Here is a 144,179-nt window from a genome sequence, read left to right on the forward strand (position 1 = left end):
TAACCGCATAAGTGATACGATCACAGGTTAAGCTATGCTTGACGCGGTTGGTCTGTAGATGGGTGACCATCTTTGTCATAACGAGTTCCTCCGTGTTTCGGAAGGCACGTTAAATTGTGGGTCCCGGCTGTTATTCCTACATCTTTGACAGTCGTTACAGGTAGTCAGAAGCTTGAAAAAGTCTGACAGCCAGTCTAACCAAGGGGTATCGTGTTGCCCAGGTAACTGGGTTGAGGAGGTCAGATAGGCCGTCGATCCTTGTAAAACACTGGTACTTAGCTGAAACCGGTTGGACTGGTAGCCGACCCCAACATAGTTGGGAAAAGGCTAGGCCAATCTAGATACTTGGTTTTCCATAGTGATGGAGTCGCTTTTTGTTTATAAGCAAACGAAAAAAAAGCACTTGTGGTCATCTCTGCTCATTTGACTTGACAATAGATTAAGACCTACTATAAACTGGGGGCTAAGCATTTGTAGCAAAACTTTAACGAGTGACCTTAATTTAGCTAATTGTTCAGGAATAACTGATCTAATCTCAGGCTGGCCGTCAGTAATTACGTGTCATTCACCACAGTTGATGAACTTGACACGCCTATTGTCTCGTTAAACAAATTCTAGTTGGTTCCGAGAGTTTGGCGTATCTGTTCACATATTATAAAGACGTAATGTATTTTGGGAATATTTTTTTTCGGCTGTATAAAGGAATTTAATCCTTGTGCCAAATGCACAACCCTATTTATTGCTATTTATGGCTGCTGATCAGATTAGTTTAAGACAATAGGTACCTACCAGTTGAAATAGGTTTAGGTCTACATAAAAACTTCTTGATAAAATGAAGAAACGTTATCAAAAATAGGTTTTATTTCTTTGATGTTGATGATGTTTTTAACTTTCAAAGGCTTTCGATTGATAGATGACGGACAGATATTAAAAATAAGGTATTTCCTTAATCGACTTTAAAATTAAGGCTGAAACAAAATTGTTTCTTGTCACCTGTCATGGCTGTCTTCTACCAGTTTTAATGATTAGAAATAAAATAATATTATGTAAACACTCAATGATGAATTCTCGATGGAGCCTAATACTATTTTTTTTTATATAAATAACACTAAAAGCACTTGGCTTGTGTTTTTTGGACTGACAAATCAATAGCAGTGGGGTCATATCAACATACGCACCTATATCTTCTGGAAATCATTTGCGTATTATGCTTAATATACATTAATTAAAAAACGGTGTTCAAGCCAAGTATTAGTTTTTTGTAAGGCGTGATAATCCTCATGATAACCACCGCCTCAATCGAGGGCTTCCTCCCATTACATTTTTTTTGTTTACTAAACAGAAATGCATCGATTTTTTCATCAGATATAGTCTGGTACCAGAAGGACGGAGAGCAAAGCCTTAGTAAAAATGACCTGTTTTTGCCCATCGTGTCCAGATCCCAAAAATATTGATTACAAGACGAACCTTTTCAGGTCAATATTATGACGGGAAAATAATTTACACTTTCAAAATATCGCATTATATGGGAAAACACGTAATTTTATTATTTAACAAGTAAAAAATCTATTATCAAAATATCTATTACCCAAAGGGGCGATCGAATTTCAAAGATTCTTAATTATATTGTACAATACAAACATGTATTTTTTAAAGAGAATACATTATTAATCCTATATACAGAAACGACATTTCGTAATCTCTATTTTTGAACGTGCCTCAGGGAAAATTCTATTTAATTTCAGCCATTTTTTCATAATCTGCCATATATATGTGTACCTAAGTACTGTGTGAAAGTAACTTACCTACAACAAAACAGATGAAGGTTTCAATTGACGGGTACATAATTATTTTTTGTGTCAATATATTTGATAACAAAAATGCTTGATTCGAAAAGGCCTATGGCGTCACAAACGTCTAGGAAATGTGACGTTAAAGTGACGTTTCTGGACTTCAGTTCACTTTATCTAAGTAGTTTTTTTGTTGTTTCGAGGGAATATGTGTTTAATATTTTTTTGAGGCTTTTATTTAATCTCACATTTCTCATCGTCTGTATGTAATAAAAAGGAATTTAATTCTTGTGTCGCGGGAGATTTTACAAACATTCAAGTCACATGCACAAAGACAACCAGACTCAGGACAAGCAATCAGGAGCAGCTATCCGTGCAATCTATAAAAATAGTTTTTAAAAAGTCTTCTTTTTCATTTAAGCTTGTATACTGTATCTTTCAGACCTTACCTAATCCCTATTGTAACTATAACAATTACTCACACAAAGCCTTAGAAAAAATAGTTTGGATGCAGGTATAATAAACTCATAAAATATGCCTTTTCCTAAACATTTCAATCTAGTATTATTAACGGTCGGTTTCTGAGCATAAGCGTTATTAGACTTGCTTACACAGCTTCATATTGTCAGAAAAATATGGTTGTACATAACACAACTCCTTAGAGAAAGCAGTACTCAGTAATCATAAAAATAAATTGCTGTGTTAAAAAGAGATGCCGCGCTACGGAACGTGATGTGCTATCTCGCTCTCACTACATCAACCAATCTGCTTTAAAAGATGGCGGTAACCCCTGTTTGTAAACGCATTATTTAAAAGTGAATGGTTTTGGCAAACGTTTATTGTTTTCGAATAAAGTTCATAGGTACATAAAAATGTCGATTCAATGGAAAAAAATGTGTTGCGTGGGTTTCAAAGCCTCAAGTGAACTACGTAATATTTAAAAAGGTAAACCGTAGTTTATATGTTCGAAAATTTTAAAAAAAGTTGTAAATTGGAGTAATTATGATACTTACTAGACTCACTATAGTACCTACCTATTTAAAACTGAAGATATAATTGTTTGTATCATCTCTTTTAAAGATGTTATTTGATAGCTCTATTTTGGGGGTCCGTACCTAATAAACGAATACTTTATTATTAAGGCTCCGCTGTTTGACGGTCGGTTCAAACGTCTCTCACTAGGCTGTATCTCACACACGTCTATAGCTAGTCACTTTACATTTTCACAGACAGTTATAATTGTTACGACCACAACAAATTGTGGTTCAATATATACATACATACATACCTTTGATTTTATCAAGCCTATTTCAGCGGAACCCACTATGCCGATAAGCGTCGAGAACTCGCACTCGCAAGAACCTTTGAAACCATTATTTTTAATCTTACTAAAAATCAGAGCAAAACCACAGGGCAGAGTTATAGTTTCCCATAAATACAACCAAATCTATAAATATCCCATTGACGAAGGACATCATACTATAATTAGATTCGTCTGAAAGTTTTCTAAAACTTTGATGGATGTCTCTATAATCGTATTAATGTTTAGTACTCTATAATAACTTCAAAACATGTAGATAGGTACTCGTGCAGGATATAAATAGTTGTTAAAGTGCCACACACGTGTCGTGGTGGCGTTAAGGTTCTACGTATGGACTTGCTAGCACGTGGTCCGGGTTCGATCCCAACGCAGACAAATGCCAATGTAATTTAATTAAAGTAATCGTGTCTGTACTTTTTTGATTATTCTAAGAAGTTCTCCTAACCAATGGTGAAGGAAAACATAATGTTTATTCCCTTCCATATATTACGTTTATGTAGATACATAAATATTTGACAAATCAAAAAATACTCAACAACTTGCAAAACGACTGTAACCCAAAAAGATTCTAAAACAAATTATGAAGACAGCAAAAAAAAATGATGATGACGCTATTTCTTTGCCAAACGATTTTGAACTCTAAAGCTTTGACAGTTAAGCCTAAAGGTATACTAAATGAAAGCATAAAATCCGTTTTAAATTACTCGTGTATCCATCTTATACGAATATGTAATTTTCTTAATCTGTTACGTCCACATGTGAGGGACGTCTTACTTTTCTGCTGACTCTACCTTTTTAGAATGCTTAGTACAGAGACTGTTGATGAGAATGAGAAATGAGTATGTAAGGAGAAGTTTGAAAGTGACACCAGTTACAGAAAAACTACGTGGCAACCGGCTATCATAGTATGGGCAATGCCCACGCATGTTATGGCGGAGGAATGAGAGTCATGTGGTGAGGAAGGTGTTGAGTATGGATGTGGATGGATATAGGGGAAGAGGGATGACCAAGGATGGATGGATTGTGTAAAAGACTTTATGGCTGCAAAGAGTGTTTCTTGTCAGATGCTGTCAGATTGAAAATTATGAAAGATGAAGACATTGTTGCGCCGATCCCAAATAATAATTGGGATACGGGCAGGGGAATGATGATTAGAGAGCAGAACAGAGCCTGTTGAAAGTTTTCAATTGTTGGTGGTTTGGATTCCATTTTTTAAACATTCCATTTTCATTCTCTAGCCAAGTGACAGTTTTTTTGTTAAGTATTAAATATTTGTACGGAACTTTCAGTGTTGCAAATTCGACTCCCTCTTGACCGTTTTTTCAACTACAAGATGTTGTTATAGACTCTAAGTCAATACTAGTGATCCATTTTAGTAGAATCATTTTGGTTTATTTTAGCGCAAAACGTTTCAGTAGAAATTATTTTTATACGCCTATTGTGTAGGTTTCCAATTTACATAATATCATTACAGCAACTAAAAAGAAACGTGTATATTGGAAAAACAAAACAACAATTTTATGAACTAAACGGTATGTTGAGATAAAACAATTTTTCATTTTTTAAATTCTGAAAAATCATTGATATTATTTCAAAACGTCCTTTTTATTAAGATAGTTTCAATATCAATTAAGTACATAGTCTAATAAGATGATTTTCAGCTGATTTAAGTTTCGACTGACAATCAACTAAGTTTTATGTAGAGTAGAACATTATACCAACAGTTACATCGCATTAATCTGGAAAACGAATAGAAAAATTCGGACAAATGGCATTGTCATTTTTGACAAGTGATTTTGAGAGCTCAAAACTTTTGAGCGATTCCAACAGCACTCGCGCTCCTGAAAAATAACTTGGCTACAGCCCCTGGTTTCGAGAAAGCAGGTTTTAACATCGGAATGTATGATTCACAGTCTTAGGTATTCAAAAATAGGTCATACAACAATAAAACCTTTATGGTGACTTCTGCATAAATATTTATGTTTGAGCATATATTTTATTAAGCTATGAAATATTATCAACTTGTTGTTTATGTCTTCGTAAGGATGTGCCATAAAGTTCGATGTTTCACTTGAATTGTTGGGTAAACAAAATTGATATGTTGCTGTGATATATATGTTTAACAGAAAGGTCATGGATAAGAGTTTTTGTGACATGTGGGTTTTTGTGAATTGAGAAGATGAATGTTTTGTTCATTATTTTTTTGGCACTTTTAATATTGCATTGTGCAAAATCACTTTTTGGATTATTTAATGAGAATATCTTTGATACTCAGTTCTTCTATAATTAATTATTCCGTCGATGGGTGACCATCTTTGTCATAACGGGTTCCTCCGTGTTTTGGAAGGCACGTTAAATTGTGGGTCCCGGCTGTTATTCCTACATCTTTGACAGTCGTTACAAGATAGACAGAAGCTTGAAAAGTCTGACGACCAGTCTGACCAAGGAGTATCGTGTTGCCCAGGTAACTGGGTTGAGGAGGTCAGATAGGCACTCGCTCCTTGTAAAACACTGGTACTTAGCTGAAACCGGTGGGACTGGTAGCCGACCCCAACATAGTTGGGAAAAGGCTAGGCCGATGATGATTTTACTGTCACGCAATATGCATAAGCACGCAACATTTCCGCTAAATTCTAACCTGCAAATTAGGTCACATTAAACTATTAAGATTGAAGTGAGAGTTAAAAAGACGTATAAACTACACTATGAATTTCAGACTGAACAAAAACCATCAAAACAACGTCACAAATATTCATAACATTAATAGGCGCGGAGCCCCGTGCTCCTATCCTATATTCACCCATTATAGTCAAAGAGTCTACAATCTCGGCAGTTCCGTCACCGCGTCAGCCTGCAAGCGAAGACGTTGCATTTATATTGTATATTACGCGGTCGCAGTCTCCGGTTCAAAACGTAACAATAACCGTTTCCGATACGTTTTGTAGCCTCCAGCCTATTGTTTTTGCATAACTGACTTACTTACTTATTTTGCTATTTATTGAATGATAATATACAGTTTTTGTAGGTTATGTGGCTAGAAACTTATGAAGAGAGTTTTTTATTTAAAACTTGTCCTTTTTGAAGCCGGTTATTAAGCTAATGCTGATACTGAAATGAGTCCAGCTATTTATGAGGTGTAGTTTATGTAATTTTCTTGAGCAGTAGAGCTGTATTCATGGGGTTGTATTTTGAAGTCATATAAGTGTGTATGGTATTATTTTTTTCTGTAAATGTAAGATTTAATAAAGTTCTACTGCTATATTTAAAGACAGTTAACACACATAATTACAGACTGTAATAATAAAAATCAGAACATGAATTGAAAAATTATCGAAAAAATGAAACTATATGCAAATGCACTACACCGGATAAAAACTGCAATAATATCTTAGAACTAATTTACTTACTCTCAGATTTAAATTCAAATTCAAATCTATGTTAATAAAATAACCTGTCATTAGACTAATATAAACAATTACTGACATATTATGCCTCTTGTTTGTACAAATAATTTGCAGCAGATGTGTGAAATTTGATTATTATTCTGAATTGCGTACATTTATGCCCACACATATGTGATTTGGGTAGAGGTGGTTATACACCGGAGCGTTTATATGTAACAAAACAACAAGCCGCTTGCAAAAGTGTTCGGTGTATACTTTAGGAGGCGAATATTTCATCGAACTTTGTAAGAGGGGAAAATGATTGACTGCATGGATAGCCGAGTGGTATAGGACACCACGTAAAACTTTCTGTGCGTGGTGTGTCACAGGTTCAATCTCTGCGTATGACAAGCATTTGTGTGATCTACTCGTACGAATACTTGTTATGAGTCTGGTTGTCTTTGTCTATGTGACTTAAATGTTAATGAAGTTCGCTACACAAGGATATAATTAATAATTACTTATTACGGGAGACGTTTTTGGAAAAAACAAAAGAAATTCGCTGTTGTTCGATATTTAAATAAAAATAATTAAATCACTAACTAACTCACACAATTAAATGGTCGCTCTCTTGCCAATAACATTACGGCGAACATTCGCAAAAATGTTGCAAAGAAATGTTTTCTCTAGTGTTTCACCACCTCATATTTTTCAACTTGTATTTTGCAAGCGATTTTGAAAGAGGTGGTTTTGTAAATTGAGTAATTTTGTTTTATGAAAATTAATCAAACTACGCATTTTGCCAATGAATTCTTGACGTATTCTTTTGTGACCTTTTAAGTTAACCCTTGAAGTACCTTCTTGGTTCATTTATTTCGTTTCCGTAGAATCTATGTATGTCATACGTGAATATATCTATTTGTTATGTAAATTCCTCTATTAGATAAAACAAAGGGACTTGTTAGTAAAAGCAAAGTTATTTGTCGCGCAACAAGGGAAGCGTAAACTTTTGAGTAATGGAATAATAGAGAAGTTAGAAAACGAAAATTATATTTGGGAGCCTTGAAAACGTTTTTATGCGCTGATTTCTTAGGTCCCCTTAGGTAAAGAGTAAACCTTTTAACACTCTCACTAAGGTTCTATCTGTCCATCCGTCTGTCATCAAGCAAAGCAAGCATCTAATGAACAAAATTAAATAATTAAGCAACAAAGGTGATTAAGGTAATTTGATGGGTGACCTATTTTTGTTGCTTTAATTTTCTTCTGCTTATTGATTCGGAATCGTTAGTTTCAAAGTAAATATTTGCTAATTCTACCGACTTAAGTAATCGAGAAATTCGATCGAAATATTCAACGTGTATAATTTTACATCCCAACCCATTTGAAAATAAACGCCAATCACATCCTTATCAATAAATATATTCCTCCGAGCCGCAGAAATGTGAAACCTCATGGGTATATTAGAATACGTTTTATTTAATCACAATATGCCTTCGGCGACGTCTAATAAACGACTCAAAGAAAATCGCAATGTATAAATGTTTAAAAATGAATGAAAATCGGAAACGGTTCCGTATTTAAATAAAATACGTACCAAAGATTATTTTATTAGACTGTTTCTGGCGGCCATCTTGTATCGCCATCTTAGTTTTGCATTATGTGTCACTCAGATGAAATTTCGTTAGTGTCATGATGCCTGTGTTAAGTGCAGTGAAAATTAAAGACCAATTAGGCACTTAAGAGCGTTTGTTGTAAATATTGTAAGGCTGCAAATAGAGGAAACTATTGATCATAGCATTTATACAAGATAGCATGGAAAGCCGAGTTGTTGAGGTCAATACGCCGCACCCTAAGTCTAGTTAGTAAGAGTGACACTATCCGTATCCTCCTCCGAGTGATCGGGTGTAAATGAGTATTAAATGACAGAAAAAAAACCCCAAAAAATCGTTAAATTGGTAGGGATCCCTAAAAATTTCAACATGACGTTTACCAAAAGGTACGTTTATCGTTGGAATGCGTGAGGTAGAATATCAAATGTGATCCGGAATGTCTTTGCGGATTCTAGTTTTGTTGGATTGATGTATATGGGCTTTTTCGGATCAAATTTAATTCCGAAGAGCCCCTGTCTTTGCGGGGAAAGATAAAAGCACTTTAATACGTTTTGGTTTCAATGGGGATACCAGTTTTGCGTGGAGTATAGTTTTGGGTTTTATATTGACAGTTTAGTGATAGTACTACTTTGTAACTTGTTTTTTTTAATGTTAATTGTTCCGGAATTACAAATGTGTATTTAATCAAATTGTTTTGCTTGATTTATGAATGCAAAGAATAATCGTATAAAATGAGATTTGTTAAACTAAAAACCGGCAATGTTTGAAAATTCTCCTCTATGTTTGCTTAAATACTTTTTTGTGCCCCACTGCTGGGCAAAGGCCTCTCCCAAACGACTCTCTATTCTGGCCCACATTATTTTCCAAAAATTCCTTATTTTTTTCAAACAAGAAATGGAACGTACAAATCTAGACTAGATTAATATCTTCCTTATTTTAGTAGTTAAATAAATTTTGACGATTTAACGTCTAACTAAAACAGTCAATCTTTTTCTGTCAATAATACTTCTCTATAATAATTGATCTTTTATAAATAGACTCAAATTAATTATTAGTTCAAACGTTAATTAGACCATTAAACAGCTTTTTAAGGAACTAATTAGCTACGATAAAGTTTCATTCATTATATTTAGAACACTTGGAGTATTTATAGTTTATAATTAACTTTTTTTTTACAAATCTTAGAATAAGTTCAGTGACACACAAACTTACAATATAATAATGTACATATAGAGGTTGAAAGGTTTTTGTGAGCAATTGAGCACGTCTCTTGGCCTGTACAAAAAACCTGTCGGCATATTAATATTTTGTGACTGGACTAAGAACGAAACCTACAGAAAGATGATTACTTTCTAACTGCATGTAATTGTTTTAGATTTCTATTTTAGTAGTAGTTTTAATGTGGATAAAAACACATTTTATCAAAAAGATACCGAGTTAATGCTCTGACAACAGCAGAATAGAAATAGGATTGAATTGGCCGTGACTGCTATACCGGAGGTAGAGGATTCAATTCCCACCCAAATATTTGTGTGATGAGCACGATCTTCTGTTCCTTGTCTGGGTAAGTATAATTTATTTATCTATAGTGTGCAGGTGAGTATTTAAAAATACTCATATAAGTATATCTATCAGTAGTCACTCATAATACAAGTTTTGCTTAGGTCGAGACTAGATGGCGTTGTGTGAAAGTGTTACATTGAAGAAGGTTTTACACAAAACGTTGCCTTATTTCTAGGTTATGTAGATGGACATGAATGTTTGTAATACGCCATTATACTGATTGTACCCTCGCGTGCTAACCTTAGTCTGTCTCCGACAGTTTTTCGGACAATCACATTAAGAAAATGTCCTTTATTTTCTAAGCAATGACTTGATTTTTCGTACAAGATTTTTGAGGGGATTCTATATTTAGATGTATATTAACTTAGTCCACCTGAGAGCACGATCAAGTGAATGAAATCTTGGAACTTGGAATTAATGAAAAGGAGATCAAGTGCGTTGTACTTAAAGTACCATTGTCTTTTTAGTGTTATTAATAGCATAGGAGTTATCAATTAGGTTATTTTGCATCATTTTTGGGAGAATTCAATAGGAATTGAATATTTATTTATTTTAGGAATACTGTTAATATTAGTGTTACTTCAAATTAAGTCCAATATTTTCTGGTGTTGAATATTTAACAGTCTGGAACTAACATTAATCGACGACCTCCGTGGTCGAGTGGCGTACGCACCGGTTTCAAGGTGTCGCTAGCTCTGAGGTCCCGGGTTCGATCCCCAGTCGGGTCAATGTAAAAATCACATGTCTTGGGTCTGGGTGTTTGTGGTACCTTCGTTGTATCTGAATTCCATAACACAAGTGCTTAAGCAACTTACTTTGGGTTCAGAACAATGTATGTGAAGTTGTCCGCATTTATTTATGAATATAGTGTTCAAGTATTTTGTTTTTAATGAAAATTCAAGGTTAAGTAGCATTTAGTGCACCCAGAAATTTGATGGATCACCAATTTCTTTTGAAAATTTGTTTGTTTTTTGAAAATTTATGGATTAAAATCTGTATTCGACACAAAACTTAGCTGAGTATCGATTGACATTCTATTGACAACATATTTTTGACTTTATATAAAAAATAAAAATACTGCAAGTAATTTTGAGCCTTACTTGTGTCAACAAAAAGTTCACAGTCATTTGAAGGCAAATGAGTAGCGAGATGCCCCATACTATTCTAAATCCAGTCCCTATCTGATAGCGAGTTCAGTGCTCTTTCAGTGAGAATTCACTTTTATTCCATTTGTCTCACACTGCTTATGACAAAGACATTTTGCTGTGCGTTATACCTGAATATAAATTGTTATGCCGTTTATACTCTAGGTTACACGAAAACCATGTTAGTGCCAAGTTTAAGAGACCAGCTTGTGTTGAAAGCCAAGTTGAAATAAATATGTTAATTTTAAAATTGAAAATATGCAATTCTAAATAATGTAAGTTAGATTGTAGAGGTCTGGACTAGTACCACGCATAACTGAATTCAAGTCCTGAAAACACTGTTTTGACCAAATTTTTTAAATGCAACATAATGCCAATGGTTAGGAATGCTGTAATAATGTAAATATTAGGTTATAGTCGTTCCATTGCTGGGCACAGGCCTCTTTCGATTTTATAAGCTCTAAGCAGTCTAAGCATTCGCTAGCTCACTGCCACTTGGATATTTTGGATGCCAATATTTAAAATTTAAGAAACCTATTATCTCTACTAATGAAAATAAAAAATTGCCTACACAGAAAAGAAAAATGAAAGTGATACAATATCGGTCTTGGATAAAGATATAAATTACTGGTAATCATCTTTAATGATTGCGTGGACAGAACCATGAGCAAAAGCTAGTGCAAAATACTTTTAAAATTCAAAAATGTTCAATTACAAAGCCTTTCACTCTCACTTTAAACCCTTTTTAACGAAATATATTAATTAGAACAACTTATAAATCATCATACTTATAAATTCATTTAAAGCTAAAAAATCTACTTTAAAATTGTAACAATTTTCATATGGTTACATTAAGGCATGAAAAGTACGTTCAATAGATCATTAGAAACTGTATGGTACTTACATACAAAATGCCCCATTACTATTTAAGGACCCGTAAAACTCCTATAAAACCTTCTTGAAAGATGTTTTCTAAGCCAAGCATTGCTCATACAAAGTAAGATTTATTTAATGTGACCTTAAAGCTTGCGTGTACCCTTTAGCAAACTTGTGTGACTCGTGCTACTTACTACGTAAAAAAAAACAGTTTAATTTGAATTCTATTGTTTTCACATTATGTATGTTGACCTATGATATGATTCCAAAACCTTAAAAACAGCAAATTTCAATTTTTTTTTTCATATCAGCCAGTTTTAATTGATGATTATGATGACGATGTCCTCCTAGACGTTTCCGTCGACAGCGACACCCTGGCATATACTGGCAGCTTGGTTTCGATCATGTGCTCGTATATGGCTTGCGAAACCAAACTTGGTCTTGAACACGCTTTTATTAGCCAGTTTTAATTAACCAGTCACTCGCCAATTTGTAATGAAAATAACAATACTGTTTGTTTTAATCATTTAGTGGATACAAAGATAAAGTCTAGAAAGGTTATACATTTCCATCATCATCATCATTACAATCATTAACATTATTTCACATTTTGAGCAGTAGAATTATTTATTTACTAGCTGTTGCCCGCGACTTCGTCCCCGTGGCGTGGGTAGAAGATATAGGTTATGATTTAAAACTGCCCTGTTTTTTTACATTTTCCATTGTATCTTCGCACCTATTAGTAGCAGCGTGATGGTTTATAGTCTAAAGCCTTCATCGATGAATGGTCGATTCAACACAAAAAGAATTTTTCAATTTGGACCAGTAGTTCCTGAGATTAGCGCGTTCAAACAAACAAACAAACTCTTCAGTTTTATATATGTATTAGTATAGATTTGGTATACCAAGAGCATAGCATTCATTTAGTTCAATTCAAAATAGGGATAACATCGTTTCTCATATTATGCATGCCTATTATAGATTCAAAAGATTGTCATATACACTTGCAAAGTCTTACTTAGGCCTAATAATGAGCTCTCGTTTTTTCATACATGGAAGAAGATCTGTAATACACTAGAATTTTATTAGAAAATAATTACAAACTTAAGCCGTTGCAAATTTATCCAGGCAGAAATATTACTAGTAATTTTCTCACAGTCTCACTGCATTGCAAAGGCGTCTTATTCATCCTCCTTTTATGCGCTATCCTGAGGTAAGCAGGAATCAATTTCATATCTGTACCTCATTTATATTTTAGATAGAACTTAAGATTTTACCTATATGCTTAAACCTTCATTTTCACAAGAATAGTTTCTTTTCCTATAGGAATACTTACAGAAAATAGACCCTATGTTAGCCTCTGATAAAGTACTTTTATATTGGTAAACTAATAAAAAATGGGTTTCCAGTTGAGGCGCAAAAAGAAAAAGAAAACTTACATTTGCATTAAAAATATCAATAGGTGACGATAGTCCCACGTTGGGTGCCATTTTTGCTTCTAGGCATTATTGCATATCCTGACCTGATGGCTAGGTCACATGTTTTCTTGTAACTATAACCCAAATGCTTATGAAATCCTAGTGACATAAGGATTAAATTCGTTCACGTATCATCATTTTCGATATGTTGCGGGCGGGCCCGCAGGCAAAAGCTAGTACCAAATATAAATAATGGTATCATGACTAACCATCTATTTCTCGTTTAATTATTCTTGATTGAAGCACTCAAGTGCGTCGGTAGAAGGTCCATAATCGCACATAAAGCTATTGATGACGTCATAACGTGTCTGACGATGGATATCTCTTGCCAAACATTAGGTCAATGTAACAGACATGGCGGGACGGAATGAAATACGCTACATAAGGAAGAATTATACCGTCTAACTTTTTGATCAGAAGTTTCACTCTGTAGTTGCCTACTTTTCCTGTAACTAACTTTTGCTGTCATTATTCATTCTTCTTCCTCATCTTATTTAATCGACTACTGACCTAAGGAATTAAATCCTTGTGTCGTTTAAAGTTTCACAGACATTTAGGGCATGTCCATAAAATTCCAGGTTCATAATAAGCATTCCACTACTACCACAACGCGAGTATCGAAACCACGACTTGTCGTACAGACAGCTGGACGTAGTGTCTCAAACCAATCCTTGTTTACAAAATCAATAATGATGACACATGACCTTTTTCCTAACTCGTAATGTCCCTGCTAAAAAACTTACAACTTATCTTCGCATTTACAAAAGTCACGGTCACTTTGGTCAAGAATTACTTAGTTACTTACAACATAACCTCCCACACATTTCCAACAATTTTCCGGACTTATATTACTGGAAAGTGCTTCTACAATGAGTCAATGTCCACGTATGGCGCCACTGTGTCTGGTGCCTCGACCTTGCGACTTAGATCGCAAACATTATCTTTCCAAAGGAATTTACAATAATAGGTAGAAGGAAATTACAGTTTTCAGCCATAGATGGTATTTAATGTGATATTTTTAAGTATTCTGTCGTGGAAACTGCATTTCCAGTGTATTAAGAAGAAAATAATTCTAAAATTGATTTTAAAGAATCTTATTTCACTTGTGATTAATCTATTATGTAGTATAGATTGTGCAAAGTCGAAAAATAATTTTCCCCAACAAATTTTTGAAGAAAAAACCTTTTCAGATTTTCTTATAGAGAGGTAACAATATTTGATCACCACGCTAGATCTCTGCGGGCTGATGATTCAACGATTGTTAGACCCCACCCTCTGTTGCTACTTGTCATAGTAAGATTATTAGTAAGGTCCTTTAACGAACGTTACTCTTGTATGATATTATCTTTGCCCTAACTGGAGGCCTGTAAAGTCTAACCAATAAGTCCGTTGCTGCAATAAAGCCCTGTGCTTAAAGTAGGTTGCCTAATTACATTTTATTATGTTCATTGTGCATTTGACAGTTGTGTTGCTAAAAGTCTCAAACGGGTTTCAACGGACTTCAACAAATACTAAACGCTGGTCATAAAGAATACTTGTTTAATTGTCTTGTTTCTCCCAAAAAGTTCATTGGCACTAGACATAATGAAGGTCTTGGAAATTCAACCGTAACTGTCAATTTTAGGGCTGAAATTAAATTTGACCTGAGAATTAAAATTAATAGTCTTAGACCACGAGGCTTAATTTCCGTAGCTAAATTGAACTAAATTTTACTTGGTCTTATTTTTAAAAAAATAACGTTGTAATGTCCTGAAATGAGTAACCACATTGCTGTCACAAAAGAACAAAAACATGTAACCTCTAGTAACCTCTAGTGTTATTATGACAGTAGACAAACGAACACCAAACGAACACCACCGACAAAAGTATGAGTACTTTTAGAACATAAACTCAAATCTTACAAGTAACTTTAACGTAATTAACTAAAACTTAATTATTTAGTATTGAAACACAAAAATTACATAATTCTAATCTGTTTAAAAATACACATTTCGCTGAATGTAATTAGTAACAAAACTGTAAGAACGATTTGATTAATTTATATCTATTCTAATATACTCTATACTAATATATAAAGCAGAAGATAAAATTTCTTAAAGTCTTCTACTTTAAATTCTTTTTGTGTTGAATAGACCATTCATCGAAGAAGGTTATAGGCTATAATATATACCATCACGCTGCGACTAATAGGAGCAAAGATACAATGGAAAATGTGAAAAAAAATATTGCAGGTATAAATCATAACTTATATCTTCTAACCACGCGGACGAAGTAGTGAGCAACAGCTAGTTATTGTATAAAAGTTCAAATATTGATGCATAAATTGGTTATTGTATAAAAACTCCTCTATAAATATACTGCTTACTTGCTGAAAAAGATGAAACTCTTCTCGAAACTTTCATAACTATTTTTCGGTTCTACTGGTACTAGGTACTAAGAATAAAATCATTTGTTATTAATTGTATTAGGTACCGCCGCACTGTTAACACAATTTGAATTAAATATCATTGGAACGTTATTTAGAATTAATGCCTGTATTTACAATTCAGACTGAAACATTTAATTACATAATTATTTTCATTTGCATAGATAAATACGGATTTCCATTCGTGATTGAGCTCAAAATTTCTGGTCGTTTCAGATTTTGATTTTGCAACAAATTTAATTAAGTATTTAAAATATAATATTTAGAAGGAAACATTTACGTAGGTATTTCGTAACATCGCCGCGTCGTGTGATATCTAAAAGATTGAATTGGAAACATACAGTAAAGAGTATTTGTCGAAATAAAGAAAATGAAAAAAAAGACACCATTGCATATATGGCATCGCATTCAATTTTTAATATTTAGAGTTCTAAATATTAATTTAATTTAATTTCGTATATCTTATGTTCTAATTTTGTTTGATTTGTTGCTTCTGTAGAGATGATGTTATAAATTCAAAAATGTTATTCTTCTTCATTCTTTTTATTGTTTAAAGTGAATCTCCTTTGTTGAAAATATTCCTTCTAGTCTCACTGTTCAGCAAACTCATACACGAAAAACGAATGCCTAAAACCCGAACAAAAAATGAATCTATAACTTGAAGTTCGGTATTTCTTTCTTCTATAAGTCTGTAATATTACTTCATATTAGAAAAGTTAAGACATATTACATTATACCTTAAAGTCCGGTTTCCTAAACAAACAGGACATATTGCTTAACATTTTGCCGTCATTGTTGGTAGGTATTAAGTATCTTGCATGGGCAATCGACGGCAAAAAATACAAAAAGACTTCATCTTGTTGCCTTTATATGATACGTATTATCATTTTGTATTTCTATTGCTGTTGCTAGTTTCGTAATAATGTCTACCGGATTCCTCATGAAACCGTATAATTTTACACGTGTTTGTCGTTATGTGGTAATTAATTAAGTTTATTGGACACTGTTATGTGCTATAAGTTTGTCTAGACATGTGTTGATAGTCATTGCGTTATTAATTTAGATTTCTTAGTTATATTTTCCTTTCGTTTTGGAGAAAATTATGGTTAATTTGATAGTGTATGGTAAAACTATAAAAATAAAGGTTAAGCTGCGCTTAAAAAGTAAAGTCCGTTGATGGGTTACTTGGCGGATAGAAGGTGCTTGCAAAGTGTGGATCGGCGTGAAATTTATTTAATTATAAGTACTCTCTTACATTGCAACCCAAAGAAGAATTGTAGAGAATACTAATAGCCCGAAATTATCGTAAACAAGTGAATATTATGTACCTGCAACAAATGACAATGACTAATGATTATCCCACTTTAATACCAAAGCCTCCTAAAAAGGAATACAGGGAACTTTCCAATAATATTGTAGCTGTGGAAGCGGGACGCCCTACACTTTGCAGAGCGACATCTCTTTCCTATAAGACCTTATATTACTATAAGACCTTGAGGTAGATCCTCAGGTATTTAAATCTATACTAAACTGGTCTTTCTTTCCAGTTTCCATCTACCAACCATGAGTTGTTCTCGGAGCGTGGCGTTACTGGCGGCGTTGTGGCTGATGGTGGGAGCCACAGCTATTCCAGTGAGGAGGTCTCCAGATCTGGAGGCCAGACGCAGGAGTGCTATAGACAGGAGTATGATCAGGTAATCTTCGTAACGTGTCAAGTTTTATTGGTCTTAACTGACCGAAAACTATTTCTGGCGCTGTTGTTGTTACTTACACTTTTAATGATAGCTTGAAAACGCTGTGACTTGCAAAAAATTAGAAATAAAATATCATATTGAAGGTAAATTACAAAAGAAAGGCAAAAATCCAACGTGCTTCCCGAGGTAAATATTTACGATCGCATGAACCATTTGTTTCATGTTTAATGTGACTCTTAATTAAGCAAATATCTCCGGTGTCAGTGTTACACAATCCTCTTAATACAAATACTTTTCTCGTATTTGTTTAAAGACCCTTTCTGCTTTGTGCACAGGTTTGGTCGATCATATCCTGCGGAACCATCAGCCGCTGACCTCAGGGAAGCATTCCAACGTCCTACACGCCGAGGAGACAGTTTCCTCCGCTTCGGCCGCTCTCAACCCCTCACCCTCTCCGCAGAAGACCTCGTCACCCTCCTCAGATCCTACGAAGAAGACTACGACAGCCCCATGACCAAGAAATCAGCCAGCTTCGTCCGTTTTGGACGGGATCCTAACTTCATCCGCCTTGGTAGGTCAGCTGAAGAGGATAAGAGTGCTTTTGAGCAGAATTCTGAGCTGGTTGTGAGTGGATACCCTCAGAGGAAGAACCGGGCGAGAGACCACTTCATCAGGCTTGGACGAGACAGCGAGGAAGTCAACGAGAACGAGTTTGAGGAAACAGAGGAAAGCAGAAGGAAGCGATCCGCCGAAGCGTGTCACGACTGCCAGTCGTAATCTCATTGTTACGTTTACATTGCCGTTCTTACCGCTGTATGAGATTTTTATTGTAAACTAGACCGGCAATGGATAGCAGTTTCTGTAATATGGACAAATTGACTTAGTTTGAATTTTTTGGAATTCGAAACTGCTATGCATGCTCAGTTTTAACCAGTCAATTTTAATACTATATTCGTGAGATAAATATACCGTTAGTATTGAAATGTATCGGTTTCCTGCGGTTTTAGTTTATATATTTCTCTTCCCAACATATTTAACGGGCTAAAGATTTCTAATGAGGCTAAACTATGTGGTGCATTGACGTTTTAAAAAAAGTATAAAAAATAAAAATGTATTTAATAGGTTTAATATTTTAGAACAATACAATTGAACATTTTATTAATGGATTCTAACTATTAGAAAGATGTATTTCGAAGCAAAATACGCTTATATTTTGACCTTTATAACATTTCTGTAAATTGAGCCCTATTGATTTAAAATATTTGACTAGTTACTTGTATAAAATCTCCTTATTGTATATTTCAAAATAGAATATAATTTCATCAAGTTCAAATATTATTTATATTTCAAAATGTAAACTAAAGTGTACATTTTAAGTGTTAGCATCTGAAATAGGCTGGGTATCAAATTTCGGATACTCACACAATAGGAATAGTTACCAATACTCAAATATGTATTTAAAATTTAAATCGATGTTAATAAAATAGTAAATATGTATAAAATTGTTGCAGCAATTAATAAAGCATTATTGTGTAATGATGAACATTCATTTAATATTTTATTTATTGGAAAATAAAATGGAGTTTGTCGAAAAGGTTTTGATCACTTCCTATATCCTTGTGCCCAAAAAAAAATCAGAATCTAAGAATTTTTTCATCTCTTAGAAGTAAAACAGAAAAAGAATATAGCCCTTGCGTCGCGGAGGTTCCAAAAACATTCAAAGGCATTCGCAAAGACACTCATACTCAGAAAAAGTATTCGTGGATCGCACAATTGCTTTTACTGCGCGGGGATCGAACCCGCGACCTTTCGCACTGTGCGCGACTCTATTCGTGCTGTCAAAACAGTTTTTAACACAACAACATGAGGCGAAGAAACCCTCTGATAGAACTTGGTGCGCCAAGCAAATATGTAGATACAAATTCGAAGAGGTTCGTTTCTTTGGAGACCAAACTCGTTGGTAACCTGAGACCTTCGTCGTCTTATATAAAAAAAAGCCTTAATAGAAGGGCTTTCATAAAAAAAAATACCGTCTTTAGAGGTATTGTAAATAGTTGATTGTTTAAGTAAGGAAAGCTAAGCATTTTTTGGGTGATTTTAAATTCACGCGAACGGGAATATTTGAGTTTTAGAACCGTTTTACTGTAACGTGTCGGAGCCGTACTTACCAATCACGTGTACACAAGGTCTTATCGTACTGAGTTTGACCTTTCGGAGGGATTAGGACCTTAGGATGTCCAGGTGAAAGGATATTTGCAAAAAAGATTTGTATAGCAAACACTGACTATGCTGAAATTACTTTTTCGAATTTGCTTGAGATAATCCGAAAGATATCAAACTGAAGTAAATGGAAATTAATAAGGAGAAAATTTTTCTTAAACGTAGCCATTTTAGAAAATAAAAGAGTTTTATTGTTAATTCAGAAATATATCATGTTGTTTATTTCTTTCCAGCGCAGGGCAAGCGTTTGTGTGATCCACGGATGTTCGTCGTGAAAATGGGTGTATTTGTACACGTGATTTGAATGATTGAAAACCCCCCTAAATAAATAATTCTTGAGGGATATTCCTTATTGTCCTTACAGTTGGTTTAAAAAAAGAAGATTTTCCCCTACAACCATAAATAAATATGAAATATTTTTTCATTTCATGTTCAATTGAAAGGACGGTTGTGAACAAGTAGATTTAACGAGGGTACTATAACTGATAGAAATAGTAAGATTTAGAGTTCAGAAAGTTTTCTAAGAAAATACGTGACGGATTTCGTGTAAATATGGGGTTTCCGAAAAATTGCTGGTAAAAAATTTATATAGAACGATCGCATTTTTCTTTCTATTGCTTTACAGAACTATTACGAATATTATACATTTTTAAACCTACCTACGTTATTTTAGCGATTTAAAATAATATACCTACTAGTTTTAGATCAGTTTAAAAGTTCATGAGTTTGTTGGTTGTCTTTCTGTTGAAAATACGTCACACGTATTGGTCACTTCAAAATACAAGGAAGTTTATTATGAGTGTTTACATATTATATACCAAATAAAATGCCTATCACAATTTATACAAAATACACTCTTCAAAATATAGTTTTACATTTAAGTACGTCCCAGAAAGTGCTACGACAACGTAGGCTCTTATTGCTTAGTTGCTACGTAAGTATTGTAGCACCATCGTAGACGGTGTCTACATCGAAATTATTTTTCATGATACGAACTGCAAAACACATAGAATATGGGTGATGTGGTGGTTAAGTGGTTCAATAGATGGATTGCTTTAAAAAATTGTTTCCACGAAACTGAGAACCTATAAATTCTAATTTTGCAAGGTATAAAAAGGCTACAAGTCTAAAAATTGCCGTTAACAAACCAATATTTGTGTTTATTTATTAAATATCTTATTTTATAGACTCAGACTGAAATGAAAATCGGTGAGATGTGATTGGACCTATCATCCAAACATTTAAATCTAAGACAGTCAATTTGGCCAACAAGTTTTTACCAAAAATCAAATGAGTTTAAATACTTGCAACCAGTACAAATTAACAAGAGAACAACAACTCGTAATAATAATAAACAAGCGTTGTATGTCATGATGTAAACTGCGGGATTATGACTCAGTTAAAGCCTTTAATTGGCAGTTATCTTTGTATAGATCGTCTTACGTGCAGTTAGCGCTGTAATGTTCGAGTTTGTACAAAAATCTTGGGACACTAGCGTTGTTGTGTAGGTCTGCCTGTCAGACCTCAACAATACACTTTAGTATGTGGCGAAAAGGATTTACTTCTTAACAGAAATCATTTAATCAATGAGTGTTTCTTGTGAGATGACGTCAGATAGAAAGGTATGGAAGGAGACATGTCGCCGACCCCAAATAATAATTGGGATAAGAGCAAGGGAATGATGATGATGATTGAATCAATGAAAGTAACTAAGTAACACCTTAGAACAGTATCTGTCACACTCTCAGCCTTGCCTTCCTAGAAGTCAAAAGAAGAGGTATTGGGGCCCTTGGCGAAATTTTATTCATGGTAATGTGAGGTTTCTCTTCGATAACGACAAAATTCGTACTTGCGAAGGTAGTGGTATATCCTCTTAATATTTTTAAACAACATGTTTAATAAAGACGAATTAGTGTTACATAGAGACAAAAATCATAATTAAATAAAAATATAGATTCGGTTACGTATTTTTTAGTATGTTGCAAGAAAAAAAATCCAACACAGCTAGTATGAGTATATAATTCCAGCCTAAAAGCCACTACTAGGAACGGGCCTCCACCTATGCACGGAAGGTGTGAGTATTGATCACCACGCTAGCTCACTGCGCTTCGGCTGCTATAAGTAATTTTTTTTTCACCCAAGCATAAGCACCCGAGTATTTGTAAATTCAATGTTCCTATTCTGAAAATATATTAGGATCGTATCAAAACTGACTTTTACGCAATTGATAAACTTTAATGAAACTCATCATACATCTTCCTCCTTAAAAAGGTCGAAAACAACACTTGAAAGTGAATTATTTAAACACACAAACCCGATTGAAATGGTAATTAATACAAACAATACGCATGATCACGAACGACTGAAAAGTTTCGATTTGTTTAGAGTAGGCTGGAAATATTATTTTATTTAGGTATGTACACAGAACAGATCACATATAACATGTATATATAAAAACGTTATAAGTACGCCAGTATATACTTATACATTATTTTGACAGCACGACTAACCGGGTACACACACACAAACAGGTTTTTTTGGCAAATACCCTATTTTATTTGAAAATGCTAAACGTTGCTGGTTTTTTTTTATTGTCTATACACCGTGATTTTTAGTCGTCTTACAAAAGCAGCCCAGTTCATGTATCCAATGACTAGAACACGTTCATGATAAACAATAGGTATTTATGAGATTTGAATAAATTTAAAATGCAATTTTTATTCAATATTATGATGCAAGTCGTAGTTTTAGAAACACAGCTCTGTTGCGAGCGCCGTCCGAGCCTTGTAACAAAGGTGAGGGGCGCGGGCGTTTTTATCATTTTCAACAGGTTGTTTCAGATTTCTCATGTTTCATTTTTCTTCGTACCTATTATATTAGTTGAAGTTAAAAAAAAATCGCGCCAAGGGGTATTTTTCGTCGGATACATGAACTGGGCTACTTTTGTAAGACGACTAAAAATCACCGTATATTATAACTTCAGAAAGTTTATTAAAGAAAATTAAATGAAAATCAAAAGTCATCCATCCAAATTTAGGTTACTCCGAGTAAATAGCACAACAATAAAATGTATTCTTATTCGCAAACATGAAAAACATACTTTTTAACATATTAAGTAAGAAATCTACCTTATTTTTTACATTTTCCTATAGTATATTAAATAAATTCCCTATAAAAATGGAAATGGTACGAACGAGTCGGACGAATGGGAACTGTGACGGAAATGGAAAAGGATGTCTGTATGTTGTGTTATTGTTTGTACTTGTCTAATTAAAAGATTTTTTACTATAACGGATATAAACTTTTACCTAATAACTGGTAGCAACTCAGTTTGGTTTTTGCCAATTGAACTTATGGCTTAATCATAATTTTAGATACTAGGTACGTATCTGCATCATAAAAGATTTCGAAAGTCTTGGAAACCAATTTATTCAGAGATCTCCAAGAAATCGCGGTATGACAGAAATTTGAAACATGGGAATCGTAAATAGTAAGGATTTCATATCTAGGAGAAAAGTGGATGAAGCAACAAGCAATTCCAGGAGGAGCAATGATGGGCATGTGTATCGGGCTAACTTATTGCCTATGCATATCAGAATTATCAGAAAATTACATATTAAAACAGTTGCTGGAATTTAGACCGGCAACTATGTGCATAATAATTCAATCTTTGAAATCCTAGTTCACATAAATACTTAGACCTTTGTTTAGTTCTAGCTACCGCATTAGGTTAAGTAACCTGTAATGGTAGATTAGTGTGATAATTAAATAAATAAAATTTCAAACAAATACAACTTTTTAAATTATACAATTTACGCCATTGACTGTTGTTGCTTAACTTAATGCGATGTCTTTTACGTCATAATGAAATTTTAATTTTTGCTGGAATATAACATTTTGTCACATGTTTTTATAAACTTACTTTCTTGTTTGTTTTTTTGTTGTTTGTCGTTCCGGTTAGATTTTTGCAACTCAATTTTGAGACACTTCCCGATAAGCTAGAGGGCTGATTTTCAGGGTAGCTTCAAACCCGATAATTATGCAATTTACAACTATAAAAACTGACATTATTTTATAAAAAAAATCTTTTAAAAACGTGGGTGTTTCGATTTTTTTGAATCTATTGTTTAATTAAGTCATTTGTTACTCCCTATATTTATAGGATTTTAAAACATTGTCTTTAGCTATTGCAAAACAAACCCTACCTACCTAGACCATTACATAGAAAATAATCGATTTTCTATACAGGCCAGACAATATAGTCGAACAGTGTTTCACAAAGCCTCCCTGCCTATTGTAGTTGATACGTCATTGAGTCCACGTTGATTAATGACTTTTCAAGCCTTTGATCAGCTGATGACGCTTCGTCATAGAGAAACTAGGTCTATATAGGGAAATCTTTAATGATGACTAGGTGTGCCCGCAAGCCTGCGCGCTAAAAATCGAAAATGATACCTCGGTTACATAAAATTGAGATAAATATTAGCCTATGTGTTAATCCTGGGTATAAACTTTACTAAACATTGTTATAAATGCTTCGTGTTGCAAAATATTTTTATATAACTAATTGTTAGGAGATGCAAATATTAATGGTGCATTCTGATTATATTTTTTGTAGCTTTGTTACTGCAAAATCTGATTTAATAACAAATTTAAACAACATCGGTCAGAAAAATAATAATTTTGACGAAATGATAACTATTGTGTATTCATCTATTTTCATGAAAGAAAAGATATAAAGAAATGATGACATTTAAAATAAACTACATTACAAAACAATTTACTCATGATTGTTTATACATAAATACACAAATCTATCTATTTATAAGTGAACTTTACCGCTAACTCGGTAAGTAACAATACAGTATCAAGTAACGCCATTTAAGTGACGGTCGAGAGTTAAGATTTATCTGAGATCTTATAACATAGGGATGGGAACGATATGTTAACAGTCGTTGAAAACTATCGATATTTTTTGTGAAGAGGGCTTATTAACTCGTCTTCAATTATGTTTGTGGCCATCTAGTCTCAAAGAAATATAACTTTAGTTGGGGAAGTGTGATAGAACAATACATGGCGAAGTACGACATCTCTCTATCTCTCTTACCCACTTCGTAATGTAACCCTATGTTTTATCGATTATTTATATTATGATTGTCAAACCACAGGTTTTATTTGTTTCTATCGTTTCTAAATTTGTTAAGCTTACGAATTATTTTCATGAAATTTATTTTTAGTGTGCAATAACACTAGAAAAATAAAATATTTTGGAGAAGGCATGATATATTATTTAATTTGGATATTTTACTTTTAAATTCAGATTTATAGCTCTGACCCGTTTTAAAAGGGTGTTAGTAAATTGTTAACGTTAACGTTTATTAAAGTTATTTTTACATATGACACTTTTTTTTAAACAGTTTCAATAGACAAGTATTTTAGAAGCCGAGGATGATTAAAAGTGTATTAATAAAATACAGTAATATAAAAGTAAAATATTGGGATGTTAGGTCATACATTACTTTCTGCACGGCGAAATAACGGACTTTTTTGTGTCAGATACAATGCCACTGATGAATTATTGATTTCTATAGGACTAGAATGAAATCATGCCTGCTCCTTAGATATTAATCTTATAATAAAATCGTAGAAAAGTAAAATCTGCCCTGTTTTGCCAGGTTTGCAATCGATACCAATTTTTTTAATTTTTGTCTATTTGTCAGTGCGTTTGTGTGCGACGAACTCAGCACAAGCTAAATCGAAGTGAATCCAATTGGGTTCACTTAAACTAACGTCATAACGTTCATTTAATGTCGATCGGCTCATAAATAAAAACGTTGTGCTAATTTAGAGATTCAAAGCAAAAAGAAAACAAAAAAAGTCTAAGCCATTTTTCTAAAACTTCTACTAACGTTTATCGATAGACTGGTTGTCCCATCCCTAGCACACTACAAGGTACGCTGGTCTCTCCAAGGATAATGCATAAAATATATCTAAGGAACTGTTAGCGAGCCTTGCTCTACTTATTATATTATATACAATAATATTTATCCATGTTCGTATCTTTCATTGTACTATAATAAATAATATCTAAGAAAACTTGCATGGAAAGAGAAAATTACGTAGAAAAGCTTTATTAACAAGTTCTTGTAAGTTTTCTAAGAGAAAACCTTTTAGGAAAATGGTTTTTGTTTTGGTAATATTCATGTGTTTATGGTTCTGATGGTGAAGTATTCTCATTGCATGATTTAAATGCACGTCAGTGAGGATTAAGAAAAAAAATACTTGCGTTTTTATGTTTAGACGAAATGAATGCATTTAGAATTGTATTGGAAAATTGACAAGACTTAGCCGAGTTTAGCTTTAACCAATTTGCAATTGTTTGAATGCTTGCTCTGAGTTTAGGTGTCTCTCAGTGTATGTGACCTGAATGGTACTCAAACCATCCACACATTAGAATTAAATTCATCAGTGCGGGAGTTGTTGAAAAAACTGTGGACTATATTATGGCAAATCGAATTATACGGTGACTATGGAAGTTTCTCTTTCACGACTACAATATGATTACTTTATAAGGTAATCGAACTTTTTAAATGAAAATATGTCTTGACAAGTTCAACGACAACGAGACATGTAAAAGGTCTTTTCTTTTAACTTAAAAAAAAACATATACAGCCTGCAGCCATTTTGCATATTTATTTCAATCTCATACTTGTATTTGAGAATTTAATGGAAAATATATTTGTTGTTATTAAAAAATAAAAGAAATATAAAACTTGAGTCTGAATACTGAACCGCAGTTTTTTAGCAGCAGAATAAATTATAGCAATCATTTACTATAATTTATTCTGCTGCTATAAAACTGTGAAATAGGTAATCATACTTACATTATGAAGGGATCTTAATCAGTCGATAACGTGAAGAAAACCTCAACCGATCTCAACACAAGCAATGTAAACATGATCAGTTATGGCTGCTGTGTAATTGAACCATTCAAGTGTGGTATTTCTACTGAAACCACGGCTTGCTTAAGGAGCCTCGCATACGCCACTTCCAGCACTCATAAGGACCGCAGAACACCACAGACCATGGTACCCACGTGGCTTAAATAAAATATAATTGGCAAAAAATCTAATTAGCTCGTCAGCATAAGGTAGATTTCTGAATAAAAATGGATGTGAACTTCACTATGGATTCAATGAAAAGTTACGAATGTAAAACGCATCAAAGATGGTGTAGTATAAAAGAAGCATAAACTTATGACATCACTTGTTGGAAAAAAAATACCTACTAATGAGTGACGTCACAAAAAAGAAACTAACAGTTAGTTTAGTTTTTTCCACGTTTTTATACACTTATTTTTCTTGTTCGTTCGTTTGTCTTTCTGGTTGGATTTTTGCAACACATTTTGAGGCACTTCCCGATAAGCTAGCAGCTAGCTTGAATGCAACATTTAGTGACATGTAAAAACGTGGGTTTTTAGATTTTTAATCAAAAAATTATTGTGGTCCGATATTTTTTGGAAATCCATCTGATTCCTTTATTTAGGTACATACTCCATTGATATTGTTCAACACGCTTACAATAATAACACAAGTTACGTTCGTTTAACTCTGAATTACATAATATACCTATAAATTTGTTGTAAAAGCTCATTAGCGAACCCTTAACCTTAGGTTACCCGTTATTCAATTTACGCTCTTAAAATGCAGACGAAAATCAATATTAGGATAACAATCCTTTCACGACATCCATGCATCTTTATCATACATCGCTTAACATACAAGAATAAACATATTATATCAACCCTTTGAACGAAGCTTGGAGCATTTAAGAAACGATTTTCAGTCATCAATCAACGATGGCAAAATTTGTCCGCCTCACGGTCAAATGTTGGTCGCTTGATAAGAAAATAAATTAGAAAACGATTTAAATACCTTGAAATATGTTGAAGTGGTTAATTTTAGAATAAAGCTAGGGTAGTTTTTGTTAGAAATCACGTACTTATTAGTTTTGTAGATTTTCTCTTGTGATAGAAAAGTTAGGTAGATTTTTGTTGGAAATCATCTTTTTTAGTTTTGTAGATGGATTTTTCACAGATTGTTTTGCTTGTCTTTTACAACGATTCCTGTTTCTTTGATGATCTCTCATCTTTTATTTACAGATTAATGATGATGATTCAGGTTAAGCTATGCTTGACGCGGTTGGTCCGTAGATAGGTGACCGTCTTTGTCATAACGAGTTCCTCCGTGTTTCGAAAGGTACGTTAAATTGTGGGTCCGGGCTGTTATTCCTACATCTTTGACAGTCGTTACAAGGTAGTCAGAAGCTTGAAAAGTCTGACAGCAAGTCGCCTACTGTCTATGGCCCCAGTCTGCCTACCTTAAGGAGGTCAGATAGGCAGTCGCTTCTTGTAAATCACTGGTACTTAGCTGAAACCGGTTAGACTGGTAGCCGACCCCAACATAGTTGAAAAGGCTAGGCCGATGATTAATGATGATGATTTTTTTATAAAAAATGACGACACATTTTTATAATTATAACGACTTTTTTGAGAACTGATTAGTTTTCTTCAATAAGTTTAGTTTATGAACCGTCTGTGTAAGTACTTACGTAACTACAGATTGACCGACATGTGTATCCAAGCATGGTAACTATGCAAATGAACTGTAAACTTGCTTAAGACAATACAGCTCCTAAACCAGAACTAAAATCAATGAATCAACAGAACTGTTGGTGTTACTGAACAGGTAACTAAGTACTTAGTTTGGTGAGATTTGTTTTGATAGTTTATTGAAATTGAATCTACATATTTTTATTCATTTTCCTAAAACTATTTTTCTGTTGAAGTTTCTTAATGGATATTTTTTAAATGGCGACGCATTCTGTATTACTACAGGTCAAGTGTCTCGACCTATGTAGAAACAGAAAAACCACCTAACCACAACTAAGTATTTTAAATATTTATATCGCTGTTGTAACGGTCATTCAAATCACATGCGCAAAGACACCCAGACTCAGAACAAGTATTCGCGGAACACACATAAGCTTGTGCTAAGCGGGGATTGAACCCGCGACACGTCGTGCGCAGTGGGTTTGTGGTGATGACCTTTACCACTCGGCTAACATCCATTTAAATAATTTACACACATTCTAAAAGCCCTTCATCGAGACACGCTGTATAAAATAACCACTTTCCTTTTAAGTTAGTTTCCACATTGATAACATACTAAAATACTCTTGACCACACATACAACTAACAATGACTCTCAAAAAACAACCTTATGACATTGATATAAGGGTGCTTTTTATAGTACAGTGTACGTACATGTGTGGTGGACTGTATCTAATCTAATTATAAGTATCGATGTATTGTTGGCGTCGCCGTGGACGGTAAAATCGCCGGTCGGTGAATGTCGGTCCACGGAACATACTGTTATGTGTCTCAAAGTTTTTGCAGGATACGAGATTTTTTTTAGTATTATTTACAAAAACATCTTTGATTTCTATCTCTTTTGAGTTTACATGAATATAACCTGTGATAATTATTATAGCAATAGCGGTTGCTAGAAAAAGAAACAGCTTTAAAGAAATCAGACAAAAGGAACTTAAGATAATCAGGGTTCAGCGTAATTTCATCAAAATTCATCTAGCCGTTTGCGCGTAAAAAGGTAACATACACATATATACATCCATTGACATTTATAAATAGTGTTATTAATAAAAAGTGCAATCCGTTATCCAAGTTGCACCTTAAATACAGTCGCTATAAAGTAATCTAAGTTAAAATTCAAACGTGGAATTAAACCTTCAAAATTACCTTAAAGCCTAAAAATCCAGCGTGTAACTTACTTAAATGACGCAAAAACACGTCTTAATACCGTTGCATCATATAAAAATAAATCATCTTTACTCAACTTAAAATAAAACAAGAACAGTATGCAAAAGTTTGAGAACCACAGTTTGACATAATTAGCTTAAGGCACAACGGACCTGAAAGCTGTCTATGTAAACCCTGCTTGTGGACACTAGACAATCCGGTTACGTCCTCGTAGCTGTTTATTTACCTACGTTGTATCCAGCATCCCGTGTAGCCTGGCCTAAGTTCACAGTTCATTATTGCCTAGCTGATGGAGATTTACTAATTAAATAGTTTAGGATTTTGTTCAGGTATTTGTTGATTATCAGTACAGTGCAGTTTACGGTACATAAGTTTAAGATGATAAAATGCAATGGTTTAGGTATTGTTTCGAACCCAAAGCGTAAAACTCCATCTTTTTAAAAGAGACAAAGATAATTAATTATAGGGAGAATTCGAGAGAGAATGAGAGAGAATTATAGACTTAAAGATATTATAGGTATACCTTCAACCTTTTAAACGTCACGAACACCCCGAATTAAGCCATCACAATAGGAAGGTCGAATGGCATATTATCGTTGCAAAAAACCTTCCTAAATAATCAAATGGTCGCTGACCCCAAAATGATTTAGGGTCACCAATAAATGACACTATCTTAGTAAGACCTTTCGTACATGAGGCAACATAAATAATATCCGATTTAACCTTAAACATCTCCGCTATGAGAAGAGATTCGTTTTGCTCTTGAGATAAGAGCCTTTCAGGTCCGCTGTACCTTTATAACTTACTATTAAATCACACTATATTATAAATGCGAAACTATACACGTGAGTGTGTTTGAATGTTCGTCACCAATTTACGCCCCAACAGGTTGACCGATTTCGATGAAATTTGGTATGCGAACAGCACCTTTCATTACCAAAGGAGGTTAATGTTCACGCAGGTATAACTGAAATCAAGCCGCCAGCAACAACTAGTAGTAAAAAAATAAATAAGGCCAAAATTATGTTGCCTCGTGTAATAACAGCATTAGTAAGACAAAAACTATCCTTCTGGATCTACTCATACCTCTCAAAGTCAAAATATAACATTTGTGGGAGTAAGACAGCCCTCTACATGTCCTATAGCGGCATCCCTTTTCCACATGTCCGTCACCCTTAGTTTGAAAGCTGGTAGGCACCCCTATATTAGTATCACTTGTCTTTTGCAAACCCTTTTGAATATCCTTTTTTTGCGACTACTAAAGGTCTGTCCTTTTCAAACAAATGTCTGTTATTACAACATTTCGAGTCATTTGTTACATTCGAATATATTTATATTGTTTTTAAAGTTCCGTACCAGGTTAAAATGGATTTCTATTACTTGGTCGTTTGTCTGTCTGTCACAGGCTGTATTTCATGAGCCGTGATAGTTAGAGTTGATGTATTTTAGTCGCCGCAAAAAAATCAAAATCGAGGTAAAGCGACCATACTTGCGGTCATAAATGTGATAGACGACTAATTTCTTGCTAATTTGATTTTCTGTAGCTTGTTCAGTACATATTTTACTTTTCTTCAGATTATTACAGATATAATGTTCACTTTTACTAGTTATCATAACATTTTCTCACAGTATTGCAGAGGTACCATTTTAAGTCTTACCGGTCATGAAAATATTTTCTAACTCCATTGAGCTATTTGGTTAAGCCTTGCTGAACGCTAAACCTTCGAGACCAGTCAACAAACTCAAAGGTTTATGACGGGGACGACTATTAAAGGCGGGAGTATATTTTAACTGCCTCTTAAGTATACTGTATGAACCATCAGTAAGTATACAGCAGCTCGCTGTGGGTCGACGACATGGTTAAGGTCTCGGGTCGAGTCTATAAGGCATGAGTTCTTTAACCGAAGAAATTTGCAGAAGAAAGAAAAGGCCTTTGCCCTAGCTGTAGGATGTGGAGGAAGATGATGATAGCGGCAACAGAAAAATATAGTCTATAACTATAACGTAATAAATTATTTTTTAATATTCTTTCTATTCTTGTATGCCAGTATAGTTATGATACGGTACACTAAAAAAAGTATTGCAAAATTAGCCTTAAATTAGTATTGCCTTCCTGCCTTTGTTTTTTTTAACTAACTATGATATTTATCATAGTAACTGTTTTAAAAATAAAAATATAAAATACGCCAGTAAAAAAAGAAACCATCCCTGTCGGTTACTCTAGTTTTAGCGCGATAATCGCGAGTCTTTTGATGGACGGTACATCTGTACCCTGACAGACGGAATAAATCTGGTTACGTTAATTGGTGCGAAGGTCGCCATTATGTCAAATTGGACGATCACATTGAAATTTTAACCTGTCTTATGTCAAAAAAATCAATTGATCTAGATAAATTTAAGTTGGATTTTGAATGACGGTATTATTGAATGTTGTTCCTCAAGACTTTCCAAAAAAATACCAAAAAAATAGCATTGTCTCAACTGCAACTCACTAATATCTAATTTAAAATAAAAAGCAAATATAAATATTTAAAAAACCTATTTTGAAGGTCAAAATCTGTCTTCCGTGTCCTTCACTACTTCTACGCGTAACAGCCGAAAAAAAAAATCAAAAAACCTTTTTTTCGGTAATAAGTAGCTAAAAAAACGCCTAAAATAGATCAATCTAAGTTGATATAGCAATTAATAGTGTATAGTGTGGGTGATAGCGATTCGTGCAACTTAAACAAGCGATGGATGGCCGGCATGCGGACTTACTTTAATGACATTAACGTGGGCTAGTGATGTACCACACTCGTATTGTGACATCGATAGATTGAGACCACGTAAAGATTCTTATTTAGTTTTTTTAAAGATGTACGTAGTTAGTTTGAAAGGAGTTTGTGGGGAGTGATTTGTCTTAGTCTGTGATTCCGGTGATCGATTTGTTTTTAATCGATCGAGTATTGTAACTTTAACTTTTTTAAATACCGTTCCTGCGTGTGGAGGTGATTAACTAGCCTTATTTTACAAAGCCCGGTCAAATTGGTGGAACTGAAAATTAACGAAAAATTTGCATAAGAAATTGTCAGCCATCAAATGTGTTGTTAGAGTGAAATAAAAATAAGATCATCTAATCATCAATTAATAGATAATTATGTTAACAGCCTAATAATAGACGTAGAGACAGTGGTGACTTATTTATGGTGTTCCCTTTTTACCCTTTGTGTTCATTGCACTCTGGGTCCTTGAGAAAGGTCCAATTTTTTTTTAACAATTAATTTATATTTAGATAAAACTTATTTGTTAGCAAATCTATTCAAGAGCTATATCAAAACCTTAATTTGTAAGAAGAAAATTATAAACAAAAAAACATAACAATTCAATACGCTTATTCAATTTCGTAGTTAAAATACGAATGGAAAAAACAGAACGAAATCGTGAATACCGAATCGATCATTACCAAAACACATAAATAAAATCTCCATTTTACTGTCTATATATTTCAAATAAATGGAAAATCGGAAACAATTTGATAAATGAAACGTGCCATATGTTTCAAGAGTTTTTTTATAGAAATATAAACATGAATAAGAAATCTCTGGAATCCATTCATCAACAGTTATAAAAGACTAGTTGTTGCCCACCGGGTCCGCCTGCTATAAATAGAAAATGATCCCACGGGAACATCACATCGGGATAAAAACTATCCTATTTGACATGTGTTAATCCTGGTTATAAGCTATCTGTGTGCCAAGTTTCGTCTAAGTTCAGTGGATTTTTGCGTGAAAGAACAACAAACATACAAACTTTCATGTTTAAAAGTAGTTCGTTTTTATGTATATTTGTTTTTATGGTTTAAATAAACAAACTAGTCTACGTCAAATCGTTGGCGTAGTTATAAATATGCAATGGACACTTCTTGTATGTATACTCAATTGTTTTGGCGAAGTTTAAATAAAACATAGTGTGCGTTCTGTTTGCTATTCAAGCTTTCTTTTTGATACTGGAAATACTTCTGTTTTATTAGTTCATAATACAGGCAGATTCAGGCAAAAGCTTGATAAATGCCTCTTAGTTCTAATCAAAGCGAGGAAAATTAAATACTACTTAACATTTAAAGAAAGTCTATCATAACCTATAGATTGTTTAGTTAATAAAATACTGAAGTTAAATCAAACTTACAAAAAACCATTGATTAAAGAATAATTATAATAGAAAAATAATCAATATCCAAATTCCTACATAAAAATATAATATAATAATAATATAATATAATATATCCTGGGACAACTCACACACGGTTATCTGATCCCAAGCTAAGCAGAGCTTGTGTTATGGTAACCAGACAACTGATAATAATATTTCTAAATACAAACTTATTATAGATAAATTACACCCAGACACCAGAACAAATGATCATGCTCATCACACAACATTTGTCCTGGGCGGGAATCGAACCCACAACCTCCGGTATAGCAGTCAGGGTCACTAACCACTAGACCAACCTATAATGATTAGCATATTATTCCTCCTTTCTTCTACTTTTGCTGTGCCCGATGTGGACCCTCCACAATGAGCTGTGAACTTACTAAATCATTTACCAGCTTTATAACATTATGGTAGGCAATAAAGAACTGAATAAAATTAAATAACATAACACGATCAAAACATCAACCGAACAAAAGATTGCAAAATAATCTCTCGATTCAAGTTATCGATAAACAGGTAGCTTAACACATCACTAGCGACGAGCCCTCTTTGAAAATTCGATTAACGTGGTGTACACTTACAATATTGCCGGTCCAGTGTCCCGTAGGACAAACCGACACATGGACAACTCGTGTCTCACTAGTTTTGTGTGCAGAAAAATATATTATGAATTTGTAAAGCACTACGTGTAAATGGTAAGTGACTTTTTACTTTTGCTTTTTGTTCCCAAACTTGTATTTGGGTTAGACCTGAGTTCAGATTTTCTGAGCCCTTAAACGGGATACATTTTACCAAATGTTGGTTCAAATGGCTTCTGAATGATAAGACAAAAGGAATGTAATTTTCATAAATTAAACTCATCTGAGTTCTGGCTATTCTGGTCATAGCTAATTTGGGTAAACCTGCGTTGAGATTTTCTGGGTCCAAAGACAAGATACATTTTTACAAATTCTAACGTTCCCTAATCGCTTAAATATAATGGAATGATATGACAAAAAATGCAAATCTCATAAATTACAATTATTAGATTCTATTATAAGATCTGAGTTCTGAATTTCCTGGTCAAAGTATCAATTTTTTTTGGCAATAACAGTTACATGCCCAAAGGAGTAGAGTTTAATCAATCATAATTATCATAATCTTTAAAAAAAACTGCTGTCTTCGTGAAAGTGATTCCGTTCTAAGTACGTAGACTGGAGGTGAATGCTAATCCAATAAAGGTGAATGTTTCAATCGTTTCCGATGTGTTCTGTCTATATTATATAAGGTCAGTATCAAGGTAGACCTAGTCTAATAGATTGTAAGTGCGTTTTCCTTGGTTCAAGGTAAGGGGAAGTTGGTTTATCTTTAAGTGGTAGTATTTAGCATTAATTGTGTTCTTTCGTGGTTTAAATTGAGTTGCATGTTTTTTTTCTATTTCGAAGTGAGATTTTTTGGACATCTGGTACTTATTCTTTCTGCCCACTTTTGCAGTATAAATTGAGTGAGTAGTTATTTAGCCCAAAGGTTAACGTTAACCCAAAGTACTCTGGACTCGAATTTTCTACACTTTTAAATAGGAAATTCTTAAATATATTTCTGTCTCTATTTTAGGCCTCAAAATGACAGTGACAGTATGATTCATAACATACCCTAATTAATGAAACTATTTTTAGAAATTGGAACGTATAAGCTACGTGGGAGGATCTTAATTTAAAACAATGAAATGCCGCAAGTCGATCAGGCAATTGTTTTTCTGGAAACTGTTTTTTCCTATATGTCAGATGGAATCCTTAAAAAAAATCAAAGTTTTTATGGACTGATTACACAAGATAAATATAGCTTATATTATGACTATAAATACCCAATCTACAGGGTGTTTGTTTATACCATAAAGTTCACAACAAGTTCTTTACGAACTTATGAATGACCTCTGTACATTTGACATTCATTATATTAATGTTTCGCAAACAAGGCGCAATACAAACAACCACACAGCTACATATCACAACAACTTTATTCCCAGGCGTTAAGGTTCATTATTGAACGGCATTTTTTAATGACTTACGATAGAATTGAATATGAAAGTCTTTAGGGAAAGTGAGTTGTTTTTTTTTAATTCAAATATTATCGTTTTGTTGCATTGGTCGTTGCTGTTTATTAATTAACATGTCTGGGTCTTTTTGTACACGTTTTTGGTTAATTAGTCTGTTATAGTATTAGGCAGGTAATAGTAAGACATGCTGTGTATACCTAATATTTGTTTTTTTTTTTTAAGTTTTTTATGAAGTTCCTTGCCGGTCCCTCTCCATAGGACATCTTATAGTGATAAGTTGAGTTCTGATCACCAATTTCTCACGATTTTTTCCATTACCGTTTGTAAGTGGTTTCTTGGAAAAATAAAGAAATCACATTGACAAGTTACATCAGAAAATGGCCTATTTGAAATAAAATCTTTTGATTTTGGTAGATCATTTTATTATTCATTGACACAAAAATGTTATTTATATTTAAATGAGGTTTAAATGTTTTATACGGCATTGCACAGCGTCTGGCCTCCACGACAACAACTTTTGAAAAAGTCGTAGAAGGTCAACTGGTATTAATTAAAAAAAATGGAATGAAAATAGGGCGAAAAATGAAATAGCTTTGTATTTTGTTCATTTTAACTGGGCGATCCTTCCCCCTAGGCTATCGAAACAATTGGAAAAGGGTATTCCAGGAAAAACGTATGACAATTTTAATAACGTGTACCGTGTCTTTGTATACCGTTTTTAGGGTTCCTTACCTACGAAAACTGAACCACATTGCAAAGGTTACTCTCAAAGAGATACATAACTACTGTGCTAACAACTCCAAAACTCAATTTTAGGTAGTTAACTAGGTGCTATGGTTCTTTTATTTTCAGTGCTACCATAGGTAATCTGTACAATATTATTAACTAAATTTATCGGGAAAAAAAATTTTGTTTACAAAAAAATCACAGGTGCCTAATCATTTCATTTTAACCCCTTAATTGATCGGACGGTTTTTTAATACATACTGTATATTGTATAATTCGTGCGTTTGTGCTCACAGTTTCACAGAACTATTGATCATATTTTAGTGAAACTTTGCCAGTTTTCCAACTACGCCCGCTAGAGTTTTGGACCTAGAAACAATGTGTAACCAAACACTGTTTACTTAACAGAGAAGCGAAACCTCCTGAGTGTTAGCAAATAGATCAATAATAATATAGATCTGAAAATTTAATATGTTTCAGCCTTGGAACGAATTTCTGTAGTAAGACATGTTTTGTCTAAAATCCACTATGTTTATGCATATATTAATAGCTATTTAAGAAACCAAGGTCAAGTTTAGGGCTAGTCGGAAACGAAAAAAAATAACAAATTAACTGAGTTCTGTTTAATGATTAATAATTAATTAATTAGAACAATCCTACTGTTTTTATAAACGTGAAAGTTTGTATCTATGGATGTGCATGCATGTTTGTCACTCTTTCACGCAAAAACCACTGAACGGATTTTGACAAAATTTAGTTCATAGATAGTTTTTAAATAGGATTAACACAAATTGTTATTTCGATTTTAATTCCTCGTGGGCTCCTTTTTTATTTTGAGCGTGAGGACCCGCGGACCACCGCTAGTCATTCACAATTAATATTTCCTATCAGCAACAAAATCTCAAACCGAACGAATAATACTCGCTATATGAGTCACAAACGCAAGACCACTCGAATTTCCTCCAAATAGACGTAACATTTGGAGTTGAGCCCAATTCCCTGATTTATATATTTAAAGTATAAATCATGGAATATTTATTACCCTGGTTTCCCACAAGTAACGATTTAAACGGGTATGAATGTTATTACGCATTTCGGAAAAGCTATGAAACAACAATTTCCATCGCAAAACACAATTAGAATCTACAATACTTTTTTATTAGCATGCGTTTACTCTAACTCTATAAGAAAAAAATCATTGAACAAGCAATAATTGGGCAATTTTTGCTATGGCTCTGTTCTTGCTCGAGGTATAATACAGCAGCCAGTATAACGACTGTTATAAAATTAGATGTTGTTTCGATTATGATACGTCCTCCGATGATCGGTTCATCTTACAATCGCTTGATAGTTGCGCAAGAGTTGTACAATTGTCAGATTTGAATTTAGAATTTGATTACGACCTGTTTATTGATTTAAGAAATACTTATGATTTAAAAAATATTTATATGTAGTATGTTATGCAGATTATTTTAGATCTAATAGACGGGAATCTTTATTTGCTTTTAATAAGATTATATTCTACTAATATTAAAACCCAAAGTTTGTATGAATGGATGCAGGGACGTTCGTTCCTCTTACACGCAAAAACCACTGAACGGATTTAGACGAAACTTGGTAATATACACGGTGATTTTTTAGTCGTCTTACAAAAGTAGCCCATTTCATGTATCCGACGTAAAATACCCCTAGGCGTGATTTTTTTTTTGATCATCAACTAAGATAATAAGTACGAAGAAAAATTATACAAGAGAAATCTGAAATATACTCTTAAAAATGATAAAAACGCCGCCGCCCGCACCTCTCACCATTGTTTACAAGGCTCGGACCGCGCTCGCAACAAAGCTGTTTCTAAAAAACTACGAATTGAATAAATTTATTCAAATCTCATAAATACCTATTTTTTTATCATGAACGTGTTCTAGTCATTGGATACATGAACTGGGCTGCTTTTGTAAGACAACTAAAAATCACGGTATATACAGATAGCTTATAACCAGAATCAACACTAAGAATAGCATTTATCCCGATTTTATATTACCATGGGATCAATTTTGATTCTTAACGGACTTATTCATAACTTAGTTCAATCTATACACAATAAGATACCAGCAGAAGTAGGATAAAAGCAGTTTCTGAAAACATATTTTTATATTAAAAATTTAGAACATGCAATTCTGATTACGTTACGTACTGATCTATAGATATTACATAATCATATAAGTAGGTATTGTTATTTACAAACGAAGTACAAAGTGTGTTTTAACGTAAGTAACAGCAGCTGGTATACAATTGTAGACAAAGATATAGATTTTTTGCTGGATAGTGCATATATAAATAGTTCTAGTACACAATACGGTTGGCCTGTTGGTCTAGTGGTTAGTAGCCCTGACTGCTGTATCGGTGGTCGTGGGTTCGATTCTGAGCCAGAACAAATATTTGTTACGTGTCTGGGTGTAATTTATGTCAATTGTGCACGTATTTAGAAATAAATAAGTATATTTATCAGTTATCTAGTACTCATAAAACAAGCTTTGCTTAGTTTGACACTAGATGGCGCTGTGTCGAAGTTGTGTAATATTAATATACACAACATAATATACATTATTAGCGATTTACGCTTACTTTCTGCGATACGGGTATAAAAATATGAATAACACAGCACACTTTGTCTTGAATCTATCCATTAATGAGAATAGTATGAAGTTGTGTTTATTGCTAACAGTGTGACGCCGCGGGGGATTTTGTTTATTATTTTTACACAGAGTACATATACATATATTATCTATATGTGGAGTCATTTTGTTAATGGTCGGTATAAATCGTGTGGACGCACTTTCACTGCAAAAAAATAAATATGTCAGTCACCAGATGACAAAAAAGCGATGCTCTCGATAGACAGATCCAAGTCAGAAGGGATCTTCATCATCATCATCATCACCATCATCATCAAATAATATAACATCGAATGGATGCTTTTATCGTTGGAATGTTTGGTGTCCTGTGAAAAGTATCTAGTCAAATATAGGTGTAGTGTGTGGAGTGGGTTAAATACATAGATAGTCGCTTCATGTAAAATTCAGTATGAACTTACATTCAGTGAGAATGGAATTCCTAACGCAGTTTGAGAAATGGTTCATCAAATTCGATACCGACTATTTCGTCCTTTATAAGATCTAACTGACTTAACTATTTCTCTCCCTCAGCAAGAAAAATACTCTCCAATCTCTCCATATCTCTTTAACTCTATGTTTTGGCGAAAAATCGGGAAGTGAGAAAAACGGGTAGTCTCAGACTCTTACTGACTAATCCTGAACCGGGTGACGTCAGCAGCGTTTTATTGCCGAGTCGTGGTGTTTCATATCATTGCAACATGTACCATCTCTATCTATCCTATTCTAAAACCTTGCTAGTAGAAAAGTACGCTCTGTTTCAATACCACTTCCATAATCATTACATCTGTGTCTCCGTCTCGCTCCAATCGCCTTTGATCGGCACATAGCACATTTGGCGATGCGAATTTGTTTATATTATAAAAAACGGATGGCCCGACGAATTTGAAAGAACGTACTTTAAAGATCCTCTTGAAATGTATAACGGTTGGTGATTAATCGATTGGACTCGGTGATTAATGGAGATTACGAGATAATTGATTGTGATAAGAGTGATGAGTGAATTATTATGATTGATGATTGCTTTACTTAGCGTTGTGGCTGGTGTTAAGATGAATATTATTTAGCTTTTAACAGTTTTGAAGTTATGTATCTTTTTAGCTTTATTTAGTGTCATTTTCTCTAATTAAAACATTTAAAAACGTTGTAAAAATGGTGTACCTCAAAACTGGAAGGAACAAAGCAAGAACTCTTTTTGAATTTCGTTTTTACTTTTTATATCTCATCTATTTAGAACATACAGCATAATATTTGCATTGCATTACAGCCAGTAACATTTATTCCTTAATCCTAAAACATTCATTCACAGATCCAGAGTTATTTAAAAATAGAATGAACGCAACGCAACTACATGCTCGGGTCAGTTCGGTACCATCCGCGATTCGAGCTGCGCTCTAAACAAACCGTAATCAATTATAAACAATTACGAATAAAACGAGTGATTTAATCGAGTATCAGTGAATTAATCGATTAAAGAAATCGAAATCGGTTGTTTGGATTCAAGTTCCGCGTTCTGTAGTGTTTTACTTTTAAATTTTATGTTCGTTTTTTTTGTAACGATTCCTTTCGATTAATTGAAAATAGAATGTGTTTTGGTTTTAATTTGTTATTGTCTTAATAATGGCGTTAGTTGAAAGCTTTAAGGCCAGTTTGTGAATGAATGAAATGAACTAGTTTAAGTTTTCGATTATATTGATATAATCGAACTAGATTAATAAATGTACCTATAGTAAAGTATTTTCTACTATCTAAATGTAGGTATTATTTACTTAGAAGTTGTTTTGCTTCTTCGTTTTAATTGTGAGACTACATTTGACATTCACTTGTAGACTGGACCTGTTTTTTACTAATTTGTAGAAAAAAAAACAATTTTTACTGAGACAAATAATTCATAATTATATATTTTATATTACTATACTTAATATAAATATTAAAAGGCAACAGCAAAAACCATAACATAAAGAAAAGACAAAAATAGTGCGACAAAAAAATGCAAAAGTGCTTTGGAGTAACATTTTCATGAGTGCAATTGTGATAGCAGAATGAACAGAACGAATGAGTGAACGAAAATAATGGGTTAAAGTGATTCAAAGACTGAACTTTAAGCAAAATGAAAAGGCGAAAAAAAGACAGTAAAGTACGGGTTAGGTTCAACATCACAAATGTAGTAAGTATTATAATTCTTGTACATTTTAATATTGTTGTTTTTAGGGGTCCGTACCCAAATAATAAAAACGGAACTAAAGATGCATTGTCTCGCGGCTGTATCTCATGAACAGCTATAGCAAGAATAGATATTTTCACTGGTAATGTATTTCTGTTGCCCGTATAATAAAACAACAATCAAATAAAAATCGCAAGTAACCAACACGTGCAAGAGCCGTATATTTTGTCGATTTTTTTTTATTGCAAAATTTACTCTATCTGCTAGGCTTGCGGCTAAGCAACTGAAATTATTTTATATTTATATAATCATTCTTAAGATAAAATATAAAGTAACTGTATTAAAAATAGTATCGATGAAAAGAACAAAACTCACAAATAAAAGGGAGAAAGACGTACTTTGTAAAAGAAGCAAGATACTTAAATATTGTGTCGCAGAGGTTTTCGAAAAAACATTCAATTCACATGCACAAAGACACCCAGACTCAGAACAAACATTCGCAAACCACACAGTGCTTGTGCAACCCAACGTTAGTATTGAAACCGCGCCCAGTAGATTTGACGTAGTGACCTTTACCACTCGGCTATCAGTGAAATCGATCAATTTAACCATCTTAAAATACTGGGTTTCATTATCGAGAAACTTATTCAAAAACAATTAGCAAACCTATTAGTCTAGCGAACTAAGTAGACGGTCTATCACTCAGCTATACCGAACCAATCAATTGTTTTATTTTAATTTATTGAACTATTAATCTGGGTTTAATAGCTTAAAACCCTTACCATTTTTCGACTTTATGTATAGTCTGTTAGAGTTCAAAGCTTAGCACCATTATTTAAAAACTGGCAGTTGTTTCAAGACGGTGCTTCTGCCAGAAAACTGTCGAATGTATGAAAATGACAGATTTTAGCCGAAAAAACGAAATGACATTTAACGTATTCCTATTGCAGCGGGATTGTCTGAAAGGGTTACCGTAGCCCCGATACACGTATGGCAAATCAAGGAGCATGGGTAGATTTTAGTCAGTAGAAGTCTGACACTCCCTTCCACTCAACCCAAAGCGAGAGGAATCATTTGATGATTTCCCATTAAAGATGGCGACTGTAAAAGTATTATTAACAGTGACTGAAAATGAGACTGCGGCTTAATCAGATGTACAAGAATTGTTTGAAAATCATTATGTTTACGAGTGTGTTTTTAATTTAGTACATTTTCAAAGATTGTGAAATTCACAAACGTTTACAAGTAGTTAAAGCATGTATTTCAAGAGCTGTCAATAAGAAGGTCTTACCGATGGGATTCACAAACATTTATAAACATTATAGGATGCTTGATGATTGGTCAAGGGTAAAATAACAAGTGCAGTTACAAAATCCACATTGGATGTTGTATTTTGATTCTGTTATTATAATAGTTTTTCGTTTTTATGATTTGATGTATGGGCGTCACCCATTTTAAGGTATATGTCAACATACGCGAAAAGAAAAACCCTAAGAAAACCGTTTTGTGCATTATTCCATAAGTGCCTTCTCGAAAGTATGAACACACACACACAAACGAAATCTCTTTTTTTTCAAATCGACAACCGTATTTAAGGAATTTATTTAATCCTTGTGTCGCGGGGGGTTTCATGGTTCAAATCAATCCACATGCACAAAGACACCCAGACTCAGGACAAGCATTCGTAGATCACAAACACGCTTATCTTACACGGGATCGAACCCCTTCCAATTGGCTCTCCGAGGATTCAAATCTAGTCTTACGAAAAGTTTTGCCAGACGTCATAATTTGAAACTTCGCTATTTTCTCAAAGAATTTTCTGCAAGAATCTTACATGTTTCAAGGCAGCCTTAATCCCTATCATCCATCTATCCATCAAATTACTGATCAGTTCTAAATTCTTAGAGATTACCATCTTCTCCGATAGAGCAAACTGTGCCAAACATTCACTTGACTCAATTCAACTCCCACGGCGGTCACGTGATCTTATAGGCTAAGAGCCCACGGTTTCCAAACCTTCGTGATTTTTTGCTGCTGAAATATTCCATATGCATTTGAATGGCTCTACATAGGTAAAAACGGCCACAGATTATAGTGTTTGGGTAAGGGTTACTTGGGCAGGTAACAGGGAGAAATGGTATAGATAATAGCGTAATAAGTTTGTTATATATGAACAAGCTTTTAATTAGTTTGTCCTAAATTTTATCCGGTATCAAATCTCACAAGTTAAATTTGATCCAGTTTCCGATATCCGATGGACTTGAAATTTTGCATGCTTATGTATTTTACGTGGTATACACGGTGATTTTTTAGTCGTCTTACAAAAGTGGCCCAGTTCATGTATCCGTCGTAAAATATACGCGAATATTATTTTTTTATCATCAACTAAAATAATAAGTACGAAGAAAAATTAAACAAGAGAAATCTGAAATATACTCTTAAAAATGATAAAAACGCCGCCGCTCGCGCTCCTCACCATTGTTACAAGGCTCGGACCGCGCTCGCAACAGAGCTGTGTTTCTAAAAAACTACGAATTGCATCATAATATTGAATAAAAATTGCATTTTAAATTTATTCAAATCTCATAAATACCTATTTTTTTTATCATGAACGTGTTCTAGACATTGGATACATGAACAGGGCTGCTTTTGTAAGACGACTAAAAAATCACGGTGTATAATGCCATAATATGATGACATGGAGCTAATCTGATGATGGAACTGGAAGTTGTCGTCATAGCGAAGCTCCTGGTCATAGGAGCTCCACCATAAAAACACCATTGAGTTTGGGCTTTTTTGATTAGCCTTGACAAGTACCAAAAGATCCCAAGTCTTGCTATAAAGTTTTAAAGGAAAGTCTGTTGGTCTTTTCATTCTATCTTTCTTTATCATAATACTTGTACCAATTGGCCATGAACTCTTGGGCTCTTGCTCTATAAGAATTTAAATAAAACCTAACAAAACAAACAATCTTGGTATTGGGTGTTCTCGAAGCAATAAATTCAATTCAAAAGTGTTCTGTTCATAGGAAATAGTTGTTTAAATTGCTTTCTAATTGCGGATTTAGTATGTTACGTTGTGCAGTAGTTTCGGTTCGGAAGTCAATGGGATCGCGTTCTGTGTTATTACTGATTTCTTCTTATTTTATTTCTTGGATTACTTGGGAATCATGTGAGAAAGTGATTTTAGGATCTTTGTGGTGAGTTCAATCAAATTTATTGTGGATAATTCGTTGTACATTTTCACGATTACATCTTATTTTAGATTAAAACAGTTTATTTTTAGCAATTTCAATCTGTTTATAATTGTGTTATTTTTAAAGGCTGGTGGGACCACAGTCCTGAAAGAGCTAGCGAGTCTCTTTAATTCCGTCATTCACCAAGGCTTAACACCACAAGCGTGGAGTGGGAGTGCGGTGGTTCTGTTCTTCAAGAAAGGAGACAAAACCTTGCTGAAGAATTACAGACCTATCTCACTCCTGAGCCACATTTACAAGTTGTTCTCGAGAGTAGTCACTAACCGCCTCGCTACAAGACTCGACGAGTTCCAGCCACCAGAACAAGCTGGGTTTCGAAAAGGCTTTAGCACCGTAGACCACATCCATACTGTTCGGCAGATTGTGCAGAAAACCAAAGAGTACAATCAACCGCTGTGTTTGGCCTTTGTGGACTACGAGAAAGCCTTCGACTCCATCGAAACTTGGGCGGTTCTGGATGCTCTGCAACGATGTCGTATTGACTGGCGCTACATCGAGGTGCTGAGATGCTTATATGACACCGCCACCATGACTGTCCAGCTCCATGACCGTAAGACGAATCCGATCGAGCTGCGTCGGGGGGTGAGACAGGGAGATGTTATATCCCCAAAGCTGTTCACCAACGCGCTCGAGGATGTCTTCAAAACTCTGGATTGGACTGGAAGGGGTATAAATGTGAACGGTGAGCACATCTCGCACCTTCGATTTGCCGATGACATCTTCATAGTAGCAGAGTCGCTGGACCAGCTAAGCGAGATGCTGCATGGCCTAAATGAAGCTTCACGACTGGTCGGTCTTGGCATGAACTTGGATAAAACCAAGATCATGTTCAATGAACATGTCATGCCGAGACCGATATATGTCGAAGGATCGTTGCTCGAAGTTGTTCAAGAGTATATCTACCTAGGGCAGGTCATTAAGCTTGGTAGAAACAACTTCGAGCGGGAAATTGATCGGAGAATTCAGTTGGGCTGGGCAGCGTTTAGCAAACTTCGTCGAGTCTTTTCTTCGCCTATACCGCAATGCCTGAAGACGAAAGCATACAACCAGTGCGTCCTACCTGTTATGACTTACGGTGCCGAAACGTGGACATTAACGGTTGGACTAGTCCACAAATTTAAAGTTGCACAGCGGGCTATGGAGCGAGCTATGCTCGGAGTCTCTTTGAAGGATAAAATTCGAAATGAGGTCATCCGACAAAGAACCAAGGTAACCGACATAGCTCGTAGAATTAGCTTGCTGAAGTGGCAATGGGCTGGCCATGCCTGTCGAAGGACCGATAGCCGTTGGAGCAGACGAGTCCTAGAATGGAGACCGCGGCTCGGCAACCGTAAGGTAGGACGCCCGCCCGCCAGGTGGACCGATGACCTGAGTAAGGTCGCTGGAGGGGACTGGATGCGGAAGGCGGAGGACCGGGTGTTGTGGCGTAAATTGGGAGAGGCCTATGTCCAGCAGTGGACTATGATTGGCTGATTGATTGATTTGATTGATTGATTATACAGATAAAAATTATTTACTGTACTTTTGTATACTAATGATTTTGCACTATTGTACTTACTTGAAAATCGAAATCGAAAGTTAAATTAAGTTAACTGTACTTTAGTATGTTCGGTTTTTAGGTAAGGTATCTATGAGTTGTACAATTATCGCGTTTTAAACGTGTGTTATTGGTTATATTTATTATCATTAATGCCGGCTAATTAGTACTTAATCCCACAGGAGCATTATAATTCGATTAGTTGTAAGCCACAGGCAGTATAGAAACTCTATACTTCATTTTCCTTAAAAATAACGCATTTTTATATTAAATCAATTTTATTTCTGACAGGAAATATCTTCAGAATTAGCCTGTGATATTTCTTTTGCTAGACTAAGATACTCAGTTATTCTTTTATTTTTATTAAATGCATCCGAATATTAATCCAGACTTATATGTATTTAAATTCACGAGCTTTTAAGAAAGTAATTGTTGTACTTGCTACAAAACAGTGAAGGGAAATCTTGAGGAAAGTGACGCACCAGTGGATTTTTCAAGGGCGTGTAAAACCATTTGTGAGGCCAACTAGGTTCCCTATGTGACCCTATAGAAGATCTATACTCATACCTAATACCTAATTTATAATTACTATTCTTTGAAGTATGTACACGGCTTCAAACATATTTTTTTGACTGATTGTAAAGCAGAATTACATATAACACATGTTTACTTAAAAGAAGGACTCTTTGTAAGATTAACTATAAAGTTTTGATGCTTGAAGAATAAACAATTTTATTTTTGTTTTACCTAATCTTTCTGAAAAATTTTATATGCTTATCGGTATTACTATTAACTACCAATAAGATACCTAGAAAACCGGTTAAGTGAGCGTCTGACACGCGAAACTAAGGGTCACGTATCAAATTTATGTTCTTGCGAACTGTTAGCTTTCCCTTAATTTTATTTCTCTTTTAAAATAGATCATGATGAAAATTCCAAATTTCTATCTGTCATGGTTCATGATATACAGACAGACAGACGGACAAAGAGCGCAGCCTTAGTAATAGGGTTCCGCTTTCACCTCGTGGGTATCGAACCCAAAATCAACACACCTTAAACCAAGTATACCAATACAGTGGTCATAGACTACGCCGTAACACAAAAAGGTAAGCAATCAATAAAACCATTAAGACACTCCCTATCTTAGCTCTGGAGTTATTGATATTGCATAACTTTCTTTGATAAATGAACTGCATAATGCAAACACTATTAATGTAAACGATTGTGTTCACTATACTTAACTATTACTTGCCGTACTAGGGATTGATGTCTCGTGAATATTTTTCACCGTCTCCTACAATTAGAAATCCGACAAAACTATCCTATTTTTCGTCATTATCAGCCAGCCTTTTCCAACTATTTTGAAGTCGACTTCCATTCTAACCGGTTACAGCTAAGTACCAGTGTTTTAAAAAGAGCTGCACAATATTTGGCCTACCTAGACAGTCTTGACTGTCAGACTTTTCAAGCTTCTAAATTAACGACTGTCGACGGAGACTAACTATCACATTTTGCAAAAATTATATTGATAGGGAAAACCGACCTTAATCCAAGGCAAAATCTCAAACATCAACAATAATTATACCTGTGTCATAGCTACCGATTCCCAAAAAAGTCCTCGTTACGCAATATTTGTAAACCATTACGATGTTAGTTCAAACTCTTGACTTTGAGGGGTTACAGTTAAGGCAACCATTTCAGTTAGATTTGGACAACCGGGCGTATAAGTTCAGTGTAATAAGTGTGTAACACTGGGTATCAAGTGCCATAATGGTTGAAAAGTGATTTGGTCTCTTTAAGAAGAATAGTGTCGTTTTTTTGGTTTTGTGATCGTACTCAAAATTGAAAGTTAAAAAAAAATCGACTCCCCAACTAAGGAATTTAATCCTTCTGTCGTGGAGTGTTTCACGAACATTCCAATCACATGTACAAGACACTCAGACTCAGAACAAGCATTCGTTGATCACACAAAATGCTTGTCCTACGCGAGGAACTTACCCACGACGCGCGTGCATAGTGAGTTTGGCGTGGTGACCTATAATATCATGATCCGTGCAATGATCCTTTGAAATTAACCGTGACGAGTGCTAGCTACGTGTGACGTTATAGATGGTCCTTGTTTGCTTCGTGTGACATGATCAGTTCACAATGGAAATGATAGAGGTAATACTATAGCAAGATCTTGTTCAAACCATATCATTCATTGGTTACATCTGTATACATGAATCTTTGTCTTCGTTACTGTCCTAAACTGATAATTAAAATATGATGACTATTTGTTGAGCCTTCTAATAACACTTCTAGGATTTCTGAGACAAAACAAAATTGTCTCAAATTAACTAAATACTTAGCAATAGCAGGTAATGCTCTGTGTAATATAGTGTTTCCAAAAAATAAAGATTCAAACTAAACCAAAAGCAATGGTCTATGATCCTAAATAACATAATTTACATTACTTTTTTTATAAAACAAAAGACGATCAAACAGAAGAACCCATAGGCCAATTAACTACCAACTTTTTTATACTTTTGCTGGGTACACTTAGGTCAATCAGAGGTTAGGTATACTCACCAACATGTGTTAAAGTTAAACAAAAGTAAATATCGGAAGTCATCAATATATTGGAACGAACCATTTGCGAAATTATTTCATATCGATAACAAAGTGGATGGCGACAGGCTTACGATACGTTTTCCATTAAATAGAAACGTTTAGTATCAATAATTTACCTTGTAAGATCTACTTTGTGGTGTTGAAATATTTAACTGGGCTGTTTATAGACGGAGATGGCAGGATGAGATAGTTTTAGGGGAAATTTGGTTGGGGGCCTCTTGGCAAGCGGCTCTTTTTCAGCTATTAATGTTAATCAAATGGAAAAAATCTTTGGGAGTGCGAAGTAACGTGCCTTATTGAAGTACAACGTCATTTTCATTTCAGCGGTTTTTGCCATTGTCCATACTTAAGAACAAAATTTGTATCGCTAGTTCACAAAATTGAGTTATTTGGATTCAATAGAGTCTACCGGATAGGTCAGCTGTTGAAGTTCTTTAACCATAATTTGAGAAAAACAGCAGCCAAATACTTTGACCAATGGAAACCAACAACTGTTGATACATTGTACTACCAACCACAACCATTCATCTTCTCACTTTCATCAATCAGATCAGTTTTCCATTCCTCTTTTGTTTCCAGACCGGCATGAACCGAGGCTCCCGGGAGGAGCTCCTGGGCAGCTCCCAGGAGGCGCTGCGGAACAGCCACAATGACCTGCGGCAGGTGTACGAGAGGCCTCTCACTAAGGAGGAGAAGACCTTCTTGCTGCATGCTGATAGAGGAGACTATGTTACCGTAAAGAGGTATGTCAAACAAACATCAAATACCGACACAAAAACGCGGATGACTTTTAAAACACGTTGGATCATGGACTTAGTGTTGGATATTTTCCATGAACTGTATTTGACAATCAACATAACAGAGACAAACATAATAGATTACATAACTACAAGACATTAAAACCTATTTTGATACATACTAACAATGACGTAGTATTGCGGTTCAGGTTTAGTCTGTAAGAGTGTGACACTACCCGTAAAAAGAATCAGTCACCATAAATGTTCGTCTCATAGCACCAAATAAAGCGTTCGCAGTGCTTCCGCACACCTTTTGATTAGTGAAAGGAGAAACAAAAGAATCTCTTCAATGTTGCACGTACCTAGAAAGAACCTTATCTGCTTATGATCGCAGTAGTCCACTCCGGCAGCCAGTAAGAGACTAGGATACCTCAGTGATCCCCAGGAGAAAGAAAGGCGAAAAATGACAATATTCCATATCCGCATCGCTGACACGTACCAGCGTCGTGTCGGGTTTATGAGGTCGTAACGCGTCGTCGTTCTCGTATCTTACAAGAGCAGTGCTTTAAGACCACGTATCATAATCTCGTATCATGCAATACTTGAAATTCATCCTTAAGTAGTACGAATTTATCATCGTACTGTGCCTACATGAAAGTGAGATCTCTCTGTATGCTAACGCTGACGAATCACTCAAATGCACGTGACTAACGAAACGAAAGGGAATGTCATTCTGGTGTAATTTGAGTTTTCTGTTCTAATGCAATGTTACTTCGTTTAAGCACTATAGTATTTTAGAATTCGTTTCTTTTTCATCGTAATCCGTTGACTGTTGATATAATTATGTGTTAGGTATCGTAGCATTTTTTCGTAGTTCTTCTTCAAATATATAAAATTCCCGTGTCACGATGTTAGTAACCGTTCTCCTCCGAAACGGTTCGACCGATTTTGACCAAACTTTATATGCGTATTCAGTAGGTCTGAGAATAGTACAACATCTATTTTTCATACCCATAAGTGAAAAGGATTGCTGAAACTAAAAAAAGAAATTGTTTGTTTTTTTTTTTATAATGTAACACTGTGTTACTATTACTACTGATGTAAAACTAGAAAAAAAATATTCGGCATAACAACGTTTGCTGGGTCAACTAGTTTTTTTTTATAAAATCCAATGACAGTTTATTATTTCTTCGGTTAGGGATTCCCTTTTTTTGATACTGAACAGATGTGCTAACTAAATCCATGTTTATGTGTATGTGATTATACGTTGTTAGTTTTAGAGACTATGTTTACGCTTAGCATACTCCAAAACTTTAGTGCCAAAGATGTCATTAAAAATTGGTCCTTAAGATTATTATATTTAAGCTGTTTAAAGCTAAAAAATATACTTCCGAAGAAAAAATATTCGGAACAAACACCAACAAAAACTTGTTCTTTCTTGTACAGAAGCTAAATTATATTGGTATCACGTAACAACAAACAAATTAGTTATTCAAATGTCCTAATGTGATTTAATTAGTTGGCATGTTTCCTATGTCCTTGTCCATGGGATCTCTCTTTAACGATGACCATGGGAACACGACAGTATAGTATATAAGTATAGTGTATAAGTACGCAATACAAATCGATCGCCTTGCCCACCTGGTTTTGGCAAAGATAATAATATGTATGTATGTATGGAGGTACGCGTATTTTCTTACGATGTCAATGACTTTTTTTGGGTTCCTGTGCGGATTTTTGCGGCAAAAGATACTGTTTTTTCTGGATGAAATAATATCGATATATGTGATTTTTTCAGACGGATCTTCTTGCTATTTGATATACCGATTTTTCGTTTTATTGTTTTAAAGAAAACTCGTGACTGCTGCTATTTTTAGAAGCTATCGTTTTTATTATAAATTTATAACCCCCAACGCAATAACGACGGAGTGTTATAAGTTGACGTGTGTGTGTGTATATGTGTCTGTCTGTGGCATCGTAGCTGCGAAACGGGTGATCCGATTTTAATGCGTTTTTTTTTGGTTTGAAAGGTATATCAGTCGAGAGTGTTCTTGGCTATGTTTGGTGGAAATCGGTTCAGGTCTTTAAGGTCATCAGGTCGTTTGTTAGGTGAGATAGAATTGTTACATGCTCAGTTTACTTACAAGCATATGTGGGATCTGATATTTGAAGTACTAATGTCTTCTGGGACCACTGAGCTGGTCTGCTCTTAGGGCTCGAAGGTAGGAGACGTAACCTTGGTCTACCTTTCAGTAAACCCATCGAGTTTGGGCTTATTGAAATTGTCCTGACTAGTTCTCTTCATATTTTTAATTTCGGTCGGGGGCTTTTAAATTTTAAATTTATAATTCTCATAACAATGTTTTTGTTGTCTTGACATAAAATTGACAAAAAAAAAATCTTATAACGTAATTTTGAATCATTTTCTCATATTCGGAATGTATACTTTAACGGACTATTTGATTAACTAACTGTCAGTGACACTTTAAGAATGTAATGCCGAATAACGCTTTATTGCCTCTTTTTGGCCTCACGCCTTTACTGCCCGCATATGAATAAGGACTCATTTATACCGTAAACTTAGTTACAAACTGGGTTTTACTTATCTAAATCTAGTAGCTAAAAGATTTTGTTAAATCAGATTCGTGATTGTCAATTGTCAAAGTTCGACTGCTGATCATGATAAAGGAGTCAGTTTCAAAACTAGTTGCCGATAATTAAGCATGAGTAAACAGTAAAGAAAGTATATTTCTGTAAAAAAAAAACACCTCATGATAATTATTACAACCAAAATTTTACGTGATAAACAAAAAACAGTTTATGATGATATTAACAAATAATACGCCATAATGGTATTTGTCATCGTTTCAAATTATTTAATTCAAATCCGTCTGATACAATTACAACAACTGTGATTGTCTATCCAATAAAACCTTCGAAAATTGCAGAAATCTCACAAGCTGGGAGCTATAGTAAACCCTCAATTATAGCGAAACACTACAAGTGTAGCTTCGGCTAGTAATCCTATTTATTAGACCGACGGCCACCTAAATACAATGTCGATTGATACTTTTCGGTTTTAAGGTCAAAATGTACTTTAGCACGTGTAACTAAGGATTATTTTGAAGCGTCATTTAAGGTTCTTGGTAGACAGGTTTTTAACGTATATGAAATACTAGATGTTATCTACTAGATGCTCGCTGCTAAGACTGGATGTTGGTTATAGCTGCAAAACATCCTAATTTATGACTTCTGATAGAAGTTAACTATTTGATAATCCAAGGTCGAGCCAAAAACATACTACAGAACACTGTCTTCAGACAAACAAAAATCCAAGTCACCTAGGTGTTTATTTTCGATTTGTCTTTATTCAAGTGTCTGGACAATAAAGCCTCATTTTTTTACATAGTTTTAAACCAAAATACACCTAAACTACTAACAATTCATTGACTTCACCAAGTATATTAGAAAACCAACTTTGCTTCTAGATAATAAGGTCCAATTTTCTTTACAGGTTAATAGAACAGTTCACACCTCAGCCTGACATCTTGGACATCAACTGCGTGGACCCTCTGAACAGGTCAGCTTTGATCGCTGCTATTGAGAACGAGAACATAGAGCTGATCAAACTACTCCTCACGTCAGGAATCAAAGTCAAGGTTAGTGCGAAAGGCATTATGTGGAAAAGAGATGCCACTTTATGGAGTGCAGTGCGCTATCCCGCTTCCTCGAATGGCGGGCCCTTTGAATAGACTTTATATGTAACTTGTTAGCAACAGTTTAAATAATATTGTAACTGCTTTTGTTTCTGTACTGACGACCTCCGTGGTCGAGTCGCTAGCTCTGAGGTCCCGGGTTCGATCCCCGGTCGGGTCAATGTAAAAATTCACAGTTCTACATTGTCTCGGGTCTGGGTGTTTGGTACCTTCGTTGTTTCTGAATTCCATAACGCAAGTGCTTTAGCAACTTACTTTGGGTTCAGAACAATGTATGTGATGCTGTCCGCATTTTTTTTTTTTGTATTTACAAGGCCAAACTCCGCTCTTGGATGTAACGCTGTGCCTATCTTGAAGTTCAATGCAAAATGTCTATTCTAAAGATTGCACGCATGACCGAGTCGTTGAGGTCACCACGATGCGTGACGTGTCGTGAGTTTGATCCCTCGTAGCACAAGTGTCAGTGCGATCCACATTATGTTTGTCCCGAATGAGCTGTGACTTTAACTTGACTCCTTCGAGTCTAGGATTATTTTTTTTTTGCAGGAGTCATTGAAATCAATTAGACTGATAGTCTTACCCAATAATTTAATAATGAAAATAAATTATGAACTCACATTTTTGCAAATTTCCAATCCAATCAACTATACCTTACTTCACCATTTCCCACTCAACTAAATCTTTTCAAGTCGAACGTAAAACTAAAGCATTTGTTCTCTATTTCAAATCAAAGTTTAATATTACTTGAAGCTCCAATAAAACGCAAAAATAACTCTCCAAGAACAGAGCCTATTGTAAAAAAATCTATGAAAGAGAGTACAATAAGATCTCAAGGGAAATCATACTTTCAATAGTTTGCATGATCAAATCGATCGTATATTTTCATAAAGGGTTACTTTGCTGTGTGACGTGCAAACTGGAAGTAACGGCCAAGTTTTAGGGTAAAACATTATGCCAGTGTTGAGGTTAAAGGAGGATCTATGTTTATACACGGTGATTTTTTAGTCGTCTTACAAAAGCAGCCCAGTTCATGTATCCGACGTAAAATACCCCTAGGCGCGATTATTATTTTTTTATCATCAACTAAGATAATAGGTACGAAGAAATATGAAACAAGAGAAATCTGAAACATACTCTTAAAAATGATAAAAACGCCGCGTTTTTTTATCATGAACGTGTTCTAGTCATTGGATACATGAACTGGGCTGCTTTTGTAAGACGACAAAAAAATCACGGTGTATATGTAGAGTGACAAAATTGGAAGAATATTTCTCGAATTCAAAGCGACTTTACGTAAATTTATAAAAGTCAGAGCGCAAATTATCGCTGACGCATTTATTAATTGTTGACAAATGCATGCATGTGACGTGAAAGTTTGACCACCACCAATTTAGGGGCTTTGACTATCAGTTGCTCTAGTGGTTAGTAGTCAGGACTATATCGAACAACAAAATAAATTAACATCACTCAATCCGTTTGGATGCTATGATGCCACACGCACAGGCAGACGCACCAGTCAAACTTACAACATACAACAACTTGTACCCCTCTTTTTGCATCGCCGGGGGTTCAAAAATGGTGTGAGGAAGTGTCACAGCAGACTCCCTGTATTCCGCCAGCCGCAAGACTAGTTCTCATAAAATTTTCACACGCTTCTGAAATACTATGTTATCTAAAGAAAATATCGTTATCTTTCCTGCAATAAGTACAGTTGCCTAAAATACATGACTTTTCTATGCATAGGTATATATTTGCAATGAAATAATTTTCTCTGTTCAACAAAATTCTTTCGGACTATTTATATCACAGTGTTTACCTAACATAGATGCAAAAACACAGCTAATTAGTCAAGGCCGCCGATAAAGTCGTTCGCGTGAAAGATAAAATTATGTGTGGACGACCCGGCACCCTAATCCGGTTAACCCGGTCATATCGGCACCCGGGTATAGCGTCACTTGTTAAACTTAAAATATAGTCGGCAACAAATGTCTGAATTTGACTATCCAAAAAATGTTAAATGTCAATAATAATTGATTAATTGTCAATGTCCAAATTAAAACGACATTACAGTTAAAAAAAAAATACCAACTCCGTCAAACCCAGTCTTCATCCAAATTGTCAATATTTTAGCTCGCCTTCACCTATGATGTAGCATTATTTAAGAAGGAACTTTATCACAATAAGTGGCCTAATGTTTATTCTATGATATAAAATAGTATCCGAATAAGTAACTTCACAGGAAACCCGCTGAACACCAATATTCTAAATGTCACTGAATACTTTTGCAATCAAAAATCTGACTTCATAAAATTTTGTGTCTGACTGTATTTTATTAAGGATGTTTGGTAGGGACTGTAAACGTGTGAACAACTTATTTTTAAACGTTTTCTTTTGGTTTTATTGATTAGGTAGAGTGTGATCTCCGATCGTGTTTGTTCGTGGACAAAATCTAATATATAAAATTCCCGTGTCACGATGTTAGTTACCGAACTCCTGCGAAACGATTCGACTGATTCTTATGAAATTTTGTATACATATTGGGTAGGACTGAGAATAGAACAACATCTATTTTTCATACTCCTGAGTGACAAGGGTTGCCCACACTAAAATTATTATTTTTTTATTTTTTGTACGAAATTTTTTGTTTTTATTTTTTTTAATGTAGCATTTAAAAAATCATCCAACTAGATATAATATATCAGGCAAAACGACGTTTGCTGGGTCAGCTAGTATTAATATAAATTTGTATTAGGTAAATGAACTTTAGGATCATATAAATGTTCAGATTTATTTTTATTTATTTAATAAGGCATATGGTCGTCTCGAAATACTCGCTCTTTATTTGTCGTTTCAAGAAACTTAATTCTATCCACTATCTTATTCTGTTCACATCAGTTTAAGCGTTCACATAAGAAAAATACCTACATCGCAAGAAATACTTTAAATACAAAAAACTACACTGTATTATTATGTCAAAATTGAATGATCCAAATTTAAAATTAGTTTTCACTACTTTCATCTCAGCATAACACTTCATATAATAATAAATCAGGTTATAAAACATTAATAAAACCCGGGTCAAAGTAACATTAATGGTTTTTTACTTTTTATAACCCATAATCGTAAAATACGCAAGGATTTGACCCATTATGCAAACATAAATTTTGTCATGTTATTGGAAAACAATTGTATGTTGGACATACCACAGTAAACGATTAAATATCACCTCTAAGCGACATACGATCTCTGGGCCCTAATTCTGCTATTTACAACGGCCGATGAATTAATGAAATTTGACTTAAAATGTCAATTTTTTCAACACAATAATTGGAATTTCTTTGCGGGATGCTATACTCAAGGTCAATACAATTAACTTCCAATTATTGAATTGGTAAAATGCTTAAGAGAATAGGAGATGAGGAGCTCGTGGCTATGCTATAACCGCATAAGTGATTCGATCACAGGTTATGCTATGCTTGATGCGGTTGGTCCGTAGATGGGTGACCATCTTTGTCATAACGAGTTCCTCCGTGTTTCGGAAGGCACGTTAAATTGTGGGTCCCGGCTGTTATTCCTAAATCTTTGACAGTCGTTACAGGTAGTCAGAAGCTTGAAAAAGTGTGACAGCCGGTCTAACCAAGGGGTATCGAGTTGCCCAGGTAACTGGGTTGAGGAGGTCAGATAGGCAGTCGCTCCTTGTAAAACACTGGTACTTAGCTGAAACCGGTTGGACTGGTAGCCGACCCCAACATAGTTGGGAAAAGGCTAGGCCGATGATGAAATGCTTAAGAGACTAGAAGAAATAATTTCAAATTTTATCCAATTGCCATTCATTCATCGGCCATTGTAAAATAGCAAAATCGGGGCCCTGTAAAGGAGAATGTAGAGCTATCATATATACTATGGTAGAACCATACTAAAGAATGTTTTGATTTAAATATATATAAAGTTTATAATATACTTTTAAGATTTAAGAAAACGTCGTAAGATTTTGTACCCGATGATATAATAAAACAATATTCCTAGTAATAGTTTAGAAGAAACAGCAACAAAATTCAAAATTTACCAAATTGTTATCTTGTAACAGCAATTCGTTTAGTTTTCGTGTAGACATTTTAACGGCATAAAACCTCGGGTTATTGCTCAACATTCATCATTCAACGTCATATGAAAACAGATGCGGAAATATATGTAAACATTACGGTTTCAGAGCAAATCTTTTAAGAAAAATGTTTTACGTATCCGAATAGTTTCGATTTTGATGTGATAAATGTGTGTTGGAGTGGGGAATGTTAAGTGGGTAGCACGGTAAAGAGCGGTTGTATTTGCAGCATTCTTGGTTTTCTCAAAGTCGGCAGCATGAGCAGAATAAGGAAGACGATAGGTTATAAAAAGTAAAAAAAGACTGCCGTTAGACAGTTAAAATAACACGTATTTCTGCTTCTATTTGAACATTCAGAATTGATAAAGATAAACTACTCTACAGTTTAAACTTTGCATGCGGGCTAACATGCTGGTTGAAATTATATCGCGAGCAAAATGTACTTTTGAAGAATTCTCGGGTCCTGTTAATATGTTAAAATAACTCTAAAGGTACAAGACACACGGACTTATTTGAAATATAGTTCGTAACATTGAAATAATAAAAAAGTTATGGCAGTATCAAATTTAACAAGTATAAATAATATCGCGAGCAAAACGTATTTACGGAGAGTAGTCAGGTCATGGTAAAATGCTAAAAACGCTCTTCGTCTTAACTAAATAAGGATTAATTTAAAATATCCCTATAACACACGGTATAGAACGGTGTCTCTCTTCATCAGATGCAGTAACATTACTTTTGGACTAAGCGGTAAGCCTTCAAATAAAAAGTTTTAATCTCTGTTAATTTATTTTTCAACTAGCTGATGCCCGCGACTTCGTCCCCGTGGCTAGTAGATATAAGTTATGATTTATACCTGCCCTGTTTTTTTTTCACATTTTCCATTGTATCTTCGCTCCTATTAGTCGCAGCGTGATGGTTTATAGCCTAAAGCTTTCCTCGATGAATGGTCTATTCAACACAAAAATATTTTTTTCAATTTGGACCAGTAGTTCCTGAGATTAGCGCGTTCAAACAAACAAACTCTTCAGCTTTATATATTAGTATAGATAATCCACACCCTTCATTGTTTGACTTATGGTTTTTAATACTATCTCCTCTATAAAATCATTAAGTATAAACTGTATTTCTATCGATACTCGATTAAATTAACGCACATCACTAGTTGTGACGCGACCCCTTAAGTACATTGTTTTACTATCAATCATATGGTGGAAGGTTTTCAATATACTTACGTTCGATAAATACATATATATATATGTATAAAATATGAATAGTTGACGTGTTATGCCGACTATAGCTTTTGAAGACAATTATTATTTACATAAATAGTCATATCTATATATCTATACTAATATATAAAGCTGAAGAGTTTGTTTGTTTGTTTGAACGTGCTAATCTCAGGAACTACTGGTCCAAATTGAAAAAATCTTTTTGAGTTGAATAGACCATTCATTGAGGAAGGTTTTAGGCTATAAACCATTACGCTGCAACTAATAGGAGCAAAGAAACAATGGAAAATGTGAAAAAAAACAGGGCAGGTATAAATCATAACTTATATCTTCTACCCACGGGGACGAAGTCGCGGGCAACAGCTAGTATACAATAAAATTACTTCACGTTTATAAATGTTCCTAAAAATTTAAGTAGAGATTATAAATGTTAATTACAAATAAGAGTCAGTCCGTGTGTTACTTTTAGGAGTATAATCGGGACAAATGTTAGGCGTACTAGTGACCCAGAGGATTGGGTGTAAATATTGTCTACAAAACCCCACCGAATTATAATCTCACTTAACCTTGATTTGCATTTTCAAATTTGCTTTAATAATAATTGTAATTGGATAGTCATCATGGTTCATGAGATACGACAGACACCCTTTAGGCTTGCAGTGAAAACTGACTTCGATCAAAATAGAATTACCTACTTGCGGGCGGAATTTTCAAAATCAAAGCCTGTCATTGCAAACATTCCAAGTATTAAAATTATTCCAAAACGATCACTATTAAAGCATAATCTAAACTCACGCTAAAACATGTTTTAACTAGGTACCGAAAATTATACAAATGAGGCACAAATTATCAACGAATCAGTATTGCCAACCGAATATTCTGAAATGGATCCGATTCCTGTAACTAAGTTGCGTGTAGTCGTGTTTGACAGAATATTCCAAACAAATATCAACAGAAAAAGCAGATGATCAAAAATATAAGAAGTACCTACTGCTCTTCTGGTAAAGACATATCTCGAAAACAAATCGACTCATTTTGATGAAACGAGTCCTGCAAGTCGTGTCGTGTCGTATAAGCATATAAATAAAATGTTCAGATTCCGTTTTTTTTATTCTATTTGGGAAAATAAACGATTACACAATTCATGTTATGGGCTTAACACTAAAAAATAATATATATATGTATAACCAACCCATTTTCCACAGAGCACTTTTTAAATTATACGAGACAATACAATCATCTTTTTTTAATTTATGGATACTGACACACATATTATTTATCTAGAATACATATAAAAATGAATAGAATTTTATGTAACATGTGGAATGATATATAATTTACTTAAAGTCTAAGTGTTTTAACTTAAAAAGTAGATTACGAAAAAAAACGAATTCATAAGAAATACCTCACGTATTCCACAATTAGGTACCATTGTGGCTACATTTCATTCTCCTGTGACCCATTTTACTTATTTTACTGATCTTTGATGGCAATACAGCGATATTCAGAGTATCCTAAATATATTTTATTAGTCGATAAAGCAATGGAAATTAGGTTACGGAGTATGTGCGTTCTTTTGTTTATCATACGAGAGTTTTGTATGTTGATAGTTTGTCCTTGTGTTATAGAGCTGATTGCTTATAGATTATATTCTTACCTGCTCTGTCGAAAGGGAGTATTGCGTTTGTAGAAGAGAGATGCCACTCTATCTCGTGTAATGAGCTGTCCCGCTTCCACCAGTCTTATTCTTTTAAGCGGAGACGGGGCTGCAGGATTTTGTTTTGCGCTCAGCGCCATCTAGTTTCAAACTAAGCAAAGCTTGTATTATTAGTACAAGACAACTGTTAAATATTTTTATATATTTTTAAATACATATATGTATTTAAGATAAATTACTCCTAGACACAGACCAAATGATCGTGTTTCTCACTCAAACCTTTGTCCCAGTTGGGAGTCGAACGACCAATAGATCAGAAATGGTTATTTTGCGATCTATAGAGCTTTAATTTTTATGAGGTCTATATTTTGTATAGTATTTCCATGTGTAGGTTAATTTTATTAAATCACTCATTACAAGTACATCATACCATAGTCGTAAATAAGTGTTTATTTAAATCCATAAAACTATTTTTAAATGGCTTACAGTGTGGTCATTTTTATGAGTTTTTTAAACTACAACCGTGACTTCAAACCTACAAATATCTCGAAGCTTCGAGCAACGTCAAAATAAATGTAATAAACCCTCTTTAAATCCTCTCTCACTCACTTTTATGGTACCCTTCCTCCATACAACCTCTCCTTCAAACGTTAATTTTATAATTTATTTATTTATTTATTTATTTATTTATTTAATAATCACACTAATCTACCATTACAGGTTACTTAACCTAATGCGGTAGCTAGGACTAAACAAAGGAAAATTATCTATACAATGAAAGTTAAAACGTTTTGTATTATGTATGTTATACTAATAGTTGTGAAACCGAGACACAACACGGCGAAAAGCGGAGTCTCTTCCCGACGCTCGCTATTAGAACAATTATAAGAACCAAAAGTTATATTATTATATTTTTTTTAAACCAAAAGTTACAACCGACATAAAATAGAAACTATTGATGAAATTGATATGGGAATAAACGATAGCTATTTCACGTTAAATGAAAAAAATAATCAGAAAAATTGGATCATTCAGTCTAATCAGTAATTTTTGAGGCAACAAACGCAAAAACGCTTCTTTTTGAAGTTGGTTAAAAGAAGAAGAATGAACAGGGCCCCGATTCTTCTATTTACAACGTCCGATGAATGAATAGCAGTTGGATTAAATTTGAAACTATTCCTAATCACTTAAGCATTTTGCCAATAAAATAATTGGAAGTCAATTGTATTGACCTTGAGTATACCGTCTGATTTTCCAATTATTGTGTAGAAAAATGCTTAAGAGAATAGGAAAATTTCATTCATTCATCGGCCATTGCAAATAGCAATATTGGGGCCCAGACTTTCAAAGTAGAATTTTATTAGAACAGTGAGTGAAATAGCGACGGAAGCTAACAAAATAATGGATTAGTTCCTCTAAACATCTTTAGGAGATACTACATTAAACTAAGTCGAAATTGAAAATAATATGAAACAAGCGTAGGCAAGTCTTATTATCTTTAGCTATTATGGTATCAGGTAATACTGTAAAATTTGTTAAATAATTGAGTAATTATAAACATAAGATTGAGTAACCTGATAAGATAATTTTCTGTTGAGCTTTTCGGAGTCACTATGGAGAATCAAATATTTGTTCTTTTGAATACAACTCCCGCACTAAAGAATGTAATCTTTATGTAGCGAGAAATTAAAAAAAAAACATTCAAGTCACACTCAGACTTAGGACAAACACACAGGTCACACAATTGCTTCTGCACGCGGGGATCGAACCCGCGACACTTCGCGTACGCTTGAAGACTCATCCCACTCGACTAGTCTCATATTACTGATAGATTTAAACGATGGGTTAATTACGTGGTGTTAATTAGCCAAACCGGACAGAATGAAGGTATCTAAGGGAGGCCTTTGCCTTGCAGTGTGACAGTAACGGCTAAACAAAAAAAAATTGCCAAAAATCATCAATACTGAGTAGAGTAACCAAATACATTTGAGTGTTCCAAATTCCCCTCATGTATTTCGGAAACCAGCGACTTCAATCAGCAAACTATTCAGCTCGTTATTCAAAACCATCTGAACAATACTATAGAGATTGCAGCTGAAATACAACCTCCATTTACTAAATTGTTTTCCCGTCCGATATTCTGTAAACAAGTCATCAATTTTTACATTTAAATTTTAGTAATATTTCTGTTTATTGACTGGCCTGTTGGTGTAGTGGTTAGTGACCCTGACTGCTATGCTGAAAATCGTCGGTTTGATTCCCACCCAAGACAAAATATGGTGTGATAAGCACAATTTTTTGTTCTGTGTCTGGGGGTAATTTTTCTATATTATGTATGTATTTAGAAATATTTAAATATGTTTATCAGTTGTCTAGGACTCAAAATACAAGGTTTGCTTAGTTTGAGACTAGACGGCGCTGTGTGAAAGTTATGCAAAATTATTACAATCTATTATTTTTATCCAGGATGCTCTCCTCCATGCTATCAAAGAAGAGTATGTGGAAGCTGTTGAGTTACTTCTGCAGTGGGAGGAAGACAACCATGTGCCAGGGGAGCCCTACGTAAGTGCTATCTCACCATGTAACTTGCCTTTGTAGTTCGTTTGTTACTAGTACTACTGTTTCTCCACCCTTTTTGATAGAGAAGTAGGGTAAATATACTGACTGTCATTTTCCCTAGAATCTTTGAGCTTAAGTGTTTCGTCATGGTCGTTGGTCTTTATTGTTGATCATGGCTTGCAAGATCTGACATCAATATGATAACTATCATCACATCATAAAACACAAGAACCCCTCGTTTATCTAAGAGCGTTGACAATAATTTATTACCATGTAAAATATTGGTGGCGTTCTCAATATTCATGATTGATATTGTCATCTCCCCGATTAAAGGTACTGACAGCAACAAAAGGAACACAATTTGCCATCACATTAACATACGACAAGACTGTTTTTATAGATACAGAGTTAAAAGTTTATGATAAAAGTTTTTTTTCCAAATACCAAAAATCATTCGGAATTTAATCTATTTACAATGTATTCTCGTGATGTTAATCTGATTGTATCTTAATTTTTGTTACTGACCGTACAAAACTAGCTTGACCTCCAGACTATCAAAGAACTAATTTAACAAAGAATAATCTACTGACTTAATTAACTATTTATTACTAGGTACATAATTATAGTGTAGCAAAAGAGCTAATTAGTATAGTGGCTATCTGCCCCAGTTTTGTTAGCAGCAAAGAAACGGAGACCTGAAAATGATGAAATATTCACGCGTGAAATACTTTCGTCAAACACACCTTAGATTAGGACTCGCTATCCCAAAAAGGTGTGGGCGAAAAATGGTTTAGTGTTTGTAATTCAAGATTATTTGTATACAAAGTACCATATTTATGCTGACCTGTTGCAATTTATTTTGGTTAGTTTAGCAATAAGGGTCAGAGTTATACAGTAAATCCAAGATTGATTGTTTAAGGTGATATTGTCAAGGTAGCACAAATTGTTGTCAAAAGATGGCACTGTTAGGTGACGTTTTTTGAATGGCAGTGCTAAGATTTTCTGTCGCTCAACAAGGTAGGGGAGCAATGTTTGGAAAATTAATGAAATTATTTATTCTGTAAATAGGATAGACGTCATTTTTTAAGCAAGCTAGAGTCGACATTTCCTAACTGGCTACCCTGAGAAGAAACGTCGAAACAAACTCGTTGTGAGCAGCAACCATTGTGTATGTTATATGCCGATTAATAAATAGTCCAGTGTTCAAATTAGTCCCCTCTCCAGGACAAACTCGTTCAATAATAATTTTATTTTCCCTACATCCTTCATGGCCAGAGTTGGGAGTCTGTCGACCCATCCTCGGCGACGTTCACTCCAGACATCACGCCGCTCATCCTGGCCGCCCACAGGAACCACTACGAGATCCTCAAGATCCTTCTAGACAGAGGAGCCACGCTGCCAGTGCCCCACGACGTCAAGTAGGTACAGACTCTCCATTCATCAGTATTGATACTAACGCTTTTTGCGAAACATTGGCAAATCGAGCAAATCTATAAGTGATTCAGAATTACCTACATTTACTACTCTACATTAAAACTAAGCATTAATAACTCTCTCACTCTCACTTACGCTCAGTTTCAAGAAAAATATATGGAGATATTCAATAGTAAAAGTCAAAAGATGTTCAATGTTCAATGATTATAAGAGCACAGTCCTTTATCCAGTTGATGATATTGTGTGGTTTAAAGCTATTGCCGTTCAGAAATCCAAGAAATATCAATAATAATATAATTCACTATCCTACATTTACGTATCTCCGATTACATGTTTGTGAGCAAAATACACAAAAATACAGTTCAATACGTGGACAGACCTGACGACAAAGGATTCTTACTTCACATCCACACGACACACATAATACCTCTCTATTCACTCAATCTTTCTCCCTCAGATGCGGTTGTGATGAGTGCGTCAAGTCTTCGAACGAGGATTCTCTCCGTCACTCGCAAGCGCGCATCAACGCCTACCGGGCACTGTCATCACCATCCCTCATCGCTCTATCCTCTGCTGATCCACTCCTGACAGCTTTCCAACTGTCCTGGGAACTTGGCAGGCTGAGCAGAATGGAGACTGAGTTCAGAGTTGAATATAAGGTAAACAGCATACTATTACTGCAATTTTAACAAGTGTAATATATAAATTACGTGGGAAGATGTAGCAGGGTGAAAGAATGGATAGATTTAAGTAGTTTTTTTTATTCGTTACGGACAGGAAATGAAAATAAATTGTAATCAATTGTTATGTGTAAGAGAATAAAAGTAAATCGTGAACTACTTATGAGGGTATTCTAACACTTAAACCGAACTAATAATGACAACATCGAAAGATCGATCGAAAGAGCTTGTGAATTCCGAAGGCTTTAAAATTTTTTTTTCCAAAAAATATGGAAAATAAATTAATTAAAAATAGAGCAGAAAGATTCGAAGCATTTCATAATTTTATCGATATCGATCACTCCGATCTACTAACCAGCGCCTTTTTCAAACCACTATAGGCCTTACGCCAACAATGCCAAGAGTTTGCCACCTCCCTACTGGACCACACGAGGACTTCCAAGGAGTTGGAGATCATGCTGAACTACAACCCCTGGGACGTCGACTGCTGGGAGCCGGGAGAGAGACAAACCCTTGGCAGGCTGAAGCTTGCCATCAAATATAAGCAGAAGATGGTAAGAAGCTAGACTACTTTAGCTACCTTGCCTTTTTGTCAGGCAAGATATGTTTACTCATGAGTATTTAAGTCCAAAATCAGAACCAAAAACCAATTATAGAAATAATTCAACTGGGAACTTATAGAAGGTCAGTATACATATAATGGCCAGCACACATACTCTCTGACCTTTACTGATTCCTAAGTGCTTTTGCCGCGGGAACGGAAACGGCGTAACTGATTTCCCAACAACATTATTGGCCGGTAGAAAATGTTTTATTATAGGGTAGGATTTTTTTATCTGCGCTTGTACCCGTTGGGTATAGGTCACAAGGTAAAATCACCGCGCCACGTGTTGCGGGCTTGATCGTGCGTGGCACAACAATTAGGATCTATGTATGGAGGTTCTGAGTCTGGATGGCTTGTGTATGTGATTTGAATGATTGTAAAAACCGAGGGATCCCTCAAACCTGATTAAAAAGACTTTCTCCGCGCTAAAAAAGGTGGAGAGATACTCTTACCGGCTAAACCAGAGAAATGCTTAACCGTTCCAGTTTTACCTGAAACCACGCGAATTCCTGATAGAAAACCTAACTGCCAGACAACTATAGACGACTTTCCAAAAATTCACAGTTGTTATATTCTTAAAATTAAGACGTACAGAAAAATGTATTGAATATCAACAAAAATATAAATAGATCCCTCTCCAAACATCTATATTTTATAGGTTTCGCTAAAACCTGGTTAACATTATTTTAAAGCTATTGGAACGTGACTTTTGGTAATGTTCTCGAGTTAAGACGATTGGATGTAGAACTAATCAACAAGTGGAACGGTTTGGTGTATTATAGGAGAGTAGAAATAGCAAATGCATTCACTTCAAAGATTTCTGAAACTCAAGAAATCCAAAAATGCCTATTGGTGATATGGCCTAGTAAGACACCTTGTCAAGCCTCTTTTTGTCAAATAAGTAATAAATATTCCCTCCTACTACTTATAAACGGGAGAAATGGAAAAATCTCTTTATTTTATATTGTTATACAAATAGCAGAAACTTTCATAAATTATTTTCATAAAAAGAAAAAAAAATGGTCAAAGAAGTTTGATAACTTACTAAAATTAATTTTTTTTTAATAAATAATAATAAATAAAAATAAATCTGATGCTTATTTATTATAACGGCATGAGAAATACATATTCACACCTGTCGTGCTATTACTTACGGTGTTTAAGATGATGGACAGGTGGTGTTGAGTAAAATTTCAATTTTCCCTTTTTTGGATACAGAATCCTAGTAACGGAACCCGTCACTAAGGCTGCACTGTCAGTCTGTAACTTTACATATTTTAGCACATCTGATGAACCGCAAAATTGCACCTATAAGAGATTGCATCAATTAACTTTTAACATCTCTTTCGCATTTTATTTCCCAGTACTCAAAGAGATGTTGTTTTGACATACTTTTCACTCACGCGTCGCATAACTCACTTCAAACTAAAATATCCCTGAAACGGAACTCTTTCATCATTGGAATAACATCTCTATATTTAGGTTGGTCGTCACTTTGCGATTCCGGGAATTTTTCGGCAAATTACTATTTTGTTTTCACGCTTTAACCTAGGAACTTATTCTGCCACAGTAATTTTCTCTTGCAATCAGACTTGATTGAAAATATTCGTAGCATGTTTTGTCATTCCATGTTCAATAGAGAAAACTAAATTGTCATCGGATGTTTTCGTATCTTTACTGATTTTATGAACAGGTACATCGTTTGTGAATTTGAGACGGTGTATGTATGTACACGAAAAGCTAATCAAATTTTAAAAATTCATTTGAAAAAAATATTTTTTTTTTGTTCTTCTCCCGCACTAAGGAATTTCAGCTTTCTATGACGGTTCCACAAAGACACCTAGACTCAGAAGAAGCATTCGACCACACAGAATGCTCATTCAAACCGTTGATCAAAACTAGCTCATCGCCCACTGTGGGTATTCGTGGTGATCTATACCACGCCACCCGGCTATTCGTCCAGTCTAAATGTCTTATGGTTTTCATATAAATAGAAAACATTGTCCCAGTCTGCTGTTAAACATCGTTGATAATTCTTACTAGACAACGGGTCAAGTAAACTAAATAAAAGTGTATACACTTTTTTTAACCTGTCGTAAAAACTTTGATTTAAAATCCGACTTGCTCGTTTCCCAATACAGCAATTTACAATGAGATCACTCAATCTCGAACTGTTTAGACTATATCTCAAATGTTAGGATAAAAGAAAATTTAAACGTACTATTAATAGGTTTGTTTGTTTATTCTTTTAATGATTGTGTTTGTGTTTCGTTGTTTTATGGGTTTAGAGAACGAATAGAGATCTTTCTAGATATTCAGATTGCTGCAACATCGGTCTATGAGAGTAAGAGACCTGTGTTTGGTTACACACTTGTGCACTATATTTACCCTGCGCAGTTGGCTGGTATCTTGTGACATTGGCCACAGTGGCTGACAAAGGTCATTAATTTAGCAATTATTATTAGCTTTAAGTTTAAGTTTTTTTTGGTCCAGGTTTTCCGCAATTTTTCGTTAATTTTCCGAAACCATTTGAGGTTCAATTACTAAAAATGACATTCAGGCACTGAGCCGCTTGTTGTTGTATATGAATCTGTACAAATAATACTGGATAGAGCGAAACATGCTAAACCATACTTGATTTTTAAACAAGATTCTATATTTTAAATAATTGTTCATATTTAATAATCAGATTTTTGCTACATGTCTTAAAAAAATTAATGCGTTTATTTTCTCGTATATGTGACTCAGGTAGTTTGGATTCAGTTAAAGATATATAATAAGATTTTGTTTGCAGTTTGTGGCCCATCCAAATGTACAGCAGTTACTGGGAGCGATATGGTATGAAGGTCTGCCGGGGTTCAAGAGAAAAAACATCGTTGGACAATGCATACAGGTATACCTACATGTGACGCTTAAAATATTTCTTCTTTAACGAAAAATAGAATAACAAATAGTATTTGTACAAAAAATGACAGACAATGCGGAAGGCAGTATTTAAAAACTGATTTTCGTGATAGAATATTGAATTTCTCGCAAAAAATGGTTATTTAATGAAATTTTAATGAACCAATAAGATTTGGAAGAATTCTGTCACCGTTTAAAAATATTTTTATCGTCAATCCTCCTTATAACTTTTAGAAAAATCTTTTATGTTGTTATAGGTGGCGAAATTAGGCGTAATGTTCCCAGTTTACTGCACAATTTACATGCTTGCCCCGAACTCCGAATACGGCAGGTTTATGAAGAAACCATTCGTCAAATTCATCTGCCACAGTTCCTCATACATGCTGTTTCTTAGTAAGTATACATTATATTGGTAACCTCTATCATAAATCGCAGGAGTGGGTCAACTAAACTCGATAATATTTGAAAACCGTTTTAATGCAAACGACTTTTACACCAAGAAATATAGCAGTGATGAATCATTCAAGTCGCATGTATAAGAAAGACCACACAAATACTTCCTTATATCTAACCGCTAACACTGGTCATGTGGAACTAACAAGTTAAGAGTTTGTAAATACCAATAAAAGTAAGGCGTTTGAAGTGTTTACTCTTGAATGTGCCAATGCGATGTAACTTCGACTAGATTATGGCACGAACGAATTCGGAAAGAAGGGACCATGTTACTTAATCATTTAATTCTTTATTATTGAAACAAGTAATTAAAACCTAGAGTCGGACACCCAAGATGTCACTTAAATACAGTTACTTTGTTAATTGGCAGTAATGGAGTCAATGACACATCTCATTACATAGAAAATATAAGCAAAGAATTCTACCACAAACTTCTAACATCGAATAAAATTTTAAAGTTCTTAAAAAGGATAAATGAATCATTGGGTATTCGCGAAATATAAAGTGCCGAGCATACGCTCGCGTGAATTTAAATGGCAGCTGAGTAATAAAATTATTTATATTTCGACTATTGAAAATAGTGTCTGTAAAGACTTTACAATTGATTAGTCCTAGTTCGCAGCACTACGCATTGGGATTACTCATAGATCTCGATCGTATATATCTACGTCTATGTCTAGATATCCATCTATCTAATCTAATCACAACTAAAAAATCGCTTCACTTTTGGCATCTAAACGGGGTACGGTTAAGCTGCACAGAAATACTGATTCTGAAAAACATAGTTTTTTATAGAAGCGACATTTAATCTGAGATATATAGGGGATTTTAAAGATCTAAATAAGTCGATCGATTACGTATTTTTTCCTACAATTTTGTAGACTATGGGTTGAAATAGCATGTGACGTCACTAACCAGTGTCCTTTCTAATAACAAATAACTTATCTTGCCACAATTCTAAACGGTTCACCACCTTTTAAAATCATCAGCACTTCTTAAACCTCCATGATTATTTTAATTAATACGGGAGTCTTTTAAAAAATACTCTCTTTTATTATGTCAATTAATCCTTGTGTCGCAAGGGATTTCACGAAATTTCAAGTTAATGAAACACCCAGACACATTCGTGGATCACACAGATGCATGTCCTACGTGATGAGATAGAGATCGAATGATGGATCTAACAAGCCTGTTTCACGTTGCGGCCCCTGGGTTGGCTTGGGGACCTTATACCACTTGACTGAAACATCGGTTTTCAAATCAATATGATTGTTTTTTTTATTGTCATAAACCCCGTTATGATATTCCACAAGCTGCGGTATTATGCCAACGTGTTATATCCAATATTCAAATAAAGTGGTATTATTAGAATATGAAACAATATCAAGTAAATAAATATGATGAAAATTGAAACTTGACACGGGTTTTGACAGACGTGTAGGAAACCCCGTTTACTTGTCAATGAACGAAATCCGTTATTTAAATAATAATACATAGTAAGTTGTATTTGTGCACATAAAAACAAATATACAACGATACAACACTACAGATAAAACAACACAGCAACCGTTTGAACATAATAAGTACGTATGTTTATATGTTAGTTAAAATACAAGTCATTTTAACTTTACTTATATTTGTGTTTGCTCGTGGCTAAGCTATAACCGCAGAAGTGAAACGATCACAGGTTAAGCTATGCTTGACGCGGTTGGTCCGTAGATGGGTGACCATCTTTGTCATAACGAGTTCCTCCGTGTTTCGGAAGGCACGTTAAATTGTGGGTTCCGTCTGTTATTCTTACATCTTTGACAGTCGTTACAGGTAGTCAGAAGCTTGAAAAGTCTGACAACCAGTCTAACCAAGGGGTATCGTGTCGCCTAGGTAACTGGGTTGAGGAGGTCAGATAGGCAGTCGCTCCTTGTAAAACACTGGTACTTAGCTGAAACCGGTTAGACTGGTAGCCGACCCCAACACAGTTGGGAAAAGGCTAGGCCAATGATTATATTTGTGTTGCCAACTAAGCCTAAGTTAGCTGCCTATTAAGAAAAAAATTGCAACAGCTAGCAATTTCTTTTCTGTATCCCGCTTGCAATAGAGGGAATTTTAATATATTTTCATGCTCCCCCTTTTACTATTTCTGATTAATTTCGTTGCGGGTTCAAAGACAGTTAATCGTTTTCTCTGGGTCACACCGAGCTTAAATGAGTCGTAAATTTTCTTTGGTTTCATAACAGATGCTGGCATATAGGAGTTGCAATGACGGGCATACTATGGGCCCGTACCAAAAAAAAAAAGAGCATTGAAAAAAAAATATTTCCTATTAGACACCCATATAATTAGATGTTGCCAGCTACTCCGACCGCTACGAATCGAATATAAACTGTCTTATGTGTAAATCTATCTGTGTACAAAATTCGGTCCAAACCCGTCCAGTGATTTTTGCGTGAAAGAGTAACAAACACCCATTTATCCAAACAAACTTGTACGTTTGTAATAGTAGGATTCTCGAAGAGATATCATTACCGTATACTCAAAATATTTCTAAAACATTTTTTCCTCCAACATGTTTGATATTCAAAATAACATGTTACCTCCTACGCTGACAATTACATTCGTTTTAGTATATTTATATCTCCACTTTGCTCGATAAAACATACCTGTCCAGACATGTATTGTTTTAAGTGTACAGTCAAATTTGTGGTTTTTTTGCGACATGTCGCGATCCAAGAATCCTTGCTTTGAGTCAGGGTGTCTGTATTTAAGACTTGAATGTCAATGAAATCCCCCGCGATAGAAAGATTAAATTTCTTTGTTTTTTTACCATTTATATTTAATACAAGAAAAACTGTTTAGGTAAAGTTTCGTTATCTTATAAAACCGCATTTGCGCATTCAAATATATACTTTCCCCAAATAGCACGGGCACTATAGTATAGTCTACTCTGATATAAACTGTTCCGAATGGTAAACTGGTAATTAGTTTGTAATGGTAAGTTTTTGTATGTATTTTCCCCTGAAAAAATATTAAAATGCGAGTTTTTTCATTGTTTCAATAATTCTATGACACTGTAGAATCGGAAAGTAAAAATTGTGCCTAACCTTTTTTGGTCAATCAACGTTGAATCAACGCCTTTCAAAAGAAGCATCTACTTCTAACGGTGACTGTCCAACTAGTGAATGCTATTAGCCTGTTATAGTCCTCCTTATCAAAAGCTCGACGGCTGTTCCGTCGAGCTCTATCCTAGCTATCCCATCCTCTCCGTGGTGTTTCTTAATCATGACTTTTTTTGCTACCAACTTTTATTTTTCTAACAAGTGTAGGTAAATACGTATACCGGGCAAAAACAAAAGGAGGATACGATTTATGTTGACATGAAGCTTTACTTATCTTTCTGATCTTGTGAAGGTCCAACGTGAGACACATGGACATTAACACACAGATCTTTCTTTAGTTTTTCCTGTTGTAACGCGGAAAAGATTACAATCAAGTAATCAAGTAATCAATAATTCTGATATAAATCAAGGAAATCATGCGGTTTTCACGTAATGTTAAGTCATGCAACACAAAAAGGCAAATAGTTCAAAAGTTTGGGACATTGAAGGGAAATAGATTCGCTTACCCAAAATAAAAAGCTTCAAAAAATGGCCTTACAATGGCATAAAAAAAATGTGTTTTGCTCACGACTTTTAGAAATTCAATTATAATATATTTAGTGGGTTCTTAGGTTTACGAATGTTAGACATTGAAATGAAACTTCTTTTACGGATCCGTAAAAGTAGTTAGTAGTAGACCTATAAACAACGTTCACAAAAAGTTCTGCAAACATAACTCAAAATTAAATTACCCTGCATAAAGTAAAACGTACACATAACTTATTTTTATGTATTTCGTGTGTTTGACGTGAACTACAGATCTATAACGATAAAATAAATTGAGTCCCCAAAATCAACTACAGGCGAAAAAATCACCTAGCTCACGGCGTGATGGCGATTTCAGATTCCAACATTTGAAACACAGGTTTCTTCAGGGCGTTTTCCTTGACTATTTATCCGTGGTGTCTTAAAACAATTAAAAACTTTAAACAGTGACATTTTGATTATTATTAGGTATTTTATTTATTTATTAAAAAGGTACATGATAAAAAAATAATCTGGTGCAATGTCCAACAAAACTATCGACATAGTTTGTCTGTTGGATCTTGTTAAACATTTCTTACACATAGATATCTAGGTATGTAAATACATGAGTATAGTATAGGTATAGTATATAACATTAATGTGTTAGATAGATATTTTTTATTTTTTTCCTAAACTTATTCTTTTTCATTTTCTTCTCTGATATCGCCTGGTAAATTGTTCAATGTACATATATGGAACACGCTTTTTTAGATTGAACCTGCTTCTCGTGCTCAAGGCTACTACAACATTTATAAATTAATTCAATCATTCAATAAATTATTCTTCCCTTTTCAAATCATCACCACCACTCGTTTTTATTAGTACTAGCTTTTCGACCGGCTTCGCCCGCGTCGAGGTTGGTTATATCGCGTTTCCAAGAGAACTCTTCAAAAGTCCGGGATAAAAACTATCATATGTTCTATCTCAAGGTCAACTCTATCTCTGTACCAAATTTTATCATTAAAATCAGTCCAGTGGTTTAGACATGAAAGCGTAACAGACAGAGTTACTTTCGTATTTATTATTAGTAGGGATTTCTAACCCCCTTATTTCGTTTCAGCTCTTCTATCATTAGCATCTCAGAGAGCAGACTACTTAGTTTTGGAGTGGTCTGGTATCACTTGGCTGCAAGAGCTGGTGGACCATTGGAAGGAGAGGGAGCGAGGGTCCCTACCCAGCATCATAGAATTCAGCGTCATCATCTACATAGCAAGTAAATTTGCGCTTGTTGGCATGCTTTTAATCTCTATGCTGTAATTATCTTGCGTGAAAAGCCTAACAATTGCTTCGAGTTATTGTAAATTATACATTGAAATAATGTTGGAGGTCATTTAAACAAGATACGAAAATTTAAAAAAAATTAAAATTTCAAACGGATTCGTTTGGGAGATATAATGCGACATACAGATAGTCAGCCAAACAAACAAACACTTAGCTTATAACCTTTTTGCGTCAAGGGTTCCAAAAACAAAATGGCTTGCAAAGGCTTCTAAAATAACTTGCTTATCTTTTTAAAGGACCTAAAAACGATTTTTATATCAAATGCTTTGAAATAAACTTCAACATTTTTAGCTCATTGCTTTAACATTGAAATCGAATTCAGCTTTTTTTTCTTTCCCTCTTTATGTCAATTTTTGCATGTAAATCTTATCAAGCAACTTTCAAACTTTTTCTTAACCTTCCAACCTCTTTCTGAACAAAATTCTAAAATTCTTTCTCATCGAAACTATTTATGCTTTAGGTTTAATCTGGGCAGAGATAAGATCGCTCTGGACCGGGGGTATTACGGAGTACATCAGTGATCTGTGGAACATTGTGGATTTCATCACCAATGTGTTCTACATCGCTTGGATCAGCTTACGGTTCTCGTCTTGGTATATTGTTCAGGTAAGTATTTAAGTGGGAACTTCGGGCAAATGTATCTTTCACTCATTATTACATCTTATCGAAATCCTTTATTATGGCATATTCTCCAATTTTAATTAAAGTTTTGTTGCAAATAATGCTTTCATTGTAACACGATAAGTAACGAAAAAGTCTCTGCCGAGAGCCGAGGAAAACCGGTCTCAAATACGCCACATTTTTTTTTGCAAATATGCAAATTTGTAACAAAAGGCTGAACAATTTTTGTTTTACAGCGTGACAATAACAATGGCATGGATCCATGGTATGCTCGCGAACAATGGGACTCCTACGATCCCATGCTCCTGTCTGAAGGAGCCTTCGCAGCTGGCATGATCTTCTCGTTCCTAAAGCTGGTCCATATCTTCTCCATCAATCCATATCTTGGGCCACTACAGGTGTCATTAGGAAGAATGATTCTCGATATCCTGAAGTTCTTCTTCGTTTATATGCTTGTGTTATTTGCTTTTGGATGTGGTAAGATATAGTTTTAATGATAAAATATAAATTTGTGTGTTCTTTTAATGCCTCTAATTAAAGATGTCATAACAGTCTTGATGTTGGCCGGCAATTTGTGTTTTTTGGTTTGAAATTGGACTATAAACAACAAACCTCCACTTTGCAATGGATACCATGATTTGTTAACGAGAATTTAATTTTACTAGCTGTTGTTTTTTCTAGGTTTAAATCAACTGATGTGGTATTACGCTGAACTGGAAAAGAACAAGTGTTATCATCTCCCAAATGGTATACCGGACTTCGACAATCAAGAAAGGGCTTGTACAATATGGCGACGATATGCAAAGTAAGTTTACACTTTTTAATTAGAAACAAAATCTAGCATTTACGTATATTCTTTTTTTTTTTAATTCTGCCATCTTCTTATTACTTCTCTAGGGAGAGGTCTCTAGGATCTTTCACTTCAAAATGGGTTACAAATAAAGAAAAAATACCTAAAATTATTATAAAAATGCGTTCAGCTTAAACTAATTGCTATAAATTTTTCAGCTTATTCGAAACATCACAATCCCTGTTCTGGGCGTCATTTGGGCTTGTTGACTTGACAACCTTCGAGCTGACCGGCATCAAGAGCTTCACCAGGTTCTGGGCTCTCCTGACCTTCGGGTCTTACTCAGTGATCAATATTATCGTCCTCCTAAACATGCTGATTGCCATGATGTCTAACTCTTATCAAATTATTTCGGTAAGTCTTTTAAAACACAAACACAAACTTCAAGAAGTGATAAATCTGCCCGAATATAATACTGACAGTAGTAAAAAGTCGCCATTGATTAATAAGCTTTATCACTGTAACCGCACAGCAATATCGGATGTATGATGAGATGAAAAAAGGGCTGAATGACTTTTCGATTCGGGACCATTCGGAACGTCAGTTGCGTGACTCATTAGACCGAATTAAGGTGTCATTACTTTTAAGCGGACATCTGATGATGATCGAAGTGTTGTGTGTGTTTGTTACTCTTGTAGAAATATGCAGATTTTTCATGCTCCTCTTAATCTCTTAATTTCTTGTATCCACCATACCTCTAGGAAAGATCAGACACCGAGTGGAAGTTCGCCCGCAGCAACTTGTGGATGTCCTACTTCGAAGATGGGGATACTGTTCCCCCTCCATTCAACATCATCCCCACTCCCAAACACTTCATGTGCTGGATGAAGAGGTGCTTCTCCAACAGGGACCGAGGATCTATTATTGTAAGGATACTTCTATTTTATAAGTTTGTCAAAAACTTAATTTTGTCAAAACCAAAATATATGGCATTAATCGAATCAAACCACCAGTTTACTTTCCTTAAAAGGTCTGTACAAACTCTGCACAAGTTAATTATTAATTAATACTTTTACTCGTTATGCGAGGAGCTCGTGGCTAAGCTATAACCGCATAAGTGATTCGATCACAGGTTAAGCTATGCTTGACGCGGTTGGTCCGTAGATGGGTGACCATCTTTGTCATAACGAGTTCCTCCGTGTTTCGGAAGGCACGTTGAATTGTGGGTCCCGGCTGTTATTCCTACATCTTAGACAGTCGTCACAGGTAGTCAGAAGCTTGAAAAAGTCTGACAGCCAGTCTAACCAAGGGGTATCGTGTTGCCCAGGTAACTGGGTTAAGGAGGTCAGATAGGCAGTCGCTCCTTGTAAAACACTGGTACTTAGCTAAATCCGGTTGGACTGGTAGCCGAATCCAACATAGTTGGGAAAAGGCTAGGCCAATGACTTTTACTCGTTATGCAAGAACTATCTGGACTTTAAACAAGCCAGCGAAAGCAGCGTTCTAAAAAATACATGTAAAAGTGATGCTATATCCCTCTTACATCATAAATGATTTCATTTAAACTTTCCGACATATACACTAATCAGTTTTCCTTCAGAACAAATCTCGTGAGAAAGCCCGCCAAGAGCATGAAGCGGTCATGAGAGTCTTAGTACGAAGGTACGTGACAGCTGAGCAGAGGGCCAGAGACGAGGTCGGAGTGACCGAAGATGACGTCATGGAGATCAGACAGGACATCTCTACGCTGCGATACGAGCTGATCGATATACTGCATAACAATGGGATGAAGACGCCGAGGGTTAGCATGCAGGATGCCACTGGTGAGTCCAGACGAAAAAGTACGGGTAAAAGTTGTTTATAACATGGTACTCTACGGATAGTCGAGTGGTATAGATGCCCATCCCACGGATTGTATCAGGTTCGATCATAGGATAGGACAAGCATTTGTGTGATCCTCGAAAACAGAATCGTAGAAAACCTTAATATATAATATTATCTCATGGTTGGTCTTTGGCTCGCTTTGCAATCATCAAATTCAATCAGATTTGCCACAACTGAATATTTTTAATATCTTGACCTTAATAACGTGGGAAATAGGACAAAAACTCACTTACCCAAAACATGTTTGTTGCAGTGGCTGGAAAGAAAGGCAAAGTAATGGAGAGGAGGATTCTGAAAGATTTCCACATCGGTATAGTGGAGGGCATCATAAAAGACGTTATATCTAAAGAGAACAAGCCCAAAGACGTGTTCAGTCAGATCGCTAAGGCTATTGTGAGGAGAGGAAGCACTGACAGGTACCTACTTCTCCATTTAAATTTATAACACAATGTTTGGTAACCTAAATGGTAAATTTAATTGGATTTTGAGGCAGTTTCAATAAACAACAAATAAATAATAGTGGACGGTTTATACAGTTTTCGTACAATACTAAAACATCAATATAAAATAATCTACAACTTTTTTTTCTGAACTGAATTCATGTATCATAAATAAAAATACCAAAAAAATTATAGACCTCCCATACAATAATTAAAAGCAGACAGCATCATTTAAGATTGTAACGATAAAAGTAATTATTTAATCACCATACTTTTTGACCATTAAAACCACATCAACTGATCATAAACTTGTTATCCCTACAGCAAAAAGCGCGACTGGAACGCTTTAGTCCGAACCAACACAGCCCGCAAGGATCCCATCGGTACTACAGCTGAAGCGGAGACACGACGCAGCCGCCAGTCACTCCGGGCACACATTCTGGAAAACATGGCGTCCAGGACTATCGACCCGCAGAAACTGTTAGGTAAGGACTAAGAACATTGGAACATGGTTAATTATATAAAGGGCAGTTGATAAATGTGGACTTTTGCCTATATGTGATGAAACTGCCCTCTGGGTGTTATCATTCTGCGGTGCTTCTTGAAATAATATCAGGGTCTAGTCCATCCAAATGTTGTCTGTAATAGATCGGATTTAGCGATAAGATCGCCCATTGTGGCACCATGTTACTGTTTATTTGTATCCAATCCTGAACTTATGTGGTGCAATAAAGAATATTCTTTTGTATTCTATTAATATTACTAATACCAAAAAAAAAATATTGCGTGGATTTTGAGATTTGCTCAAAAATAATCAATATTTTCAAATTGTCTGTCAGTGTCCCATTGTTAGATGTAAATATCGATTTTACCTTCACCTTTTCAGATTTTTGCTAACTTTTTCTTAAAGCCTACAACACAAAACGGTACAATACAACTTGTCAAGAATTGCTTGTAACAAAAACCTCTTTTTCAGAATACAACCCGCATCTAGCAGCTGTGTCTCCATGCACGAGGGTAGCGTACGCCAAGTTCATGAGAAGCAAGATCAAGTCAGACTTCAACGAGAGAGAGAAGCAAGGAAGAAGGTTGTCCGAGTTCAGTCTGGAAGACGAGGTGTTTGAAGCCCCGAAGAAAAGAGAAAGTTGTAGACGATGCAGTAGTAAGTAAAACAGGAGAAGTAGATAGAGGAAAAGGAGTATCTTAAAAAATCTATTCGATAGATGTTCTGTGATGATGTGATGATGAAGGAGTTAATATTTTAACCGGTGACCACTACATGTAACATAGTGTAGGTTTGATTTTGGCATATGAGTAAATGTTAGGCCTTTTTTCCAAATAATTTTACTGTTTATTTTTAATATAGTGATATGCACTTATCTGAATTAGAAAAAAACAAATATATAAAAAATATACGCTACGAATGAGATTACTAAAACAACGTTGACAAAATATTAATTGATATATGATGATGACCCAATCAAAAATTAATCAAAATGTCTATTTTCCCAAACGTGGAAGCCGATAATTAGCAATCAAATATGAAATGCATAGGTTTATTGAATCCAATCGTGATAGGATTGAATTAACTACAATCAATTTTAGTTTCATCGTTTACGTCACAATTTGTAACAGAATATTCTAGTTTTGAGTTTAGCATTACAATGAAAAAATAGGTCAAATTTAAATTGAAGCCCAGTTACTATTTCATCAAACTATTATTATATCTCTAACTAGAGACGGTTGAATTACGTGGACTCTGACTAGAAAAGGTTCATGATTAGATCCTTCATCATCATCATCATCATCATCATCGTGATATTATACAATAACACTTTCAAAAATCAAAGCAAAATACTGCTGGGTCAATGTAACCCACGGAAAATGGTTACGGTAATAGTCCACTATCAAAGTTCCCCAGTCACCGGGCATAATGATAGACCATTTGCCTAATGAAATGGACACCATAGTTTCATTTTAAAGGGAGTTGCATACTGGTTTAAGTTAATGGGGGGTTAGTTATTTTGAACTCCAGTTTGCTACGGATGAGTAAATTAGTTAAGTTTCGGGTCAGTAATTTTAATCATTAACTTCTTTTATCTGGTATGCGATTTAGCGGTATGGAGTTAATAAGATTACTATTTTCTTCGGTTCGTAATTTGAAAAAAGATTTGGAAACCTTTTGTTCCGTAACAATATTTTATTTTATGCATTCATAAATAATATCGAACATGCCATGTGGATATTCTGTGAATTGCCACAAATATAATTAATATAAAAAGTTGTATCTTTTTATTATATTAGAAGAATTTTAATAGACTGGCTCCATTTCCTTCCGATTATAACTTAACCTAATTGCTCTAGGGTTGATTTTATTGTAAAATTGATATCCATTCCCAAATATAAATAAATTCCAGCATCCACTCAGAAATAGGTAAAAGGAACTAACTTTAATATTTTCTCCATCAGCTCGATCATTCCGCAGCAGAACTCCAATCCCGGAGACATCGGATGATGAAGGCCTGGACGAAAATGAAATACAAGTGGAAGCAGATGTTGAGGACAAAGGTATGATATATTACATCTGTATATCAAGTACCTACAACTTACTTCTAGTATAATCGGGTTTGCCCGTTTTTGCGTTATTTTCGGGGTAAGTTAAATCGTAAGGAATCAAGATTGAAATATCCTTGAAGAAATATTCTAAGTGGAGATTAATAGACGTTGAGCCTTAAAATTTGTTTGTAACAGGTATTGTATCCAATATCTATTTTATTGTAAAAAGAAAATGAATCTTAATAAATATCGACAAGATACAAAAATCTGGTTTAGTTAATATATTTTTTTTTTATTTTTTTTTTTCTTAAGAGCCCAACCATCCATTGCCTTATGATGTATTTCTTATATGTAATATTCTGAATTACAGCCTGAACAAAAAAACGTCATCGCGATGCCAAATCCTCGCAGCCAAAGATGAGGGTTAGGTAAAAATAAATGTTGTCTGGAGTTATTTAACCATACTAAAACTACTAACTACAAAATTACTTAGTGAAAACTAAAACTGTTTATCTAACCTACTATGCAAAGGCCTCCTCGAAATCCTTAGCCACTTGGAACCGCGCAATTCCATTTTAGCCTTTTTACCAACGTCAGTAATCCCAGTTTTGAAACGGGTGCTGTTAAAACTTAATAACTAACATTTTTCTTTCGGTGACATAAACTGATAACATGTTTTATACTTATTTCATTTACACCACAATAAGTCTTTTTATATCATTTTCAAGCAACTAGCTTAATCCAATGAAATGCGATTTTAAAAAAACTTTCAATCTCACCGAATGACTTCAGATCCCAGATTGTCTCATCAAAATACTTATAAAAAAGTACATGTTTTTTTTTCTCATCTGGCTCAGCTACATAAAGTCAGTCTTCATATTGTTATAATTCCGAAGGAATGAGGAAAATGTTTAAACTAAACATTGTTATTGGATGCTTCCCTCTGATGTTCATTATGTTATTACAGACTTCAATTATATAATTCGACCTCCATTAAATGTGATACGACTTATTGTTTTGGTTTTGAAACAATGAATTATTCAATAAACCGAGGAATAATTTGAAGGGATGAACGATGATCTTAAGAGTTCGACCTTTGCTAAAGTAGCCAAAGATTATTAACACAATAACTATTTTTAAACCTGTATAAGAAAAATTAACATTATTAAAAAAAACCTCCTCAAACTTTGATTCAAGACAAGAGGAATTACTTACGCCTTTTTTATTTTCGTTTGTCCGAGAATGTACTTGGGCAGAGCCTGAAGTTACCCGCTTCGTAACTTGCTAATTTGATGCAATAAACAAAGAATACAAAACCTTCTTAAAACACTAACTTCACCCCAAAAATCAGACCGCTTTAACCACCATATCTGCCTAAACAGTTTCAGAAGGCGGATCAGAACAAACCAGACCTCTGAAATCATCCTCCCAGGAGCCATCTGAGCCAAGCACTCCAGCCTTCGACCCCGCCGACGGCAGCCGGCTACCACCACCCGCGGAGTTCCAATCAACAGACCACGTCATCACCATTGAGCCGGACACACCAACCAAAACGCTATGCATGACGGAAGAAGAGGATACGAACCTCCAGAAACCGATAACACCGACTCCAAGCGTCCATTCTCAGTCCGAGCAGATTCTGTCAGCTTCCAGTCTAGAAGCCCAGTATAAAACGATGACTACAGAGCCCCCTAGCGTCGTTGTGACTCCTGAAGTCAGTGAACCAGCAAAATCTCCTAGGAAACCACCCCCAGCTCCAAGATCCGCAAGAGTCACTCCTGCTCCGTCACCAACACCAAGCTATGGACGGGATAGAGGCAAATCTACTGTCACTGGCAAAATTGTTTCTGGATGGCTGTAAACTCTTGAGGAGTCTTCAAAGAGTCCACTTGAAATAAATGTTCTAGTCGTTTAGACGTAGGAATGTGGGCTGACCTTGAACGAATCGACGTATTAGTGAGATATGCTAATGATAGAGCAATAACTAGATTTTATGGAATTAATATCATAGTACTTTATTCTTTTGGGCCATGGCTTAGGGTTTAAAGTATCATAATTGTAAGGCATATCTTGAAAATCATATCATCTTTCAGCAATTTAAATACCTTGTTTTGCAGAATCTCTATTTAGAATGACTTTATAATTGATTTAAATTACATCCCGATTTCTATTAGTCGACAACCTAACCTTATTTTCGCATCATGGCCCAAAAGAATACAAGTAATTCTAATTATTAAATTACGAATAAGTAGTAGCAAATGGCCTTATATATTTAATAAAAAATAGTAATTGTAATTTCCCCTTAACGATTTAAACCAAAAATCAAATACAAAACTAGCAAAAACTTCTTACGACATTTGTGACCTAGACCAGACAACACAAAAAGTACTCTCAAATTTAACATTTTACATTACCCTCCTTTTATGCAGTCGGTATCAGACATCATGCCACCTTTCAAGAGGAGAAAAGGCAAAAACAATTGAAACACAAAATTGTGGAGAGTACATAAATAATCAATTTATTTAAGGAGTAGACAATTTTATGACAACTTCAATCAAATATTTTGATAAGGTTTTTTTTTATTCCGATATTGTCCACTAAATTGTTGTTATTATATAGGCATAGTATAAAAATGTTCTAGATATAATAAGAGAAGAAATAGATCCATCTGATATATATTTTTAAACATGAAATAAAGTTAAATAGACCTTCATATAAAACGAAAGTACCTATCCCTTAATTTAAAAATGACTTTTTTCAGGTGCCTTATTGTTATAAAAGGAAATAAAGTAGTAAATTAAAATAATGATATTAATTACTGTTTTAGCAGAAAAAAAAATCATTTTTACTGTATTCTGAACTTGCCAAGTTAATCTAGAATTATTCGATTATAAAATTTTGGATGTAAAATTTATCTATATTCCAACTATTCAAATAGAATTCTGATCAATTATTTAGCCTGGATTCCAAACTGTTTATCCACGTGTGTCTGCAATGTTCATAAAGTATTTAACAATAATATTTATCAATTAACTCAATTCAGCAATTACTTTATATTATTTTAAAGCACACTTACAAAAACTGGAACACAATTATATAACGTAGTTTGTTGACGTATTGCTAAGATTATGTTTTAGTTAATAAAAGAAATTAAACGTTTGGTTTACGTTTGGCACTATTTTATTAGAATCCCGACCGTTCTTTGTCAAGATTACACGGCGGCCAATAAAAGATCAAATGAAATCTCGTCGTGGTACAAAAGGTAAGAAATGGGCGATTTTATAACAGAAATTTAAAGCTCTTATTAGTCTTTTTTGTGAATGGTTAAAGTATGGATAGGGTTTTTAGGTCAGTAGGACATCTAAATAGCAGAATGTAGAAGTAATAGAACCTCTATGAGGCACATAAAAAAATGAAAAAACGAGCTAGTATGAGGCGCATACAGAAATGAATGAACAAAATTGAAATCGTCTTTTTTTAAGTATCGGGTTACTTTTATTTCACCTTCGGATTTGACAAATCTAAAGAGCCTTTTAACCTGCGGAAATCATGGTCCTAGGGCACACTATTATAAGGTATGCTTTAATCTATGCCCCTCTCTTCGCTCTATTCAATGGCTCAAAGTTTAAAAAATAAGAAATGTTCGTTATAGGCTACAGTTACAATCTTAATGCTGGTTAAAATATGAAAGTATCTATGTTAATTTACTGTCAGGATTTAAAATCGATTAATCATTCGAAGTTTTTCTCCAGGACTCTTAAAAAAGCGACTGGACCTTTATCCATGTTTACGCATATTTATCGGGATTGCCTGACTAGTTGCATCATTATAATGAATAGTTCTCACGATAGTTACTATAAAAAAATATGTTATATCGCTGTCAGTCGCCCCACGTTCATTCACTAGGGACCCCAACAAACAAGGCTCTAGTTTGCGAAAAAATCCGTTTGTAATAGCACACCGTATTGACGTGAAGGTATGTCATACTAATTTAGATGTTTATACTCATTCCACTCTAATAAACGCTAAAAATACTTAGTGTAGTATCACTGATACTAAGATGACAGACTATCTGAAAACATTTTTCTAACTTCATTAAATTTCTACGGCATATTACTAATGCTAAATTATTAATTAATAGAGTATGGATGTTTTAAAAAGTCACTTAGGGCATCTGCCTGCAGTAGGATCGAACCTACATACAAATTCATGCATAGCAGGGCAAATTTTACCTTTTTTATAATATGGCGTGTCTTCTCATTATAGAGAAGGGCAATGCCCGACATAACGACTGAAGTTATTATTATCTATTATTCAAAATATAAGTTGTTTTCCCTGACTTTTATAAAGGGCTGATTCTGTTAGTGAAAAATGCGTTTTGACATCAAAGCGTATTGTTACATTACCATATTGTAACAGATTAAAAACACAAAGACCCCTGACCTTATCCTACGTAACATTAAAAATAATTCACTTACATGATATCCTTCGTATTTTGTTTTATCCGCATAAAACAAACACATGTCAGAGTCACTGACTTAAATGTTTCCGTTTAAATTATTAACGTTATACTTTGATACATATTTTGTTGTTCCGACTACGTTCAAGAGCAAGTAGGATTCGCCACACTAAGGGTTCCATAGAAATAAGCTAAAGAAAAATAAGTCAGTTGGTGGCAAAATAAATTTGAGGGAAGGTACCTCATTTTTATTTGTCGCCCTCTACCTAAGATATTTCTACAATCGATAACTTTTTACAAAAAAAACACACAAATATGTAAATGACATTTCGTTTCATTTGATTACGTGACTTTGCCCTGTCATCTATACAAAAATTCAAACGGAGCCTTAAAAAGTACTTGTTAAATAACATGTAAATACATTATGTGTACAACTTTTATCTGTATATCATCATTCCCCTGCCCTTATCCCAATTATTTTATTTGGGGTCACGAAAAATGATTCGTTTTGTGTCTGGGTGTAATGCATAATGTATGTTTTTAAGTATGTATCAGTTGTCTAGTAGCCACTCATAATACAAACTGCTTAGTGTGAGACTAGATGACGTTGTGTGAAAAGTTTTGGAATCTATACATATAATAAAATTGTAGAAAAGTGAAAACTGTACATTGAATATTAAAAAAAAAGAATAATTGCGGGGTGGTCTACGAACGATTCCGATGCCGAAAATATGATTTTTAGAATTTTTGTCTGTTTGTCTGTTTGTCTGTATGTATGTCCGGAAAGATCTCGGAAAGTACTGGATAGATTTGATTCAAATTTTCAGAGAATGTCAACAAGAGGTCCGGTCTACATACTTTTTACTTATTATCTCGCTTTTCGTTACAGGGGGTGAGCAGGAGCCTTTTATATCTATAAACAAATATCAAATTATCTCATAAACTACTGAATATATTTCGTTCAAATTTTGCATGAACCTTGTCGTATACATGATACAACAAATATACAAAAACCATAACGCTACTATGCAAGGAGCATGAGCAGTAAGGTTTTAAATTTTTGGACTCACCCGTAACATAGTGTAATACAATTATGAGGTGTATTTTCACCCCATTGAGTAGTAGGCAGCACGGTCATCAGTTTACACAAAAAAGACATCACGCTATTTATCTTAAGACTTTTGGCAGAGCAATAATAGGATTTTCGAAAATAAATAATATTCACAAAATTAGTCATTTTATTCTCTTTCAAGTCTATATGGCCTACCGCGACTATTTCACAAGTAAAATAAAAGAAACATAAACTAATACGTCTTTTTATGCAATTGTAATCGGTACATTCTTGAAAGAAAGGAACTTAAATTATTTTTATTTTTATTGATGTACTAAAATTACTCAAGTTCAAATGTGGAATGCCGTAATATGATTTTGTATTTATTTACGATAGGTGTATATAATACTTATGTTTTTAGCTCGGTTTCAAGATTAAAACATTCGTAGTGACTCTCAACCCAAAGTTGCATGTAGTTCACTTTGACCTCATCTATAATTATGCATAACAATAAATTACTGAACAACACAGTTAATTGGTTCATCTGTAACAACTAGCAACAGAAATAAAAAATTTCAAACAAAAAAAAGCCTTTCAAACAATGAAATAATGTTTTCTTAAATTTGCAACATTACACAAGCCAAAAGTATTTCGGATAAAAAAGCCCGGAAAACTTGCATAAAGACTGCATAATAGGTAAGCAATGTGAAAGATCTATAAGACCAAAGCTATCAATGAATAAGAGCGTATGCTAGATGGTTTTTGATATTATTTATCTATTGATAGAATATATAAACTATAAGTCTACTGATACCTGGGATTTTTCAATATTTTAACGATTTGATCGGTCTACATCCGCCATTACAGACACCGCACACGTGGTCCTTCCAAAAATTCCTTTAACAATTTATTGCAATCTCTACTCATTTAAAATTTTCTTCTTTCGTAGTCTGGTAAAAACAGGGGAAGGAACGAGACTGAATGAGTTTCTGAGATCCCAAAGCTAAGCCGACGAGGATTAGGAATATATTTTTGCAAATTTCCCCAATAAGGCTGATAATAGCGTGTAGCTATCAGCACTTACATCCGTCATACAATGTCTGGAAAATTCATTTTGGCTGTCGGTATCGACAGCGTAACCTCATAACCAACCTCATGTAGTCGTTAGGTATTTAAGTTCCATTTATGCAGTAGGGATGACGGTATTTTACTTTAATGATCGTCAGGTAGGTTAACGAATAAAATACCTAATTTTTCTTTGTAAATTGGTACAGTAAATAGAACTCATGCACATGAAGTCACTTTTATGTTCATATTTTGCTTTGTCGTAACATCACAAATTACACATATCCTATTCTTTAGACTTTTGTCATTGCAATTTTTTTAAAAAGGGGTGTCTGATATTTTTTTTAATTATCACGCTATTTATTTATCAGCAATTTAAAGGCACATCATGATCAAAACACCAGGCTGGGGGGCCAAGATAACACGTTTACCAACTTTTTTATTTTAGAAATATTACAAATGTTTGTGAGGAAGATCAGTTTTAATATTAAGAGGACAATCAAACATAACGTGTTTCAGGAAACCGTTTATCTGGGCGCAATTTTGCAAAATCTTATATCTTATGACACTATGTAAAATCCACAGTTACCGAGCCCGACTCTCACTTCACCAGCTCCGTCCACAAAAATAATTTGACATCTTCTTTATATTGTCAGAAAACATCGTGTGTGAAAATTACAACTGTCTGGATATCACTGTTCCTGAGAAATAGCCAGGTGACAGACAGACGAACGGTCGACGGGGCCTCAGTAATATGATTCTGGTTTACGATACCATTTTATGATACCACACAATCACTATCATAATCCGTCTAGCAATTTCAGGTGAAGGCCGGCTCAAGAACAGACGTGCTCGAAAATCATAACCCACCCAATTAGAAAATGGAAAACCCTCGAAACTAAAACGTTTTTAGCAGAAGTGCTAAGACATTTTTAAACGGCTCGATTTGTCAAACATGTCTAAACGAACACTCGCACATAATTCACGTTTAAATTAAAATAGTTCAATTCGTTCGGAAGCTATGATGTCACAGGCAGACAGGCAGGCAGATATGTCAAAGTTATAAACCCCTCTTTTTGGGATTAAATAAGAAAAAGTCATTAAAACAGCTGTGATATTTGACACTAGGATAGTATCGTAAACGATGAAATGTGTTTGATTCAAACATTTGATAGTCTTTATATTGCATTATATTTTTGCGATGATCGTTATTATTAAATTTCATAGTTTTTCACATCTTGAAAATCACGCAGACAAAGTCGCGGGCAACAGCTAGTATTATATAATGATCTGCCAAATGAGTGTTTCTCTTATAGCCTAATTATGTTGAAAGCGATATATTAATTCAAACCGTAGGCAAGTAAAACAACAGTGCTATAGTGATTACATTTTATTCTCGTATTACAATTTGGTACAAAACACTTGTAAATTTATTTCTCCTTTCTTTCACCATTTCAATAACTTTTCTTTAAAGGAATTTAGGAGACAACATTACATTAAAAAGATCCATTTACAAGCTCATAACTTTATTTGTTAGGGATTTCAGACAAGTTTTGAATATGTTAAATGGTCCAAATTATAATCTGTGTTAAGTTTAAGGTATAGGAAACTTAAAACTAGAACAGACAAAAAAAGTTGGGTTTGGTCCAATAATTGTTTCTTTATAATTAAAAACTTTTACTGAAAGTATCAACTGTTAAAAACACAAAAAACGAAACTCAACGAAATAAATGACTGTTAATATAAAAACAAATAAAAGTAATCTTCAAAAATATACGATAAATATTCTGTCAAAGTAAGCTATTATTTAAACAAATACCTAATTGAAAATAATAATCATTGAAAATACTAGAATATAAGTATTAAAGTATCAGATTACTAAAATATCACAATAATAAGTATCATCTGTTCCAATTATTTCAAAACAAATAACAGATACATATCAATTTGTATATCGGATACCAAATGAACAAAGGATCGTGTAACAGTTGGGACAATCGCGGTCTATCAGACATTCATATTAGTCATGAATTTGACGCTCTGAAACTACACACGAGCTCGCACCGAGAATACACGATGATCTATTCATTGTGGTTATTCGATTTAAGGATATAATATATGAAAAAGTATATAAAAGATTTTAAAATAAGATAAATAGAAATAATATTTGATTTGAGGTTATATAAAAAGTAAATAAAAATATTAAAAAAATGTACACAGATACTTACGTACTTAGATAACAATACAACATAATTATGTAATTTATAAATAAAGAAAACTATTTTTTGTACATAATTAAACCAAAACCGAAAAGACTAAAAGCATCAGTGTTATAAAAAAAAATAGAAAAAAAATATTGTAACAGTCAAATGATATTTTTTTTTATTTTGAACCCACTTTATTGTAATAGACAAGGACACCACACTTATGTAATTGGCATACCAACAAAAAGCGCAAGCGACAAAGAACAAGACGAAAAAAAACATTCAGTTCAAGCATTCGTATTGATATAAATACTCCTTTAATTAGAGAACTCCCTTCCATATTTTCCTTACTCCAAATTTCAAATAAAATATTTACTTTTGATCAGAAAAATCTATTTATTTGACCTTCATTAAGCTCAATCTCAATATTACAGCAGATCGAATTTGGTATGGTATTGCAATATCGTAAATTCAACACAATATAATTATCGTGCTTCCGAAAAGAGAAGAATCAACTCTTCGAAAATATTAAAGGGAAAGATTTTCTCTTACTCCAGACTAACAAAATACCCTGAGGATTGCTGAAAGGAAAGGCTTCTTTTGCTGATCAAGAATTATTGCTAGTAAAAATATCAAGAAACCATAGGAAGGAAAAGCAAGCATTGAACAATTAGTGTTTTCAATCAGCTCCTTAACTTCAGAACCATTCTCCACAAGTCTTTTTACTTCTTTTGGGGGTAACTCTTCAAAAACAGAAGCTCAAATATTCCATTGATGACGTCGAAGATCTAAAGCCATCCAGTCTTCGGCTGTCGCTTAATAGTTTTAATGTCATCCAACTTCTGTACTGGACGGAGTGGTTCGGGAGATGACGGTGGTATCAGCTGTTCCGTGCTGGAGGTGGAAGTCAGACGCTTTGGCGGTGACGGTGGTGGCGGCGTGGGGGGCGGCTGGTAATGGGAGAACAGAAATACATTTATTCTTGTGTTTGGGTTCTAGTTTCTTGGACGTGGAGTTTGTAGGACGAAACATTAAAAGTTTAGTAATACCTATTTGAATTAAATGCAAAACTTGTGTAAATATAAAAAGTATAGGTGCGCAAGTAATTTAAAAATAGATTGTTAAAAATCTTCGGTACCATAATTTAACTAAAAAGAAAAAGAAGATTTCATTGAAATCTAAATACTTCAAGTAATATCCTATCTCTTTAGTTCTACTAGGTATATATTGCTTACACACAGTGTTTTTCTCAACAAAGTTCACGAAAAACCAGATAGCCTAGCAATAATTGCGTCCCTCCGACCACCGTCTTTATAAAAATCTTTTCAGAGGTACTTTTCCTAAAGATTACAGAAAGGTCTACACGTGAGTAATTGGTGTAGGATGAGCTTTATAAAATCCCTTAAAGTAAATTGCTACGCAAGGTACATCCACTGAATTTATAAGATCACGTAGGAAGCAATAATTTAGTTTCACTTCAAATACTTTGAAAAGGGTTTTCTTGGAAAAGGAAAACAAAATATGTAATTATATTATTATCTGGAGATATTAATGGGGTGTGGGCTATTGTTTGAATGACATTTCTACGTAAAGTGTTTCTTGCAATTATTTGTAACCTTATGGTTATCTCGTTACATTTCATGTAACCTAACTTTATAAAATACCACGTGAATGTCAACATTTAGTAAAAAATCTAAAATAGAAAAAGTAAATTGGTCACCTTACAATTTTTATATATTTTTTATACAAGGCACTTTAATCCAATCATTTAAAGCTTTAAATGGTACCATTTAAAAATAATAAGGTTATGAGGTTAAATCATAACTGAATTACCCTGATGTTTAAATGTAGGTTTCTCCATTAGGACAATAAGTTTTCGTTACACTACCAGTACTGTATTATTGCAACTAGGGTCAACATTTAACGTTTAAAAAGTGCCTGGAAAACGGCCCATTTGAAAAGAAAACTTCTGATTGTTATTTAGCATTTGATTTCATATACTTACAGCTGCAGCGGAAGTGGATGGTTGAGGGGAGGCGACCCTGGGCGGTGGTGGGGCTACCTTTGGTGGAGTGGGGGGCTTGCTGGGCTCGGGGGGCGCGGGGGGCGCGGCCGCGTGGACTGGTGGAGTGCTTGGGGTCACCTCCATGGTAGGGGCAGCTGGAGCCTGGACGAAGCAACAATACTTGATTTAGCATTTAAGATTCCGATCACTGTCCAGAAAACCCCTTTAATGAGATACCAGCTATTTTGATTTCCAATAGTACACTTTTTAACGCATCCGCCAGTAACTTCCCCGAAGATCAGAAAATAAATTAAATAGATCAATGACCAAACCTGTATTAAATAATATAACGTCTGACGCACTAAGGAATTAAATTATTATTGTGACGCGAAGGGTTACACAAAATGAAGTTCGAAGGCCAAAGACACCCAGACTCACACAAATATTCAAAGATCTCACAACTGGTTATCCTCCACGGGGATGAAACCCGAGATATATCCCATACAGAGGATTTGGCGTAGTATACTATACCACTCATCTATTCGGGCAATCATATGGCTACTTTCAACATTCTTACAGAAAAACCTGCATCTTTCCATCTCTTTCAGCCTTACCTTAGGCTTGACAGGCGGTGGTGGAGGTGGTATGGCTCCTTCTGAAGGTTTGATCTCAGGCGCCACGGGCCGAGCCACAGCTATCTTATCATCTGGCTTGCCACTCACTTCATCAGGCTTTTCTGCAGCCTGTTGAATATGATTAAAAGTATTTGAATACTGTCAGGAACAAGGAGAAATGACTGAAAAAGGTAAAAAAAACAGCAAAATGTTCTTTATACTGCTGAATTCTTTAATGAAGTTAAATTCAAGCAGACGAGATACAAAAGACACCACGAAAAAAAAACTTGCATCGAAGTTAAGAAAAATAGTTTCATAGAACCACTACTTCTTATATTATTTTCCATCTTGATTATCTCACCTGTTCCTCACCAGCAGATGGTGGTCCTGGTGACTTCCTCTTGATAACCTTCGGTGGTGACTCTCCAGGAACTCGCTTCGCCTTCAGAGGACTTGGATCTGTGTTAAACTTCATCATTAAACTGTCTGGTGACTAACATTGTTGATGTTGTAAATGTTATTGAATTCAGGAGAAACATCAGACAGATGAGGTCAGAACAGGGACACTAATGATAAAGTAAATACAAAAAAGGAAAAAATTTAAAGCTCATAATATATTATAATCTCTTTCCTAGACTAGTGTCTTTTCTAAAATCGTATTTTTGTTGCATTCAGAAGATTTATATAAAAGCAAAAAAGATAAATTTGAAACATCATATTACTATTATAAAATACATTTATATCGTTATCTTTGATCGAATGGCACGAATATCGAAATAGGCAAATTCAAAGTAACGTGACCTACCAAAAAGAACGTCATTTCCGTACATTTAAGCAATTATCTCATCATTTTTTAATCTTAATTTCTAACGAAATTACAGGCACCTCCCTTAATACATGTAGGACAGTCAAGACATCTATCCATAAATACATTTCTCAAATCTCAATCATCTCCACATCATGAGCAACACCTACTCCAAAACCACTTTCGAAACAATAGCTTATTGATACTCAGTCCAAAACTCCTACATTATAAGTTTATTCGTTGACGCGAAAAGCAATATTAATTAATAACAGATCACTAAGCGATCAGATCAGCGCAATCAATGGTAACTGAATAATAGATCATGATTGATTACATTCTAGATGTGATACGACCGTATAGATTTATATGAGGACAACTCAAATATTAAACTTGCCTTGAATAAGGTAGGAATTCGATTCTAATGCCTGTATGAAGTTTATTAAGGAGGAATATCATTTTAGTGGAAGCGAGATGCTGATAACAATAACAATTTATTCACCATAAGAAATTACACAAGACTTATGAAGTCCCTGACTCCCGATCTAGGTTCAAAGATCTGTGTTACGGGAGTCAGTGTGTTCTCCCATTCGTAGTGACATTTTTTCTTATTTAATTGCACAAAGATTACAAAAAAAGAGAAAAAGATGGTTAATAAAGTGTATATTAAGTGTGGAGTGTGAGTGTGAAGTGTGAATGTGGGGACGAGAATATTGTTCAGTGGTGATTATGAATGAGTGTGAGTACGATATAATGTGCGTTCAAGGTAATAGAAGCCTTTCTGATATGTTATATATTGTACCGTCTCAGTTTCTCATTAGTATCATAGTCTTGATTTCAGATATTATAGTACCGTTTCTAGTGTTTCAATGTTTGATAAGACCTTTCTTAGTTACTTGGTACTAGTTAAAAAGCTAGTGTATTACGTGTTAAGGAAAATACAAAATTTTTCATATAAATTAGTAAAAATGAGTAGTGATAATATTCGGAGCTAAAAGTATTAAAATATAAAAAAATACTGTGTGGTAATGGTTATAAAAATATACACTAAGAAAATGTATCTTAACAAAGACTATAGAATGGTAATTAATCATTTCCTTCCAATATCAGCTTTTGGTAAACTTTTGGAAATTTCTACTCTAATTTCATCATAAGCCGAAATTTTGCGTAAACAAATTGGTAAATTTTCCTGTAGCAGTTTTAATTATTGCTAAATTGTCTCCTCTATTTTATGGAAAAAGAGGTTGTTGAAGACTTTCAAAGATTATAAACTTACATTAAAACACGTGGGAATAACATAACACTTTTCAATAACCAATGTAGGTACTTATTTACTTTAAATCCGATTTCTTCCTTTAGACAAATACAAAAAACCCGTTTTCTTTTAAAAGGGATTCGAACTGTCTTTCAACGTGGGTGTACTCTGCATATCACTTATAACACAGGATTGATAATATCAAAAGAACAAAGGATTCTGTCCACCCCCCAACACCCACGGATTCATATTATTCATAGTTCAGATAACATGGCCGACTGCCAAAGACGTAAAACATATTCACAGCAGGAAATAAAAATATGATTACTCTTGTTGCGACATCTTCATTTATCAAGATAAATTATGAAGGTTACGAGATCCCAAGATTCCAAGAACCCAAGGTTCTTCGTTATACCCAAGACCTTCAGTAATAAAGATTATAGTCTAGACTGTTTAAATCAGCCACTTGGTTCATCTAGACTCGTAAAATTTGTCCCGGAATGTCCTTTTAATACGTGGGAGTTAATTTGGAATAGTAGTAGCTATAAAAGTTTGTTATATTAACATTTTTTGCCATAGTTTTTGTGATACGACATGAATCATCGGAACACAACGAAAATAAATACTAACATTTACTAAGAATTGATTGAATTGACGCGAATATATTAAATTTTGTATTTTTGGACCAATTTTCGTAAGGATAATTCATTATTAAATGATGCATCGGTTCAGTTTCGCGTTTTTATTGGAATTGCCTGACTAGATTAAGACCCAACTGGAGTCATTAATGATGAGCCGACGCGGCAGCGGGGTCAAGAATCAAAATTTTGCCATTGGAAGTAATTTCTCAAGACATTTTTTGTTGTCTGTTTCAGGCCTCGCACTTTGAACGACTTTAAAAAGCTAGTACATCACTTTTCTGTTTAAAAAATCTACACTTATTTAAGGTCAGTGGTTATGATATAACCAATACATAACTTACCAGGTTGGGGTGAAGTAGTACCATCTCCTGTTGGGCTGACGGCGGGCGGTATGGGGCTGGCCACCCGGGAGGACGGCGCCGGCGTTGGAGCTTTTGATGGAGTCTAAACAAAGGTAACATTGTTGTATCTTGATGGTTTAAACGTATCCTTAAACCGTGGGACTTCATCATCATCATCATCAGCCTATCGCAGTCCACTGCTGGACATAGGCCTCTCCAAGTGCACGCCACTGAGATCGATTTTCGGCTTCTCGCATCCAGCTCCGTGGGACTTGATAATACTTAAAACTACTCGGGAGGTTTCACATGTTTTTTTTTAAACAAGGTGTAATAGGCTATTTGGAAAGGCTTTTTAACTAGATCCAGAAGTTGCTCCTGAAGATGCAAGTTAGATATTAGTTGCTGTAAGAACTTTGATATTCTTTAACTTAATGGCATAGTAGGAAAAGTAAGAATCAAAAGAAATCCTGAAAATTCTTCATGTCGATTGTTAAAATATAACACAGCATAGTATGAACAAAGCAATTGGCTTCATCATAAACGTAAATTGGAAAGTTTCTACTGCAGTAGGTTTCAAAAATTAAACACTCCAGAAACAGATTTATTTCGAAAATTCGAGCAGAGATAACGAAATAGGCTTTTTTATCCTTTCAGAATTAAAAATACTCGACGGGGAAATTAACAAAATAACGTCATCAGGTCGTCATATAAAGCCAGTGTTATTTGATACAAATTTTTAACAGAGAAATATATGGAAAAGGTGAAATGTAAAAACTTCAGAAATAATATTCAAGATATAATGTCAACTGGATTCCTCCACTTTCGCAAGAGAATTTGCAATTAGATGTAACTTTGACAAAGTCATCGATCTGATTGTTGATAGATAGCCTTCATACATTTTTCAATCAACTTTAAAAAGAGAAGATTGGTCAATGGGCAATGTTGGTTGGTGTCTTTCAATTGTTACGTGAGAACTTCGCACTAAATGAATAGATTTTATTGATTGATTGTGGAATAGCTGTCATTTGGTCCATTAAAATTTCATCAAGTTTGTCTAAGTGGTTTTTATTCAAGTCGTCTGAATGTTTTATTCGTTAAAAAAATATTATTCCAAAAACACCCCTTATGCTATTATTAGTGTTATAAACCAACATGTAACTGCATGTAGAATGAGGTCATGCTAGCGTCCTGTCCCAAAGCACTTAAGCCAAAACTTTATGCAATATGTGTAATAGGAATGCTAATCAGGAAACATATTGCATCGACCAGAATGCTGAGATGAGGGATATTTCTTCATTTTATAAGGTGAAGAAGAATCTATAAAAACAAAGCAAATTCTCTCGTTTATCTTTGTAAGAAAAGCTAAGTTCACACTTCATTTTCTTAAACCTATCCTATAGGCCTATTGCCTCTCTTCATATGAATATCCATCGCCACAACCTATTTTAAGCAATACAGGTAATAATACTCGTCCAAATATTAATGTAAATTATATTTCGCCAAATTCAAAGTAAGTAATTGTAAGTTAATATTTCTTCATATCTAGTACTAAATTTTGATTTGAATAATACATCTTTACAGGTTTATAGGATAAGTCCTTTTTTGTAAACATACCTTAACAGCAGGTGCTGGAGCCACAGAGATAGATGGTGTAGGGCTGGGCGCGGTGGGTTTGGGTGACACCGGTCGGCTGCGAGCGTCCACAGCCGACAGCAAGGCCCCTGCTGCGATACCCGATGTGCCTTCTTCTCCTTTACCCATATAAAATTGATTTAGAATTACATACAGTTGTCGTATGATTGTGGTACAACTTGTTGTCACAGTTTTGAACTGACCATCGCGGTCATTCGGCCTTTGATGTGACTTGAAAAACGTTGAATTATCACAATGTTGAAAAGTAACAGAAAATGGTAATAGAAAATATTTTGTTATTTTTCTTTACTACTCATAAATATTGATCAAATACTCATGTCCAGAGATTTCTGCACTCAGTCTTCTCAGGGAAACGTCTCATCTAGTCTTGTAATAAATCGTGCCTGTCGTCTTGTAGTTAATCGTAATAAGTCGTGCTTTAAATCTAATAGCGTAGGGCTTAATAAAACCATACGTAAAAGACCTCAAAACATCATAGAGTTATCAGTTACGTTGAACAAAATACTTGAAAAAAATATACTCAATACTCAATCATTTTTGCATTCCATATGTACGTTACATACGTACAGAGATGGTACAAAAAATACAGTTACAGATCAACGTAAAAACTCAGGAGAGAGGTATTCCTCCCTCCTAAAATTTGCCCTCTTGGGCAGGATAGCAATATAATATACCTGGTGGTTTCCAAGGAGACTTGGGCGGGGAGGTGGTCGGTTCAACCGGCTCCCCGACTTCCGTGGATATGTCCTTGATGAGCTCCAGCAGCGTGTGTCCCGGGCTGATGGGCATCTCGATCGGAGTACCCACTCTTGAACCTTCTGGCCAATGCCGAGATATTAGATGGATGGAGTTTGGAATAACAAAAATCTTCGATGCACTTTGATTTAAAATTTGTAATGTTGTTATTACTCACCGACCGATATACATCTAGTGCTAACAAGCTTAATCTGAATTTCATCAAACATAGCCAAGGATAATTTGAAATAGTTCAGCTATAAAAAAGAATAATACAATCAAAATGGGTTTATCCGTATGAGAAGTAAGCTGGCGCTGAGAAACACACACACAGACACAAACAATCTATGACAAACACATAAAGACAGTAAAATCATATTGAAGTTTTAAAACTATTTTATAGCTGAATAATATTTCCTGTTTTCCAACAGCGAAGTTTTACATTATTTTAAGTAGATCATTTTCTAAGTACTTGTAAAATTTTAAGGCCACTTCAGACTTTTGTTGCCAAAACACGCACTTGGCACTGATTCTAGCGGGTAATGTCTGAAAGCTAAAATCTTTTATTTTATCTTCAATTTCTGCATTATCAACTTCGACTAAAAGTTCTGTTACTTCGATTTTTCGGAGACTTGTGACCCAGTTTGTGTGACTGTCAATTTCGAACTTTATTGTACAAACATCATTAATTTTAGTTAATGATGTCACCGTCCGAGAGCTCTTGTGATTCAAGAGCAATTATTACGGATTTACTTTTGAAAGGACATTGACTATTTTTAATTTTATGAAAAGAATACTATTTTAAGTTATTTCCTAAAGTGAACCTTTCTCTGAAAGTTGAAAGTCAGCAGATTTTAGGCATGTCATTTCAAGTGGTCATATTCAGCTATGGTTCACTTGCCACTTATTTTTCATTTTTATAACGACTCCCAAATTAAGGAATTTAATCTTTGTTTCGCGGAAGGTTTCACAGCTATTCAATTCACATGCACAAAGATAACCAGACTTAGGAGAATCATTCATAGATCACACAATATTGCTTGTCTTACGAAAGTATAGATCTTGGCATCAATCGGCTTAATGACCTCAACCACTCACCTATTCGAGAAGTCAAAGTCAAATTAAAAAAAAAACTGATTTTCATACTGTTTGGTTCTTACCTGGTAGTGGCGACCGCAGTACTAACTTCCTGGCCTCCTCCATAGCTCGTTGCAAGTTCTGCTGGTTCTTGAATGACTCCCGACTGCGGCAGCGGCCGATTTGAGACCTGCCCGAATTAACCCAGTTTTTAATGACAACTAACTTCATATTAGATAATGGATCGAAAACATCAACCACTTCAAAAACAGAAGGGTCAAGCCAACTCTATGTTCCTCATGCGGCAACTTAGACCAATTTAAAATCATTTTTAATTCCTTCGAGTATACTTTAAATGGGTCTGCATTATCACTAAGTGAAAGTCTAGTAATAAAATACCAGAGAAATCAATGGCAATCATGTCGACACATATTACTCGAACCAACGTATTACTCAAAATCTTCTTTTTTTTAAGGCGAAGGAATCCTCATGGACTCCCACCTTCACGGGGAGGAAGCAGGTAATGTCGGACTTGCATGGCATGGCAATGCGATGCAATTGTGGTGACCAAACCTATTATATCTCCCACCCTACTTGGAATTTTAAAAATGTCAACAATATCTTAATACTTACGAGACCCCAGTACCAGCAAGCGTCTGATCCCATTTAGCGTTAGTGGTGCTAGCCACGGCCAGTTTAGCGATCCTCCTGAACCGGGACAGACCGTCCTCATCAGCTGGTTTCTCTTCATCCAGCGCCACTGGAGCCACGTGGAAGTCCTTCATGAGACGACGCTCCCATACTTTCATTCGCTTACCGAGGACCACTGGAAATATCAGTTACATTAGCCACTTAAAAAAATACATTTGAAACAAATTTGGACGATAAAGTTTATGTACAAAAGTAGACTTCAGAAAAAAATAATGTGAATTCAATCTTTTCGCAATATTCTTTGAGGACTACACATTTAAAAAATCTCATTGCTATTGCATAAAACGATGCATATTGTTTACCTGAATGACTTGAAATAATGTTTTGACTCGAAAAACATTAACATTAGGAAACCGTCAAAACCTACTTGAAGTAATTCTCCGGAAAATCGAATCTTGCAAACTAACTAAACTAAAATCGCTGATAAATAAGCAATTATAAACAACAAAGCAATATACAACACAAATTAAAATATTAACAGATCATTCCAACTATGTGCCGGATCCATCACCGAGAATCTTCAATGCATCCTTTATTGATGGACCCCAACATGTTATTTAAGCTTCTTACAGTCATTTCACAAACACCTATTCACAGACCCAAAAATTCAACAAAAGCATCGACTAATCAACTCCTACTTACTCTTCTCCTTCCTATCAGTAAAGCTGACGTCCATGCCGTTCTTCTCGAAGACTTCGAGCAGCTCATACCTCAGAGCCGACACGTCTCCCTTCAGCTCGTTAATGTCATCTTCCGTAACCGGCTCATCATCCATCTTCCTGTGCATAGCTGACACGTAGCGCCAGACTAGAGCTCGCATTACTGCTGTGTAACGCACATCGTGTTCTTTCTCTTTTTGTTCCTGGGAAATAGAAATTAGTTGAAGTGAACTGGTGTACGTTTTGAGGAAGTATCATTACCTTTGCAAATAAGGTTATTTCAATTGAGGAAGCGAGACGAAGCGAGAGCGTTTAGCGGACTGTCTTGCTTGAACAACCCTTTTTTAGGTGGAAAATTATCAAATGACTTCTCTTCTCTCGCCTCGCTCAGGGTGGGAAATCATCAAATAAGTCCTCTCGCCTCGAGTTGAGTAGAAGGGAGTGTCAGAGTTCTACTGACTAAAACCCACCTATGTTCCTTCCTTTCCCGTTTGTGTACTGTGGCTGTAGTACCAATAATAGCTCGTACCCTGTTCTGAAGGAATACGGTTTTTGCCATTGATTGATATCAAACAGAATGTTCTAAAAGTATCTATTATTTTTAAGTAGTAATTCCTAATACTTTAAAGCATACTTAACATTATTCTATGTCAATTTTAGATGGGTTTAAGACTTGAGAATCAGAAACGAGGTCGATTCGATATATAACCGAAAAGATAAAACTGAAGTACGAATTTTAAAACCTAATAACCTAGGTAATAAACACACATCACCTTGGCTCTTGCAAAAACCACTTTTTACATAATATTGGCGCCCGACGTGGGGCAACTTTTTATAAACACCGTTTGTTTTAGTCTTTTAGCCTAGCCTATCAAAATTAAAATGATGTTTTTTAATTATATTGGCCTTGATAAATAATTGCGGTTCTTGTTAATTGTTTTGATACATTTGACCGTAAGGCTTTTTCCACCCCTTTGTTCATTACAACTTTAATAATCTTAGAACAAAATATCCGAGTTAAGTTTTCATTAAAAATTTCGGATGTTTTAATTAAGGGTGTTTAGCAGAATGCCTTTGTTTTCATTATTAGGCTTAGCACACGCTGTGGTCGGCGGGTTTAAATGATATCATGTTTAGTAATAATTAGGAATGTGTAGTAGGTTTGATATCTTGTATCTGCAGAATACATGATTCCAAAGATAATTTAATCCTTGTGATTATCACTGTTTTAATAATGACTATCGTGAGATTGATTCATTATTAAATGATGTAAAGGATTATCCACGCGTATTTATCGGGGGTGCCCGACTAGTTTCGGACCCAACCGGAGTCCTTAATCATGAGCTGACGGTTGGGTCCGAAACTCCTTTCATCATTCATCATTTAATACTAACTAATATGATTCTTTTTATGTATGTATTTGCTTCAACTGTTCATATTGCAAGACGGAAAAATGCCCTTTTTTAATTTTTGAAGTGTATTTTAACACATACAACATATAAATAAATTAAAAAGCCGACGAACTATACAACAAACATCATTCATACAGTAAAAGCTTATGTATAAAATACTTCGTTGAAAAGTAACTATGTCCAAGTGTACTAAGAATATAATAGGAGAAAGTTAGCCTCATACTTTTGTCCACAGAATCACTTATTCATCCATACCTATCAATTCTACAGCACATCCTTCCGAAAACAGTTTTGTCAGCTTTTAGCAATAAATAAGCAAACTTAAACAAACACAAACAACATTAATAAATTATTATGAAGTTAACAAATTTTCAACAACAATGGCGGAATGTAATTCTATTTTACTATCCCTACTAATATTATAAATGCGACAGTAGCTCTGTCTGTCTGTCTGCCTGTCTGTAACGCTTTCACGTCTAAACCACTGAACTGATTTGAATGAAATTTGGTACAGAGATAGAGTTGACCTTGAGAAAGAACATGGGATTTTTATCCCGGACTTTTGAAGAGTTCTCTTGGAAACGCGATATAACAGACTTCGACGCGGGCGAAGCCGCGGGCGGAAAGCTAGTAATATTATACTTTTCATCGTACCCATCTAAATGTTTTCGGGGTTCAATTTTATTAATTAGGTTTCTAAACTGTTATTGGGTTAGTGTAACGTGGGTATCTTTATGCATATGACTTGAATGTTTGTGAAGCCCTAAAACGAGTATTAAATTCCTTAATGCAAGAGTCGTTTAAATTAAAAAAAGTATCACGTGCTAGGTTTAGAAACTGCTACTACTGGTAGTAGTGTAGTGGATTAACTACGGGTACTGTAGTGAATCCTAATACGTAGTTCAGTTTTAATTCATTTCTTTTCATTAAATCTTTAATTCATTCTTCGCTTCGCAGTTCTGCTTGAAGAGATTTCTCAAAGAAATAAGGAGTACCCTTATATTACATAACTTTTGATTCTTGTAGTACGTAGTACAGAAAGTTCTATCAATTATTTATTTACGTAAATTGTTGAATAGTATTATATTAACCGGTTTAACCTGATTATACAGTGTTTGGCGTTTAGTTAAATAAGTCCCATGAAAACTTGTCGATTAGACAGCAGATCACATTAATTCTCCTCTAAGATGTCGGATGTGTCGAGTCTGAATACTCATTTTCTATTTGTTTTGGCCTATTATATTCTGATCAAAATTGTAGATTTTTATTGTATCCAACGTTAATAACTGTTTATCTGTCTAGGATGCCATCGACCTATCAAAGTGAAGCTAATAGCAACTTACAACAAATTTCAATGTTTCTTAAATATGAATTATGAATATTTAGCATTTATAAACAAAACACTGGTTTGTTGAAAGCCACCTAATAATAGAAATATGAAAACATTGCCCCCGCTGTCTTAAATACAGACATTTATAATTTAAATGCTTGGTAAGGCATAATTTTCTCATTATTTTTGCGAGAACAGACAGAGGGTGGCTGGCTGAAGGTATTTAGTTAAAATAAACCTTAAATATAAATATAAGGGGAAGATCATAAACCTGACTAGAAATTAAAAATGTTTTTTACGCCTATTTATTTAGAAACCTCAATATTGTTGTTCCGTTAACCTCTTTATTCCCACATTTTATACACTTTCTTTGTTTTAATAATACTACTTTCTTTCGACCACAATTCCGCTCCACGGTTACTTTCATTGGAATCCACATTTATCATCTTATCACACTGAGTTTTATCAATTTTACACTAAGCCAGGAAGCGGTTTACCTAACAGACAGAATTATAACGTCAGCTCATGATTCAAACGTAAGAAGAAAGCAGCAGAAGGGCTCGTAGTTTTCCCCGGTAAATGACTATCCAACACAAAAACATTTCTTTTTAATAGGTACTCGTAACTCTTAAGACATGCACGATCAACCGAACTTACAAACTGTTCACCGTTATAACATATATAAGTATAGATATGATTTTACTCACTTTCCCCTTCATCTTCCTCAGTTTATCCTTCTTCCTCAGGCCAAGCATCTTGAGTAACAGCTTGGGCGTCGGAAGAATGTTGAAAGGAGGAGGCAAAGTCGCGCTCTCCTCGAAGTAGCTCATCCACAGCCTGGTGCGAGCGAACTTCCATTCGACATCTGAATGTTCCTGTTAATTATTATAATCAAATCAAAATTCATGTATTCAAGGTAGGCCACACAGTTTAGAACGTCAAGTATTCTTTTACATAGATAGCACCCCTTGAGCGCTTCCTAAATGGTCAGGCTATGAAGAAGAAACAGCACAACCAACTGCACAGCATTGCACATGTGGTCATGATATGCTCCCTCTTCTAGAAGTTTGCAAAGTCTGACGAATCTTCTTACTTTTCTCGCTTTTGAAAGGAGACTTACTTTTTTTTTTTGTTAAGTAAATCCATATTATTGATCACCTATAAGGAGTCCAAATTTCTATATTTAACACGTTTTAGCAAAATTCTATATAATGAAACTTTGCCCACTTAGATACGAGCGTACCTGTCTAATTGCCGAATTGCCTGTTAACCTGCACATTAATTGACCTGCTGCATTCCGATGATGCCGCCGCCAACATACAATAATTATTATATGTAGATCAAATCTACTAATGACCCGAAAAGATGAGAATATTTTTGTACATGCTTCGTTTTAGCAACAAAAATAAACTGTTCTCTTCATCAAGTCTAGCACAAAAAGAATTAACAGACAGTTGGACTAGCTTCCCGTTATTTTGGCGGGTGCCTCTTTGACTACTTATAATAAGAGAGACTATGTAAAACTACTAACCAAAAGTCTTAAATTAGCTTAAAGCTTACCAAAAGCTTAAGCTTAACAAAAATAAAACGTAATTGTTTGACTCCTTCATAAAATAAAACTTAATTTAACAGTTATACACCGTTTCAAAGCTAGAATACTATATAAGTAAGTAGGTAAACTGTTTGTCGTATTTTAATAACTGCAAGGTTTCCACTTAATTTTTCTTTTGCGTATGAAAAAGTACAAATGAATGCGAGCTCTCTGGAAGCTACTACATAAATAAATACGTAATACTAAATGGTGCTGTTCTTGAAAATAATAACTTTTCTATTTTAGATAGAAAATATAGATACGCAGTCGCTCCTTGTAAAACACTGGTACTTAACTGAAACCGGTTTGACTGGTAGCCGACCCCAACATAGTTGGGAAAAGGCTGGGCCAATGATGAATAACTTTCCTATTTTGTCTTTGACCCTAGTTAAACACCCTAGCATTTTCTCCACTCGTGTATGTCTCTCCACTCATAATATGACATATCCTACAATCGTTAATTTAGCGGTTGTGCGAAAACAAACCAAGTAACTTCTCGTAAGGTGCAAAAATAAATTGTCAAATTATATGTCGGTCGAGAAATTAAAACGCAAAAATACGGATGAACCTGGATGTTTAAAAAAAACAGCCATTCAGATAAAAAATACTTAAAATTAACCTTCTGAGATGTAATTCACTAATTCACTGTACAAACTATGCAGATACCTTGCTGCATTTAACTTCCTTTGACAACGTTACTTAAACAGTTCTAATTAAATTGGATTTAATTAAATTTAAAAGTCATTTCCAAATGGAACTTAGTATTCTTGAAATAACTTATTTGTGTTTTTTATTTTATTTCTCATCTTAATCGTGTTGTTTTAAACACACGTACTCGTAGATACGAGTGTTGACTTACTTTGTATTTTTTTTTCTATTTTGTGTGTACATAAATGATTAATAAATAAATTTAAATAATGTTAATATTAAACAATTTAAACGTAATGCCATCTAACCTTTAATATGCCACAATTTTGATTTTTGTTTTTGATTTTATATACTTCTAAATACATATATATTTCAGATAAATTATAACCAGATACAAAACAAATGAACTTGCTCATCACACTTGGGTTTGTTCTGAGTGGGAACCGAAACTACGACCTCCGGTAAAGCAGTCAGGGCCTGAAAACACTAGGCCAAGTTACAGGCCCGTCGAATATAAAATATCAATTCCTTTTAGCCGCGTCTATCTGACCTACCACAACTAACAATATCAAGAAGTTTCCATAGCGTCTCTCAGAGTTTCAAAGCATTTCATAAGTCCATGTAAATTTTGTTAATAGATAGTCTTACAACAACGTTTAAATAATATACCTTTGCAATCTTCACTCATTATAACCAACTGAATAAAATTATTTGCCGAACCGTCTACAAATATTAAGGAGATCTGAATCAAAATTGTGTGATTCGGTCCCAAGAGTCGTCATAATTCCAATAAATGGTTCTTAAAATCGTAAGTAAATATAACTTCAGTCTAGGGAACACTGATTCTTATTAAGAGTTACAGGGGACACATTTATTTACAGTCATAAAAAACCTTTTCTTTCAAAAGACGCAGAAATTGTTTTAAATTAATGTTTTAAAATATGTTTTTATAACATCTATACTAATATTTAAAGCTGAAGAGTTTGTTTGTTTGTTTGAACGCGCTAATCTCAGGAACTACTAGTTGATATATAAAAAAACGTTTAAAAGTTTAAAAGATACTTGTTGTTATAACGGCATCAGAAATACGTCTTCAGTAAACAACAAAATAAAAAAGTCTTCTACTCCGTATATTGCTTATGTGAATACATTTTCATTTACTCCTAATTTATTATCGAACAATTAATAAATAATTGTTTCACCTTTTATTAATCTACGAAAAATAAATATGCGTATAACCTTAATTAACTTTAAAAGTAAGTTTAAATCGTACATTCATAATCTCCTTTTTACTAGTCTTCGTTGCTAGAGACTCTACATCAAAAGAAAATCTAGCAAGCGAGCAACTAAAAAAGTGTACAATTTAAACATTTTATGAGAGGAAAACCGTCGCATTCAGAGGTATTCATTAAAAATGAATAGGAATGTTAATTCCACTAGTTTTGCGGCATAAAACTAGAGTGGTGCTTATGAGATAGTTAGGGAGTAGGTACTTGCGAAATATGTACCTATGTTTAAGTAAAAGAGGTATGAGTCCCGATTTTAAGACTGTTTAACTAAATACACCTTGACGTTTATAAATCGGCTTGTTTGATTGTACTTTTGTGTTCAATCAACTTGAACTTTTGAACTTCAAAAAGGAGGTACGTAATTCGTCTGTTTTTTTTGTTTGTTATCCATAGCTACGGACTTAATGAAAGGATTTTTTTGATTCTCTTTTATAGTTTTCATTTGGTCGCATACAATTTGATCGAGATTAATAGATTTTTTAATTGAAGTCAGTTGTATGTTTTTTTGTTAGTAAAATATATTACATCATTTACTTCAAATCTTATGCTTCGCCGTTAGTACCTATGTAATTAGATAAATAGCGAATTACCATTCAAACAAGCTATATGAAAATGATCTGTAAATTAAAAATATAGTTAAATTACTTACCTCCATAGAACTAATAGCTTCTTATTTATTAATTTTATTAAACTTTTATTCAACTCCATCCAATTCTACTCCATCCCTGTTCTAACAGAATCTTGGTTAAATAAAACTGTTGAACAAGTACTCACATCGATCATCGCATAAGAGTTGGACATCATAGCGATGAGGAGGTTCAACAACACGATGACGTTGATCACAGAGTATGAGCCGAACATCAGCAGCCCCCAGAACCTCGTGTAGCTCTTGATGCCGGCAAGTTCGAAGTTCTCCAGGCCGACCATGCCGAAGGAGGCCCAGAATAGAGATTGCGATGCCTCGAAGACGCTGGTGGAGAAATTGTGGAGTTGAGAGTGTGTATAGGTGGACAATTGAATATAATAATATTCCACAAGTTTAACACAATGGCATCTAGTCTCAAACTAAGTGAAGCTTCTATTATGAGTACTAGACAACTGATAAACATACTTACTTATACAGATAAATTACCGTCATACAGAGAACTAGTGATCGTGCTCATCACACAAACATTTGTCCTGGGTGTCGTTTGGGTGGGAAACCTACGACCTCTGGTATAGCAGTCAGGGTGTCTAACCACTAGACCAATAGGCCAATCAATACGAAACAATCTCGCGTGCCTTTTCTGAGCTTCACTCTTTCAGGCCAGATGGTTTTATTTCCCTGCTTCATTCGCACGCAAGTGACGTTTGCGTGCAGCTCGCCTACAATAAACCTCATAAAGTAGCACGCGAATGAACCTGTACAATGCCACCGACAGTGCTGTTAGCGTAGCTGCTGGGCTGGCAAAATACAATTCAAAGAATAAATGCAATCCGCTACAAAGGTAGGGAGAATATAGCGCATATTCAATGCATTGTCAGTGTATTTTCTAGATCTGGATACACTTTAACAGTATCTGAAGATAGAAACCTGCCTGAAAAACTACATAGATCGAATGATCTGAATGTAGATGGGTATAGGCATATGTTCCACGGATACAAGTTATTTCTCCACAAGAGCTAAATTTACCGAAGTATACACCCGAGCATTATTTAAAAATGTTTAAGTTACATTTCATCACTGAATATGGCTTTAAAATGAAACAAACAATTAATTGACAAATTAATATAATAAAGTGACCATGACCAAATGTGCACAATCAATTTATTTTATAGCAAACACAACTGGAAACATCTACAGAAATAACAAATACAAAAAAAACGCCTTACCAAGCATTTTGAAAATTATCCCATTCTATACTAAAGAACAATAGCACAGAATAGTAGTCTAAAATATTTATATACTACGTCATGTGACAACCCTAGTTGTATTAAATAGCATACACAGAAAACACTTTAGCAAGTAGCTACGAGTTTAAGAGAGAACAAAATTTGGCAAAAGTCCTAAACAAGAAAATATACGAGATCACTGGAAGAATACATAGCCCAGTGTCGTTAATACGCGTGGTAGTCCATAGTTTCTCTCAGAGTCATGCAGTCCACTTCATCAATCTTCAAAGTATTCATCTTCACGTTGATATCTTCCTCCAATTGGATCTGAGTTTGTAGCAAGTAGCGCAAGGACGCCGTAGCCTCGTGTAGCATCTGTTGTAGCTGCTCCGTGCTCAGCCGTAGCATCTCACACTCGTAGTACAAAGCCTGCCCTGGTGGGTCCCTCACCAACTCAGCCCCTACTCTCTGAGCACGCTTGCCAAGCCTTGTATGTGCTAAAGCTGTATTCCCTTCCTTATCAGACAAAGCTTTTTGCAGCTGCAGTATATTGTCTTGCATATCAGAAATCTTCTGAGTGGTATCACGATGCATGTCCTCAAGCTTCGCTTTAGCTCTCTTCGTGTCTTCAATTCGTTCGTTGAATGCATGGTTACACTTCTTGTAAGCGTTCCACAGGTCGTCAATAACTTGTTTGAGAATTGTGTCGACGAACATGCGGATGGGGCGTGCACTAGTAACTTCCCTTGCTGCCAGCTGAATATTTTTCGCTGAATAAGCGTTGTACTCGTCGGCAGATATGTTTGCCGGGTCGAGACTAGCATAGCCTTCGTACACGGAGAGACACAGGTCAGTAGGTTTTAGAGAGAGATTAGCTTTGTCAAGGTCAATAGCAGACTGCTTGTACTGCAGATCTCTGTCGAGAAGGTATCTCGTAGAGCGAAGACGTCGCATCTGTTCGTTCAACTGTTCCAGCACTCGCCTCAGGAGGCTTTGTCCGCCAAGAATGGTGGTGATCTCCTGCTGCAGAGCGCTTTCCACCTCGTCGACTACTAAATCAATGCCAATGCGTCCGTCTCTTAGCATGAGGCACTTGCGGCATATTGCCAAGGCGTTAACCTGAAGAGAGCCCAAGCAGTCCAACAGTCGAGTTTTATACATGCTCAGAGCTTCGAGTTCCAAACAAATTTCTTTTCTTTGTATTTGAAGCTCATTTCTATTGAACTCGACGTCACCGATGCGTTCTTCGATACGTCTGTCAGAGGTAGCTTTGAGGATTTCTGCGCGCTCACCAGTTTCTTCCCTAACTCTTGCAGACTCCCCGAGGACCCTGTCAGCCAGCTGCTGCTGGTCTTCAGTATTCCTGCATCGTTGCTGGTTGCTCAGCTTCCACTCCGCGAGCGTGAACTTCGCTGTCCGTGGAGGCATGCATACTATGGCCTGTTCGGACAATCTAGTGGTCGCTATGGGAGCTCCAATCACATGACGGACCCCAAACTGTTCTTCACACATTTTTACAAAAGATGAACAAAATAATTTCAAAAATAAACACGCTTCAAAATTCGATGGAACAGCCCCGCGAAGAAATTGACAAAACTGTATATTCGGTTGCCTTGGTTACGTATTCAGTTGGAGGGTTTCTATGCGAACTCTTTTTTGATTTGTCGTTGAACTAATAACAAAGTAAAACGAGTATTATTTTCATTTTTGGAAATACTAAACATGGAGTTGATCACTCCTCGCTCTACAATGTATTTATAAATTTCCTCGATTGTACACGTTTAACAACACTAGATCCATTTAAAAGGATTTAAGTCATTAGCAAAAAACATTTATGTAACGTCACAAGTATCTTGATGGTCTACTTTAATTTATTTCCGCTACTATTCAAATACGAAAACCTTGTTAACACGCTCGTTTTTAAATCATTTAGTCGTAACCTTGATCCTCAAAAGTCAGAAAAAAAATCAATAAACGCCGTCCCTAAAAACCATAACTAAGAACACCCTTGTATTTAAACAGCTGATTCATAAACAAGAGCTATGATAAAAATATAGATAATCAGTAGCGTACAATACATTTAGCAATATCTAAGTGAAAGTAAAATGAGATGAGCACAATAATTGCTTGACAAAATGATAATTTATATGACATACTAGCTGACCCAGCAAACGTTGTTTTGCCCAATAAATTATTTCTAGTTCTATGTATTTTAGTGCCACATTATAAAAAAGCAAAAAAAATCGTCCAAAATATAAAATATATTTTTTAGTGTGAGCAACCCTTATCTTGCAACTCCTTGGGTATGAAAAATAGATGTTGTTCTATTCTCAGACCTACCCAATATGTATACAAAATGTCAGAAAAATCGGTCGAACCGTTTCGGAGGAGTACGGTAACTAACATTGTGGCACGGGAATTTTATATATTAGAAGATTAAACTTTATGATGACTTGACTGCACGGATAGCCGACTTGCAAATGTAACCACGCCAAATCCGTTGCGCGCGACGATTAGCAGCATGGACACCCGCGTATGACAAGCATTTGTGTGATTCGCAAATCTCGATTCTGGGTGTCTCTGTGCATATCTTGGGGTCTTTGACAAACATATCGGCAATTTTGGCAAGTTAACATGTTAGTGCGGAAGTCGTTTATTTTAAAAACATAATATGTGCGAACATTAAAAAATGCCTAATAAAACCAGTTGATTTACAGGCTGGTGGTATTAGGTAATTTCTAAGGCAGTTTTATTGTTAGCTAAAACGTCTTCCCTTATAGAAATATTTATCATAGAAAACTAAAACTAGCATACAGAACACAATCCATTTACCTAGCGTGACCTAGCAGTACTACAACTTCATTACGACTGACTTTCCGAAGCTTCTCCATTTCATACAGGAGTCCCCCGCGTTGTCCCAGTCCGGCAGACCGCCCGGCAACACGTAACATTTGCGTTTTTCCAAGTCCGCGAAGTACCACAGCAATTGGTTTAGACCTATTTTTCATATTTGCTTTAGATTCTGCGATTTTGTGTATGTTATCTTTTTACTTTAAAATAATTTTGGGTTATGTGACTACGTTTTTTATGTTAAACGAATCTGTGCTTTGATTAAAGTTTTCAATAAGACCAAAAAATATAATACGAAACATTGCACACAATTATCATCAGAATTATAAAGTTATAATATTAAACGTTAAGACAATGTAGTTCAATTTAAAGTTAAAATTATTTTAAATGAAGTTATTTAAGAAAGAAAAAAAGTAAATTCAGAACGATAAAAACGCCGCGAGCGTGACATCACAAAATTTTGCAAAGGATGAAATAATTAACTAGTTTTAAGATTACTGAATAAAAACTTACCACAAGCGAAGGCAAACAGCACCAAACTATAGATGAAGAAGAACTTGACGATATCTATGACCATCCGACCGAGAGAGATCTGAAGCGGTCCTAAGTGAGGGTTGATGGAGAACAGGTGGACCAGCTTTAAGGCACTGTGGAATAACAAATTTATTAAGAACAATACAAATGTACTATCTGTATACAAATGTTGATATTGTCAGGATAGAAGTTAAGATAGAAAGACCGCTTTAAGTAGACAAGAATCCTTACCTACTTAAAGAAGTACGTGAATGTTTAACGGACTATAAAATTGATTTTGCAAAGGACAATTAGGAAAAATAAGTCAAAACTCTTTAAAAGGAAGCTGAACTGTATAGTAACGAAAAAATAATTAACATATTATAGTTACTATCTTGACTTAGAGATCAAATACTAACCTAAATATATTAGCTGCAGCAAACAATCCTTCAGCAATCAACTGTGGATCGAAGGCATCCCAGTTCTCTCTCGGTATGAACTTCGTCTGAGGGTCTCTCCTGATCTCCGAGGTCTGTTGGATGTAGGCAGCGAACCTCAGGACGGCAACGGCAACATATAAGGAGTTCCTGGTGAAATCGATGAAGTTCCACATGTTCCGGAGGTAGGAGCGAATGCCTTCGATGTAGATTTCTTGGGTCTCTTCCCATATGAAACCTGGTGGGGAAATTAGGATACTTTCACATATCACGATTTCGTATCAAAATAGCCAAACAAGGATAAGGCAAATTAAGAAGAGGATTTTTTTTCTGCCCTACAGATTAAGAACATTATTTTAAAAATATACATATATGCTCTTGTCCATTAACATTTCCTCTATCCAAGTGCTTAAGCCCAGGTGTCAGTTACCTCAAAATTTCATCAAATTCGGTCTAGCCATTTTGTGTGAAGGGGTAACAAAGAAACATACTAAAACATTCACATACTTACGAATTTATATTATTAGCTATATGCCTTAAATTTTGGAATGCAATAAAGTAAGTATTAAGGTACTTACCAAGTACATAAACAACAACAACCAATTCCAAATACGTGGGTCCATTTCCTCTCTGTTTCAGAAGTTCTTTTTCCAGTTCTTTGACCATCCACTCCGGACCAAACAGTTGTATCGCTTGAACCTCCGCTCTTTGTGACACCAGAATTAGAATCACTGTTGGACAATGAATGGAAATGAAATAACGTTAATAAATTGATACAATACTGTGTTATGGAATCGTTACTGCTTATACAAATGGATGCGCGTCCAAATTTTGTATCACGGAAGTAGTGAAATACCTAAATAACCCTAACTAAATATCATTCAACAACTTATTAATCCACAGTACGTTTTTATGGGGATAATAACTGACAGTCCAAATTCTATCTCTCTCGAAAAGAAAACGGATTGAAACAACGAATTTGTAAATTACAAAAAAACGCAAAAAAAAATATAACTTGAAACTTACGCAAAAAGAAGAGATAACTAGACGCATGGATCAAGAACTTCATAAACGGTTTCCTCATGAGCTTTCCAGTCGAACAGTTGGGGGCCACCATGTACAAGCTGCAGTAGAAGGGGAACAGCAAGGCTACGCGGCAGATGATCATGATCTTCTCCATAGTGGTCTTCCGACGGAACCCTGGGACGCCCTCGTACCAGATGGAAGCGAGCAGCTGTTGGATGTTGGGGTGGGCTACGAACTGAATGACAAAATTTGATTTTTAAATTGACGTGTATGGTTTTTGATTTATTGGGTCAGGTAGGTAATCTCTCTGTGAAGTAACTATTTCGGTAATAGTTAAGCTTAAAGGTGAGCCTCAGATAGTTGGGGAAAGATTATGAAAATATAGAATAAAATAAACGTTTTTATTACTTTCATGATCATTTTTAATGCCATGCATAATGTTATTTAATAGTTTTTTGTGGTTGCTTTATTGCTCAACAAATGTTATGTTACCAACAACACATAATTAATATTTCTATCTTGTTTTTTGTATATCATCATTTTTTGACGATGCTCGTCATATTTACCTTTTTCTGCTTAAAATCAATGGCAAGCTCCAACCTCGCTAGTTTCATATGGTCGCCGTCCACAAAGGCCGGTTCGTCAGGGTCGTGGTTCAGGATAATGGCCAGCTCTTGAGAACTCCGCGACTGATCTAACAGGTCTACTGCAAACAGTTGTGCTTGTCGACGAAGCTCTAGGTATTCTGCTTTACTTTCCTGGTAAATGAATTAAGGTGTGAGGAAACTTTCGAGAAGAATATTTTGAGGTTTTATTTTCTAAAGTAATTTAGTGGCCTTCGGTTATGATGGTCGACAGTTTTCCTCGCTAATTTCGAGTGTATTTAAAGAAGTTCCAGAAGTAAACAAGTATACAAATAGACTGGGATGAAGTTCGATGATAAAGTTTTGTAGCTATTAAAATGAAAATTATTGAGTAAAAGAAAAATAGATCTCAAAATTGGTCAACTATAAAAACTCTGACAGAAATTGACCTAAACAACTTCCTTACCTGTTCAGCAAAAGCCAAGTTTCGTAATTCCCAAGACAGTTGAAAGGCAGTCAGGATAGGGTCAGTTGAAGATAGAGCGATTAAAGACGGTGAAGCTAAAGCCCTGTATTCGTTGAGCCGGGCCAGTGAGTGCCGGAGGGAATCCTCCGAAGACTCGCGGATGCACTCCTCACAACCACACCTGGAAGTAGATAGCATATTGTCAAAGTTCAAAATACCAATTTTTCTACCTATTAAAAAGGAAACATACGAAACGTAGGGATCAAAGCCATTATAATAATGATGTTTTAGGAGCTCAAAAAGCCGAGTTTCGTAAGACAATTTACTATCAGTTTATAAATGATATTAAAACTTAGATTACGAATATACTTAAGCAATCCATTCATTCAGCCATTATTGAGGCGCACGGCTGGACTTTGGCCGAGCCCAAGTTGCACTACAATACCCGGATGGGGAAAATATACGAACCAACACTTTTCTTTCTATTCTTTCCCTTCGCTCTCTCTTTTCTTTATCTCTACTCTAGTATTTTACATATAATTTCTTACTTGACATCATGAGGGTCTGGTAACGTGGCTCCACGGTCCAGCAGTATCTTGATGATCTCATAGTTGTTCTTATGAGCTGCTAACATCAGTGGAGTAATGTCGGGCGTGAACATCGCTGTGTTCGGATCTACTTTCTGCCAACTCTGAATGAGAAAGAACGAAGTCTTTTGTAAAAGTTCATTGTAGTCTTTAAAGACATAACATTTGGCCTAAAATCTGAATCATTCAAGAGAAAACGATTTTATTGATTCAGATTTTAGGCCAAATGTATTATGAGAGAGAAATCAATACTGAAGTAAACCCACATTTGAAAGTTTAATAAAAATCAAAGACCATTTTTTTATTTATCCTATACTTCTTCTGCTGCCGAATCCGGTCCAAAACAAAAAGGCTACTTGCTTATCCATATTTTTTTCAGATAGAAATATTATTTTGCAAAAGTCTAAAAAACTGTACCAAAAATCACTTACGTAAGGTTCTCCCTCTTTATGTATCAGCTCCTCGTGTTCCAACAGCAGTTCCACTGCCTCCACGAACTCAGCATTGATTGCTTGCAGCAGAGCATCCTTGGTGTCCACACCCATGATGACCAGTAGTTCCACCATCTCCAGGTTTTCCCCATCGATAGCCAAGGTCAAAGCACCACGACCCAACGAGTCCACGCAGTTGATTTCTATATGCTTCTTGCGATGAGCTTTTTGGAGAATTCTAGGAACAGAGAAAGGATAGATCTAAACTTGATGATGAAAAAATAGGTGAAGTTTAGTGATTTTTACCAGAAAGATTCAAAATTCAGAATACGGTAAGAGTTAAATCCTCAGCAACCAATTGAGATTAGTTTTATATTCAAGTTATTTTCATGCCATTCAGTACAAAAATAATACTTTTGTTTAGTTCTCTATTCATTTCATATCACACTGTGCCACGACGAATCGCACAGTTTATATTTAGCAAAAAAATGAATGACTCAATTGGCTAGACTGATGTATACTTGCTGTATGTAAGTATATGTATATAGAAAACTGGCATGTATTTTTGAAATTCAAAAGATAATGAATTCCCTAATTTACATAAATGATGCGAACTATTTATTTAGATTTATACCACAGATACTTTTTAAGTGTTTTTCGAGCTCGGATAGATCTGAAAAAAATCTGTTCCTAAAATTGTATCTAGCATGTAAAATTTTCATCTAGATAGAAAAGTATTTCCATCAAGACATGAAACATTTTCTCGGTTCAATGCTCAATACTTTCAATTTGCAATTTCATTCTATTTCATAGGGAACGGGTCCGCGGAGTTAATACCAAGATAATCCGATTACAGCTAGAACAATAATTAAGTTTGCTAACTTTTTCCGATCGGCAGCCATGTTTGAAAAACATACTGACGGTCTTCCGAAATATGTATAACTAACAATTTGTAGATACAATATCGGTCAAAAATAGAACGTCGTTGTGAATAAAGCTAAAATGTCCGTAACTCATGATTATTATATATTACTATATATTCATGATTATTACATACTCATGATTATTATATAGTATATATTACTATATTTTTGAAGCACTGAGATTAACTGAATTTTTTTGGCGTACAATATTTAGTCAAATCGTTACCGAGACATAGTGTGATGGTGGCCCTATTTTACTGACCAAATTCAAAAGCATGAAACATATTGGCATAAATGATCTGCGAAATTTACCTAATCCTTGCATTATACAGAAGATTTATTAGTATTACAATATTTAAAAAAAAACTTTGTGCCACACTATATTATGCCTTTAATTTTTATGCCAAAATGTGTGTTTCTAATTCTAAATCCCTTATACTATTTTGCTACAGCTGACAAAGCCAAAAGTACGAGTACACAAAGTCGTAAATAATTACTAATTTATACAAAAACTGCGTAACAATAAAAACGAACATTTATTTCAACAAAAACAACACCATAACTGTGTAATACTTAATACTTACAATTTTCATTATACGCACTAGAGTTTTAAAAAGAAAATTTTCCCCTAACAGTGATGACGTAAGCGGTTTTATTTTCAAACGACTCTGAAGCATTCCTTTGTTTATCTAAGCTTTTAAATATAATTGGACATTAAGTGAATTTTGTGATACGAAGATGGAAGTATGTACCGACACGATTTTTAAGTGTGTAAACAGAAATAAATACGTTCATTGTTTTTGTTTCGAGTTTTTCTTACTATAGTTATACATGTAGGCTGTTACTTTGTAGATCTGTGGGAAACCTAGGCTATTAGACTTGTGCTCTTTATATTTATAGTCTGGTAAATTTGAAACTATAGTAAACAGCATTTTAACATATTATAAAAATAGCCGTAGAGGTTGATCATTTTAAAACTTGGGGCCTACCGCCACTAAGTGCTTAGTAGAAAAAGGTTTTGCGTTATGCAACGATTAATAAGCCCTAGGTGCAGATTCGATGCTAATGCAGACATTTACCTAAAACCTGAGTTCTAGTACCTACTCACCTTCTAACATTGCCCATATCCCCACGCTCCACAGCGAGAAGATACTTCTTCTCCTCGAGGGTCAGCGGCTTCGGGAGCGTCGGGAGGTCCATCATCTTCTTCCCACATTCTAGCTCGGGATCACCCTGTACCATGGAGGTTAGACTATATTATAAAGACATGAACTTATAGATGCAGTTCAGTCAATACTCCAGTATGCAGCAAGTCGTGTAACACAATCAAACTTTTACAGTAACTTTCGTGAGAATTATTCATAACTAAAGTTTCGGACCCAACCGGAGTCCTTTATCATGAGCTGAGGCCGCGGGATCACGAGCTGCGTCGGGCACTCCCGATAAATGCTCGTGAGTAAACCGTTGCATCATTTAATACTAAATGAAATTTTGCTAACAATAGTATACAACCAAATTGTATGGTTATTGTTAAAGGTAACAGTTATAGTTTAATAAGTTCAGCAACTTATTCATTACGAACGAATAAACATAGATTTGAAGTTTTTTTGGGTCTAGGTATGTCAGTCAAAACATAAATCAACGTTTATCATCTAAAAATAAAATATTTTTGCACGCACTTAGCTTTGCTTACAAATAATATTCACAAAATGTTTCATAGTAATATTTGAATAGTAAAAAAAAATCAATAAAACAATTGACTTCTAATTCCCGCCATTTTTTTCAATGTTGTTTAACAATGTTTTCTTTTCATTTTAAACAAATAGCCCTTGAAACTGCCAGGCTTTCTACTTTGAAATTAGAACACCAGCAATAAGATAAATATTCAAAAAGCATTCACGTAATTAAATTAAACCTTATTAAATGTTTATTTATAAATTTAATAATACCTTTTTTTTGAAACCTCTTTTAATTTAAGTTGTTTGTATAATGAGATTTCAAAATTCTTTTAGAACGTTTTCTACGTATGCAGTACTGTACATACTATAAATAAGATTTTATTTTTATTTACCCGCCGTACTCAAGAACAGCTCTTGGCTATTTTTTCACATCAATAAATGTAGATATAATTGTATCTAAATTCAATTCGGAAGTGACAAAACTGCATAACACGTAAGGGCCACATATTACTTAAAGAAAAAATACCGAATACAACCATCAGTTTTTGTGACCTAGATATAATTTAGTTAGTTGATTTAAAGTATTGTTAAGTTACTCACGGCCTCCAGGTCCTTCTTCTCGGCCATGTCGGCGGTTTACCCCGCTTTCCTCTGGAGCGGCGTCCGTCCCCGCAGGCAGACTGCTTTCTACAACTAGAACAAGTCTTTAATAAAGATTACTGTTTCATTTAAAAACTTATACAGTTTTATTAAACAATAAAACAGACAACTTTTTTATATCGAAATATGTTTCATCCATTTTCAATGCCTGTCTGTCACTATAAACTTTCAGGTGAAAGAAACCCTTTATGGCTTTGGGGATTATTTGTTTCAATTAATGAACTCTATAAACGAAAATAAAAAGGTGTAGGCGTTCCAAAAAAAAAATACCATAGATAAAGAGGAAATTGTTGGCCCAAACGCCCGCCACAATTCACCTATCCCCAGTTGCTATGTAGACACAAAACTGGCCACATCTACAATTGAACACGTTTATTTATCCGTATCTAAGGCCACGCGCTCGAAGCCCCACAACTCCCTTCAGTAATACGAAGATAATCTACTTTGACATGACGATTACGACCGTCACCTACTTATAAACTGACATAACCTCATGAGAGTAATTCAATTGAGTAAAGTTTTCTAAACACAAACATTTTGTACTTGGGCTGGTGTCGGATGAATTGAGAAACATTTTTGGGTTAAACGTTATAATTAGATGGAAAACTGTAACGTCAAGCGAAATAAAAAGAAACATTATAAAATCATAAAGCAATAGACTTCTTGCAAACTCGCCGCGGCAATGATCATTCATACAATAAAAAAAAAAACTAATATGATCGTAGTTGAGAAATCTATACTTCTATATCTATACTAATCTATACTAATATATAAAGCTGAAGAGTTTGTTTGTTTGTTTTAACGCGCTAATCTCAGGAACTACTGGTCCGAATTGAAAAAATCTTTTTGTGTTGAATAGACCATTCATCGAGGAAGGCTTTAGGCTATAAACCATCACGCTGCGACTAATAGGAGCGAAGATACAATGGAAAATGTGAAAAAAAAACAGGGTAGATATAAATCATAACTTATATCTTCTACCCACGGGGACGAAGTCGCGGGCAACAGCTAGTGGTATAATAAAGGTCTGCCTGAGCGACAACCATTCGTTATTGGTTCCCTGTTTTTGTTGCAACAAGTTGCATGATAAAACAGTATTCACAATATTCACGTAGTAGACACATTAAATTCATGGATTATTAGTATTATACATAACTAGAATGGTGGTCTAGTAGTTAGAGGCCTTGGCTGCTATACCGGAGGTGGTTCGCTTCCCACTAACAATATGTATGTATTTAGAAGTATTTTAGTAAATTTATCTATTGTTTAGTAACAATTAAACAAGCTTTGGTTAGTTTGAGGCTAGATGGTGTCGTCTAATAGCTGATGAATGTTATATTAAAGTTAGAAAAAAATATATTAACTATAGCTACTCTTACCTACTCATCAAACACAACTAAATCGACAAAAAAATTTAAGCATCACTTTAATATCTCATCACGTTTATTTTGTACAAGCCACTATTCACCTGAAATCTTTTTCGACTCAAATTCGAAAACAGCATGACATAACAAGGAGACATGCTTCTAATACCAAAAGGAAACAAAGAAAGACATGCCCGCCGAAGGCAATAAAAAGCTATTTTCATGAATCTATAAATATTCTTGGGCATTTTAAATATACTATTGAATTTACTTATATTCGGTTTTATATTATGTAGATACGTATTTAGATTGTGTAATTATTATGATCCAACATTTATGGATTATGGTTTTTTAGAACTCCGTGTCTCACAATATTAAACTAATATTTAACTTACTTAATAACTATATATAGTATATTTAGATCAATAAAACATACACCAATTGAAATAAAATGTAGCTGTCGTAAATGTGGTAATTTTAACGGCTTACCTAATTGTAACAAAATTATGTCTAGGGACAACTTTGAGAAGGGAGCCAAATGTCAAGTTTATGGCACCTATGTACATACAACTACTTCACACCCACTCCAACTAAGCTTTACATATGCATATTCTTTTCATTATTTATATTCTGGTTACTAAACGTTTATTCATAAAATTACAATATAAACCTTGAGGCTGAAAGTAATTAAAATTTAAATTAATTTGTTAAAAAAATATTGACAGAAATTCAAATAACAATCAACATTATTTCAAACTAATTACCAAACTAGTAAGTTCCTAGTCTGTCATAACAACATAATCTGAAACTGGAAACACAAAACCACAAATTCAAAAGCCTTGAGCAACACCTAGTTGTCTGAAAATGAACAAACCACAGTCATATGAAACTCACATAAAAAAAAAGTAATTAACAAATGACAAACCAAATACGACGAGGTTTGAATACGGAACTGTTTCCAACTGTCATGGCGCCGAAAGTTTTACCGCCAACTAGCTTTCAGAACTGCTTTTGTTGACCACGTGAATATATTAATTACTTTCGTAAAATTATAATACAATGGTTTTGTTCAGTACGTAAAAACTGTATAAGGTGATTGTACATTTTATTTTTAAGATTACAGTTGCTGAGCCTGATTTCCGTACAAAAAAATCGAAGGGTATACTAAGCGGGGGTATTCGAGACATAAATGGTTCCGTACTAATAGGCTAAAGCAAACCAAATGAGAAAAGAATGTTAGACACCAATCAAAAAAGAAACGACGGGATACAAAACATGGCCTATATTCATGCAGCATATCCCATCAAAATTACTCCCATTTTAAGAGCACCATACACAAACTGTTATCTCATCGAATCACATTCCCTAGACCTACATTTTACTACACTAAATCACATTTGTATTGAGTGACAAAACCTATCGGCGTCTGTCTGTCTGCCAACCTAGATTTATGCTGAAAACCCAGAGTTACTTGGCTTACAACCTTTTATCGCTTTCCTCTTTGTAAATGGGTATAAGATAACTAGATAAGGCAGAGTTGAGTCTCTCAAACGGTTCTTTGTTTTTTCTAATGCTTTGCCAAATGACTTAGGATGCACGGAATTTCCCGCTCTGTCTTTATATTGTACCTATACTATGCGTTTCAGTTACGTAGGTATAGAAATCAGCTGATGCCTCAACCGACTTCAAAAAGTAAGAAGTTCTCAATTCGTCTGTTTTTTTTTTAATAAGTGTTAGCTTACTTCGGACTGGACAAACCGATTTTGTTGATTATTTTTTTTCATTTAAAGTGAAAAAGCTGTCATTCGGTCCCATAATTTCATCAATTTGCTAAGTAGGTTATAATTTTTGTTATTAAAATAACTATATTGTATTTCAAGCAAGCAAAAACAAACTTACTGCATTTTTTATTATTAAGGTTCTCTTTTTAAAAATATGTATAAGAAACGAACTACAACACAAAAGGGTTTCAAAACTCTTCTACACAACAAAAGTGACTGCTGGCAAATAAAAGAAACAAATTATTTTTTCTATTGTAAGTGGTAACACAGACTCTTAAGCACGAAATAAGCAGGTGGGTAAACATTTACGCCACACAAATATATAACTGCGAAGGTTGATGCCGAGGCACAAAAGGTCTACTTACATCTTGTTATATATGCCAGTAGTTTCGCCAATGTTGTTGTTACAAATATAAACAAACTACGTTAACTGCTTAATGTGTATAAATTACGTAGAAATCACTATAATCTCTAGGAATGAAAACAATACAGTGTGCGCAACGTGTTGCGGGATTCATCTTCGACAAGCATTTTTGTGATCCACGAATGCTTTATCTGAGTCTGGGTTTTCTCCGCATGTGATTTGTATGTTTCGGAAATTCCTCGCAACCCAAGAATGGAAGTGGAAGTAAGGTAGTCGATTTATAAATAAATAAAGAAAGTCATTTGCACTCACAAATCATAACTTTAAGTCTTGAAGACAGACTTAATATTGATCTACTTTTATATGATAGAACCGCCTTTTACATCTTCTTTCAGTATTCAGCGATAAAAATATTCAACACTTGTTTTAGCGTTTGTAATAAATATTAATACCTATTTATGGCAATTTGTTTTGTCTGATATTTTCAATCGATCAAACAATATGGAACCGTACAAAACACTTCACATTATTATGTGTAAAGCTAGCATAAAGCTAAGCTAGGACATTGATAACAGTGATGTTAAAAGTTTCCGTTGGAAGGTCTTCTATAAAGTTTTATAAAATTTATATCAATTTCCGAAATAAAGCATCATAATGTCTAGTTGTAATTTGTCGGGAGTTGTAACCGAACACAAACAAACAGGTGACTTTCGACCCATAATTTGTCACTAATATATTTCACCTTCAACTACTAATTGTAAAATTATGTGAAAGCCATTGAAATGCGTAAACAACGCGACATTCAACTTGTACAAACTAATTTATGTTATTAGACATACTTAGGTGCTTTATTTTAGGAATGATGTTCTGATATTCTTCTATGACAAGCAACTCCGTCCGAATTAATAATAAAGTTTTAATAAAACAAAGGCAAGCAACTCCTTTATTTTTTATTTATTTTTATTTATTTAGACTTATTTAGTCTTTCTATTTTCTGTTATTTTATTTACAGAACATACTTTTATCAACTAGGCACCTACTATAATTTTAGAAAAGTATTTACCTACTCACGAGAGTGCTTCCATATTTATGAAAATGAATACACACTAGACTAGAATTGCTATCAACAAACCAATCAGTTCGCCTTTTACACAATACAACGGAAATTTAAAATCCACACCCAGTTAATAGCAATCACCAATTAATTGTATCTGTCTACGAATATCCAAGTCTATTCTCAAAACAATATTCATTTTCAATCATAATTCTAAGCTTCAATAAACTGCATCGCAAACTTTACCCTTTCTACTTTCGATCGACCTTTTATTTACAATAAATAAATAATTAATAATTGTACTTACGGAGGAAACGAACGCCGAGGCTGACGTGACGCCACTCCTGCGTGCCGGCCACCCCCCTCGCTTATAAACCAGCCAGTGATCCTATTAGCTGTCGCCGGATGAACCCGGTTCGATGCCGTTCCGACCACGCGTCCATTTGTAGATAGTTTTCAGTTTTCAAGGTCAAACGTCTGGTTTGTACAATTGATTAGCTGATCAATTGTCGCGTGTGATTTGTAATCTTGTTATTTGTTGTCATGTGGATTGTTTGGGGATGGTTTAAAGGCTGATTTGATATCCTATTCTCGTTTTTTATTGTGGAAAGGCCGACCATAGTTATAAGAAATAACACCAACCTGATTTATGCCTAGGCTTCATAGGAATTAGCGAATGCATACATTTGTACTTGTTGCACTGAGCTTACCTTGATAATCTTAAGAAATACTTCCTTTACATTCTGCACAAGACAAAAAAATTAAGGCTTCAATAACTACAGTTTAAAATCGAATGGTTTTAATTTTTTAATTGTAGACAAAATTTCTCATGGTATGGGCTCTGTGCATTTTAGCAACAGCAGATGCGCAGCCTGATGGCCTCAGCTTCAGTCGACATCTTAGTTTTCCACTCAGTAACATATAGGAGCTCGTGGCCAGTGCCGGCGTAAGGGCCACTGACACCCCGGGCGAAAATATTGTGGCGCCCACTTGAGGGAAGCAATATCAAGTGTTAGTTTTTTGCTGATCCCAAATAAAATTATATAAAGAATTTCATCTTTGCTTTAGTGTTACGTTTGGCGGTGGAAGTATTCCACCTCTAGCGTAGAGCACAGTTCTGAGGGTTTGCGCCAGGAGAGGCAAGAGACTCCAACTTGAACTCCTTGGCGCCCTCAGAATTTTTCGCCCTGGGCCATCGCCCCATCACGCCCCCCCTAACGCCGGCACTGCTCGTGGCTAAGCTATAGCTAGATAAGTGAATCGATTACCTACAGGTTAAGCTAAGCTTGAGGCGGTTTGTAAGTAGATGAATGACCATCTTTGTCACGAGTTACTCCGTGTTTCGGAAGGCACGTAAAGTTGTGGGTCCCGGCTGCAAGCCGACTCGAACATAGTTGGGAAATAGGCCGATGATAACATAAGATCGCTATGTCCAAGCCATACCTAGTAGCTGGATCTACTGACGAGAGCCATGACCTCGGGTAAATTTGTTGTCCCTAGAGTTACCAATTCTATGGAGACAGGACGCTAAGGAAACGTATTCCATATATCCTCAACAGTTTACCCGCGGACATCAGAGATGAACAAAATAAAAATAAATTTAAGTATAAATTAAAAAAATATTTAATAAATACTCTGCCATTATAACACTCCTTTATAAAATTAATATTAAGTAACACCTTGTTAAGTTTATATAATAATATGTATAATTTAAGTTTATTTATAAGTTTATATACTTTTGATCTCGCAGACAAACAGTGTGTACTGTTTTGTGAGACACTGTACTATAACGTGTACCTGTAATAATTGAATAAATAAATAAATAATAAACTGACAGTATAACACAGGGCTGTCCGAAAACACCGAGAAACCTTCCCTTACGAACGTAATAAATAGTGTTGTTCTTATTCAGAGCAGTTTTTACGTAGCTCTGAAATTTACAACCATAACAAAACAATGATTTTTTTATCCTCGTATTATTGTTGTTTGGTAAGTCACCAGATGCCTCTCGTAAAAAATATTTTAAGAGTATAACATCTTTGGGTATTTTTCATAACAATTAAGTAATTTCAAATCCCACAGCAAGATTTAGGCCAAATTAGAATGAAGATATAATTATACACTATCACCAAAAATAACTTTACTACCTATGAATATTTTACGCCCTTCTTGTACATGCATATCTAAATATATTTTTTAATTTTCAGGATGAGGATTCAGCAGTCTCAAGAGCAAATACTGAGCCCTTTTCAAGAGATGGATTACCTGCGTAATTAAATATTAAAATCGACAGTCAATCATTTCTTGAGCCCTATCACGTAATCCATTGGTCATCATATTTCTTTATATGTCATAAGTTACCGTTGGAACTTATGAATGTCAGACGTTATTAAGAAAGAAGTATTATTTGAGACGCAAGATTTAGGGTTTTACTTTTTTATCATCCGTCGGGCTCAATTTTGATAATAGTACCTATAAATGTCTTATTGTATAATTTTTTTCCGAATCTGGGTTTCAACAAGCTCCGTATCTAAATTGTGCCCATTTGCGGTCATCACACGACACTGGCAGAAACATCTGAAACTATCAGCAAATTGCCATAGGCAAAAAAACCTGACTGAAATCCGCAGCTAGCAACATCGGCATAAGGACTTAAGTAAGTGACGAATAAGCTTAATTGAAGAAATAAAAATCCAAATAAAAATGTAAAACTTTATTACATCTCACAGTTCAACATAAGGTACTGTACACATCGGACTACTTACTCGAGACTAGCGCAATTCCAGATATGTCACGATAAATTACACAGATACAACTAACAAACACCTTAATAACCTAAATATACAATCAGGGAAACAGTTCACTCACATACATACCTAAGGTACTAAGTTAAGTTGAATTAGTAACATAACATTAAACAAAAGTCGACTAAGGGTCTAAACAGACGGACCGCATTTTAACTGCAATCCAACTGCAAATTTGCAGTTCGGATGCAGTTTGAATGCAGTTGACACGACTGCAATAGAACAGCAAACCAACCGCGCGGTCCAATTGCAGTCAACGTTGACATTTCTATTAGATGAATAAGTCGACACTTGTAAAGAAAACTCTGAGAGAGACATATAAGTGGCACCAATATTATAAACGATATTGGTAGGAGATTTTTAATGTGGTTCCGAAAGAAACAGCGTTTTTTTTTTGAATAAAGTTAAAGCGCTTTCAAGATTTCTTGCTAATATTTGATCGCATATTTTACGTCTAGGGCTTACCTACCTTTATTGGACCCATGCCCTTACAAAAATGCTTAAACATATAAAAAGCAAAGGTCCTTACTATAGAAAAACGAATTAATTTCTAACTACCTCCATTTAGATCTAGTACAAAAAGAGTTTATTTTCTTCGCCTGTTGATATTCCAGTATTGCCAGTTTCAAAAAAAAAGCAACAAAAACAGAAAAGCTAAAAACTAGCTTTATGTTTATTATTTAGACTTTTATAAGTATAATAAAAGTTCAAGAACAATTTCCCTGATTATAAGAAAAGCTAAGCGTCTAATACATATTATTGCTGATATTCTTCATATTATTACATGATATTTACAATATAAACATGTACCCTACAGCAAACCAGCTAAAAATATAGCTACCCTCATTTATAATATAAAAAGCGAACACTTTCACCGTTTAAAACAACAAAATAATTTACAAACAAAGCATTTTTTTAACTAGTTCTTATTCTGTTAACAGACAAGTATTGTTCTCGAAAAATCCCGACTAGTTTCGCTCATACGGCATTAGGTCATTTTTAATGACCCTGAGCGGTGGGATCGTTCAGATTACAAGAGAAAAATGCAAGCAATTATCGCTCGCAGTCAAAAATCCGAAATTAATTAGGCTTTTCGAGAACACACTTACATATATGCAACACAGAATTACCAATTAACACAAAAACTCATTACGATTATGCCACAATACATAAAACACAATTCTAATAACAGAAACACACACATATAACAATTACTATATATTTTATCCTTTTATTTCACCTGAGTATAACTTAAGCAAAGAAAAAACTCAAAGCAGTGTCGTGTTAAAATACCAAGAGCGAATACTTATTGGAGAAAATTGTTTTGTCGCCATACTCTCGTCCCAAATTTTTTGTGAGACGGATTCATTTGAAATGAAATACTACATTCTACAAATAGGATAAATATTATCATTTTTTTTTTCTTAAACCTGCTGTAGGATTTCAGACCTAATCAGATTCTTCTATAGACATTAACGACTCTAGTACTTGGGTGCGACACTAGTCGAGTGATCACGATAAATACGCGTGAGTAAACCGTTCTTTATGCGTTTCAAGTGTACGCATTTTATAACGTTAAATAAGTATTCTTGTCTCAAATAAGTTCTCGCCCTTAAAAGCACATTATTAGCTGCCAATTATACAAGAAATTAATTAAAATCTCGTGACATTTACCAACCTACCTATGGGTGCTTCGAACCTTTTATCCTTTATATACAAAATATAATATCAATCGTTCAATCTTGACTAAGTTTCAAAATCCTTCGTTGCGAAATATTGATAATTAGAGGTATTTCGATCAGTTCAAAAAACATACCAGCAGGTTTTTAATTCAAGAACTGTTTTCTTGCAGTGGTCGAGAGAGATGGAGCTACAGGTGTATAGTGGCATCTCTTTCTCGCACTGAACTAAAGCGCTTCATTATGACACCCTATTATTCTTGTTGGCACTTTATTGAAAAAAATATACAAATAATAATAACTAAATAGTTATGTTTTGTTCTAAAACCAGTCATATATTGAAATAAGAATAAATCTTAAAGATGTTCTGAAGTGCTGCCATCTACTCTTAACTATTAAAATTTCAAGTGCTTGTCGTGCTTTTGTGATTTTTTTTGGGACTAAAAAGAGAGCTGCCCATGTTATTTCAGCGTTTTCTTGTAATGTGTAATTTGAAATATCTATAAAACCCTCCTAGCGTAGCTTAGCTATGATAGAAGATTTAAAATGCATGTATGTTAAATTGAGCCTCTGGTTTAACTATAATGTAATAAGTAAATAACAAAACTTATGTGAGAGCTTGCAAGAGCAAGCAATTTTGTTCCTAATTTCATATGAAATAAGGTTCAGACTCGCCAAAAGAGAACCACGTGTGTAATAAATAAGGCCATTTATTCTACTTGATAACGCCAATATTGTACAAAATTCATCAAAAAAAGTATCTTAGAAAACAAAAACAAATTATTTCCGACTTAAAACCACATTTGATTATTTTACACTACTAACAATATACATGGCAACATTGCAGTCTTAAACACTACCGGGTTGCCATTAAATAAAATGCAAAATCACACTTTTTTCACAAATGTCATACATTCAGAATCAAAAATCAAAAAATGAGTATAATTCACATGTGGTCATTATTTTTGTCATTGTCAAACTACTTGACAGTTGGAAGGCAAATGTCACATAAAAACTAGAGCACCATAGGGATTAGGGTTAAATGCTTAAATAAATAAACAAAACCAGAGGGCATACCAATGCTTTATATAGTAAGACTAGTGGCTGTGAAAGCGGTTCTATAAACCAAAAGAAATGCAATAATTTAGATTTTTGTTTAAAGAAAACACTATAAGGAATAATAATAATAATAAAATTAAAAAAACAAAGTAATCGTAAAATGAACTTTAAATACCGCAAGTCTTTGTTTTTAAAATGCGCATTTACGATAAAATTAATTCTGTATCAGCTACAGATTCGATTGGTTATAACAATTTCTAATCAAACTGAATTACATTGATGTCAGTAAAAAATTGTTAAATTCAATATTAAACATAAGTCAAGTCACAAATAAAAACTAAATTTTAGTTATCACAGGACAAAGGACTTTAAAACCGATTTGATCAAAACTATCTACATTCAGAACGTGTTATGGCAATACCGAGGTAATATTATGGCAATATTTTTAACTGGCAACTAAATAAGCAAACGTGTCGCTTTTCTTAATGCAATAGTATTCAGTTTTCTGTGTATTTAATTATATTTAAGTATAAAATTGTGTATATTATTTTTACATCCGTGTTGGATTAAGAAAAACGACTTCCTTTTAAAATTGACAATTATCTGACCCTAACGTCCTATATTTATTTACAATGATTATTTTATAACATTTATTTAATAACAAGAAATTAATACTGACGACACAACCGAAATAAAATTTTGAAATTCTAATAATAACTGATTTGTCGTCGACTATGATTGTATGAGGAACTATGATGAAGATAGATATTTAATATTCTATGTATACCCCACAAGTGGGTTTCTAATCCCACGTTGAAGCTCTTATAGTAGAATAAGCAACAACAGTTGATAAACGTGAACGGTTTTAAAGAATGACTCGTACACAGACAAATGATGTTATATCCTTGAAATTAATATCCTTGTTATATCATTAATCTTTGAAAAAATGTCTGTTTTTCCTAATTAAAAAACACAATATGATTTGTGATTGGTAAACAAAAAAATACTTTAGATTTAGTCATTTAAAAGTCTATATGAAAAATAAATGAAATCACAAGAACGTCACATAATAAAATTCGATAAAAGAAATAGTCATACAAAATAAATAACATGAGTAAATAAAGAAAAAAAATCAATTAAAAATTGTGATAAGATTAAAAATAAATGACGAGTAAAAAATTATTTGTTCACAAAATTAATTTCTTATAAATAGGTCGACACTAAATAACAACGTTTAAAATTTATTTTTATAACCAATTCGTATGACCCATTCAACTCATCTGCGCGCATGGCCCTCTGTGTGGGTCACTGTGGGTAGTCCTTGTAATTAAACCGTGACTGATAAATCGTGAAGGAAAACATCGTGAGGAAACCTGGATAAGAAATATTGGAATCCGACATCGACAGCCCGCAGTGAGCTAGCGTGGTGCTCAAAACGGTGTATATACGGGAAGAGGCCTGTGCCTAGCAGAAAGACGTATAAAGGCTGGCATTATATACACTGGGTATTAATAGTTTTTTATTTATGTACGACAGCTATAGTGTCACCCACACAGATGTACAGATGAGTTGAACCATCCGTAACGATAAAATATTCAAGCAATGTTTAAGAATGCTCTGTTACCCTCACACTAACCTTTGAAGTGACAGGACTGAAAGGGAGATGAGTGTTTGACAATGAAAGGCACAAACAAATATGGCATTAATTGCGATACAGACAGATCTTAAAGAGAAAAGCCTTGTTGATCTTGAAGCAAATAGTTTGTTGCAGTTTTAAAAGCATGAAAACAAACTTCGGTGTAGGGTTCCTTAATGGAAAACTCTTAAACAAGTTAGAAGTGGTAACAGGTCTCATATTGGCAACGTTTGAAAGTATTCAAGCTAGAACACTTTACCTCACTGTAAGGTGTACCCCACTTGTAAGAGAATAAATCAACACTTATTAAGAAATACTAATTTGCCCCAATATTTGAGGAAATCCTAAAGTATAACAAATATCAAATATTATCTTCTTTCATACTAGCATCTTTATTAAACATTGCTTAATTAGTTTAAATCAGAGTTACAGATATCACAAACGATACTTGTTAACAATCTTAATGTTTACTTCGTCTCTAGTGTCCACTTTACAATGGCAGAGACAGTGTGACACTTAAAGGTGTTTGTTGACTAAATGTCGTTTGTAAATACAGCAATTAGATCACTTCATGGCACTTGCCAAATTTACCTAAAATAAAGACTAATATCATAGGATCAGGCAATAATCTAGACGAAGAACCAAAAACACATCAACTGCACTCAACAGTGACAGGAGTCCTAATTCTAAACTGGACCTTATTACATTGACATAGAGTTCAACATCGATAACCTATCTATGTACACATTTACATTGGGACTAAGTGGGGTTCATTTGAGGTCCTCTTCGTCATCTTCTACATATAAAAGGTCTTCCATCTTCGTCATGAATTTGCTGTTTAGTTCTTCAACTGGAAGTGGTGACGCCTGTAAAAGGTTTTGGAAAGACTTAATTTGTTTCTTGACCGGAATATCAAACGCCACTTAAAGTTGCTGTTAAGTATCAAGATATCTTTGTCACTTTGAAATGGTACGTTTAGATGTATTGAGAATAAGGTCAAAAGTTCATTTTCAGACGGCTGAACAAGATTAAGTAACATATAAGTATTATGACATTTAACACCTGTCAAATGTTATTTCAAGGGCTGTAATCGTGAAACCGATGATTGTAATTGTATAGCATAAATGAATAATAAACTATTCACAACATATGCTTACCTGCATGCACCAAAAGAATAAGGACATATTCCAGTTTCTTAGTACATTTTAAAACACACAAAAGAACAAAGAGGTACAAGCAATGATGTGTAATGTATTATTTCAAATAGATAAACGCAACTGAATGTTATAAACATGAAGCGTTGAAGAATTTAGTATTAGTCGAATACTGACCTACTATCATTATCCCTACTAATATTATAAATGTGAAAGTAACTCTGTCTGTCTGTCTGTTACGCTTTCACGTCTAAATCACTAAACTGATTTTAATGAAATTTGGTATAGAGGTAGAGTTGACCTTGAGAAAGAACATAGGATAGTTTTTGTCCCGGACTTTTGAAGAGTTGTCTTGGAAAGGCGATATAACGACCTCGACGCGGGCGAAGCCGCGGGCGAAAAGCTAGTTATACTATAAAATCGAAAAGAATAGGCAGAAACAAAATTTAGAGAGATTCTCTGTAGGTACTTATTTGTATAAAAGTGCCACTGTTTTGTTATGGATCGAAATGTGTAGGTATTTCAAGAGGGGCCAGCTTAAAACAAAAAGACAAGAAATAATAAAAACGTTCGCATGCTTTCCAACGAATTTATTAAGCAACACATAGTGAGTATACAAACAAGGCGCGGTGTTAACTATAATTTATATTAAATCTGTTATATTTAACGATATTCCTTTACCTTTAATTCAACTTTTATAGTAAATCTAATATCATTGATAGATTTGAAATACCGAAACGAAAGATTATAATGATTTTTCGCTAGATAGTTACGTAAAGTATCAGCTTCCAAATGCTTTCAATATCCTAGACGTGTACCGCCGTACAAACTGATAGATATAGGACCAATCTCTAAACTGACAGGTATTGAAGAAAACGCCTTCTCGTGTTAAAACGTCCACATGTTTAAAATATCCACACGCGAGTAAGTAAAATGAACGACGAGGCATTTTATTAAAATAGACTTCAGCAACAAATTATTTTATAGTATATTTTTTTGGATAAAAAGAAATATCGTCAAACAAACCATAAATATAAGCAAAAGTTATAAAACATAACATTTACATGCAAAAATTAAGATTTAATCACACAAAAGGAAGGAATCATGAATGTTATAAATCATACAATCGCATATTAGATCATGCAAATACAAATACCATGCACAATTTCACATGCAATTAAATACATAATTAAAAATAGGTAATTATACACTTTTGGCAACATTTTCATTATTATTATTAAACCAAGGGCGTTTAGTAGAAAAGTCATACATGATTTTAACACACAAAGCAAAACATATTTATATAAAAAGAGAAAAGGAACAAGCGAATCACCATAACTTTTGAGTAAAATATAACGTTATCATGCAAAATTCAACTGGCAACACTGAAAAACGTGTTACCAGGTTAAAAAAAACTGCTTATTATAAATTCACTGTTGCCAGTTTTAACATTTGATTCCTGAATGATAGAATAAGTAAAATATTATTTTTAAATAAAAATGGAATATAATGATTATTAAAGCGAAATTTTCAAAAAAGCAAACCAGTACCTTTTATAATGAAATATAGCACATCGAGGCTAAACTATTGTACTTTATCCTACAAATAACTGATACCAAGAAAATAATTCGCACACTATCGAATAAATAATTTTAAAAATATTTTTTGGCATTTCGTTTCGATAAAAATATAAGGTCAATACTCTAACATTTAATGGTAAAACGAAACAGAAAATTGATCGTTTTACTTTGAAAAAATATAACAGAAATTCTGTACAAACTGGTAATATATAACGGACTTATCAAACTCGATTCAGTTACTTGACGTCAAACAGTGCCTGTACCGTCAGCTTGAAGCAGGACTTATGATATTTCGGAAGCAAGACGGGGCATTACACTACGCATAACAGCGTCTTGCTTCCACAAAGGTACTTTAAAAGTAGGCCGACTTTAAAAGCTTATAGTCAGCACGCAGATTAGTTCAAAGTAAACATTTTATTTAACGAAAACTGTAAAAAATCTAAGTTAATCATTTGATGGGTATTCTGCGTATACCCTGCCAATTTATTCTGCCAACATATTTGGTAACTGAACAGAGTGGTAAAGACCACTGCTTGGAAACTGTTGACAAAAGCACATCACGCGGGTAACTTGAGATTCTTGTACGTTACGCACATTAAAGAATGGAAGGATGGGAGGACGGCGTTCGTCCAGTATCAGGAAAAATGGGCTCGTAATAATATTAAAGCAGATTGTACCGACTCTATACGTAAAACACCATTTTCATAGAGAGAATGCAAGATAGGGTTGGCAATTTGTCAATCTTCGAGGTTGCAAGGCAATTTATTAGGCGGTTTTCTAACAAAAAATACTAAAACAATTGGGATATAACTGGATTACAGATAGTTACTTAAAATTAGACTGAGTCATATTTTTGTCATATCTTCAATCAGGGAGGAATGGGTATTACTAGTAGTCGGAAGCTAGATAGTCTGACAACTAGTCTAACTAAGGTGTATTGTGTTACCCAGGTAATTGGGTTGAGGAGGTCAGATGGGCATTCGCACACTCGTAATTAGCTGTATCGTGTCAGATTTGAAGCCGATCTCAACATAGTTGGGAAAAGGCTGGGGTGATGATGTCTTTCAATCAGGCTCTTTAGACCTGGCAACTATTGTAGAGGCATAAACGCACAAAAGTCGTCAATAATCCCGCGTGACGAGCTTATCATAAAACTACGCACAGTAATGTCACTGAAAACCACAAGACACTGTCTCGACACAGCATCGATGGCACACATCAGTCTTACAGGTCGACAAAATCAACACTTGCATAACATACTTAAAAATTTAAATTCATAAAATCACAGAAACATTACGCAGATATTTATAAATATAACTTGGTTGATTTTTATAAATTAACACAAATAATATCTAATTTTTAGCTTCTTATATTAAACTTAAGCATTTATTGGTCGATTGTCAGAGCAAAAAAAGATTATTCTGGCAACACCGAGGTAAAATATCGAATGACCACGATTCACGTTTAACATCATGTTCTACAACAGCTTTCACTATCCAAATAAACGAAATAACATTGAAATTGAATTGATTAATAAAATCAGAGGAAATCACATTCCAGTACACTTTATATTGAAGACGATTTAAAAAAAAAACACGCTGTATACAGCATATTCAACTCACACATGCATCATTGTGTCACCATACACACAAATACACGTTAAAAAAAAAACTACAAAAACCAACCAAGTTATATAAGGGGCACAGATCACAGTTTTAGAGACACACTAGAAGTTAAAACTTGTGCAAAGGGGGGTGGGTAGTGTGCAAAGTTAAGAGAACCGCCGGGAGGGCGTCAACGTCCAGTACTTGTTGGGACGAGTCGCGTCCAGGCACTTGAATGCCGACTGTGGAATAGATATATGGTTTATGATCACCATTCTTAAGAAACAGAGTATGAAATTAATTATTAATAACCCTCTATTCGTTTTATACTCTGTGAAAGAAGAACTATCTTTGCCTTTGCTTACCAGAAGACTCATATTAAAAAAGAATGAAAATGAGCTTTATTTATACCTTTTAATACCTAGTCTTTGATAAAAATAAAAAATAATAATTTTATAATATTAATATAGTCCAAGTAACATAATTATAACACCATTGTATTAGATACATGCAAACAAACAAACATGCAACACGAAAATAATCAAATACCAAATTTTAAACCATTCCAAGGATTATAAATTATCGATCAAAAGACACTTAAGTTGACCCTTCGCAACGTATCTCGTAACTTATTAAGAAAAAAACTCCCGCACTAAGGAATTTAATCCTTATATCTCGGGGTTTCACAAAAATACAAATCACGTGCACAACAACACCCAGACTCAGAACATGCATTCATGGATCACACAAATGCTTATCCTACGCGGGGATCGAACCCGCAACACGACGCGCACATTGGGTGGTGAGCTCAACCACTTAGCTATCCGTGCAGTCAAAGTCAATTGAATCATTATTATGTCTCGTCTCGACTTTAATGACGTGTCAAAAGGTTCTTCCTAAAAGGGTCAATTTAAAATGACTTGGATTTAATGATTTAATGTAATGACGTCACTTTAATGACGGTGTGTGTACTCACGGCGGGGTCGGTCCGGGGGAAGGGCGCGAGGCAGACGAGCAGCACGGTCATGTTGTCGCAGCCGAGCCCGCCCGTGGCGCAGTTGGGCGCCAGGCAGCGCTGCATGAGCGCCTCGCACACGCCCGCCGGCTCCCAGCCGCTCAGCAGCCGCACGCGGCAGAACGAGATCACCTCCTGGGGACCACAGTACCGATTCAACTGACGAACTAGACTAATGAATACTGACCCCAACTCTGTATACGGAGATTTTATGGAGTTTTCTGCCGGTATTTCTCCATAGGATTGACATATTGGAACCATGCGCCAGAACGAGCTCACCGCCTGAATACAACAGTAACAATTCGTGACCAACTTGTGTAGTTAGAAGTAGCCTTGGCTGTTTAATTGGAGGTCGCGAGGTTCGTTTTCCTCCCAAAGATGGCGTTAGTGTGATGAGCCAGATGGTTGTTCTGTTTCTGAGTGCATGTGGTTTCAAACATCATCTCTCTCCACTGCTGGACATAGGCCTCTCAGAATACGCCCTACGAAAATCGTCGCCCCCCTTACTTGTGGTTTCAATTTAATCCCTAAAATATAATTTGAAACTGAAGAGTGGTAGACATGAATGGATATAAATTTCTCGAAGTACCTCTTGGAAATTATTTGAAAAACATCAAAACACTAACCTCGTTGGACAGTACTTCCCAGATACCGTCGCACGCGATCACAATGAACTCCCAATCATCGTTTAGCTGCCGAACTTGAACGTCTGGGTAGGCTGCAAATGAAACATATATATGTATTCAAATCTTTTACGATTATTTATTGATTGTAAGAAACATTTAACCACGGTATTTACACAAAAATTTATAAAAAATTGACACTATAATATAAAAAGAAAAAGACTATCTTTCCCGTGAGTTGCAATATCACAAGCGTTGTAACTTTAACTCAGTAACGGATTGCTCACTTGTGGCAAAATTCGCACCGTCCAATTGGGCTCCCAAATCGCATTAAAAAAAAACGACACTATGCCATATAGTGCGATGTCGTGATTATTGTGGTTCACTATTAGTTGTTGTACCAATTAAAAACTTTTTCTTTCTTTCTTTCTATGTCACGTGTCTACAACTTCGGAGTACTTCCTTCAAGCTGATGGTCTCCCAGTTGTATTACCTTTTTTCCGGAGTAAAACTCTAATGACTTCAAGCCACGCCGAGGGCACGGCAACGGGATTATGTCGTAGTCCCACCGACTAAAAACACCCCGGGCCCCTTCAACTGCCTGAGCCAGAGCCACGGGATCGCTCGCGCATGCTCAGCGCGACCCTGGCCGGCCTAAGTCCCGTTGGACTTCTTCTCGAAAGGTCTTCCAGGTGGACGTACCTGTGACGATCTGTTCCTGTGGTGACAGCCTGTAGTTCCGCTTGAAGACGTAGTCTCCGAGCGCGCGGGACAGCGCCAGGTTCCCGTTGACGCGGTTGAGCTGCACCCAGCCGCCGCCCGCCGTGATGCGACGCATCTCCTCCTCGTTGTTCGGCTTGTGGTCGTATGACAGCACCTCCACCTGCTTATATACACATCATGTAATACATACTATATAAAATAGTAATGAGAAAGTATCTCTGTACCGATTGTAAAGACATTTGGAATACAAATAGTCTGGAGCCTGAGAAAGGACAAAGGCTACTTTTTACCTGAAAGAAGGGATGTGTGTGGTAATGGGGGTCAATGTTTATGTGATACTTTTTTTGTAATGGACTACGGCTTTAAAATTGGCTTAAATGTTATTTACTTAAAATAATGGAATTTGGGCACAGTGGTTTTTGGGTAATTTGATCCTAACGGGGAAGGCGGAAGGGAGTCGCAAGCAACAGCTGGAATAATATCCACAACTTTCACACAGCTATTTAGTCTCAAAAAAAGCATACCTACTTAGATAGTTCTAAATACATACTATAGATAAATTACACTACAAAACTGTATATCTGACTCACCCCGCCCCGGACGCTCGCTATGGCTCTGGAGTCGCCGACGTTCGCGCAGTACAGTGTGTTTTCCTTGATGAGCACCACGACCGCCGTGCTGCCCGCCACCTTCTGCTGCAGCATGTCCTCCTCCAGCATCGCCTGGTCCAGTTCTAGAAAACCCTGTGGATAACATATCATTCACAGTATTTGAATGCTAAGGGTAAAAGTCGCTATTACTAAGACTAAGCTATTTCGCCGTCTGTTGCCAGACTATCTGCGTCTGTATCTCTTGACAGGTGATAATTCAGTTTCCTTTGATACAATAATACAATTCAATTTAATACAATGCATTTCGTAGTTCATGGTCTATAGAGTAACAAGAGAGTAACAAAAATAACAAAATATATTAAAAAGTATCTCGTACATTCGTGATAATTTTTGTTCTCTTATTTAAAATATCAAATATCTTATTGAAAACTATCCAAGTTTAATTGGGACTCGCTTAGCCATTAAACGATAAATTAAATCACTGTACTTAAGATTTTTCTACTAATTCAAATCTTTAATAAAATAACTTTATTTTCAAGGGCTTTAATTAAGAAAAAAAACAAAGGTTAAACAATAATTAATGCAAAGAGCAAAGAAAGTCAAGAACAAGTATATTTAATAGTATATACTTAATGTCACTGCAGGAGTTTATAAAAAAGAATCGTAATTAACCATGACATTACTAACACAGAGTTATTTCCAGACAAATGTCAACTAAAAATAATTAAACCCTGTTAGGGTTGGCACGAGGTTTAACCTTTTAAATGGTATAACATGGGTTTAAGTTAATCAAAAGGTTGGATTAAGTAATTGTTGAATGAAAAAGGTGTCAAGAAAATTTTCGAATTATTAATTATTAAATGTTACTACAAAAACGAAATATCTCTATGGTCGGCATTTTTCTTGCATACTGCAGAAACGAGATGGTAGCATCAGTTTAAATAATGCCGTCTTTTTCTTTCACTAGAACATTTATGATTTTAAGACTATGGTGAATCTTTATTTTGTGCTCCAAATAATAAAGCCCGCTGTCCTGTCGTTATCTTAGTGAACCCAACGAAACCAACTATCATAACTGCCACTACAGCCGAAATAACACGCCAAAAATACTTACAAATCCTTCAACATGTTGTTATTAAGGGCATTACTTTCTCATCAAAAATACTTGTAACAATTAGGGTCTATACCATGTAGCAATTATTGCGTATGTATGGTAATGTAAAGGGAAAAAATTACCACACTTTAATTTAACGGAAGTGACAACCCTAAGTATATGTTATAGCTGTATCACGTGCCAGTTTTAGCGTAATGAACGTTTTTTATATAAATTAATAACGGAGAAACATGCGATATGCACGCAGTTGAGGTCACACTCTCTGTTTATTTAAAACATTATGTAAATAGGTGTTTAAGAATTTCTCATAACATAACGTTAATATTAACGAAGATTTTTTTAAAAAGATGTGTGAGTTTTCGCTGGCGTTGTGACTGGTACTGGTGCAATAATAATCAATGTTGTTCTTTTCTTTATTCAGCTTTTTACTCATGCATTTATTGGGGCATAGTTTTGGACCCAACGCTGACACGGTTCATCTGTCGGACGCGAATCATTTTTATTCTTCTTTTATTAATTTAAAACCGGACAAACTCTTTATTCAGAACTTCAGATATAACTTAAGAGTTTCATAAAAGATATAATACTATCATGCGTTAAAACCCTTGATAGACAAACACCCAACGAATTTCGGCGCAGCCGGCTAATGAGTTATACATGTAGGTACCGTGCTATGTGCATGGGAATAGACAGAACGGGGTCAGTCGCGTCATGTAACAGGGTCTCTTTGGTTGTATGAAGGATTGCAACACATTGCCATACACCGACACAAAAACGCGGATGACGTAGCACTGCGGTTCAGGTTTAGTCAGTAAAAGTCTGACACTACCCATTTCCTCCCCCAAGGGAGCGTCCATGAGGATTCCCCCGACTTAACAAAAAAAGGGGGTCTCTTTGGTAAAGTTGTAAATATTCTTTAAGGTAAAAATCCAGCTTTCTTTGTGACTTAAAATCTACTATAAAATAAATCTTCACATCATAGGTACCTAAAACCTTTTAACTTATTCACAAATCACTACACATTTAGTTATTATTCGATACGATTTCTGCTTGCTACGATGACGATGTATATTCGGAACGTCCGAAACGGGTCAAGGGGAAATATCCGTTCTATTTATCGAGACGATGACGTCACTCTTGGAGGGGGTGAGGGATGACTATCTTATGATTGTTGTTTAATGGACAAAGAACAATAGGATTTTTTTATAGATATTGTTGGATGTAACTGGGCAAATAAAGGCAGAGTATTTCCAATCTAAGGAGTGGTTTTTGAAGGTCTAAATCAATTCGCGCATTGTTTTTAATGATGGCAGGAATGAGGTGGACTTTATTTAGAAGTGACATAGTAGTAGTTTACTAAAAACTACCAGAGACGTATGGAAGGTCGAAATATACTTCTAACAAGACTTACATGACAGTAGACTAGAGACGAGTAATGATTGGTAAAGAGGAATAATTATTTATTATAAGGAATATGATTACACCGGTCCAAGCTCAAACATAATACAAAAACAAGTCTATACCCAAACTCAAGTACAACACTCAGTAAATCATTAAATTAAAACTGTTACTGCAGCGGAAAAAAGTTGTGTCACGTTTTTTAATAAGCATGATGGCATGCGACGGAAGGTTAAATCTTAGTCCATCTAATAGATAATAAGAAAAGATAATAAATAAGTGTTTTAAGTAGATAAAACTAATTCAAGAACTATTTGCTTACTACTTATTAATCAATCAAATTATCATCGTGTTAATAACTGTCGTGAGAATGATTCATTATTAAATGATATAACGGTTTAATCACGCGTATTTATCGGGGTAGCCCGACTAGTTTCGGACCCAACCGGAGTCCTTGAAAAACCGGAGTCCGAACTCCCAATCATGAGCAGACGCGGCGGGATCGCGAGTCAAACTTCGACTCGTAATGTAAACCGTTACATCATTTAATAATCATCGTGTTAATCCTTATCCTAAGTTAAGTTTAAGTCATCACCCTTAATAGAGGTGGTAAACAGAATAAATAGTAGTGGGAATCCTTTGCCTTAGGGTCACTATTAAAAAAATCGCACCACCAAGGTTCATATAAAAACATTGCAATAAAAAAGACACCCATTAAATTAAACACCGTACCAACCAATGCATAACTACGATTTTTTTATTAACGTTCTTAAGATACCGATACAGCCAGGTGACAGCGTAGCCTTAGTAAAAGGGTAAATTTAGAGGGCTATCTCGCTTTTACAATGGCAATAAAATACTTTCAGACTTGGCTGTAGAACACTTTTTTTTGGATGGGAAATTATTAAATGTTGATCCCGCTTTGGTTTGAGCGGAAGGAAGTGTCAGACTTTTGCTAGCTTAAACCCATGTTCCTTTCTTTGCCCTGTAAGGAGAACGCGGTAACCCTTTCGGACAATCCCGCTGGTGGCAGGACCCCTGTTTTTTTTTTAAGGCTGGGGAATCCTCATGGTCACCCACTCCCTCAGGGAAGGGAACGGGTGTCAGACTCTTACTGGCTAAACCTAACCGTTGAATATTGCCGGCGGTTCGCTTTCATTTGTGTGGGGAGCCCGACGTGCAAAGAGCGTCGGCCTCCTCGCCTCATACCAGAGTCATACCAGTCACAACCAAAATGCGACATCCCGTCTGGGATCTGTTGAGAGGTGGTGGTAATACCCTTGAAATAATGTAATGATATGATGATAAAATAATCTTAATATAGTAAATACCTGTTTGAGCGCCTCCTCTATATTACCGAGGTGGTACTCGGGCCGTGCTGTTATGAACTTGTGCAGATGTTTGCCTGCATACTCAGCTATATTTGAACCTGAAAAACGAAATAAAGATCAAAGTGACTACGATTTCTTACCATTTATTTTAAAATCTATCTGAACTATTTTCAAATTCTGTTTTTAGCAGTTTAGTGCGCAACTCAAGAACTAGTACTCTAGTAATTTGTCTTCTTAATTGATTGATTGATTTACGATTTTCGTCTTTATTTATTACGGAAAGATACGACAGATTACGCCAGACGATCCGATTTTTTGTAAAAGTTGATAAAAAAACGAATAAAATTAACTCTACATGGCGACAGGTGAATATCGATTCAAAAAACTCAAGAAAAGAGTTCACATTCTGTCCGCAATAGCACTTCGATAGATGGAGCTGTCATCGATTTTCAGGTGCAAAATTTTATGACCCTTTTTGCCCTTAAAAATAGACCACTAATACCTTTCGTACTTACCACCATGGCCGTCATATACAGCGAAGTAAGCAGTCCCAGGATCCTCAGGTAACGATAGTATGTGTGTGTGAGAGTCGTCCATGGAGACACGCCAGCCCTGCATGCAGGACGAGCCGACGAGGTACCGCGAGTCCTGGCATGTCGACGATTGCTTCTCCGTCACTGGCTCTGATAGGGTTTGACCCATTACTCTGCAAATTAAACGATTTTAAGACTTCATTTGTATAAAATAAGGTTTGAATTGCTTCAAACCATATATTACTCTGCAAGATAATCTATTTAAGACTTTATTTGAATGAGATAAGGTTTAAATAACCTCAAACCATATATTATTCTGCAAATTGTTTGTATATTTTAACAATGGCATCATTTTATATAAAATTTTCACTTATCTACAAGTCAAGATACAAAAAGTATTAACAAGTATAAATCTATTAGGTCAGACAGAAAGATATTAAAGACGTATAAGACGCCTATTTCTGCAATTATCTGTACAATAAAAAATGATACAGATAAATCACTTTAAGGTTCAGGAGTGGGGGCTGATGACATCATGCGGAATTTCCACTCAATGACTTCAAAGTTATCTCCGTACCCAATATTATTGTAAGGTCCCTTTATATAAAAATTGTTTTAAGTAACATATCTAATATGTCAAACAAAAGAAAAAAAAATCTAGAATTTGATTTGAATAGAGTACTAGATTTCCAAACATCAGCAATCAAAATGTAATCCTGATACACCGCTGGCAAAATAAAGGAAAACATGATGTAAGGGAAAAAGGGAAACATGAGGTTTCCTCAACCTAGATTCCAGAATATTGGAATCTAAATTTGTTAACCTACAGTTAGCGAGCATGGTGATCAATGCTTAAACCTATTAGAAAGAAGGTTGTGCTCAGCTATGGGACATTTATGAGCTGATATTATAAGTAAGTCACTTAAGAAATTCTATTACATTATTCTTTACAAACACTGTAACACACTCATATTAACACAGTCCTCTATAATATAATTCTTTAATTTGAAAAAAAAAAAATATTATAGCATGTAACATTATAGAAAATGCAATAGAAGCTGTCAGAGCAAGTACTTTAGCGAAGCTATAAATTTGTTGAAAAAATAAGTATGTTTGTATGAGAATGTCAATTTACATAATAATAGTATTTTTATGACAGACGTAAAGCCAGATAAAATTCAGTATAAGAGCTTGGAAATTTAATCTTATTGTTTTTCTATTCAATATCCATGTTGATACTATACAATTAATATAATGTAGGTTATTTATATACAGTCGAACAAGCTCAAATATATAGCTGATAGGCTTATAGAGTTCCACCATCTTTATCAACTTAGGTGCTGAGTAAGTAGTGATAACAGGCCTTTTTGTACCTAATTGTACATCAGAAATGGCAGAATATAATGATGTCATATTTTAAAGAAAGTGTGTAAAAAAACAAATATATTTAACTAGTTTTTTAATATGATAGAAGCTTCAAATAATTCATGGCTTAAAATTCAGTAGGTATGTAATAGTATCTTAAAATTTAAAAACGAACTTACCTTAATAAGTTTTGGTATTAGGACTTATTCAGATATAGTTGTTGATTAGTTAGAAAACTTGGCCCAAATTATGCAGTAGGTAATGAATTCATGACCTATTGCACCATGAATATTGACGGCAGATAAATACAGTGCACAGAAACACTGATAATAATTAAACAGCAAATAATTCAAACTATAATAATATTGCGAACGTCCTAAAATCGTCACGGGTTACGGAAATAGTAAACAGACTGTGTTACAAGCAATAGTATTGTTATAACAACTAAATATGACTAAGTACTGATGTCATTTACAATTTTAATAAAACCGCCTTTGAATAAACCTTTCTCACGGTGATACAATCTTGCTGCACTACATAAACACAACTATTGTTTGTATAACGTATATTATCTGTCACTTAACACCAAATAAACTGTAATTATCGAATTTATAACAACAAAAAACGATAAGATAAAACATCGACTTATACCATGATATTACTCCTTAAGTGTTACAGATTAAACAAAAAACGCACTCACGGTTATCTCAAACACTGTAAATTCGTATTTTTTACACTATTGTTATCTTTTGCAACAATACAAAGTTTATTTTCTATATATTTCACGAAAATGCGTAGGTAAATAAGATCGGAGATTCAGAAACGTCAAAATGAAAGTGACATTGTAAGTGAAGAGTTGCCAACTTGCCAGGATTTTGATACCAGTGAAAAATAAAATCCTAGAAGTAAAGCGATCGATACGTTTCATGAAAACAATGTACGTTTGTTTATAATAAAACTCAGAGAATGATTAAACTTTTAATTAACATTTACTTATCATAATTACATAGATGACAGTTTTATCTCGATGTTGAAGCTGTTCAACATAATAAAATAAAATTTTGTACAACATCAAGATCAATGATGTCAAATAAAATAAAAGCATTTTACCACCGCTATTTCGCACAACATAATACCATTCTCAATAACTTACGGGTCCTTGCATTGGATTATGTCCTTTTTGACTTATTTACCATGAATCAAATTTCAACTCATCGTTTTCATTTAAAAACGTAAAACATACATTTAACTACACATAAGTTTTAATATATCTTGAGCTGCTGCGAAATTCAAAATAAATAATAAAGTTTTATTTTGTAACCTTGAAGTCGATTTTATTAATTGTTTTTTTAATAAATGAAGCATAAAGTTACAGTAACTGCACTGCTTTAGTCTCAATACCTACCTACTTGTTAAAACAATACTTGAGTTGGTACTTACTTATTTATTTGCTTTTTATACTTGAAATCAAGCTTGCCGCTAGTGTATGTGTTATTCAAATGATAATATAGTGCTTAGTGTCTGCTATAAAATAAACAAAACACTTGCCTCATTATTTTGGACGCTTCAAACATCATTTTCTTAGATTATCTAATCAAAGTATATCACAGAAGTTATTTGAGTAACATATAAAATATCGTTTGTTGGTGTTTTACCGCACAAAATGCAAATTTATTAAAAAAAACTGTATTAGTCTAAAATTGTCACATAAAAGTTTCATATTTTTGATAGGAGAAAATGGCGTTTCCAGTTTTGTCCCAGTTTTAACAGCAAGGAGGTTGGAGAATTTCTTTATTCGTCATTATAATATTTGGAGGTTTAATAGGTGTTAAACAAGTGTGACGCGAAACGACACGTACGCACTATGAATGAAAATAATTCAGCAATTTGCTGCGTATCCGTGCACTATCTTGTTTTTAACAGGCGTTTTTAATTGTTATGTACATGTTTGCT

The 144,179-nt window shown here is 34.7% G+C and overlaps 5 protein-coding genes across 9 annotated transcripts; 2 read left to right on the forward strand and 3 right to left on the reverse strand.

Annotated features, from left to right (window-relative positions):
• The first annotated feature begins 16,784 nt into the window (after positions 1-16,784).
• On the forward strand, positions 16,785-18,524 carry LOC113500232 (FMRFamide-related peptides). The gene is made up of 2 exons (XM_026880941.1): positions 16,785-17,285; positions 17,621-18,524. The coding sequence occupies exons 1-2, from the start codon at positions 17,155-17,157 to the stop codon at positions 18,060-18,062; spliced, it is 573 nt and encodes a 190-aa protein (XP_026736742.1). The 5' UTR covers positions 16,785-17,154; the 3' UTR covers positions 18,063-18,524.
• Positions 18,525-40,228: 21,704 nt separating this feature from the next.
• Positions 40,229-81,842, forward strand: LOC113500048 (transient receptor potential protein). Its single transcript, XM_026880708.1, has 22 exons — positions 40,229-40,507; positions 40,905-41,134; positions 49,117-49,280; positions 52,789-52,933; positions 62,448-62,543; positions 63,816-63,958; positions 64,432-64,633; positions 65,035-65,208; positions 68,053-68,151; positions 68,420-68,555; positions 73,353-73,505; positions 74,034-74,179; positions 74,431-74,671; positions 74,876-74,999; positions 75,203-75,398; positions 75,746-75,910; positions 76,585-76,807; positions 77,122-77,284; positions 77,633-77,793; positions 78,285-78,470; positions 79,778-79,876; positions 81,247-81,842. Exons 2-22 carry the CDS (start codon positions 41,078-41,080, stop codon positions 81,723-81,725), a joined length of 3,552 nt encoding a protein of 1,183 aa, XP_026736509.1. The 5' UTR covers positions 40,229-40,507; positions 40,905-41,077; the 3' UTR covers positions 81,726-81,842.
• Positions 81,843-88,809: 6,967 nt separating this feature from the next.
• LOC113500221 (transient-receptor-potential-like protein) lies at positions 88,810-117,401 on the reverse strand. Its single transcript, XM_026880931.1, has 23 exons — positions 117,375-117,401; positions 116,204-116,328; positions 114,173-114,410; positions 113,703-113,845; positions 113,155-113,335; positions 112,671-112,862; positions 112,105-112,339; positions 111,657-111,809; positions 111,061-111,316; positions 110,642-110,775; positions 110,152-110,275; positions 106,181-106,376; positions 102,586-102,753; positions 99,120-99,339; positions 98,400-98,592; positions 97,850-97,956; positions 96,629-96,769; positions 95,916-96,052; positions 94,302-94,404; positions 91,624-91,721; positions 91,263-91,391; positions 90,649-90,810; positions 88,810-89,638 (listed from the first exon to the last, which is right to left on the reverse strand). Exons 1-23 carry the CDS (start codon positions 117,399-117,401, stop codon positions 89,432-89,434), a joined length of 3,669 nt encoding a protein of 1,222 aa, XP_026736732.1. The 3' UTR covers positions 88,810-89,431.
• On the reverse strand, positions 107,185-108,898 carry LOC113500111 (tektin-1). The gene has a single exon (XM_026880783.1). It carries the CDS (start codon positions 108,788-108,790, stop codon positions 107,504-107,506), a length of 1,287 nt encoding a protein of 428 aa, XP_026736584.1. The 5' UTR covers positions 108,791-108,898; the 3' UTR covers positions 107,185-107,503.
• A 12,142-nt stretch (positions 117,402-129,543) lies between the features above and the next one.
• Positions 129,544-143,946, reverse strand: LOC113499805 (probable protein phosphatase 2C T23F11.1). 5 transcript variants are annotated; one of them, XM_026880332.1, is made up of 8 exons: positions 143,775-143,946; positions 140,844-141,034; positions 140,329-140,426; positions 136,465-136,617; positions 135,854-136,034; positions 135,155-135,246; positions 134,490-134,663; positions 129,544-130,041 (listed from the first exon to the last, which is right to left on the reverse strand). In XM_026880332.1, exons 1-8 carry the CDS (start codon positions 143,801-143,803, stop codon positions 129,946-129,948), a joined length of 1,014 nt encoding a protein of 337 aa, XP_026736133.1. In that variant the 5' UTR covers positions 143,804-143,946; the 3' UTR covers positions 129,544-129,945. The 5 variants fall into 5 exon arrangements, with proteins under 5 accessions (XP_026736133.1, XP_026736132.1, XP_026736135.1 ...); XM_026880331.1 differs by having other exon boundaries at positions 135,854-136,037; XM_026880334.1 differs by lacking the exon at positions 143,775-143,946 and adding an exon at positions 142,927-143,067 and having other exon boundaries at positions 135,854-136,037.
• Between the last annotated feature and the right edge of the window lie 233 nt (positions 143,947-144,179).

This window comes from Trichoplusia ni, chromosome 13, assembly GCF_003590095.1.
Source record: "Trichoplusia ni isolate ovarian cell line Hi5 chromosome 13, tn1, whole genome shotgun sequence".
Classification (NCBI taxonomy): Eukaryota; Metazoa; Arthropoda; class Insecta; order Lepidoptera; family Noctuidae; genus Trichoplusia; species Trichoplusia ni.

What these genes read in the sequence shown, in the direction of transcription:
- LOC113499805 (XM_026880331.1), bottom strand. Translation starts at nt 143,803, where the DNA reads ATGATGTTTGAAGCGTCCAAAATAATGAG. An exon ending in TAGCGAGCGTCCGGGGCGGG is followed by an intron (nt 136,038 to 136,464) that starts GTGAGTCAGATA and finishes TGTGTATATAAG; the next exon opens with CAGGTGGAGGTGCTGTCATA. An exon ending in GGGAAGTACTGTCCAACGAG is followed by an intron (nt 134,664 to 135,154) that starts GTTAGTGTTTTG and finishes TGTGGTCCCCAG; the next exon opens with GAGGTGATCTCGTTCTGCCG.
- LOC113500221 (XM_026880931.1), bottom strand. Translation starts at nt 117,401, where the DNA reads ATGGCCGAGAAGAAGGACCTGGAGGCC. An exon ending in GATATGGGCAATGTTAGAAG is followed by an intron (nt 114,411 to 116,203) that starts GTGAGTAGGTAC and finishes CTCTGTTCCTAG; the next exon opens with AATTCTCCAAAAAGCTCATC. An exon ending in AAATGGAGAAGCTTCGGAAA is followed by an intron (nt 106,377 to 110,151) that starts GTCAGTCGTAAT and finishes TTTCTCCACCAG; the next exon opens with CGTCTTCGAGGCATCGCAAT.
- LOC113500232 (XM_026880941.1), top strand. Translation starts at nt 17,155, where the DNA reads ATGAGTTGTTCTCGGAGCGTGGCGTTACTGGCGGCGTTGTGGCTGATG. An exon ending in ATAGACAGGAGTATGATCAG is followed by an intron (nt 17,286 to 17,620) that starts GTAATCTTCGTA and finishes CTTTGTGCACAG; the next exon opens with GTTTGGTCGATCATATCCTG.
- LOC113500111 (XM_026880783.1), bottom strand. Translation starts at nt 108,790, where the DNA reads ATGTGTGAAGAACAGTTTGGGGTCCGTCATGTGATTGGAGCTCCCATA.
- LOC113500048 (XM_026880708.1), top strand. Translation starts at nt 41,078, where the DNA reads ATGAAAAGGCGAAAAAAAGACAGTAAAGTACGGGTTAGGTTCAACATC. An exon ending in CCAGTGCCCCACGACGTCAA is followed by an intron (nt 63,959 to 64,431) that starts GTAGGTACAGAC and finishes TTTCTCCCTCAG; the next exon opens with ATGCGGTTGTGATGAGTGCG. An exon ending in TAGCATGCAGGATGCCACTG is followed by an intron (nt 76,808 to 77,121) that starts GTGAGTCCAGAC and finishes TGTTTGTTGCAG; the next exon opens with TGGCTGGAAAGAAAGGCAAA.